Raw genomic sequence first — 114,208 nt, forward strand, 5'->3', positions numbered from 1 at the left:
AGGGAAACAAAAATCCTCACAACTGGACCAATGAGCAACATCATGATAAATGGAGAAAAGATTGAAGTTGTCAAGGATTTCATTTTACTTGGATTCACAATCAACAGCCATGGAAGCAGCAGTCAAGAAATCAAAAGACACATTGCATTGGGTAAATCTGCTGCAAAGGACATCTTTAAAGTTTTGAAAAGCAAAGAGGTCACCCTGAAGACTAAGGTGCGCCTGACCCAAGCCGTGGTATTTTCAATCACATCATATGCACGTGAAAGCTGGACAACGAATAAGGAAGACTGAAGAAGAGTTGACGCCTTTGAATCGTGGTGTTGGCGAAGAATATTGATATACCATGGACTGCCAAAAGAACGAACAAATCTGTCTTGGAAGAAGTGTGGCCAGAATGCTCCTTAGAGCCAAGGATGGCGAGACTGCATCTTACATACTTTGGACATGTTGTCAGGAGGGATCAGTCCCTGGAGAAGGACATCATGCTTGGCAGAGTACAGGGTCAGCAGGAAAGAGGGAGACCCTTGACGAGGTGGATTGACACAGTGGCTGCAACAATGACCTCAAGCATAGCAACGATTGTGAGGATGGCTCAGGACCGGGCAGTGTTTCATTCTGTTGTGTGTAGGGTCGCTGTGAGTCGGAACAGACTTGACGGCACCTAACAACAACAACAACTTTTTTTCAGAAAGGAAAATTTTATTATTGAATAAGCATTAAACCAAAATGTGATGCATCAGAAGCAAACTGCTAGAGATTCCAAACCCATTATATTGTCAAATCGAATTTATATTGTTAAAAATAATGCAAACTCACCAAAATCTGAACATAAAGTTTGACTTAGGAGTTAAAACTTGGGCCATTATTCCCTGTCCTTGAGTACAGAGAATGTGACCCAGCTACAGCTAGACTCACAAGGACACATCAACAGGCCCTGAAGTATAAAAACAATAGCTAGGACGATCTTGGAAAACATCTTTTAAACAAATACTTAGAGCACAGAAGACTCACTTATTTTCCACTCTTGCCTTTGTCTATTAGCACTTCGTAAGATTTGTTACTCTCTTACTTTGAACATGTTATCAGGAGGGATCAGTCCCTGGAGAAGGACATCATGCTTGGTAAAGTGGAGGGTCAGGCAAAAGCTGGAAGACCCTCAACCAGATGGACTGACCCAGTGGCTGCAACAATGAGCTCAAGCGTAACGATTGTGAGGATCTGTCAATGTTGCCTTCTGTTGTACATAAGGACACTATGAGTGGCAACTGATGCGAACGGCACCTAACAAGATTTGCTGGGCCAATGAAGACCCTCCTGACTATTGTTACTGAAATTTATACCAATGATTATTAAGAAAGACAATTCAAAATACAGAATCACTGCGATTTAGCAGTTTTTAGCCAATCTGTGAAAAGGTGAAACTTTTCATGACTTTACCCATTTGTAAGTGTATACTGATGATTGTGTAACATTCTTTGGGCTGGGGCACACATAGCTCTGGCAGCATGCTTGTCCGTTTCCCACTTTTGCCTCTTGTAATATACGCCAAAGAAAATCTTTCTTTTTGCTTTGCTATAACTTTGTGGTAATTTTACCCTAGGATAGGTTTATTCTGAGCAGTTAGTCTATAAGCATATAGGGAGGCCATTTTGATTCCAGAAAAAGCAAATGGCTCAAAGAAGCTAGGTACAATGTGGCTCATAAAAGAGATGAGGAAGAGGTATAGAAGGTTAACTATTAACTAATCTTAGCTTGATTGAGGAACCCTGTCCTCCTCCTTTAAGATTCACTGATATCAATGTACTTCTGGCCTGGGTACTAACAATTTGGCCCTCCACCCACCTGCAGCCAGGGGGAATTTTGAGATTTAAATTAGGAGGAAGTGATGTGACAACTATCCTTTCCTAGCAGATTAAGACAAATTTACATTGTAGGGCATTTTCTAGCTATGATTGGGAATCAACTTCACGGCAATGGGTCTGGCTTGGTTTTTTTGCAGTTTAGGTCAGGTTTTTTAGGGTTAATATTTGGTTCCTGGATGAGACAAACCCTAAAATCAAGTAAGATGTCTGTTATTAATGTTTCTACTCAACCATGTTAAAAAATAGTTATTTTACTTTTATTTCAAGAGAGCTTTTATTACCCAGGAAAGCAGAAATTCCTGACCAAAAATTAAATTGTCAGCAGTTTTTTTTTTCTCTAACACACATGATGGCTGTTCTAAAGATCAGACCATAACAAAACCATTAACCTGTGATTAAATAAGAAAGACTCAGCTTCTTTAATTTTGAATTTCTGGAAGTCCCCTGATTGCAGGTGGGTGGAGGATCTGAATCTTCTGTGAAGTTGCCTTTTTAATGTTAATTAAGAAGCCATTAAGTACTTTATCAGCATGGAAAACTGTATTCTTTAAGCAAAAGTATTTTTAAGTCTCTGAATTTTCCATTCTGTGGAAGTGGTTCCCTCCAGCATGAGGAAACTTCTCCAATTTGCAATTTGCTTATCAAATCATAGAGCAATCAAATATTGTGTTACTCTTTTGACTTAATACATGATTATATTTTTAACAATATTCACTATTTCATAATAAAATTGCTAAATTTCTAGTATCTTTATGGCAAAATACCTGAGGTTATGTTGAGCTCCTTCAAGAAAACTGGGAGGTAGGGGTATGATTTATTCCATCTGTATGCTGAGCAAATAATCCCAGAAGCTGGACTGTGTGAAGAACACAGCATCAGGATTGCAGAAGACACAATCTTGCTTGTTGAGAGCCAGAAGTCATCAAAAAGAACGTTCCAAGATCTATCCTGAAGTATAACGCTATCAGTGATAGGATAATATCTATACAACTACAAGGAAGACCAGTTAATATGACTATTATTCAAATTTACGCACCAACTACTAATGTCAAAGAGACGGAATTTGAAGGGTTTTACCAACTTCTGTAGTCTGAAATTGATCAAACATACAATCAAGATGCATTGATAATTCTCTGGTGATTGGAATGCAAAAGCTGGAAACAAAGAAGAATTTGTTGTTGGAAAATATGGCTTTGGTGATAGAAATGAGGGCAGAGATCACATGACAGAATTTTGCAAGACCAAGGACTTATTCATTGCAATTGCTTTTTTTTCAACAGCATAAATGGTGACATGTGGACCTCACTGATGAAAAACACAGGAACGAAATCAAGTACATCTGTGGAAAGAGATAATGGAAAAGCTCAATATCATCAGTCAGAACAAGGCCAGGGGCTTACTGCAGAGCAAATTATCAATTGTTCACATGCATGTTGAAGCTGAAGAAAATTAAAACAATTTAAGCCAAAGTAAGACCTTGAGCATATCCCACCTGAATTTAGAGACCATTTGAAGAACAGATGTGATGCATTGAACGCTGACGACCAAAGACCTGATGAACTGTGGGATGACATGAAGGACATCATACATGAAGAAAGCAAAAGGTCATTAAAAAGAAAGAAAAGAACAAAACAAATCTCAGAAGAGACTCTAAAACTTGCTCTTCAATGTAGAGTCGCTAAAGCAAGTGGAAGAAATGATGAAGTAAAAGAGTTGAACAGATGGTTTCAAAGGGTGGCTTGAGAAGATAAAGGAAAATATTATACTGAAATGTGCAAAGACCTGGATTTAGAAAATCAAAAGGGAAGAACATGCTCAGCATTTCTCAAACTGAAAGAAATGAAGAAAAAATTCAAGCCTTGAGTTGCAGTATTGAAGGATTCCGTGGGCAAAATAGTGAACAACACAGGAAGCATCAAAAGAGGATGGAAGGAATACACAGAGTCACTGTACCAAAAAGAACTGGTTGATGTTCAGCCATTTTGGGAGGTAGCATGTGATCAAGAACCAACAGTATTGAAGAAAGAAGTTCAAGCTGCCCTGAAGGCATTGGCAAGAAACAAGTCTCCAGGAATTGACCGAATACCAACTGAGATGTTTCTACAAATGGACACAGCACTGGAGGGGCTCACTTGCCTGTGCCAAGAAATTTGGAAGACAGTTACCTGTCCAACAGGCTGGAAGAGATCCACATTTATGCCCATTCCAAAGCAAGGAGATAAACAATATCATATCAAACAATATCATTAATATCAACATGCAAGTAAAATTTTGCTGAAGATCATTCAAAAGTGGTTGCAGCAGTACCTCAACAGGGGAACTGCCAGAAGTTCAAGCCAGATTCAGAAGAGGATGTGGAATGAAGAATATTATTGCTGATATCAGATGGGTCTTGGCTGAAAGCTGAAAGTAGAGAATACCAGAAAGATGTTTACTTGCATTTTATTGACTATGCAAAGGCATTTGACTGTGTGCATCATAACAAATTATGGAGAACATAGAGAAGAGTAGGAATTCCAGAACACTTAATTGTGCTCATGCAGAACCTGTACACAGAAGAAAAGGCAGTCATTCAAACAGAACAAGGAGATACTGTGTGGCTTAAAGTCAGGAAAGGTGTGATTCAGGGTTGTATCCTTTCACCATACTTATTCAATCTGTATGCTGATGTAATAATCTGAGAAGATGGACTATATGAAGAAGAACATGGCTTCAGGATTAGAGAAGACTCATTAACAGCCTGTGATATGCAGATGATACAACCTTGCTTGCTGAAAGTGAAGAGGACTTGCACTTACTGATGAAGATCAGAGACCACAGCCTTCAGTATGGATTGCACCTCAACACAAAGAACACAAAAATCTTCACAACTGGACCATTAAACAACATCATGATAAATGGAGAAAAGACTGAAGTGGTCAAGAATTTAATTTTACTTGGATCCACAATCAACATACGTGGAAGCAGCAGTCAAGAAATAAAAGACCCATTGCATTGGGCAAATCTGCTGCAAAAGACCTCTTAAAAGTGTTAAAGCATTAAAAGGCTTTGAGGTCTAAGGTGTGCCTGACCCAAACCATGGTATTTTCAATGGCCTCATATGCATTCATAAGCTGGGCAATGAATAAGGAAGTATTGATGACTTTGAATTACGTTGTTGGTGAAGAATATCTAATGTACCACAGACTGTCAAAAGACCAAACAAATCATTCTTGGAAGAAGTACTGCCAGAATGTTCATCTCACATACTTTAGACATGTTATCAGGAGGGATCAGTCCCTGGAGAAGGACATCATGCTTGGTAAAGTAGAGAGTCAGCAAAAAAGAGGAAGACTGTCAATGAGATGGATTGACACACTGGCTGCAACAATGGGCTCATGCATAACAACAATTGTGAGGATGGCACAGGACTGGGCAGTGTTTTGTTCTGTTGTACATGGGGCAGCTGTGAGTTGGAACCAACTCAAAGGCACCTAACACCACCAACGTATACATATATGTATATATGTATATATTACCATTACTCATTGCCTTGGAGTCGATTTCAACTCATAGTTACACTATAGGACACAGTAGAACTGCCCGATGGGATTTCCAAGCCTGTAAACCTTTATGGAAGCAGACCGCCATATCTTTCTCCTGAGAAGTGGCTGGAGGGTTTGAAACACTGACCTTTCAGTTAGCAGCTGAACACTTAGGCACAGTGCCACCAGGGCTCCAAGGAAAGAACAGGCAGGGCTAAAATAGAGCAAACCTCCTTTCTTTCATTATCCTCAGGATTTACCACATCTTCCATGAAGATAGAAGGAAAGAAACACAAGTAATGTCTCCTCTCTACTCGAAGGGATGAGCTGGCGGGGTACATGCTCAGTCCTGTAGACTGGAGAAGCGGGCTCCAGCTTTAGAACTCTTTCAGCAGAACGGACCTGTTACCTCTCAGTGACCTGGATTAGTTTCCTAGGCCTGCTGTAGTCAATTATCACAAACTAGGTGGCTGTAAGGCCAGAAATGTATTCTCTCACAGTTCTGAAGGTCAGGGGTTCTACTTTAGGGTGTGGAGGGCTCTGATGGAGAATGCTTTCAGTGCCTCTCTCCTAGCTTCTGGTAATGGCCAGTGATCCCTAGCTTACACATGCAACATTCTAATTCTGCCCCCATCAGAATTTGTAATTATTTTATGTTATAACGTATTTTATGTGTTAGTTACATGGCCATCCTCCCTCTATTGGTCTCCGTGTGTCTCCTCTTTTATGAGGACACCACTCAGGTGGGATCAGGACCCACCCTACTTCAGTATGATCTCATGTTAATGTAACATCATCTTCGAAGATCATCTTTCAAAAGAAGGCCACATTCACAGGTACAGAGTTAGGACTTCAGCCTATCTTTTGGGGGACACAAGTCAACCCTTAACATGACCTTCTGTCATTTTTCTTTCTTTTTTTTTAAATATTGTGTTTTTGGTGAAGGTTTACACAGCAGCTTAGGTTCCCATTCAACAATTTCTACACAAGTTGTTCAGTGACATTGGTTACATTCTTCACAATGCATGAACATTCTCATTATTTCCCTTCTGGTTGTTCCACTTCCTTTCATCTCGTTTCCCTGCCCCCTTGCATTCTCATCTTTGATTTAAAGTAATTTTGGACTGTTCAGTCATATAGATGATTTTTTAAAGGAGCACAGTACTCACCCTCTGTCATTCTTTCCCCAGGCCCCACCACTTGGAATTCTGCCACAGAGAATCACGTTCGTCTGAGCATGGCTGGCCTGGTCTTCTTGGCCCTGAAGGTCCTGTTGGCGAACAGCTGGTACAGCCAGAAGAGGTCCTTAAATGGAGTCAGAAGAACTCCACCTTTATGTATTTTAGACACCAATGACTCTAGTGGTATCCAAGGACCGTGTTGACCATTGCCAAAGCAGGCAGCCGAGCCAAGGCCATGACTGTGTTACCCACGGAAATAATGGAGTGTAGGAGCCCCTCAGTAGTACAAACGGTTGGCTGCAAACCAAAAGGTTGGAGATTTGAATCCATCCAGAAGCAGTTGGAAGAAAGGCCTGGCAATCTACTTCCAAAAAGTCAGCCATTGAAAACCCTACGGAGTCAAAAAAATCATCTACATGAGACCAAATAGTCAAATTTGTTCTAAAGCAAAGATGAGAAGGGGATAGGGAAACTAGAGTACCAGAAATGGTACAACAAGAACAGAATAAATGAGAACGATGACACGTTGTGAAAAATATCACTGAATAATTTGTGTAGAAATTGTTAAATGGGAATCTACCTTGCTGTGTGAACTTTCACCTTAAACACAATAAAATATCATTTAAAACAAAACAAAACAAAAAATCCTATTAAGTGCAGCTCTGCTCCAAGACTCGTGGGGATGCACAAATGAGAGTTGACCTGATGGCGACAGGCTTGGTTTTTATTAGTTTTCTATTGCTGCTGCAACAAATTAGCACTAGTTTAGTGGCTTAAGACAACACAAATTTATTATCTTAACAGTTCTGTAAATTAGAAGTCTAACTTGTTACAGGACTGTGTTCCTTTTTAATGCTCTGAGGGAGAATCTTAGGAGCCATGGTGGCGCAGTGGTCAAGCGCTTGACTGCTAACCTAAAAGGTCCGTAGTTCCAACCCAACAGCCCTCTGCGAGAGAAAGATGTGGCGGTCTACTTCTGTAAAGATTTACAGCCTTGGAAACCCTGTGGGGCAATTCTACTGTCCTATAACGTCTCTATGAGTCGGGACGGACTCGACAGCATTCAGCAACAAAAACGAAGTGGCTTGTGTTGTACAGTAAAAACATCACAAAGTCTAGTAAAGCATAAAGAAAAGTTTTCTTTGGCATATATTCAAAGAGGCAAAAGTGGGAAAACGGACAAGCCTGCTGCTTGAGCCATGTCTGTCCTGCTGAAGTCTGAAAAACTTTACAGAATGACCAGTATATATTGATATTGCAAATGGGCAAAACCATTGAAAGCTCCCCCTTTTCACAGATTGACTAAAAACTGCCAAATCACCGTGATTCTACATTTTGAACTGTCTTTCTTAATAACCATTGGTACAGGTTTCAGTAACAACCATCAGAAGGGTCTTCATTGGTCCAACAAATCTTAAGAATGGAAAGTATGTCGGTCTTTTGTGCTCTGTTTATGATTTGTTTATGTGAAAAGTTCCCTAAAAGATGTTTTTCAAGATTGTCCTAGCTCTTGTATTTGTACCTCAGGGGCCAGTTGATGTGTCCTTGTAAGTCCAGCTCCAGCTGGATCACATTTTAGGACAGGGAATAATGGCGCCAATATTATCTCCTAAATCACTTTAAACTCTTGCAGGATGAGGGTCCATGCCCCGGAGCAGCCTTGCCAAGTCGGATAGAGTGAGAAGGTTTATCAAGGAGATGTATAAATCATCGGGGACCTTAATAGCAACACAGCTGTCTCTATGGAGTCCCAAAGAATGATTTTACATTAGAGCTTACACAGAATCTTACAAGGATTAGAAGTGTCTTTACAGTCACCAGATGGCCTGCCTGGAGGAGTTATTCATTACAAGATAGTGACAAAAGAGTCTTTACCAAACTAAAGACATACATATCAGACACCTGGGCTCTGATTTCCCTGTGGGGGGTTGTCAGACAGAACAAAACAAAGTTATTTGCATCAAATTGAAACAAAGAACAAAGGCATTAACATTAGGTCAAAACAAAGTCATCAACAAAGGTATGTGAAGGAGGAGGCAGGCAGAGGAAGAACTTACAGATTCACCATGGCATTAGTGTGGAAACCCTGGTGGCATAGTGGTTAAGTGCTACCGCTGCCAACAAAAGGTCAGCAGTTTGAATCTGCCAGGCACTCTTTGGAAACTCTATGGGGCAGTTCTACTCTGTCCTGTAGGGTTGCTATGAGTTGGAATCAACTCGAGGGCAGTGGGTTTGGTTTGGTTTTTGGTATGGCGTTAGTTAGGTCAAGCTCTCAGTTGCCCGTTTTGAAAAGGGAGAAAACATGTTGAGGAATATTAGGGTCACAAAACAACACACATTTATTATCTTGCAGTTCTGTAGGTTAGAAGTCTAATGGGTATTCGCAGGGCTGTGTTTCTTTTTAAAGCTACAGGGAAGAATCAAGGAGCCCTGGTGGTATAGTGTTTAAGGGCTTGACTGCTAACCAAAAGGTCGGCAGTTCCAACCCACCAGCTGCTCCTCAGGAGAAAGATGCGGCAGTCGGCTTCCATAAAGATTTACAGCCTTGGAAACCCTATGGGATAGTTCTACTCTGTCCTCTAGGGTCACTATGAGTGGGAATCGACTTGATAGCAACAGGGTTTTGGTTAGGTGACAATCTGTTTTCATGCCTTGTCCAGCTTCTAGAGGCCACATTCCTTGGCTTGTGGCCCCTTCCTTCACCTTCAAAGCCAGCAGAATAGTATCTTCTCTCCTTTCTGATATCTGCTTCCATTTTTGTATCTTCTATCTATAATATTGACCCTCCTGACTCCCTTCTAGGAGTCTCTAGGTGGTGCAAAAGGTTAAGCACTCAACTACCAATCTAAAGGTTGGTGTTTCAAACTCATCCAGAGGTGCTTTGGAAGAAAGGCCTGGGGACCTACTTTGGAAAAATCAGCCACTGAAAACCCTGTGGAGCACCTTTCTACTCTGATAAACATGGGCTCACCATGAGTTGGGTTCAATCCACAGGCAACTGTTTTAGTCTTTAGATTTTTAGCCTCCCTTTTATAAGGATCTTTGTGATTACATTGTGCCCACCCAGATAATCTTGTCGTCTCAAAATCCTTATCTCAATCACATCTGCAATGTCCCTTTGCCATGTAAGGGAACATATTTACAGATTCCAGGGAATACGATATGGACATCTTTTTGTCTGTATGTGGGGGAAGGTGGGGGATATTATTCAGCCAACCATAGGGAGATCATTCATCCTAGCAGTACAGCTTGGGATTACTTGGATTTATATACTACCTCGGAGCTTTTTTTTTTTCCTCAGAGCCTAGTTCTGAGGATTGAGTATTTCAATACCCTTTAAAACTTAGAACAGTCAGTGATAAAAAGCAGATGCTTAATTTTAAAAAACCCATTGCTGTCAAGTCAATTCTGACTCACAATGACCCTACAGGACAGAGTGGAACTGCCCTATAGGGTTTCTAAGACTGTAAATCTTTACAGAAGCAGACCATGCCATCTTTTTCCTACAGAGCTACTGGTGGGTTTGAACTGCCGACCTTTGGTTAGCAACCAAGCACTTAACTGTGACACCAACAGGGCTCCTAGATGCTGAATACACTTTGCTAATGTATATGATGAAAATACAAACCACTAGGAGTGGTTGCCTCTTAGAGGAAGGTGATTTAGGAAATAACATTGGTGTCATTATTCCCTGTCCTTGAACTTAGAGAATGTGACCTAGCTGGAGTTGGACTCACAAGGATATATCAACTGGGCCCTGAGGTAGAAAGCAATAGTTAAGATAATCTCGGAAAATATCTTTTAGGGAACTTTTCACTTAAAACGGAACACAAAAGGAACACAAAAGACTTTCGCTGTTAGCTTTTTCTATTAACATTTAGCAAATAGAAATTTGTTGGACCAATGAAGACACTCTTGTCTGTTACTGAAACCTGTACAAATGATTGCTGAGAGGGACAATTCAAAATGTAGGATCACAGTTTCTAGCCAATCTGTGAAAAGGTGAAGCTTGCCATGGTTTTGCCCATTTTGTAGTGAAGCTTGCAATGGTTTTGCCCAAGAATATTGATGACTCCAACGTTCCTTGGACTTGGGCAGACATGGCTGTGGCAGCATGCTTGTCCGCTTCTCAACTTTTGCCTTTTTGAATGTATGCCAAATAAATCTCTTTTCACTTTACTAAACTTTGTGATGTTTTTACCCTACAATCAAGGGAAATGGATCTAGGGACAGAAATGCCAATTTCTTTTTGAATAACATTTTTTTTTTTTTGCTTGTTTTTGTTTTTTATATTTCTTTTATTGCAGTAAATACATCTGTAACTTTATTGGAAACCAGACTTACTGGATACGTTGAGATTGGATGAACCCCCAAATCTATTGCCTGGAAACAAATTTTAAGCCTTGAATCAAAAGTATCCCACGAGGTCATCTTTAAACTAAACAACAGTTTAGTTCATTTAATAAAGAATGTTCTCCCTGAGAATTGTGCTCTTTTAAAGAATTATCTATATGAGATTCAATGGACAACCATTTCCGTCGAGCCAATTCCGACTCATAGCGACCGTATAGTTCAGAGCAGAACTGCCCCAGAGGGTTCCCAAGGCTGTAACCTTTACAGAAGCAGATTGTCTGGTCATTTCTGTCGCGGAGCTGCTGGGCAGGGTCAAACTCCTGACCTTTTGGTTAAATGCAGCCAAGCATTTAACCACTGCGCCACCAGGGCTCCTTCAAATGGACAACAAACCAAAAAACCAAACCTGTTGCCGTTGAGTGGATTCCAATGTAAGCAACCCTATAGGATAGAGTAGAACTGCCCCGTAGGGTTTCCAAGGAGCAGATGGTGGATTCAAATTGCCAACCTTTTGGTTTAGCAGCCAAGCTCTTAACCACTGCACCACCAGGGCTCCAAATGGACAACAGTAACTCTAAAACACAGACCAGAACTTTCAGAGGCAAAGCCTGGGTTCACCAGTGGTGAAGCAATAAGAGCAGAGAGAGAATGGTGCCACAATGTGAAGTATGGAACCATTGTCAATGAACTGTACATGTAAAAACTGTTGAATGGGTATTTGTTTTGTCGTGTATATTTTCACAAAAATAAACAATATATACATAACAAAACATCTGCGAACTCAGCATTCTTTTACACGTACAATGCTGTGACACTGATTACGCTCATTGTGTTCAAACACCAGCACTGTTTCTAAATTCTTCCATCATCCATGTCAGAAGCTCAGTGTTCCCCAAGGAGTGGGTCGCTCTTCTCCCCCTCCCTCCCGCCCACCCCTGGTAACCACTAATAAAATTTAATATCTCTTTTTAATTTAAAGGACTATGTTGTTGTCTGGTGTCTTTGAGTCATTCCGGCTCGTAGTAACCCCATGTGACAGAGCAGAACTGCCCCATAGGGTTTCCAAAAGTACAGCGTTCAAGAGCTCAGTTGCTAACCAAAAGGTCGGCAGTTTGAATCCACCAGCTGCTCCTTGGGAAGCCTATGAGGCAGTTCTACTCTGTCCTATAGGGTCATTATGAGTCTGAATTGACTTGACAGCAATGGTTTTTGTTTGTTTTAATCCTCTTGTTACCACAAATTGCAGGTTCGAGCCATCTGTGGCAAAGCCAATACTGAGACAGGAGGAGGTAAGTAGTAAGAAGGCTTTATTAAATACCGGTATTCAAGAGACCAAAAACCAAACCCAGTGCTGTCGAGTCAATTCCGACTCATAGCGACCCTATAGGACAGAGTAGAACTGCCCCATGGAGTTTCCAAGGAGCGCCTGGTGGATTTGAACTGCCAACCCTTTGGTTAGCAGCCGTAGCACTTAACCATTATGCCACCAGGGTTTCCATTCAAGAGACAGAGGGGGTTAAATTTCTCCCAAATTCTGTCTACCCTAAACGGTTGATGGGAGGGTTTTACTTGGGGTAGTTCAGGGTTACCTAATGTTTTTAGCACGTAGTCCACAGATGGTCTTATACGTCACAAAACAACTACAAAAAAACTCCATTAAACTAAAGGTATGTATATCAGGCATCTGGACTCTAATCAGTATATTTGTAACAGGCTGAAAAACTCCCATAAGAATCTCTCGGCTAGTGGAACTGTTTTGCCAAGTCCACTGTGGCTGAGATAGAGAGCAAGAAAGAAAGTTGCAGATTAAAAATGCCAGAAAGCCTTCCTGTCGGTTTGCAGGCTGAAGGCTGTTTCTCAAGAGAACAAAAAAAGAAGAAAGACCAAGGTGACAGGAGCTAAGAGAGCTCCACACCCCTTTGGAAGAGACTGGTGCAGCTGGTGCAATAAAAAAATGTTCAGAGATTACTTAGAGCACCATTATGGCGTTAGTCATGTCAAGCTCTCAATCACCTATTTTGAATTGGGGTAAACATGTTGTAAGGTATTAGGGTGTTTGTTACGTTTAAGAGTGGAACAGGCTGTTCAGCTATATTTTGAACAGAGCCTGCACCATTTGCCAAGGACTAGAGATTAATCACAGTTTATACAGCTATATTAAAACAAATGAGAAAATATATGCTCTCTAATCTTAAAACACGAAAGAAAGAAAATGCATTTTTGCTACTTCACTTTTAGAAGCAGACTGCCACATCCTTCTCCCAAGGAGTGGCTGGTGGATTGAACAGCCGGCCTTTTGGTTAGCAGCCAAGCATTTTAACCACTGCACCACCAGGGCTCCCCAATCTAACCGGTAAATCGGACTCTCTGGGGATTGGGCACAGGCATGGATACTTTGAAATGATGCCCCAGGTGAGTTCGATACGCAGCCAAGGCTGAGAACTACTGGTCTAGGATCACGTGGGGCTCGGGAGAAAGAATCGAATTCCACCTGTCAGTAATCAAGGTGGGTGCTGTTCCGAGCAATGGAATTGGGTTTCAAGGGCCAATCACAGGGCGTGGGGAGGAGAAACCCTTATAGAGGAGCTTTTCCGTGCTTGGAGCGCTGCTAGCTGGGGAGTTGCTCCAGGCGTTTGGAGAGGTAACTGTGCTGCTTCCTTACTTGTTTCTGTTTCTTCACTTGGCTCTTGGTTGCGTTTCTGTGGTAAATATTCCTCCTCCTTTTCTTTGAATGTTTGAATGTCAAACTTTGAAGGGTTACTGAGGTTTTAATTTAAACTCGTTGTACGAAGGTTGAGACGGGCTTGCGGGGAGCCACTGCCGCTGATGCCTTTGTATAACTGATAACAGCTTATTATTACGGTAAAACCTGTGAAAGCCAGATCAGGTGTAAGGCAGAAACCTGTCAGAGAAGGAAAACTCAAATATTTTCCACTAACAAGAGAGCGATAGAAAAATAGTAAAAGTGTGCACTCTGTCAAAGGCAGCAAATTTGCAAGACCCTGAAGAATAAGGCATTCCTGTCGAGTTCTGGATCTCACAGGGTTCACTTTTTTTTTTTCTTAAGGAGAGGTTGGAGTCACCATTGAAATGCATATACCTGTGTTTCTGTATCTACACAGAAACTCTTTTTGTCCCCTTCTTTAATTTCACTCAGAATGGTCTCAAGTATCTTTCAGGTGGTTTGCACCATCACCTGGGTGAATTCAGAGCTACCAATTTTCCATGTCCAATCTAGACTTCTAGACTCATCTTTCTGTTTCACCACATGGCTATAAATATGGAGAGTGTTTTGGTTTATATAAGCTACATTTGTAGCCCTGGTGGTGCACTGGTTAAGCGCTCGGCTGCTAACTGAAAGGTCGGAGCTTGTAATCCACCAGCCACTCCTCAGGGGAAAGATATGGTAGTTCGCTTCCATAAATATTACTGCCTTGGAAACCCCATAGGGCAGTTCTGTAGGGTCACTATAAGTCAGAATTTACTTGACAGCAAAAAAATTTTTTTTTCTTTACCGTTTAAGTCAAGTTCTAGAATTTTAGAGAAAACCCTAATGATAGCCGGTTGACTTGCAATTGTTGTTGGGTGCCACCAAATTGATCCAAAGCCACAGTGACCCCATGTGACGGTAAAACTGCCTCGTAGAGTTTTCTGGGCTGTAATCTTTACAGGACCAGATCACCAGGCCTTTTCTCCCAAGGAGTTGCTGGTGGGTTCGAACCTCCAGCCTTTGGTTAACAGCCAAGTGTTTAACTTTTGCGCCATCAGGGTTCCTTGGTTTTTGCAATTATATGAACCATATTCTCTATCTACAATCAAACCTGTGTAAAGAATCAGGCATAGACTTCCTGTGCTATATTACTTACGTTATACTCACTGTGCTTGTCCTTGACTTTGTTGTTGTTCTAATTTACATAATACTAAGTGAGTTTCTATATGTTTCCCTTAGCTCCACATTCAGTATCTTCTAAGCAACACTGTCCTCACGTTAGGTGCTGGGAAGTCAATTTCCAACTCATAACCACCCTATGTTACAGAGTAGAGCTGTCCCCTTAGGATTTTCTTGGCTGTAATCTTATGGAGCAAATGATCAGGCCTTTCTCCCGAGGAGCCACCGGGTGGATTCAAACCACCAACCTTTTGATCAACAGCTGAGCTAACCGTTGCACAACCAGGGCTCCTGTAAAAATTACAGCCTGGGAAACACTACGGGGCAGTTCCACTGTCACATAGGGTCATTGAGTCAGAGCCGAATCTATGGCACCCAAGAACATAATGTTTGCATATAAGACTCATTTCCTTCAACTGAAATACTGCGTCTCGAATTTTTCTTTTCCATTCATGATTATAAGTGAGCATTGCATAATGATCACCAGCCTTAAAAATCTATTGGATTTTGACACGTCGTACTTAATCTGTCCTCTAGCTGGACGGAATTTCCTTTTGTTGGTGAATCCGCTGGCTTTTCTCTTCCACATCGTCCTTAGTTCGCCCGTGTGGCTACTGGGAATATTAGGACTGTATTTCTTTAAATCAATTAGCAGAGAGATTAAGATCTAAGACTGTTGATTAGAATCTTGGCTTAACACTTGACAGCTGGGAGAAAATGGGCACTTCCTTAATTGCTCTCAACCACCTTTCTTCAATCCCTGCTAGCCTCCTTTAACCCTTACAAAAAGGGCTTAAACTCTGAGCTACTGAGTAGCATATAAATGCGGGGTGCGGGGAAGGGGGACAGTTGTGATCTTTTCTCTTCTAAAAAGGAGAAAAATATGAAATCTGAAGGGAGTTATTGGAATAAACCCTCTTAAATTTATAATGTGCACATTTGAACTCTTCCTTTGCTTCAACTTGCCGTTTTTAAACAGAACATCTTTACTATTTCCAATTGTTAATTACAGGTTTCCATCTGAAACTTAGCTTATATTGTGATGTGGATATCTAAATGTCTTTCTTCATTTGGGGTAAACCTTTCAGAACTGATGGACTAATCTTATATTGTGGTACAATTCTTGTAGTCTGTTCCAGGTTTATCTGATATGCCATCAACATATTTTTATACAGAAGTGTTCTGTTTTAGCTCTTAAGGTATAATTTGATTTCATGGCTGACTTAGAATCATGAGTAGAAAAGAAGTTCTGCATGCAACGTGGCTCCCATTATAGCAAGGGAAGGAATCTTACCTGGAAAATGTTATGTTGTTGTATGCCAAGAGTAGATTTATTGCCTCCTGTATCTACAACTCGTTAATATTTCTAGCACAGTTATTTATCTTAAAAATTTCCCGGATCTGGGATTGGTTCTGCCAAATTATATTATCCATTAGATTTTTTTCCTGGAATTATATCTCAGTAAAATACTAATCTGGGAAGACTGTATTCTTTATAAAAGGAGCCCTGAGTAGCACAAAGTGTGTTGAGTGCTCAGTTACCAGTTGAAAGGTTGGAAGTTCTAATCCACCCAGAGGTTCCTTGGAGGAAAGGCCTCTAGGTGAACACTAATCCCAACCTTTTGGTTAGCTGCCAGGCACATTGACCACTTGTACCACCCAGGGACTCCTGAAACGGTCCCAGACTCCCAGCATGTGAACCACTAATGTCAAGCAAAGGAGTTGGGAGAGAATTCTGCATGAATTTTACTTCCATTGGAGAGGTTGTTCTTGAAGAAGCAGGTTTGGCAGTAGAATAACCCTGTTCTGGCACATATGCAACCTGTATGTTGACATAAGAGTACTGATTTGCTATAGTCTATTTCTTCCCTTAATTCTTTTTTTTTTTCCCCAGTTTTCCCACATGTCCAATTCAGTGGCACTGAGTACATCTTTTGAGTTGTGCAACCATTCTCGCCCTTTTTTAAGTTGTTCCTCCCCCACTAACATAAACTCACTGCCCCCTAAGGTTCCTATCTAATCTTTCAAGTTGCTGTCATCAATCTGATTCCATACAGATAGCTGTTCAAAAGAGCACAATGCTTAAGGCAGATTTCTTGAGTTGTTAAACTAAATTGTTTTTTTAAGACTTCAGGGGCCTTAATTCTTAGCTGTGAATCCTAATATCTCCCTCACCAAACAAGATGGCGTCTCCAGCACAGTTGGATTTCAACCTGCAGCCTCTTCTGGAAGAGCTTGACCAGGATGAGTTGGGCCAGTTCAAATCTATGCTGAGGTCCTTTCCCCTGCACAAGGCATTCCACCAGCAGGAGCTCCCACATATGGAGATCGAGCAGGCCAATGGGAAGCAACTGGCAGAAATTCTCATCAAAAACTGCCACAGCTACTGGATAGAGATGGCAGCGATCCATGGCTTTGACAAGATGAACCGGGTGGATCTGTCTGAGAGAGCCAAGGATGAACTCCGGGGTGAGCAGAAACCAGTCCATGCTTTGTGCAGGGAGGAGGGAATAAGTCTCCAGGGTTTTAGAAACACCAAAAGCAACATTGGGCCTTAGAGAAGGCTCCCTGTTCTGAACACAAATGTGTTGTTGCTGCTGTTAACTTGCCCTCAAGTTGACCTGGTCTCATGGTGACCCCACGTGTGTGGAGTAGAACCGCACGCCAAAGGGGGTTTTCAATGGCTGTGATCTTCACGGAAGCAGTTCGTCAGGTCTTCCGTGGTGCCACTGGGTGGGTTCAAAATGCCATCCTTTAGGTTAGTAGTTGAGCATAAACAGTTTGTGCTACCCGGGGACCTGAACGTAAATGCAAGACCTTCATAAAGCCTTGGTATCTGTCCTGGTTCTGATATTCTGCTTCTACTTCCAGATAATTATGTATCTACCCTGGTCTCTCTGTATGTCCCTTTTCCTGTTTAAGGTTATTTACATGACAGGTATTCATGATCCTATTCTCATGTTTTTAGAGGTGTTAAATTACTGTATACCCTTGTTCAGATTCGATTTCTAATTGTTCCATCTCCATATAGTATATCTATAAACACTTTCACTCACACACATTTAAACCTCCATTTAGATCAGGTTTTTAATTAGTACTAAGGAGTGCCACTCTGAGTGGAGCAAACAGTTCAGTACTTGACTACAGTTAAGCACTGAAAGGTTGGCAGTTCAAACTCATCCAGAAGGTGCCATGGAAGAAAGTCCTGGCAATCTGCAGATAAGGAGTCACCATGAGTCAGGATCAACTCAATAGCAACTAATGACAACAGTGGTATTTTGGGCTGGGTGATTCTTTGAGAGGGCGGTGTAAGGACTGTCCTCTGCACCACAGGATGTTTAGCAGCGAGCATCCCTGGCTCCTACCCATTAGATGCCAGTAGCAGCATCCCCTCCCCGCCAAATTGTGACAACACAAATATCTTCCAGCATTGCCAAATGTTCCCTAGGGGTCAAGATCACCACCCCCAGTTGAGAATGGTTGCTTTGGATCACAGGTTGTCCACCTTGGCTGTGCTTAGAATCTCCTAGGGACCTTTAACTATACTGATATCCAGGATCTACCCCCAAAGACAGTGATCTCACTAATTGGTCTAGGGTTCCATCTAGGCACGGGAGGCTTTAGAGCTTTTTGTTGTTTTTAGTCACTATTGAGTCAGTTCTGACACGTGGCGATCCCACAGCGGTCACGTGTGTTAGAGGAAAGCTCCACAGGGTTTTCTTGGTTGTGACTTTTTACCAGAGCAGCTTGTCAGGCCTTTCTTCCACAGCACCACAGAGTGGGTTTGAGCCACCAACCTTTAGGTTAGCACCTGATCACAAATCAAATTGCACTACCCAGGAACCTAAAAACTTCCCAGGAGATGCTAATATTTTTCAGCTTTCGTGGCTGGCATTATGTTTATATTTGTCAACACTACTTTAGGGAGTATTTTCTCTTCAGCTTGGGTTCTCCAGGATATATAACCCGGCTCTGTTCCCTTACTTGGTCTCCTTAGTGCTGCTGTAACAAATGCCACAAGTTAGGGGGCTCTAAGGGAGCAGAAATTTACTGTTTCACAGATCTGGAGGCTAAAAGTTCAAATCGGCCTCAGCAGTGTCTATTCCTTCCTTGTCAGTAGCTCTGGGCATACCTTGTGTCTTGATTATCTAGTGTTGGCTATAACAGCAATACCACAAATGGATGGCTTTAACAAACAGGTATTTTCTCACAGTCTAGTAAGCTAGAAGTACAAATTTAGGGCTTTAGCTTCAGGGGAAGGGTTTCTCTCTTTCTAGAGGAATGTCCATCGTAATCAGACTTCCCCTGGACTAGGAGCTTCTCTGTGCAGGAACTCCAGGTACAAAGGAGGCACTTTGCTCCTGGTGCTTTCTTGATGGTTTGAGGTCCTCAACTCTCTGCTTGCGTCCCTTTTATCTCCTGTAAGATAAGAGGCAGTGCAGAACACACCCCAGGGAAACTCCCTTTACGTTGGATAATAGTAAGGGTGTTACAATCCCACCATAATCCTCTTTAAATTGTAAAATTACAATCACAAAGTGGAGGACAGTCACACAATACTGGGAATCAAGGCCCAGCCAAGTTGATACATATTTTTGCAGGGACATAAGTCAATCTGTGACACCTTGGTTCCTTCGCTTGGAGACGATCCTCATGTGGCAATTGTCTTCCCCAGTGTGTGTGGCTCTGTCTCTTCTGGTCTTTCTGTGACTCAGAACTATTAGGTTTAGGATCTTTCCTATACTGGTGTCTCATCTAGTACTGCAATAACAGAAATGACACCAATGCATGGATTTAACAAACATTTATTTTCTCATAGGTGGCTAGGCATCTGATTTCAGGGCATCGGCTCTAGGAGAAGGCTTTTTCTGTTTGCTTTGGAGGGAGGTCCTTGTCTCTTCTGAGCTTTTGTTCCTGGGCGATCCTCATGTGGTTTGACACCTCTCTTCCCCCACCTCTGCTTGCTACCTTACTTGTTTAATTTCTTTTATACCTTCTATATCTCAAAAGAGATTGACTTAAGGCACCCTCTACTGTCTTAACATAATACAGACAACCCATTCCCGAATGGGATTATACTCATAGGCATAAAAAACCAAACCAAACCCACTGCCATCAAGTGGATTCCAACTCATAGCGACCCTGCAGGACAGAGTAGAACTGCCCCATAGACTTTCCAAGGAGCCCCTGGCAGATTTGAACTGCCAACCTCTTGGTTAGCAGCTGTAGCACTTAACTACTATGCCATCAGGGTTTCCTCAATAGGTTATAGGGGTTAGGATTTACAAAATGGTATGACCTCCATCCATAACAACTGGTATGACCTCATTAACAAAACGCAAATCTCTATTTTTAAACAGGATTACATTCACAAATAACAGGAGTCAGGACTCAATACATATTTTAGGGGACACAATTCAAATTATAACACTAACCAATCTTTTTTTCTCTTTAAAAATTTCCCAGTTGTGAAAACTGGGGTGGAAAGGGGGAGTGTGCGGTCGCATTATAGGGATTGCAGCTAGGGTCACATAACAATGTGTATATAAACTTTTGTATGAGAAATTAACTTGAGCTGTAAACTTTCACCTAAAACACAATAAAAAATAAAAATTTCCTGGTTGTATTCCAGCCAGGGATCAGTTCTAGCTTAACATTCCCTGTCTTTCATGGACAGGTGAGGACTTTTAGCCTTGATCTGGCCTCTGGAGATGGCAAATTTGAAAGTAGCAAGATGGAACCCAGAGAGTTCTATACTTAGCAGGATTTGTATCTGAAAGATAATAAATATCATTCACCTCCCCCTTTTTCAGAAGCAGCTTTGAAATCCCTTCGTGAAAGGAAACCTCCATCACTAGGTAAGTGAACTCATATACAATCTTTAATGTGAAATTTTAAAACTCAGTTACTGATTTGTTTTAATTAGACAAGACAACCGAGCATTAGGAATACAAAAAAAAACACAAGACCTCATCCTTGCTCCTGCAGTGGCACTGTTGTCCAGCAGGTAAAAAAAAGTAATAAGACATGAAAAACTAAAATAAGACAGTGTTTATATTGGAAATAAGTAAATACAAACTTGAAAAAGAGAATGAGCCTTCCCTTTGAATCTGAGTGAGCTGAACTAGGTAAGTTGTGTGGCACAAGTTATGTGCTTGGCTGCTAACCAAAAGATTTTGGTGGTTCCAGTCCATTCAGAGGTGCCTCAGAAGAAAAGCCTGGTGATCATCTACTTCTGAAAACTCAGCCGTTGAAAACCCTATGGAACACAATTCTACTAACACGTACGGGTTTGCCATGAGTCAACCACTTGTTGGCAGCTGGTTTTTCTGGTTTGGATACTGTTGTCCTTAGTGGCCATCGAGTTGATTCTGACTCATGGTGACCCCATGTGTGCAGAATAGAACTGCTCTACAGGGTTTTCAAGACTGACCTTTTTAGAAGGAGATTCACTAGGCCTGTCTTCCAAGACACCTCTGGGTGGGTTCAAACTGCCAACCTTCTGGCTGGTAGTCAAGTGCTTTACCTTTCGTGTGACCCAGGGACCCTGGTTTGAACTTCAGGTTGGCTTAAAGCAGGGGTTGGCAAACTACAACCCATAAATCAAATCCAGCCCACTGTTTGTTTTTTTATACACCCCACAAATTAAAAATAGTCTCCATGTTTTTAAAAATGCTTGGAAAAACCTCCAAAGAATATCTCATGACCTGTGAAAATCATACGAAGTTCAAATTTCAATGTCTGTCAAAGTTCTGTTTGAACACAGCCACGCTTACGTGCTTACATATTACCTGCAGCTGCTTTTGCACTACAGCGTAGTTATGACAGACCACATGGCCTGCAAAGCAGAAAAAGTTTGCTATGCTAACCCTTGGCCTAAAGAAATTTTGGGTTAGTGGTTCTCAACATTTTCTTTTTTTTTAAAAAAAAAAAAAACCAACTGCGGGAAAATTGACTCATAGTGACACTAGAGGAGAGAGTAGAACTACCCTATAGGGTTTCCAAGGAGTGGATGGTGGATTTGAACTGCCAGCCTGTTTGTTAGCAGCCAAGTTCTTAATGACTGTGCCACCAAAATACCATTGCCTTGAGCACAAGTCATATTTTAATTTTGGGAATGGTTTGAAAAGCCCCTCTACGACCATTCATACATAAAACCCATACAATCTGAATACTTCTACCAGTGCACAAAATGTTCAAGATCCCATAGTGACAAGATGAATTTCCTATAAAAATTAGCAGCCTTTTAGGCTTGACATTTGGTGATGCTTTAAGGAATTGCCCTTACCACAAAGTGAGTGAGTGTTCAGTGAAATATTCTGAGTAAATAAGTACCAGATAGTTCTTGGCTTAAAGTTGTTTAAAACCTCATTCTCCGCTTCTGTGATACTGTCTTGGTTGTACTACTTATATATGATTTTTCCTCAATTCTTTCAAGGTTCCCTGCCCGGCGACCTCTGCCACCGCCCCCACTCGGTTCCCTGCTAGGAGACCCCCATGGTGTGTTCCTCCCTCCCCCATTCTCTTCTGGGGCCTCCTGTTCCCCTCCGTACCTGCCCCCATCCCTTTTCTATCCCTTCAGCCTAATCAAAATGGATAACCAGCTGGCCCTCTTCTCAGCAGGAAAAACTCTTGTTAATAACCTTGGAATCTTAACTATTTATATTCTAAAGCCTTCCCAAAAGATAACCTCTCCAGTATCAGATGCTTATATCCAATTGCCTCTGGATATCTTCTCAGAAGTCCCTTTGACTCACCAATTCATTATCTAAAATTGAATCTGAGAGACTACTCCCATTGTGACCCCACCCTGTTCCTATGTTCTTCCCAGCACAATGTAACTTTATCTACCTTGTCAGAAACCAGGAATTCAGTCCAGTCAATCCATGAAGTCTTCCTTGATAACGAAGCCTGAAATCATGGCCTGTTTACATTTCAATTTATATCTAGTACCTCATTAACATCATTTTCACATAATCTAGGTTTAAATATTGAGACCGAGTGGTTGAGCCGGGGCCCTCTTGAAGTCCCACTGTCTCCCAGACAGGAGTTTCAGTAATGCCACAGTAACAAGCCCATAATATACCCCCTCCTCTTTTTTTTTCTTTCTTTAGAGATGACATGGACTCAGGAACCAGAAAGTTCAAACTTGGAGGAAATAGAAGAGCAATTAGAGGGAGAGCCAGGTTGGTCTTAGGACATAAAATGTTGAGTAAGCTAAGTGAACCATAACCTTTCTTGCTGTCTTCACCCACTCCTCTTGGGAATTCCATCTCTCTGAAGTCTCATTTTCTTATACCAGTTGTCTCATGGAGAATGCTCCCCTTGCACAAGAATAGAGGGCAAACTGGACACTGGAACAAATAAGAATCCAAAACCAAAAAAAAACAAACCCATTTCCCATCAAGTCAATTCCAGCTCATAGCAACTGTATGCAGCAGAATAGAACTGCCCCATAGGGTTCCCAGGGAGTGGCTAGTAGATCTGGACTGCTGAACACTTAACCACTGTGCCACCAGGGCTTCAACCAGAATTTAGCTCTTAGAAAGTTATGAATATGCTGTATAGCATTCCTTTTAGATTTTAGAAGTTCATGTTATCAGATGAGTTTAATAACTTGAACACTGAGAACTATTGCAGGTAGGTGACTCGTCTAAGCTTTTACCTGATGGTCAATACAGAATTGTTGGTGTTAGTTATTAGTTGCCATCGAGCGTGCTTCGACTCATGCCAACCTTATGTATAACAGAATGAAATGTTGCCCTGTCTTGTGCCATCTTCATGATTGTTGGTATGTTTGAGCCCATTGTTTTAGCTGTTGTGTCAATCTCATTGAAGGTTTTCCTGTTCTCTCTGGCCCTCTACCAAGCATGATGTCCTTTTCTAGCATCTGGTCTTTCCTGATGACATGTCCAAAGTAAGCAAGCAAAAATCTCTCCATCCTTGCTTCTAAGGAGCATCGCAGTTGGATTTCTAATCTTGGTCTCTCAAGTTTGCCTGGTGGTATTTTTTTTTTTCCAGGTTCTTAAAGTACAGTTGCATATTATAAACTTTATTTATGTGTACAAACTTAATGATTTTTAGTAACTTTAAAGAGCTATGCAGCAATCAACACTTCAATCTCACAATAGTCCCATCACTCCAAAAAGGTCCCTTGTGCCCATTTGCAATGACTCCCTGACCTCCACCCTGAGGCAACGACTAGTCTACTTTCTCTCTGGATTTGCCTTTTTTGGACACATGTGGCCTTTTTGGGTCTGGATTCTTAACTGTTTTTACTTAGCATAATGGTTTTTTTAGTTTCCTCCATGTCATTACATGTATCAATTGATCCAGTCCTTTTTTATTAGCTGAATAATACTTATCCATAAAGTTGATGGATTTTATTTCTACGTTCTGATAATACAGCTATGAACATCCATGTGCAAGTCTTTGTGTAGACACTTTTTCATTTCTCTTGGGTAACACTTAAAAAGTTGTCTGGTATTTCAGATGGGTGGCATACCATTAGTACTGCTACTCAAACATTTGAGTAATGAATTGAGGCTGTTATGGTGATGATCTAAGATAAGTAGTTACAATATTGTTTTGATCTGTTCAGTTTTATTGTTATTGTTGAGAAATATATACAGCAGAAAATACGCCAATTCAACCATTTCTACATGTAAAATTCAGCGACCAAAACCAAACCGAACCCATTGCCATTGAGTCGATTCCGACTCATAGCAACCCCATAGGACAGAGTAGAACTACCCCATAGGGCTTCCAAGGAGTGCCTGGCAGATTCAAACTGCCAATCTTTTGGTTAGCAGCTACAGCTCTTAACCACCACATCACCAGGGTTTCCAAATTCAGTGACAGGATTGTTTTTTCAAGTTGTGCAGTCATTCTCACCCTCCTTCTCTGAGTTGTTCTCCCCCATTAACAACTCACTGCCCCCTAAAGGTTCCTATCTAATCTTTCAAATTGCTGTTCTCATTTTGCTATCATATAGATCTTAAAACAGCATTAATGTTCAATGCAGACATTTTTTACTGGTTAAGATAAGCTATTGTTTGGTCTTAAGACTTCAGGGGATATTTTTGGTTTAAGTTTGAAAGATTTTCTCAGGGTAATAGTTCCAGGGGTTCATCTAGTCCCCATGGCTCCAGAAAGTCTGGAGTCCATAAGAATTTGAAATTCTGTTCTGCATTTTTCCCCTTTTGATCAGGATTCTTCTATTAAACCTTTGTTAAATAATCATAGCTGGGCAGCACCCAGTTCTTCTGGCCTCCTGGCAAAGGAGGCAGTTGTTCCTGGAGGTTACTAGCCAGACATTCCACATCCTCCTCCTACTTCTGTCTCTCCTCCCTCTGTTGCTCCAAGTGAATAGAAATCAGTTGCCATACATTGGATGGTCACGTGCAAGTTTTTAAGACCCCAGGTACTACGTTTTAAAACAATAGCAATTCATTCGTTCACAATTTTGGAGGCTAGAGTCCCAGATCAAAATTTTAGCAGGGCCAATCTCCCTCTGAAGCTTCTATGGAAGAATCCTTCCTTTCAGCCTCTCATGGCCCCACACACCCTTGGCTTGTAGCAGCATAGCTCCAATTTTCTATATCTTCACATGGCCGCCTTCTCTGTGTGTATCTTCTTTATGTCTTTGTGTCTAAATCTCCCTCTCCTTGCCTTACAAAGACACTACTCATCAGATTTAGGGCCTGTCTTACATCCGGGATGTTTTCATCTCAAAGATCTTTAAATAATTACATCTACGAAAAGACTATTTCCAAATAAGGTCATATTCTGAGGTTCCAGGTAGACATGAACTTGGGGGGACACTATTCAATTCACTATGGTATCTACATGGTCTATAATTTATTACACAGTATTATTCTTGGCATTGAAGACTTCCAGCTGCCTAAGACATGAACATTGTTTTAAGAACTCATAGTCCAATACAAGAAGAGACACATGTGTAACATAGTATAGCAATTGCTATAATTCACGTTGAGTTTTGATAGCATATTTCTTATGGCTCTACAGAGTATTTCTTGTTACGACTCTACAGAGTACAGACATGTCACTTGGTGTAGGGAGTCATCTGTCCTATTTATCACATCTCTATACTCAACCATTGTACCTCCTACCAGCACATAATGTGGACAAAGAATTCAGATTAGACTCTGAACTCTCTGGAGAAGTCAACTATTTTTGTGCCAAGCCCACTCTATTTTCTGTGTTTTTATTGTTTTTTTTTTTTTTTTTTTTTTTGCAGAGCTCACCCAGGTAGAGAGAGATGATCCCATAAACCTAGAATCAGATGAGGGTTGGAAAGCAAAAAGGCCAGGTTGGTGTTTTATCTTCCTGAACTGAGTTTGGTGTCTGGGTTGTTCTTCGTAAAGCTCACTCTTTTTTTTTCTTTACTACACAATACCAAGGTTTTTTTTTTTTTTTTTTTTTCCTGATGAATAACCATTATACCCTGTCTGCCCTCGTACCTTATATTACTGAAGATAAAGAAGATAAATTTAGGATTACATTGAAGAAGAAGTTTTGGGAAATCTGGAAGAACAACCTTAACCCTGGAGCTGCCGAAAACTTCCGTGTTATCACCCAGAGATACAAAATGCTGATCCCATTCTGCAATCCTAAAATGCTAACAGGGCCATTTCCAGACACAGTGGTGCTGCGAGGGCCTGCTGGTGTTGGGAAAACCACACTGGCCAAAGAGTTGATGCGGGACTGGACACAGGACAATCTTGCAAAGACCTTCAAATATATTTTCTATCTCAGCTGCAAGGAACTCAACCACATAGGGCCGTGCACTTGTGCTGAGCTGATTACCAAGGACTATCCTGAGTTGCAGCATGCCATCCCAGACGTCCTAGCCCAATCACGGAAGATCCTGATCATCATTGATGGTTTCGATGAGCTGAGATTCCCCCCTGGGGCACTGATCAGTGATATATGTGGTGACTGGAAGAAGCAGAAGCCAGTGCCTGTCCTCTTGAGTAGTTTGTTCATGAAGAAAATGTTCCCCAATGCAACTCTCCTGATCACCACACGACCCTGGGCACTGAGAGAGCTCCGGTTCTTGGTGGAACGGCCACTCTTCGTAGACATCGAGGGCTTCTTGGAGGTGGACAGGAGGGAGTATTTCTTGAAACACTTCCAAGATGAGGACCAAGCCCTGCGAGCTTTCGACCTAATGAGGAGCAACACAGCCTTGTTCAGCCTGGGCTCAGCCCCCATGGTGTGCTGGGTTGTCTGTACTTGTCTGAAGCTGCAGATGGACAAGGGGGAGGACCCCACACCCACTTGCCAAACTACCACCTCGCTTTTCCTGCGTTTCATCTGCAGCCAGTTTATGCCGGCACCTGACAGCTGTCCTGGTCAGTGCCTCCAAGCCCCAGTGAAGGCTCTGTGTCTCCTGGCAGCTGAGGGTGTGTGGACACAGACATCTGTGTTTGATGGAGAAGATCTTGAGAGACTTGGGGTGAAGGAGTGTGAGCTCAGTCCTTTCCTGGACAAGAATATCCTTCAGAAGGTCAAGGGCTGTGAAGGCTGCTACTCCTTCATCCACCTCAGTGTCCAGCAGTTCTTTGCCGCCATATTCTATGTTCTGGGGAGTGAGGAAGAGAAGGAAGACAGGGAGAGCCACAGGGAGGATATTGGCAATATACAAAAGCTGTTCTCCAAGGAAGAAAGATTAAAGAACCCCAGCCTGCCCCAGGTTGGGTACTTCTTGTTTGGCCTCTCAAATGAAAAGAGAACCAGAGAGCTGGAGACAACGTTTGGCTGCCAACTGTCAATAGATGTCAAGCAGGAATTGCTGAGATGGAAAGTGAAGTCCAATGAGAACAAACCCTTCTCAGTGATGGGCATGAAGGAGGTGTTTTACTGTCTCTATGAATCTCAGGAGGAAGAGTTTGTGAAGGATGCAATGGCCCATTTCAAGGAAATATCCCTAAAGTTAAAAAGTGAAATGGACGTTGTACACGCTTCTTTCTGCCTCAAGCATTGTCAAAATTTGGAGAAAATTTCACTGAAGATAGAAAAAGGGATATTTCTGGAGAATGATACTTCCTTGGAATCGGGCTCTCAAGTTGAGAGGTAAGAGCTTTCATTTTCATTCTTGGTTTGCCTATCTTCATCCTCCTCCTATGTCCTAAGAACAAACCAGAGTCTCCCGTTACCTTTGTTAGTTGCTTTTGAGTCAATTCCAGCTCATGGTTACCCCATGTGTGCAGAGTTACAACTGTTCTGATAGGGTCTTCAAGGCTGTGACTTCTCAGAAGCAGATCACCAGGCTGTCTTCTGAGGTACCTTTGGGAGGGTTCAAACCACCAGCCTTCTGGCTAGCAGTGGGCTGGTAGTCAAACACTTAACCGTCTGCACTACCCAGAGACTCCCTGCTTTTTCTTTCTTTTAGAGTCATTCTTTTTCTTCTTCCTGGACTTCCTTCCTGCTTAACCTTCAAGGTGGGCGAGCGTGATATTTTGATGGGGAATGGGGACTTTGGAACCAGATTTTGTTTTGAGACTTACTCTCCCTTTTTATTTTTATTGTTGGCACCACGTTTGCCAATTCAACATTTTTCACATAAATGCAATTCAGTGAGATCAGTTACATCAATCTTGTTATGCAATGATCACCAATATCCTTTGCCAAATTTTCCATCTTTATAAACAAAAACTCATTGTTTCCTAGACCATGATTCTCCCCTGGTAACAGGGCTTCAAACCGGTTTGAATCCCTGCTGAGAATTTGCATTTCCACCCCAGATAATACTGAATCAAAATCTACATTTTTAACAAGATTCCTAGGCAGTTCTTACCTTTGATGAATTTTGAGATGTACTGCTCTACCGGGCTTTCTGGGTACTAGTGGTTCTCAGAGCTGGCCCCTAACCAGTAACAATATTAACATTGCCTGGGATCTTGTTCGAAATGTAAAATTGTATAAAGCCCTGGCCTGGTAACCACAGGTGAGCTCTGATCTCTGTGTATTTACCTTTCCACTTAGTTCATATTCCTGAGATCATACAGTATTTCAAGTCTCTTGGGTATATACCTTAAGTGCTGCCAGGTCAGTTTCTACTCAGTGACCCCATTTGACAGACTAAAATTGTCCCATAGGGATTTCTAGGCTATAAACTTTATGGAAGCAGATCGCCAGGTCTCTTTGGAGCCACTGGGTAGGTTCAAACTGCCAACATTTTGGTAAGCAGCGGAGTACTTAACCGTTGTACCACCAGGGCTCCTTCAGTATTCCTTTGTCAGTAATCTGTTTTAACTTCCTGATACATCATACTTTCACATGCCCTCACCATTGTCCTGAAAGTCTTTTTTTTTTTTTTTTTTCTGATTATAAAGATAGCTACATTTTTTTTTTTTTTTTTTACATATATATGGAACCCTGGTTACACAGTGGTTAAGAACTTGGCTGCTAACCAGCCAAGGTCGGCAGTTCGCAATCTACTAAGCTGCTCCTTGGAAACCTTGTGGAGCAGCTCTACTCTGTCCTATAGGGCTGCTATGAGTTACTAGGGTCAGAATTGACTATGGCAAAGAGGTTTTTTTTTATATACATATATAGTTAAAGCAAGATTGATAAATATAAATATAAGTCACCTGTGCAAATCCTAACACCCAGAGGTTACCACCAGGAAACAAAGGTTCTTTGAAAAACTTAATGTACATGAATATACAACTACTTAAAGGTTGTATTTTTCTCAAGTTTTTATGAACATTGCCTTAGGTTAAGAGATGGTAGTTGTAAACTAGAGAATGGTCACATGTTACATGTAAAGATACACTGTTAGGTCTTCAAATATCCCCAACTGATAATGTATAAGGAGCACTGGTGGCACAGTGGTTAAGAGCTCAGGCTGATAACCAAAAGGTTGGCAGCTTGAATCCACCAGTTGCTTCTTGGAAACCCTATGGGGTATTTCTTCTGTCCTGTAGCGTCACTGGAAACTCTGGTGGCGTGGTGGTTAAGTCCTATGGCTGCTAACCAAGAGGTCGGCAGTTCAAATCCGCCAGGCGCTCTTGGAAACTATGGGGCAGTTCTACTCTGTCCAAAGGGTTGCTATGAGTCGGAATCAAATCCAGGGCAACCGTTTTGGGGTTTTTTTTAATATGTATATTGCTCTTAATCTTCTTCCAATGATGTGCTTAGAATTCTAATTTATTCTAATCCTTGGTTAGAATAAGCAAAAAGCACAACTTCTTTCTCCAGTGATGTTTTATGTGATTATTTGTTAGTGGTATTAAATACTGAATCATCCAGCTTTTAGAGTTATACCTATTTACTAGAAGTGTGGAGAGTCCCTGAGTGGTACAAATGGTTAGCACTCTTAGATGCTAACTGAAAGGTTAGAGGTTCATGTCTACCCAGAGGTGCCTTGGAAGAAAAGACCTGGTGGTCTACTTTTGAAAAATCAGCTCCTGAAATCCCTGTGGAGCACAGGTCTACTCTGACACAAGACGGGGTCGCCATGAGTCAGAGTCAAGTTGACAGCAACTATTCTTGCTTTGGTTTGGCTATTAGGGGTATGTACCCTGAGCCAACCCTAAATACTTTTACCATGATGGCCAAATAATTGGCTTTTATCTCCAGAAATCCTTGGTAAATTCCTTCATCCTGGACATCTCTTTTCCCTTCATCTTTTCCTTGCAGGTCTCAGAAGGATCAGCGCATTCTACCTTTCTGGATGGACCTTTGTTCCATGTTTGGCTCAAACAAGAATCCAATATTTCTGGAAATCGATCGAAGCTTCCTTAGTGACTCCTCAGTGAGGATTCTTTGTGAACAAATGGCCTCTGCCACCCATAATCTCCAGAAGGTGGTGTAAGTAAAAGCTAATTTCGCTGAATTGAAATCCCTAGGGCATGACCAAGTGTCTTGTGTTCTAATATCAGAGCAATATGTGAATCCCTGCCCCAGACTCCAACCAAGTGTTCAGGATACAGGTAACTGAAGGGATTCCTGTCCTTAATATTTGTCTACTAGAACAACTATATGAAATGATTTTTAATAAAATGTAAATTATGGTTTGGACAGCCACAGAACACCGTAAGGGACATCAAGATCTGAGGGCAGTTTTAGTCCTATTATGACGACCGTAGGGTTGTATGTAGACCAGGGTTTCTCAACCTGTGTTGGAACCTGGGCTGTATATATCCTTACTGGAGTGTGGGGAATGTCCTGTGTGTTGTAGGATATTTAGAAACATCCCTAACATCTACTCACTAGATGCCGGTAACACATATCACCCTCCATGGTTGTGACAACACAAAATGTCTCTAGTCATTACCAAATGTCCCCAGAGGGTGGGTGCCTGGTCACCCCTGGTTGAGAACCTCTGATGAAACATAATGGAGATCAGCATGCTGGGACAAGCTTTGAGAACCGAGCATTAGTAAGGGATTGTCACTTGGGCCAGGGGCATTGGTGATTCAGTGGTAGGAATCTCACTAACATACAAAAGACCCCGATTTGATACCCAGCCGATGCCCCTCATGCAGCCACCACCCATCTGTCAGAGGAGGCCTGTGTGTTGCTGTGATGCGGAATAGGTTGATGGAGCTTCCAAACTAAAACTGACTAGCAAAAAAGACCTGCTGGTCTACTAACCCCTATGGATCATAACAGTCTGATCTGCAACCAGTCAATGGAAACGGCACAAGACAAGGCAGGATTTTGTTCTGTTGTGAATGGGTTCACCATGGGTTGGGGACCAATTCAACCTGAGCTAACAACAGCAACAGCCACCATTTTGCAAAAAGCCATAGAAGAACAGCTTTTGTTTGGAGGGTTTGCTAATGACTGATTTATTTCCCTTTTTGCAAAAGTTTGAGATGACTAAAGAAACTAGAGCCTCTAATAGTTTCTATTGGACCCCTGGTGGCGCAGTGGTTAAGAGCTCGGCTGTTAACCAAAAGGTCTACAGTTTGAATCTACCAGCCACTCCTTGGAAACCCTGAGGCAGTTCTACTCTGTCCTTTAGGGTTGCTTTGAGTCAGAGCTGACTTGATGGCACGTGACAATAATAGTTTCTAAAGCTCGAAAATCTCCAACCCTCTGTTCCTGTCTATGCACAATAGGTTCAGCAACTCAAGAGCTCATCTTTGTTTTCTCTAGCCTCAACGATATCTTGCCTGCCAGTGCTTATCGGGACTTCTGCCTCGCTTTCAGTGGTCAAGAGACTCTGACACATCTGACCCTTCAAGGCAGTTGCCAGAATGATGTCCTTCCCCTGTTGTGTGAGGTTTTGAGACACCCAAAATGTGACCTGCAGTACCTCAGGTACATCTCGCCATTGCTAAGAACTCAGCATCCAAACAGTTGCCGTGAGCTTATATAGTACATCTCTGTGGATTAGGAAAAAAGGATACTTTATTCTGATTAGGGAGTCCTGGTGGCACAGTGGTTCAGAACTTGGCTGCTAACCAAAAGGTCAGCAGTTCGAATCCACCAGCAGCTCCTTGGAAACCCTATGGGGCAGTTCCATTCTGTCCTACAGAGCGCTCAAATTATGGCTTTGTCTCTACTAAGGTAAACTTGGGTTAACTACTTAACTCTGTCTTTTCCTCGTGAGGCATACTTGGGTGGTGCATACGGTTAAGTGCTTGGCCGCTAACAAAAAGGTTGGTGGTTCAAATCCACCCAGAAGCACCTTCGAAGAAAGCCTTGGTGATCTAATTCTAAAAGGTCACAGCCATAGAAAACCCTATGGAGGGCAGTTTTGCTTTGACACATGCAGTCGCCAGGAGTCAGAAGCGACTGGAGGCGACTGGTTTTCTCATTAGTAAAATGGGATATTTATCTCAAGAATTTGAGGATTGGATGCAACCAAATGCGCACAGTCCATGCATTCGATGGTAGCCGTCATCACTGATGATCACCTTTTCCTTTCCCTATGAGGAGTAACCAGGAAAACAGAGTCTGTGACCTTAAAATTCTGTTTACTAATTTGCTTCTCAAGGAGCCCTGGTTGCTCAACAGTTAAGCACTTGGCTATACTAACCAAAGGCTGGTGGTTCAAACTCACCAGCTGTTCTGTGGAGGAAAGGACCTGGCAATCTGCTCCCATAAAGATTACACCCTAGGAAACACTATGGGGCAGTCCTACTCTGCCCTTAGGGATGCTATGAGTCAGAATCAACTCAACAGCATGAAACAGCAACATATTTGTTCCTCAGTGATTAAACTGAGACCCAAAATGGAAAGGGGGAGACTCCACGTCAAATATTTCTGCTCATTTTCTTTGAAGCAATTACAATTCTGCCTTATATCCTAATTCTTCAGCTACATCTGGTTCCCCTGCGTAGGCTCTAAGGGCAGAAAATGGTTTTTTTTAGCTGGGTTTTAGCGAACTCTAGCTTTGCGGCAGATAACTCCACTTGGTACTTCACGTGGATTATCAACTTCCAACACCTAACATGAGGGTGCAACTTTATTACCAACTGAAAGATGGAGAAAATGAGACTTAATGACATTAAGTAATTTGATCATGATTTCATACATAGTAAGTGGCAAAACCAGTATTTAAAAAAAAAAAAAATTTCCAGGGGCCATGCTGATAATCCATAATGTTCCAACAAAGTTCGATTTGCACGTAAGGGTCTCCAGGCATAGAATATATGTAACGTGTTGCTTACTGAACTTGATTGACTGGGCACCTAAACGGGTAGGCCTCAATGTGTGGTATCTGGACTAACAGCATCTGCATCAGCTGGGAACATGTCGAAATGAAATCTTGGGCCCACCTCAGATTTTCTGAATGAAACTATTGGGATGTGGCCCAGGAATTTAGGGTTAGTCTTTTTTTGTTGTTTGTTTAAAACTATATTTAAGTCATCCATGTTGAGGTTTTGTTATTGTTAGGTACCATCAAGTCAATTTTTGACCAGAGATCCCATGTGACAGAGTAGAACTGTCCCATAGGGTTTTCTGGGCCTGTAATCTTTATGGAAGCAGATCACTAGGTCTGTCTTCAGCAGAACGGCTGGGTAGGTTCAAACCACCAACATTTTGGTTAGCAGCTGAGCATTTTAACCATTCACCACTGGGGCTCCTCCCAAGAATTAGTTTTAACAGGTTTTCCAGGTGTTTGTGTGCAACTTAAAACATAAGTTATTGGGTTCTACATCTAATTGAGATGACTAAAGACACTGAAGCTTCTAGAAGTTTCTAAAGCTTAAAAATATTGCAGCCCTTTGTTTCTATCTATGCATGGTATACGTTCAGAAACTCAAGATCTCACCTTCGTTTTCTCTAGCAGCAAGATAGAGCTGAGTCAGTATGTCTGAACTGGGGGCTAAGGGTTTGCATTTGCAGCTGTCTCTGAGGCTGGTGCAGCTGAACTAGGGACCACATGTTGACAACTACTACTACAGCTAATTTAGGCCAGATGATAGAGTGAGACAATTACACAGTATTTGTTTTAGATTCTCAAGCATGACTTGTTCCTGTTTCTCCTGCAGGTTGGAATCCTGTTCAGCCACCACTCAGCAATGGGGTGATCTCTTCTTGGTCCTTGAAATCAACCAGTCCCTAACATACCTGAACTTCACAGCTGATGAGCTCTTGGATGAAGGTGTGAAGTTGCTATGTACAACATTGAGGCACCCAAGGTGTTCCCTGCAGAGGTTGTCGTAAGTCTCTCTTCTTGTCTACGGAGTATCTCTATTCTAGGTCTGCGGCCATGGAATTCCAGCTGGGATGTCTTAGTTATCTAGTGCTGCTATAAAAAATACCACAAGTGAATGGCTTCAAAATAAATTTATTCTCTCATCGTCTAGTAGGCTATAAGTCCAAATTCAGGGCATCAGCTCCAGGGGAAGGCTTTCTGTCAGCTCTGGGGAAAGGTCCTTGTTATCAATCTTCCCCTTGCCTAGGAGCTTCTCAGTGCAGGGACCCCAGGTCCAAAGGACAGGCTCTTCTCCTGACACTACTTTCTCTGTGGCATGAGGTCCTCCATGTCTCTCTGCTGGAAAAGAGGTTGGCTCAAGATACAATCCAATCTTACAGATTGAGTACTGCCTCATTAATATAACTTCCATCATAGAGATAGGATTTACAACACATCGGAAAGTTACATCAGGTGAGAAAATGGTGGACAGTTGCACAATACCGGGAATTATGACCTAGCCAAGTTGATACACATTTTGTGGGGGCACAATTCAATCCACAACCAGGGGTAACAACCTGGAATTGGGAGCATGAAGGTGACACACAGACCTTCCTATTGATGGAAATACCTGGTCCATATTTTTGGTACCAGGTGCATGGCCCATGTATCTTGTCCTTTCCTTCCTCTTCCTTCATGGGTCATTAGCATAGGAGAGAGGGGAGGGGGAAGTTACAAGAAGGGTTGTAGCTGAGGACTCTAGCATTTGGAGGCAGCCAAAGAAGGTTGGACTTCAGAAGTGTTCCTACCATCTTACCGTTTGTGTGATGCTTCTGCAGGTTGGAAAACTGTCATCTTACAGAAGCCAGTTGCAAGGATCTCTCTTCTGCTTTGATCATCAACCAGAAGCTGACACACCTGTGCTTGGCAAAGAATGAGCTTGGAGATGGTGGAGTGCAGCTTCTGTGTGAGGGCTTGAGTTACCCTGACTGTAAACTACAGGCCCTGGTGTAAGTCTACACTGGCTGCCTTAGCTTGTGTCTGTGTATATATACCCCATGCCCTTTATATTCCCACATTCCCCTATACCTCCCCACCCACTGAAATAGGTCTAACTAGGCTAAAGCCAAGATGTTGGCAGGGCTGTGTTCCTTCTGAAGACTCTAGGGGAGAGTAAGTTTCCTCGCCTTCTCAGCTTCTAGGGGCTGCCCACATTCCTTGGCTCATGGTTCCTTCCTTATCTTCAAAGCTGGCATTATAGCATCTTGAAATCAATTTCTCCCCACCCCTGCCACACACCCTTCTGCATCCTTCATCACATCTCCTTCTGACTCTGACCCTCCTGCCTCCCTCTTCTAAGAACTAAATATAATTACATTAGGCTCACCCAAATAATCCAAGATAACTTCCCCATATCAAGACCCTTAACCACATCTTCAAAGTACCTTTTGCCATGTAAGGTACCATATTCAGACTCCAGGAATTATGACAAGGGCATATTTGGGGACTATTATTCTGCCTACCACGTCTCTGGGTGGCACAGTCTGTAGTCATGCTGCTAAGTGAAAGACTGGCAGTTCGAGCCCACCCAGCAGCACCACGGAAGAAAGGCTTGGCAATCCACTTCTGTAAAGATTTAGCCAGGAAAGCCCTATGGAAGCCCTGTGTGTTACTCTGTAATACATGGGGTTGCCAGGAGTTGGAATCAACTTGAGGGCAATGTGACAGGTTTGGTGTCTTTCTTTCTACTTACCACACCACCCCCACGACTTCGTTTCTGAGCCTCTATTTCCAAGCTTGTCTAAAACCCGTGACTTGAGATAGAAGATCATGGTGTTGGAACATTAAGCCAACAGATATTTTTCTACGTGGTTGACTTCTAGGCTGTGGAACTGTGGTATAACCGACAGTGGCTGCAATCATCTCTCAAAGCTTCTCCAACAAAAATCAAGCCTAACACACTTGGATCTGGGGCTGAATCACATAGGAATTACTGGACTGAATATTCTGTGTGAGGCCTTAAAGGAACCAACGTGTAACTTGAAACATCTACGGTAAACTATGCTTCTTAAACTTCAACCTGTATCTGAAATGAAATATCAGCATAGCATATTCCTCCAGCTATATTTCTGGGAGGGGCAGTAGTGTTTCAGTGGTAGAATTACATACACAGCAACTACCTGTCTGTCAGTGGAGGCGTGCGGTGCTATGGTGCTGAACAGGTTTCAGCAGTTTCCAGACTAAGATGGACTAGGAAGCAAGGCCTGGTGATCCATTTCTGAATATCAGCCATTGAAAACCCTATGGAGCACAGTTCTACTCTGACACACACGGCATTGCCATGAGTCAGATTCTTGGACTTACGGCGTAATTATTTACCGAGGGGGAGCTATGGTGGTCAGCCATGGTCCTGTTATGAAAATCAAACTGCTTACCTCGTGGTGCTTTTGGGAAGAGTTGGTGTCTGGGCTATGTTGGTTATAGAGGTCTGGGTGGGAAGTCAATATCCTCTTAGAAGCCTACTCTTTGGAGTGAGTCTGCTGTCTCCTAGAAGTAGTCCATATGTGAACCAGGAGTTTCTTCCTAGAAGTGTGAGGACTTCTTAAAATTCTCGGGTACAACATAGACCACTGATGGCTTAAAGTAATCATTGTGTAGGATACATTTATTTAACATGAATCTCAGATTATAAGGTACCATGCTAGTCAAAACAAGGTAATGGGGATGTTAGAGTTTTCTTACTCCCCTTTTTGTGAGTTCTCTCCCAATCCAGATGATACTGGTGAGTTTCAATCAAGGAGTGTACTGCCCTCAAAGACAACAGCAAAGCTGTTACCTTAGACCAGCCGGTCAGATATTGTTTTCTCGGTCTTTGAGTCTCAAGATGAGTGACTTCATGTGGAGGTTGCTTTCTGGATCATAAATCCTGGAAATGTTGGTATGCCCTGGCCCTTTCTTTCTAAAACTCAGCCTTTAGCTCTTTGAGGCTATCAGCTACCCCATTTCCTTCAAATAAGTCCTTTTAAGTTAATGATTTCTATTTCTGTTACTTGAAACCCTAACATCATACCCTCAGTCTTAGAGCAACATACTTAAAAATTTTGGTGTGGTCCATTCTTCATGTTCCATTTCTGATTCAACACTTTTACTTGAACACAGATCTGGATGGGGGAACTGTTTGTTTTTGTTTCTCTACCACAAGATGTGATTGACCTCAAAAAAAAAAAAAAAAAAATACACACATCTTTTACCTCAGAGGGTCATATTTAAAATGTCTTGAAGCTTCTTGGTTCTTATGTTAACCAAAGTTACTTTGGTTGCCAACAAGATAAATCTACTCAAGCCTAGCTTAAGGTTGTACTGGGTGTGTTGTGAATCTTGGACAACAAAATAAAAACTACTTTTGGTGGTGGTCATAAAACCAGGACTACATTGCTACCAAGAAACATGACAGCTGATCTCCATCTTATCTTTGTGCATATTTTGTTTTAATTATTCTCTCCCTCTGCCCACACCCCCATTTCTACATGCACATAGCTGAATATGGTTACCAATGCCAGTTGCCATCAAGCTGATTTCTGAATCATGGCTGCCCCAGGTATGTCAGAGTAGAACTGTGCTCCATAGGGTTTCCAATGGCTGATATTTTGGAAGTAGAGCTCCTTTCTTCGGAGGTAGCTCTGGGTGGACTCTAACCTCCAACTCTCAGTTAGCAGCCAAGCATGTTAACTGCACCACCCAGGAAATCCTGAACGAGGTTCCCACAGAGGTAAATCATAGAACTGAGGTGTTGGTGTCATCTCAAGTCAAATGGTGGCTAGCTAGTATCTTCTAGCTCTAAGGGGTTGGTGGGAAGTGGGCCTTACTTGGCTTCGTTCAAGTATATACATCTCATCTGCTTAATTGATCCCCCTAGTCTACCAAGTAGAAGTTGTCAAAGTTATAGACTGGGTAGGCATTAGAGTTGTACCACAGGTAAATTTATCAATTAAATCTCACGGAAAATACAGAATAATAAATGGTCCAAGCAACTAAAGTTACACAGTGTGGCTTTATACCATTATGGCATTAACCTGATATTATCTTTTTACGTATCAAATCTGTATGGAACTCTGTAACATAGCATAACCAAAAAAAGTGGCACAAGAAATATTTTTTCTCTTTATCCCCCAGGCTAAACATAAATGAATCTGATGCTCAAATGCAAAAGCTGCTGGAAGAAGTCAAAGGAAGCAATCCGCAACTGACTATTGAGAACGACAAACTAAGATTCCAGGAAAAACTTTCTTCTTATGACTTCCTTCTCTGAAATCCCCCTGGAGTCATTTCTCCTGCAAAGGTGATAGTGAATTTCCTACGAGCCTCCTCAGTCATAAGTTGGTGGCTAGATGCTATCTTAGCTTTGGCCTTCCCTCTGGCTTACATGAAATGTGCACGAGTCACTTAGCCCTGTTATGTGTGAAATAATCTGTATCACAAGTATATCAAAAGAAATAAAGGTGAAAGCAGTTACAAACTAAGTTGTACTTATTAATGGGTTCTGACAAAACTCGGAAAAATACCTTATTTTTGGAGTATTTTGGGAAAAAGTGACTGAAGTATTTGTGATCACACTGATGCGTTTGCCTTGCTATTGTGCAGTTCTGGTTGTTCTTGGCCTACATAAGAGCTACCTGGTGAGTGTTCTTGTTAAAAGCGTTTCTCTTCCCAACCCTACTCTTAGGTGCTTTAACGAAGCACATATCCGGTCATATCATTGTTATACTTCGTAACGGCTCTTAATTTACTTACAGAAAATATAATTCCGTGCATAGTTCCTCCCTATCTGATCTTCACCATTTCCTTGTGACATATACAATCCCAAAACTCCTTAAAATAAGTCAGTTGCTTTTTATTTAGCACTAATTTGCATTCAAGGCATTGACCAAAACACTTGATATATACACGTGTACATGCATCTGCTTGTTCTTGTACAAATGTGGTTGTCAGGTGTCACTGAATCAGCTCCGACGCACAGCAACCCTATGTACAGCAGAATAAAACACTGCCTGGGCCTGCACCACCTTCACAATCATTGCTATGTTTGAGCCCATTGTTGCAGCCACTGTCATTCCATCTCATTGAGGGTCTTTCTGTTTTTCACTGGCCCTCTACCAAGCATGATATCCTTCTCCAGGGATTGGTTCCTCCTAATAACGTGTCCAAAGTATGTGAGATCAAGTCTCCCCATCTTTGCTTCTAAGGAGTATTTCAGCTGTACTTCAAGACAGATTGGTTGGTGGTTCTGGAAGTCCATGGTATATTCACCAGCACCATAATTCAAATGTCTCAATTCTTTGGTGTGGTCTTGTACACATACACTCAAACGCATATACTCAACTAATTCTTCCAGCAACCCGATGGGGTAGATTAAATCATTGTGAAAATACTGATGTTTATAAACTGTCAAATATCTAGGCGGGCGGGCTGAGTAATGGTCTTCAAGGACAGCCAGATCTCTGTTCCCAGGAATGTGTGAATATTACCTTACATTGGAAAATGACTTGCAGATGTGATTAAATCTTAAAATGGAGAGAATATCCTGAATTATCTGAGTGGCCCATAAATGTAATAAAATATCCCCGAAAGGAGGGAGGCAGAGGGAAACTTTATATTACAGACAAAAGAATGTCATTTGATGCAAGCAGAAGGAAGCAAGAGTCAGAAGACTGAAGAGAAGGGTTCATAACCTTTCCCACCTCTTGATATGCTGGAAAAGGATAGACTCGATTTCCTTGCCTAGAGTAATGTACCTATCTTTTCTCTCCTTTCCCTCCCTTCTCTGTTCTTCAATATGACTGACTGGTGGCCAGGAGATATAAGCCCCAAGAGTGTGTTACTGTTTCAGACACTTCCAGACACAAGATCTGGTTCATATTTAAATTCCCAGGAGTAAAGAAAATTTAAGGCTAAAACCACTGAAGTTGGCAATAAGGTAGAATAAGAAAGTTCATGAACTTCTGTGAGAAGTATAAACCAGCCCAACCGCTTCTATGAAGCTAACAAGAGCAGGTGTCCTGAATTGGCAACCTGCTCAGCATATTTGAAAAACATCAAGAATGTCATTGTGGCTAAAACAGAGTGACTTAGAGAGCTGGGAGTAGGGTACTCGGGGAAATAGCCAAGGAGGCAAATTGTAAAGTGACTTTTTAGGACAAGTTTAAGGACTTTGGAGGAGCTCTGGTGGACAGTGGTTAAGCAGTTGGCTGCTAACCAAAAAGTTGGAGTTCCAAACCCACCAGCAGCTCCACAGGAGGAAGATGTGGCTCTCTGCTCTTATAAAGGTTGCGGCCTTGGGAACCCTACAGGGCAGTTCTGTTGTGTCCTATAGGGCCGCTATGAGTCAGAATCAACAGCAATGGGATTTGGAAGGACTCTGGGTTTTTTCTAAGTATGACAAGAGTCCACTGACATGTTCAACATTATTATTACAGGGAAAAGAAATAGCATATCTGACAACCTGAAAGAACCAGACCCATTCAGATAAAAGATTTATCAGACTGGAGCTTAAGGTAGAGTTAGGGTGAGTGTTAGGTTTAGGGATAACCAGAGAAGAGCACGAGGGGGAAATGGGGATGATTTTGCACAGAGACAGGACAGGATCAGCTGTAAGAGCTAGGAATCCTAGGGAGATCCATCTGTAACCCATAATAGAGAGGGCGGAAATAAGAGGACAGCGTTGCGAGATCTACAAATGTGTGAAATACCAGCGAGGAGAGTTGAAGCTCTGCTAGATTCCTGTTGCTCCAAAATAGAATTCTTATATAGACACTGTTACTTGATGGAGCAGATCCAAGTTGGGAGCCACCAAGAAGTAACATGACCTTCCTTTTCTCATCTGAAATCTCTACCTTCTTTCTCTCCGCACTCACACGATCTATCTCTTAAGTATGACCATGCCTATGATTCTAATTGTGGCACCCATGGCTATGACTATCTGGTTGACCTCTGTCCTAACTGGTGTGGTTTTGGGGTCTGTGGGAGTGGTGGGAGTGGTCTTTGGACAGCTCTGACTCTGTGCACCAGGAGTTTCTTCCGGCTGTGCCAATCTTCTACTAGAATACCCACCAGGAGTACTAGAATCACAGCACCAAGGCATATCCGGACCAAATTGCCCTTGGTGTAGTACTGGTGGGCAAGGCCTGGATAAATGAAAGACGGGAACAGGTGAGAAAAAGCTCATCTCTAGGTCCCACTCGAAGCCATATCCTGGGTTTCTCACAGCCCTATTCCCAATCTGAGATCGTATTCTCTACTTGTTAGGATGCCAATCTCTTTAGTAGGGTGTCCCTCCCCTTCCCACCAAGGGCTGGGGCTAGATAAGCCCAACTCCTGGAACATTATTTCCCCTGTACAATGCCCCATTTGTGGCTGATATGACAGTACCTGGTTATCTGGGTAATTGCAGAAGACTATAAAGTTGGGGAAGAGATGTAAGTTCTCTGACTCTTTAAAGTATCTCAGCCTTTCTACTGTATCTCGCTGCCCAACTCCAGTCTCCATAATGTTGATATTCCTCCAACTCCTTAATGTCTTACAGACCAGAACCCCAAATCATAGTTGTAGCTTCTTATATGGAAAGGAATTAATTTTAGGTGAAGAGACAAAGGTGAAAGGGGAGTAAGTAGGTCTTGAGAGGACCACTTACTCACCGGTTGGAGAACCTGACTCCGTTGAAAAGACAGCAATGTTCTTAGAAGTCCCTGGGAATCAAAATAGAGTAAATGTGAAGGAATAAGACCATATCTTCTAGCGCAGCCCCTGCTCCAAGCACACACATTTAGGAAGCAGAATTCAATGGCATTTCAGAAGAGCATGAACAATAAATTCAAGATGTTGAGATTTGAACCCCAAATTGATCACTTATTAGATGTGAGGCCTCTGGCAAGTGGTTCAAACATCTATGAGCCCGTTTTCTGTCCAATGAAAATAATATTGTTTATAACATAGTTGATGTCCCTAATCTCAGAGCCCACCTCCATCCCATTCCCTATCCTCAAGCCAAGGATTTTCCTGGGAAGAGTCAGGTGGTTTAGTGAAGTGAATTAATAGACTACAGCCTTAGATGATGGGAGACGGAGGCCATCCTCACACTCCTTTCTGCTGACCTAAAAGTGCCAGGTTACTCACTGATTGTGGAGCCTTTTTTCGTAGGTGAGATGATCAGTTTTCTGGAGGTTTCTGGGAATTCTAATCAGGAAGATTATAAGTAATGGAGTAGTTTCCAGTTCTGTTCCACATCCCCTTTATGTGATATCTGGACTCTATGGACCTCTCCCCTTCTCAGGCACACACTGCACAGTGAGGAGAGACAAATTCAAAAGATCCTAGGACTCTCTCCATGGTCTAATAAGAAGTGGATTCATTTACCAGTTGATGGACATTGGCTACTATGAATAATGCTGCCATGAACATTCAGATATACATTTTTGTGTGGAGTGGAATTGCTGGGTTATATAATAACTCTATGTTTAACTTTTTGTTGTTGTTGTTGTGCTTTAAGTGAAAGTTTAGAAATCAAGTCAGTCTCTCATACAAAAATTTATATATACCTTGCTATATACTCCTAGTTGTTCTCCCCCTAATAAGACAGCACACTCCTTCCCTCCATTCTCTTTTGTCGTGTCCATTCGGACAGCTTCTGACCTCCTCTGCCCTCTCATCTCCCCCCCAGACAGGAGCTGCCCACATAGTCTCATGTGTCTACTTGATCCAAGAAACTCACTCCTCATCAGTATCATTTTCTATCCCATAGGAATGATTCCTGTCTTGGGCTAACAGAAGGTCTGGGGACCATGACCTCTGGAGTCCTTCTAGTCTCAGTCAGACCATTAAGTCTGGCCTTTTTACAACAATTTGGGGTCTGCATCCCACTGCTTTCCTGCACCCTTAGGGGTTCTCTGTTTCGTTCCCTGTCAAGGCAGTCATCGGTTATAGCCAGGCACCATCTAGTTCTTCTCATCTCAGACTAATGTAGTCTCTGGTTTATGTGGCCCTTTCTGTCTCTTGGGCTTATAATTACCCTGTGTCTTTGGTGTTCTTCATTCTCCTTTGCTCCAGGTGGGTTGAGACCAATTGATGCATCTTAGATGGCCACTTGCTAGCATTTAAGACCCCAGATGCCACTCTTCAAAGTGGGGTGCAGAATGTTTTCTTAATAGATTTTATTATGCCATTTGACTTAGATGTCCCCTGAAACCATGGCCCCCAAACCTCTGCCCCTGCTATACTGGCCTCCAAAGCGTTCAGTTTATTCAGGAAACACTTTTGGCTTTTGTTTAGTCCAGTTGTGCTGACCTCTCCTGTATTGTGTGTTGTCTTTCCCTTCACCTAAAATAGTTCTTATCTACTATCTAATTAGTGAAAACCTCTCCCTCCCTCCCTCCCTCCTTCCCCACTCTTATAACCATCAAAGAATATTTTCTTCTCTGTTTAAACTGTTTTTTGAGTCCTTATAATAGTGGTCTCATACAATATTTGTCCTTTTGCACCTGACTAATTTCACTCAGCATAATGCCTTCCAGATTCCTCCGTGTTATGAAATTTTTCACAGATTCATCATTGTTCCTTATTGATGCATAGTATTTCATTGTATGAATACACCATAATTTATTTATCCATTCATCTGTTGATGGGCATCTTGGTTGCTTCCATCTTTTTGCTGTTGTAAACAGCGCTGCAATGAACATGAGTGTGCATATATCTGTTCATGTAAAGGCTCTTATTTCTCTAGGATATATTCCAAGGAGTGGGATTGCTGGATCATATGGTAGTTCTATTTCGAGCTTTTTAAGGAAGCACCAAATCGATTTCCAAAGTGGTTGTACCATTTTACATTCCCACCAGCTGTGTATAAGTGTTCCAGTCTCTCCACAACCTCTCCAACATTTATTATTTTGTGTTTTTTGGATTAATGCCAGCCTTGTTGGAGTGAGATGGAATCTCATTGTAGTCTATGTTTAACTTTTTGAGGAGCTGCTAAACCGTTTTCCAAATTAGCTCTATGAGAGCTCTGACCTCACATCCTTGCCAACACCTGTTATTTGCCCTTTTTTATTATTGTAGTATCCTAGTTGGAACAGTAAATTTTATGGTATGTGAATTATATCTTAATCATGGAGGCTGGCTGGACTCCTGGAATTATTGCCCTGAGATAATCTCTAAGTCTTAAACCAAAAATATTCCCTAAAGTTTTCTTAAAGCCAAACAATAGTTTAACTTAAATAGTAAAAAATGTCTGCCCTGAGCATTATGCTCTTTTAAATACTATCTATATGTGATCAGATTGACAATAGTAACTCAAAAGACTAGATAGGAAGCTTAGGGGGCAGTGTGTTTATGTTAATAGGGGAGGAACAACTCAGAAGGAGGGTGAGGATGACGGTACAACTCGAAGAATGTAATCAATGTCACTAAATTATACATGCAGAAATGGTTGAATTGGTGTATGTTCTGCTGTGTATATTCTCAATAACAAAATAAAATTTAAATATATATATATATATATATGGAAACAAAAAAGAGGATCATCAGGTCTACATGAGCTCAATAGATGAACAAACTGATACTAGCCAACGAGCATAGGAGGCCCACCTCTTTACTAAGGCCATTTTCTTAACTAGGGGCTTCCCATTGTTTTCACACAGTCATTTAAACAGTTCCTGAACCCCCTCAACCAATAAATTTGTAGTTCCCACTGAAGGTTGGGACCTTCCCTGGGAGCCTTTTTATGGTAGAACCAGCTCAGCAAAACCTAGCCTATCGCACCTGTCTGTAGTATAATGAGAGCTTGGAGCTTATTTGTTCTCTGCTACATCTCTTCTTGTGAGTTTCACTGATAAATCTTGCTTTAATTTAGATCTAAACACACCGTGTGGTACATGCATGCCATGTGATACTACTCAGCAATAAAAAGAAATGAACTATTGATAAACGCAACAACTTGGATGGATCTCAAGGGCATTGTGGCTGAGTGAAAAAAGTCAATTCCAGTAAGTTATATACTGTATGATTTCACTTACATAACATTCTGTAAATGACCAAATTATAGACTTGCTGTTACTTGCTGTCAAGTCAATTCTGACTCATGGTGACCCCATGTGTTATAGGGTAACACTAAGTTCCATAAAGTTTTCTTGGTTGTACTCTTTTTTGTCGTTGTTGTTGAAAATAAACACGGCAAAATATATACGAATTCAAAAGTTTCTACATGTACAATTCAGTGACATTGATTACGTTCTTGAAGTTGTGTAACCATTCTCATCCTCCTTTTCTGAGTTGTTTCTCCCCCATTAACAAAAACTCACTGCCCCCTAAGCTTCCTATCTAAACTTTTAAGTTGCTGTTATCAATTCGATCCCATACAGGTAATACTTAAAAAAGCATAATGCTCAAGGCAGACATTTTTTACTAGTTAAGGTAAACTATCGTTTGGTTTTAAGAAGACTTCAGGGGATATTTTTGGTTTAAGGTTTAAAGATTATCTCAGGACAATAGTTTTAGGGGTTCGTCCAGCCTCCATGGCTCCAGAAATTATGGAGTCCATAAGAATTTGACGTTCTGTTCTGAATTTTCCCTCTTTTGATCAGGATTCTTCTATAAAATCTTTGATCAAAATATTCAACAATGGTCCTTAGCAGTAATCTTTACAGAAGCAGATCGCCAGAACTTTCTCCCAAAGAGCCTCCGGGTGAGTTTGAACTGCCAAACTTTAGGTTAACAGCTGATTGCAAACCACTTGCATCACCCCAGTTCCTCAAATTATAGAGCGGGGCACAAATTAGTTTCCAGAGACTAGAAATGGTGTGGGGAAAGGGGATGAATCTGACTATAAAAAGGTAGCACAAGGGATATCTCTGCGGTGATGGGATAGTTCTATATCTTGATTGTGGTGGTGGTTACACAAATCTACACATGCAATACATTGATACACAGCTATCCACACTGGTTATACCAATGTCAAATGCCTAGTTTTGATGTTGTATTATAGTTATGCAAGATGCTAAAAAAGGGGGGAAACTACAGAACAACCAAAACACAATGAGAATGCTGACACATTGTGGAAAACATATCTAATGTCACTGAACAACTTGTATAGAAATTGCCAAATGGGAACCTAATCTGTGGTGTAAACTTTCACCAAAAGCACAACAAAAGTTGTTGTTTTTTTTTTTAAATGGGTGCACAGTACATGGGATCTCTCTGTCTTTGCAACTTCTTGTGAATCTGTTTTTGTTGTTGTTATTAGTTGCAGTCGAGTTAACCCCAACTCATGGTGACCCCATGTGTGCAGAGAACTGTGCTCCATATGGTTTTCAAGGGTATGACCTTTCAGAATCAGATTGCCAGGCCTGTCTTCTGAGGTGCCTCTGGGTGTGTTTGAACCACCAACCCTTTGACTAGTAGTTAAGTGTTTGACCGTTTGTGCCACCCAGTTGCCCTGTGAATCTATAATTATTTCAAAATATAAAGTTTTAAAAATCCAACAAGAAGCACACACACACAGTATGATACTGTTTTATGCGTCCCTGCCTCATTTGACATGACACCCTCACATTGCCCTCTACCCCACGTATCTGCAAATTCTTGGTCATTCATGGCCCTTTTTAACATTCCTCTTGTTTCTTGTAACCTAGGACTGCCACTGAGACTCAGAAAATGTTAGAGATGCCACAGTTTAGCAGATTATTTCTTAAAACAAGATTATCATCCAGGACACCAGAATCAGCTGAGATGCTTTTGAACATGGAGAAATACTGTGTCCCACACAAAACTTAGTGCAGTGGTTCTCACAGTGGGGTCCCCAGGCCAGCAGCATCAGCATTACCTGAGAACTTGTTAGAAATGAAAACTATTGAACCAGAAGAACTAGATGGTGCCCGGCTACCACTACTGACAGTTCTGATCAGGACCACAATAGATGGACCTCGATAGAACGAGATAAAAACATGGAACAGAACTCAAATTCTTAAAAAGTCCAGACTTACTGACCCAGTTGAGACTAGAGGACTCCCTGAGACTATCACCCTGAGATACTCTAAAACTTGAACTGAAACTAGCCCCTGAGGTCACCTTTTAGCAAAATAACAGATTGACGCACAAAATAAAGGATTACCCACAAATACAGTGCCCCATTAAAAAACCATCTATGTGAGACCAAAAGGCCAACAATTACTCTAAAGCAAAAACAGAAGATAAGACAGCAGGGAAACTAGAGTATTGGAAACAGCAGAACCAGAACACAATTAAAGAGAATGTTGACACACTGTGAAAAACGTAACTAATGTCACTGAAAAATTTATGTAGAAATTGTCAAATGGGAACCTAATTTGCTGTGTAAACTTTTACCAAAAACACAATAAAAATTTTTTTTTAATGAAAATTTTTAGATTCCACCTCAAACGTCCTGAATCAGAAACTCTGGGGGTGGGGCGCGGATGTCTGTACTTTAATAAGCCTTTTGCATGATTCTTATAAGGATCCCACGTGGCACAATGGTTAAGCACTCAGCTGCTAGCTGAAAGGTCAGGGGCTCAAACCCACTAGTGGCTCTGCAGAAGAAACGAGCTGACAATCTCCTTCCGTAAAGATTACAGCCTAAGAAACCCTATGGGGCAGTTCTACTTTGTCCTATTACAGGGTCATTATGAGTCAAAATTGACTCTACTGGCACCTAGCAACAACATGATTCTTATCCACATTAAATTTTGAGAACCACTGAACTATAGAAAAAGGAACCCTGGTGGCACAGTGGTTAAAGCGATCAACTACTATTCGAAAGATCAGCAATTTGAAGCTACCAGCCACGCCCCCAGAGATAGATGTAGCAGTCTGCTTTTGTAGAGATTTACAGCCTTGGAAACCCTATGGGGCTGCTATGAGTCACAATCGACTTGACAGCAGTGGCGTATAGAATCAGGCTTAGAAATGGAGTACAGGAATCCACAACTTGACAAACTGCTCAGATTATTCTTCTACACTTTAGGTATTATAAACCACCTACCTATCACAGGATAGAGACATGGTATAGGTCAGCACATTAATATCTATTATCCTAAGGGAGCCTTGGTGGCATAGCGGTTAAGCACTTTCCTGCTAACCGAAATGTTGGTGGTTCAAACCCACCAGCCATTCACAAAAGAAAGATGTGGCAGTCTGCTTCTGTCTGTAATGGTTGTTGTTGTTAGGTGCCGTCAAGTCGGTTCCAACTCATAGCCACCCTATGCACAACAGAACGAAACACTGCCCAGTCCTGTGCCATCCTTACAATCGTTATGCTTGAGCTCATTGTTGCAGCCACTGTGTCAGTCCACCTCATTGAAGGTCTTCCTCTTTTCCACTGACCCTGTACTCTACCAAGTATGATGTCCTCCTCCAGAGACTCATCCCTCCTGACAACATGTCCAAAGTATGTAAGATGCAGTCTCACCATCCTTGCTTCTAAGGACCATTCTGGTTGTACTTCTTCCGAGACAAATTTGTTCGTTCTTTCGGCAGTCCATGGTTTATTCGATATTTTTCGCCAACACCACAATTCAAAGGCGTCAATTCTTCTTTGGCCGTCCTTATTCACTGTCCAGCTTTCACATGCATATAATGTGATTGAAAATACCATGGCTTGGGCCAGGCGCACCTTAGTCTTCAGAGTGACATCTTTGCTCTTCAACACTTTAAAAAGGTCCTTTGCAGCAGATTTACCCAATGCAATGTGTCTTTTGATTTCTTGACTGCTGCTTCCATGGTTGTTGACTATGGATCCAAGTAAAATGAAATCCTTGACAACTTCAATCTTTTCTCCGTTTGTCATGATGTTGCTCATTGGTCCAGTTGTGAGGATTTTTGTTTTCTTTATGTTGAGGTGCAATCCATACTGAAGGCTGTGGTCTTTGATCTTCATTAGTAAGTGCTTCAAGTCCTCTTCAAGCAAGGTTGTGTCATCTGCATAATGCAGGTTGTTAATGAGTCTTCCTCCAATCCTGATGCCCCATTCTTCTTCACATAGTCCAGCTTCTCGGATTATTTGCTCAGCATACAGACTGAATAGGTGTGGTGAAAGAATACAACCCTGACGCACACATTTCCTGACTTTAAACCAATCAGTATCCCCTTGTTCTGTCCGAACAACTGCCTCTTGATCTATGTAAAGGTTCCTCATGAGCACAATTAAGTGTTCTGGAATTCCCTTTCTTCGCAATATTATCCATAGTTTGTTATGATCCACACAGTCAAATGCCTTTGCATAATCAATAAAACACAGGTAAACATCCTTCTGGTATTCTCTGCTTTCAGCCAGGATCCATCTGACATCAGCACTGTGGGTTGTAATGATTACAGCATTGGAAACCCTAAAGAGCAGTTCTACCCTGTCCTATAGGGTTGCTGTGAGTTGAAATTGACTAGAAGGCAATGAGTTTATTGATTTTTTACTCTTTTTACAGGGAGAAATAAAGAACTTTTTAAATAAAGCAAATTCATGAAAGAACCAAGTGAACTAAATTGAGAGATTTAGACAGAGGGAAGGATGGATTAACGTGCTTCATATTCCAGACACAGGAGAAGCCTACAAAACTTACCTGATACAGGTGTAGGTCGCTTTGTGGGTAACCAGCTAGGAGTCACAGAGGTTCCTGAGAAATCATAAAAGGAGAGAAATCTGTGCTTCTGTGTGTGGATCCTGAGCAAATAATAAAACATTTCTGCAACCCGGTTGCCTCACCTCACCTTTATACTCATAGAGAGTGAGTATAAAGAAGCTTACTTCACTGTTTTTTGTGGATATTTAAATATCATTTGAAAAGTCCACATCCCATCTCCTGGCACATTCTGGAGCTAATTAATAATGATGAAACCAATAGCTGTCTTCCCCCCTTTTCCAATCTCAGTTCTATTTCTCCTTCTGGATATCCATAACTATATCTTCATTTTGTCCCTGGGAGCAAAACCAGCTCCTTGTCTCCTGGGGAATCAATGGGGGGACTGGAACTGTGGAATAAGTTGGTGCAAAGGGACAGGTATCACATATGAGGGAATCCCTAAGGAGCAAAACTCATTCCTTTTTCATCTCCCATCACACTGCAAATCTTCTTCCCACCACAATATGTTTACACATACAATTCCACCCATGTGCACACCACCCCAATTCCATCAACCTAGTTAGCGCTTAAAATCCATTGTCATGGAGTCAATTCTGACTGATAGTGACCCTGCAGGACAGAGCAGAACTGCCCCACAGGGTTTCTGAGGCTGTAATCTTCACAGAAGCAGAGCGCCACATCTTTCTCCCATGGAACAGTTCGTGGGTTTGAACCATCAATTTTTGTATTTGCAGCCAAGTATTTCACTACTGCATCACCAGGGCTCGGTTAGCACTTACTGCCCCCTTCAATCCAGATCAAACACTGATTACTCTGAGAAGCCTTCTCAGACTACCTTCCCTTCTAGGTTCTAAAAGCACTGTACTTCTCATAGTGCTTATCAGGGGCACAATTATACATGCGTTGGATGCATCGTTGGTTAAAGCCTGTTTGCTCTACTAATTGTTTTATGTATGTATGTTTGTGTGGCTGTCTGTGTGTGTGTAAGGAAAAAACACATTGTTAAAAGGAAGGTTTACTCAATTATACAATCAGCCCCCAGTGATCATTGGCCAAAGCGTCACCTGAAAAAAACCAAACCTGTTGTCATTGAGTCAATTTTGACTCATAGTAACCCTACAGGACAGAGTAGAACTGCCTTATAAGGTTTCCAAGGAGTGCCTGATGGATTCAAACTGCTGACCTTTTGGTTAGCAGCTGTAGCTTTTAGCCACTGCACGGCCCTTTAAATATGCTGGATTAAAGAAGCAATAAGTGAACAGGAACTCAAAAAAGGTAAATCTATTGAGACAGAAATAAGATCAGAGGTTTTCTGAGTCTCGTCTGATGGAAATGGAGAATGATTGCAAATGGGTATGAGGAATCTTTTGGGGGGTGATTGAAGTGTTCTAAAATTGGATTGTGGTGATGGTTGTACAACTCTGTAAAGTTACTGAAAATTGCTGAATTGTATACTTAAAACAGGCGAATTTTATGGTATGTAAATAATACCTTCGTAAAGCTGTTAAGAAATAAAGGTCCCTGAATCAAATGATTCATACATTTATCAAATATTTACTAAGCACCAACAATAGCCCAGAAACTGCTGTTAATACTGAGGTACAGCAATAAAGAAATCTGATGAAAATGTCTTCTGCCTTTCTGGAGCTTACATTCCAGAAAGAACAGGTAGATAATAAACACCACAAATCAGTATAGTGTATATGACATCAGTGTAATGGAGAAAAATTAAACAGAGATGACTAGTGTGTGTTAGAGTGGCAAGAAGGTGACTTTTGATGGAAGACCTGAAGGAGCTGATGGAATGAGCCATGAGAATACCTAGGAGCAGAGCCTCCTAGCAAGGGCAAAGTCTCTGGGGCAGTAGTAAGCCTGAATATTCAAATAAAGTCAAGAAGCGTAGCATCTATAAAGCAGAGTGAATGAGGAGAGCAGTAGACAGGTGATCAGAAAGGTAGAGATGGGAAATAAGATTGCACAGAAACTTAGAGGTTTTGGAAAGGAGTGTGACAGGAGCCACTGGCCAACTCTGACCAAAGGTATGAAATAATCTGACATAAGTTTTTAAAGGAACCTCCGGCTGCAGCTTTGAAAACAGTCTAAATATGTCAAAGATGGACACACAGAAACCAGCATGGAAACTACGAAACTCATCCAGTTAATAGATGGTGGACTCTGTCCTATAGGGTCGCTATGAGTCGGAATCAACTCGGCGGCACTGGGTTTTCGTAGTAGAGCAATGGAGATGTTGAGAAATTGTCAGGTTATGGATAAGACTTGAAGATGTGATTGGGAGCATGAGTTGGGGAATAAGACCAAGTTTTTTTTTTTTTTTTAACCCTCTGAGAATTGTAGAAGATATGCATACGGTGTGCCTTTTGAAAGAAACACCCTTTAAGAATGGAAAATTGACAGCTTCGAGCATTGTGCTCTTTAAAAGAATTATGTATGTGAGATCAAATTGACAACAGCAACTCGAAAGTTTGGATGGAAATCTTAGGAAACAGTGAGGTTAAGATAATGGTGGTGGCATAATTTTGGAAAAAGGTAGTGAGAATGGTAGCACAACTTGAAGAATGTAATCAATGTCACTGAATTTTACAGGTAGAAACTGTTGAAATGGTGTATACTTTCACCAAATTAAAAAAATTTTTTAAACAAACAACAACAACAACAAAAAAATGGAAGACTGTTCCATGCTACAACATGAAAGAAGCTCAAAAACATTATGCTGAGTGAAAGAAGGTAGATGCAAAAGTCCAAATATTGTATGATTTCCTTTATATAAAATGTCCAGAAAAGGCAAATCTATATATATAAAGTAGATCAGTGGTTGCCTGGAGCTGAGAGTGGGAATAGGAAGTGGCTACAAATGGACACAAGAGATCTTTTTTGGGTTAACAGAAATAGGCTAAGCTAAAATTAGATTGTGGTGATGATTGCACAACTCTTTAAAGTTTCTTAAAAGCATTGAATTAGACACTTAAAATGGGTGAACTTTAAGGTACATAAATTATACCTCAATAAAACTATCAACAACAACAAAAGAATGGGACACAACTTTTAGTCAATAATGACCTCTCTAGCTAAATTTGAATGAAATATTTTACCCTGTAGTCACTTCTAACCCATTGATGACTAGGAAGATAAAAATTCCTTCCATTACTAAGAGAATTATTACTTTTCTCTCTATTGAGATATTTCAAATAATCTGGTTGCTTCAAATACTAGTGAATGTATATAAATCATAGAACAAAGGCTGGCATGTAGCATCAATCCGAAAAAAAAAAAAAAAAACCTGTTGCCATCAAGGCAATTTCGACTCATAGCAGCCCTATAGGACAGAGCAGAACTGCCACATAGGCTTTCCCAGGAGCGGCTGGTGGATTCGAACTGCCGACCTTTTGATTAGTAGCTGAGCTCTTTACCACTGTGCCACCAGGACTCCATAGCATCAACAACCGTCTTTAAATTGCATCTGTTGATATAAAGGATTTAGCAGCAAGATTTTTCACAAAGATCCGTGTACTTAGTTCATTAAGAATAAGAAAATCTGAACATTTGACAGTGGTATAAGGAGAGTCATTTCGAAGTGTTCTTCCTACAACAGTGGTATAATTTGGTCAAGTAATTTCTGTGAGTTTTTTTGTTGTTGTTGTTACTGTTCGCTTGTTTGTTTTTTGAAACCCCAACAAGACATAATGCTTTACTCATGGTATTAAGGTTTTTTTTCTTAGTGTATATGTCCTGTGGTAGACAGAGAAATGCCCTCCTATAAAAACGTTCACATCCTAACCACTGAATTCTGTGAATAAAAATACGGTACCTTATATGGGAAAGAGGACTTGCAAGATGTGATTCAGTTAAGGGCCTTGAGAAGGGGAGATAATCCTGGATTATCCAAGCGGGCCCAATGTACTAAGTTTCTTTAGAAGATGGAGGCAGGAATGCCAGACTCAGAAAGAGATGTGAAGATGCTTCTTTTTTGACTTTCAAGTTGGAAGAAGGTACTATGAGCCAAGGAATGCAGGTGGCCGCCAGAAGCTGGAAAAGGTAAGAAATGGATTCTCTCCTACATCCTGTAGGAGGAGCACAGCCCTGCCAACACCTTGATTTTAGCCTAGTAAGACCCATGTCAAGGGCCTTGGTGGCACAGTGGTTAAGTGCTTGGCTGCTAATTGCGAGGTCTTCAACTTGAACCCACAACCTGCTCCGCATGAAGATGTGGCAGTCAGTTTCTGAAAAGATTACAGCCTACGAAACCCTATGGGGCAGCTCTACTCTGTCCTATAGGATCATTATGAGAATCAACCTGAAGGCAATGGGTTTGAGCAGGTTTTTAAGACCCATGTCAGACTTCTAATTTCAGAACTGTAGGATGTTAAGTTTGTATTGTTTTAAGCCCCTAAACCAAAACCAAACCTGTTGCTGTTGAGTCAATTCCAACTCATAGCAACCCTATAGGACAGAGTAGAACTGTCCCATAGGGTTTCCAAGGAGCAGTTGGTGAACTCGAACTGCCAACCTTTTGGTTAGCAGATGAGCTCTTAACCACAGCGCCACCAGGGCTCCTAAGTTTATGGTAATTTGTTACAGCAGCAATGTTGTTGTTGCTAGTTGCCGTCGAGTCAACTCCGACTCATGGTGACCCCATGTGTGCAGAGTAGAACTTTGCTCCATAGGGTTTTCAAGGCTGTGACCTTTCAGAAGAATATCATCAGGCCTGTATTCCAAAGCACCTCTGGGTGGGTTTGAACCGTCCACCTTTTGGCAAGCAGTCAAGTGCTTGACTTTTTACATCACCCAGTGAGTCCCCTATAGCAGCAACAGAGAACAAACACATTCTCCAGATCTTCCCCTGCCCTACCACTTTCCCTCCCTTTAGAATTGCCATCAGGGCTTGTGAAGGTTGAAGAGAAAAGGTTTGGTCAGCATCCCCTCACCTGTGACCACGAGCACCAGGGGGTCACTGGGATGTGACCACAAGTATGGAAATGAACTGGAAAAACTGTAGCACCGGTAGGTCCCACTGTGGGCAGCAGTCACAGTGATGATGGGGAATTCGGCCTGGTACCACCTCTCAGGGCTCTTGGAGGGCCCAGGGTCTCCTTCCTTGTACAGAGCAAAGCGGTCAAAGCCAAATTGGGTCCGACACCATAGGGTCACATCCCCTCCTTGGGACACTGATGAGCTGGGCAAGGCTGACAGTGAGGGCTTGGAGAAACCTCCTAGAATAGAATTCTGATGTTAAAGGGAAGTGTCCAGTGTCTTGGCTGTGGAGGTGTGTGGGTCCCCCCACCTTCTTAAGAGCTGGGGAACTTTCTGGCTGTATCCTGTTATGGGATGAATTGTGTCCCCCCCAAAATATGTTGAAGTTCTAAGCCCTATACCCGTGAGCGTGACCTTGTTTGAAAATGTTGTTAGTTGCTGTCAACCCAATTCCAACTCATGGTGACCCTATATGTGCAGAGAAGAACTGTTCCATAGGGTTTTCAAGGCTGTGACCTTTCAGGAGCAGATTGCCAGGTCTGTCTTCCAAGGCACCTTTGGGTTTGAACTGCCAACCTCTTTGGTGTGTGTGTGTGTGCACTTTAGGTGAAAGTTTACAGCTCAAGTTAGTTTCTCATACAAAAATTTATACACACATTGTTATGTGACCCTAGTTGCTATCCCTGTAATGTGACCGAACATTCCTCCTTTCCACCCGAGATTTCCCATGTCCATTCAACCAGTTTCTATCCCTTTCTGCCTTCTTATCTCTCCTCTGGACAGGAGCTGCCCATTTAATCTCATGTACCTACTGGAACTGAGAAGCACACTCTTCTTCAGTGCCATTTTATGTCTTACAGTACAGTCTATTCTGAACTGCCAGCCTTTTGGGTTATAGTCAAGTGCTTAACCATTTGTACCACCCAGAAACTCCTTGTTTGGAAATAGGGTCTATGAAGATGTTATCTGTTCACATGAGGTCATACTGGAGTTGGGTGGGTCCTAATCCATTGGGATTGTTGTCCTTATAAAAGAGGAGAAGAGACACAGAGACATAGAGGGAAGGTGCCATATGACAATAGACTTATGCTGCAGCTGCAAACCAAGGAAAGCCTGGGGCTACCAAAAGCTGAAAGAGACAAGGAAGGATCTTCCCCTAGAGCCTTCTGAGAGAACTTGGTCCTGCAGACATTCTGAATCTGTACTTCTAGCCTCCAGAACTGTGAGAGAATAAATTGTTTTTGTTTAAAGACATCCACTTTGTGGTACTTTGTTATAGCAGCCCCAGGAAGCTAGGTACAGGTGGTAAGAGAAATATTCATTGAGAAGGTAGCATTTGAGTTAGTCCCCCAAGGAAGTAGGCAGGCTGGAATGTTCTAGAAGCAGCAAGGAGGCCAGTGTGGCTAGAGTGGATGATGGAGAGGCAGTGTGGTAGGAGATGAGAGCTGGGAGGTGGCACACATGGGGTCTGGTGGATCATTGTAAGGCCAGGGCCCTGATTAGAGTGAGATAAGTGAGGCACTTGCCTTGAGCACAAAATTTAAGGGAATGCCCCAAAACACAGTAATTAAGGTAAGTATTTTAAAGCAATTTTTTAAGTTGAAAATTAATGCAAACAAATTCACAATGAACAAAATATCAAAATTTTAAATAAAGACAGGGTTTGTGTTACTTAGGACACAATGCTTTATTCATGGTATTAAGAATTTTTTTAGTATATATCCCCTCTGGCAGACAAAAAGAGGGCTCCTCCGAAGATGTTCACATTCTAATCACCAAACTCTAATCCTACCATGTTATACCAAGCCTGCTGAACCCTGAGGCAAAAAAAAAAAAAAAAAACATAGGCCCCTCTATTCGTGTTGTTATGTTGCTGTTTTTTAATGGTTAATTTTTCCCACTATATTTAACACAGTGGAAAAAAAAATTGAAAAGTAGGCATATTAAAACTCACACCATTATTTTAAGTTTAAATATTCTATTTATACATATACAGACACACAGTTTATTATAGTGTTACTGTCCCGGCTTTAATGGAAACAAACTAATCAACAATATTTTAAAAATCTATTTCTGGAAAATAATTAACCATTTTTAAAACACATGAAAATTATGGATAGAAGGTATACATTGTTCATTTTGCCTCAGGCTCTGATATGGTTGGGCACGGTCCTGTCTGATACTGTCTTTATTTAAAATTGTGGTATTTTGTTCACATTGAAAAGGTCACATAGTATATGATTCTATGTGTATGAAATATCCAGAATAGATAAATCAATAGAGATAGGAAGCAGATTGGTGGATGTCAGGGGCTGGGGGGAGGGAAGATTGGGGAGTGGCAGCTAATGGGTATGGGTCTCGTTAAAACTAAACCCATTGCCATCGTGTTGATTCTAACTCATAGCAACCCTATAGGACAGAGTAGAACTGTCCCATAGAGTTTCCAAGGAGCGTCTGGTGGATTTAGCAGCAGTAGCTCTTAACCACCATGCCACCAGAGTTTCCTGAGGCCTCCTTAGGGGTGATGAAAATGTTTTGAAACTAGATAGAGGTAGTGATTGCATAACCTTGTGAATGTACTAAGTAACACTGAATTGTTCCATTTAAAATGTTTACTTTTATGTTATGTGAATTTCACTTCAATAAATATCAACTATCTTGTATTAAATATCAACTATCTTGATTACTAAGTTTTTTGGCAGAATGCTTCTTAGAAGTGAGGATGGCAAGATTTGAGCTTGCTTACTATGGATGTATCATCAGGAAAGACCAATCACTAGAAAAGAAAATGATGTCTCTCTGGTAAAGTAGTTGTTGATTGTTGCCATCGAGTTGGCTATGACTCATGGCAACCTTATGGGTAACAACAAAACACTGCCTTGTCCTGTGCCATCCTCACAATCGTTGCTATATTTGAGCTAGTCGTTGCAGCCAGAGTGTCAATCCATCTCATTGAGGGTCTCCCTCTTTACCAAACACGATGGTCAGCAAAAATGAGGGAAACCCTCAATGAGATGGATTGACACAAAAGCCGTAACAATGGACTCAAACATACCAACAATTCATGAAGATGGCGTAGGACTGGGCAATGTTTCGTTCCCTTAAACATAAGGTTGCCATGAGTCAGAGCTGACTGGATGGCAACTAACAACAACAACACATTTTTTTGGTGCCCCCTTAAATTTTGCACCCAAGGCAAGTCCCTCTTTTGCCTCTCCCTAACCCCAGCCCTGTGGGGCTTTAGATTTACCATCACCTACATCCCCATTTTCACCCTCTTGGAGCCCAGAGCTGACCACTGTGTAGTACTGAGGCTACATGTGCAGCTTCACCCACCCCCAGTTACCAATAGCAACCAGATCCAACAGGTCACTGGATGGAGACCACACAGTCCCGTTCTGATAGGTGCAGCGGTACTGTCCAGCGAAACTCTCCCTCATGACCGGAATGGAAAGGACTGCCCGATCCTCATACTTCCCAGATGACAGTTTTTCCAGCCGGTACAAGTCTACGCCTGGAGGCCCCCGGCATTGGACGATCACCGACTTCCCCAGAGGTACCAGGGCACTGGGGGAGGCCTGGAGGGAGGGCTTGGGGAGAGGGGCTGGAAGGGAAGCAGAGCTAGAAGTCAGGGCCCTCCCAGACTCTTGCTTCCGAACAGACTCCCCTCCTGGGGCCCTGAAACACCCTCCCACACTCTCTCTGGCTGAACCCAGAGGAAGGCTCTGGGGACTTAGGGAGGACTCACCCTTCTGCGCTTGTATCACCTTCCCCAGGCACAGCCCTAAGGAAAGAATAAAGAATGTTGAAATTGTAAATGTTCTGTTACATATATATGCTTACCACAATTTAAAAAAATGTTGTTAATTAAAAAAAAAGAAAACTGGTGCCCCATCAACACTTCCTATTTGTCAGACATGGTGATGTGGCATTTGCGTATATTATCCCTCTTTTGTCATAATTATTTTTTAAAAGTCCTACATACACATAATTTAAGTGAAAGAAGCCAGATACAAAAGGCCCCATGTCGTATGATTCCATTTATAAAGAATAGCCAGAGCTGGTAAATCCATACAGACCTAGATTAGTGGTCACCTAGGAAATGGTAAGGTCACTAGGTGGTGCAAACAGTTTGTGCTACACTACTAACCTAAAGGCTGGCGGTTCCAACTGTAATAGATGAACCGTGATAGAATGGAAGAAAAACGTGGAACAGAAACTCAAATTAAAAAAAAAAAAAGACCTACTGGATTGGTTGAGACCAGAGGGCTCCTGGAGACTATTGCCCTGAGATAAGATTCAAACCTTGAACCGAAAGTAACCCCTTGTAGCTAAATAACAAATTGGCTCAAAAAATAATGAATATCACCTGTAAGTACTGTGCTGTTTTAAAAATCATCTATGTCAGACCAAACCGCCAACAATTATTTTACAACAAAGAGGAGAATGTAAGAGAGCAGGGAAACTAGATTAATGGAAATGGAACAACCAAAAAGAAATAATGAGAACACATTGTGAAGAATGTAACCAATGTCATTGAACAACTTGTATAGAAATTGTTGAATGGGAACCTAAACTGCTGTGTAAACCTTCACAGAAAACACAATAAAATATTACTTAAAAAAAAAAAAAAATTACAGCCAAGAAAACCCTATGGAGCAGTTCTACTCTGGGGTCTACTCATGGGGTCACCATAAGTCAGAATTGACTGGAAGGCAACTAACAACAGTAGGGGATGCGAAGGAAGGGGAAAGGGGAGTGATTGTGTAATGGGTGTGAAGTTTCCTTTGGTGGTGATGAAAATGTTCCGGAACTAGATAGTATAGTGGTGATGGTTGCATGACATTGCGAATGTCCTAAATGTCATTAATGGTGAATTTTATATTATGCGTATTTTACTACATTAAAAAAAAAACAACTCAAATAGGGGTTCCTTGACCCACCCTGCCCAACTTCCTTCTGTGCCCCTCCTCTGATGCACACACTTTTGACGATTTTAGATATTCCTTCTGGCATTTTTATATCTCCATACCAAAAACCAAACCAAATCCATAGCCGTCTAGTCAATTTTGACACACGGAGACCCTAAAGGACAGAGTAGAACTGCCTTATAAGGTTTCCAATGAGTGGCTGGTGGATTTGAACTGCAAACCTTTTGGTTAACAGTTGAGCTCTTTAACCACTGCACCACCAGGGCCCCTATGTTTCCATAGTTCTACAAAAAATATGTGTGGATACATCCATTTGTTAATTTATTCATTTCAGACATTGTTTATGGACTTCCCCGAGTGGAGCTGATGATTCAGTCTTTACACTGCCATTCTCTCTTTTCATCCTTTCATTTTCCTAATATACAAAATAGACAATAGCATATTGTGTGTTGTTGTAATTTTCTTTACTTCTTTTTTAAATTGTGGTACCAGGGTGAAAATATACATAAATAACAAAACATATGCTATCTCAACAATTTCTACATGTACAATTCAGTAACACTGATTACCTTCTTCGAATTGTGCCACCATTCTCACTATCCTTTTCCAAATCATTCAACCACCATTAACATAAACTCAGTGTATCCTAATCGAAAACTCCTTCTTCCCCCTCCATCCCTTTCCTGGTAACCACTAATAATCTTCGGTTTCTATATATTGGTTTACTTCACATAAGTAAGATCATACAGTGTCCTTTTGCAACTGATTTATTTTTCTCAGCATGATGTTTTCAAGGTTCATCTATGTTGTGGTATGCATCGGTATTATTGCATGTGTAATAAATATGTCGTTTTTGTCTGCAATCAAGTTGATTTCAAATCACAGTGAACTTGTAGGGCAGAGTAGAACTGAATCTTAGTGTTTCCTAAACTGTAATCTTTATGGGGAAACTCTGGTGGCATAGTGGTTAGGAGCTACAGCTGCTAACCAAATCCACCAAGTGCTCCTTGGAAACCCTGTGGGGCAGTTCTGCTCTGTCCTATAGGGTCGCTATGAGTCAGAATCAACTTAAAGGTAAAAGGTAATCTTTACAGGAGGAGCAGATCACCAGATCTTTTCTTCCAAGCAGCCACTGGTGGGTTCGAACCACTGACTTTTCGGTTGGAAGCCAAGTGCCTAACCATTGTGCCATCATTGGGCCCCAAAATTTATAAAGAAAATATATGGTCAGGTCAGTGGAAAGTAAATACTTTTCAGTAGCCTATATGGTCACAAAAAGTACGCCAATAAAGACAGCGAAATCTACCCTCAACTGATCATAAATGAACTGAGAAAATCCCCCAATGACCACAGGAAGTCAATTATCAGACCTAACTCTGCTGCGCAATTTAAAAAATAATAACAATAACTTCCTCTTTGAAGAGTGGCAGAATGGATAAAAACACAATCTGCCCATACGCTGCTTACAAGAGACAAACCTTAGACTTAAAGACACAAGCAAAGTAAAACTCAAAGGGTGGAAGAAATACGTCATGCAAACAACAATCAAAAAAAGAGCAGAAGTGGAAATATTAATTTGGGACAAAACAGACTTTAAAGTTAAATCCACCACTAAAGGATAAGGAAGAACACTGTATAATGATTAAAGGGTCAGTATACCAGGAGGATATAACCATAAAAAATATTTATGTATGCAATGAGAGGGCTTCAAGATACACAAAACAGACTTTAACAGCATTGAAAATTAGGTCACAAAGCAAGACTTAACAGGATCCAAAGCATCAAAATGTTACAAAGCATCTTCTCTGACCCTAAAGCCATAGAAGTAGAAATCGATACCAGAAAAAGCAGGGAAAAGAAATCAAACACATGGAAACTGAGCAACACCTTGCTCAAAAACTACTGAGTTATAGAAGAAATCAAGAAATTCATAGAATGCAATGAGAAAGAAAACACTTCCTACCAGAACCTATGGGACACAGCTAAAGCAGTGCTTAGAGGTCAATTTATAGCAATAAAGGCACACACCCAAAAAGAAGAAAGGGCCAAAATCAAAGAACTATCTCTACAACTTCAACACATAGAAAGAGAAAAACAAAAGAAACCCTCAGGCACCAGAAGAAAGCAAATAATGAAAATTAAAGCAGAATTAAATGAAATAAAGAACAGAAAAACAATTGAAAGAGTTAACAAGACCAAAAGCTTGTTCTTTGAAAAGATCAACAAAATCGATAAACCACTGGCCAAAGAAAAACAGGAGAAGAAGTAAATAACCCAAATAAGAAATGAAATGGCTGATATCACAACAGACCCAACTGAAATTAAAAGAATCATATCAGATTACTATGAAAAATTGTACTCTAACAAATTTGAAAACCTAGAGGAAACGGAAAAATTTCTAGAAACACACTACCTACCTAAACTAACACAGAGGTAGAACAACTAAATAAACCCATAACAAAAGAAGAAATTGAAAAGGTAATTTAAAAATTCCCAACAAAAAAAAAGCCCTGGTCCTGATGCCTTTACTGGAGAATTCTACCAAACTTCCAGAGAAGAGTTAACACCACTATTGCTAAACATACTTCATAGCATAGAAAAGGATGGAACACTCCCAAAATCATTCTATGAAGCCAGCATATCTCTGATACCAAAACCAGGTAAAGACACCACAAAAAAAGAAAATTACCGACCTATATCCCTCATGAACTTAGATGCAAAAATTCTCAACAAAATTCTAGCCAATAGAATTCAACAACATATCAAAAAAATAAGTCACCATGACCAAGTGGGATTCATACCAGTTATGCAGGGATGGTTTAACATTAGAAAAACAATCAATGTAATCCATCATATAAATAAAACAAAAGACAAGAACCGCATGATATTATCAATTGATGCAGAAAGCCTTTGACAAAGCCCAACACGCATTTGTGATAAAAACTCTCAGCAAAATACGAATAGAAGGGAAATGCCTTAACATAATAAAGGTCATCTAAAAAAAAAAATTTTTTTTTTTTTTAATACAAAGCCAACAGCCAACATCATCCTAAATGGAGAGAGTCTGAAAGCATTCCCCTTGAGAACAGGAACCAGACAAGAATGCCCTTTATCACTGCTCTTATTCAACAATGTGCTGGAGGTCCTAGTCAGAGCCATTAAAAACCAAAACCAAACCCAGTGCCATCGAGTCGATTCCAACTCGTAGCGACCCTATAGGACAGAGTAGTACTGCCCGATAGAGTTTCCAAGCAGCGCCTAGCAGATTTAAACTGCCGACCCTTTCATTAGCAGCTGTAGCACTTAACCACTATGCCACCAGGGTTTCCAGTCAGAGCAATTTTGTTAGATAAATAAAGGGTATCCAGATTGGTAAGGAAGAAGTAAAAGTATCTCTATTTGCAGATGACATGATCTTATACAAAGAAAACCCTAAAGAACCCACAAGAAAACTACTGAAACTAATAGAAGACTTCAGCAGAGTATCAAGGTACAAGATAAACATACAAAAATCAGTTGGATTCATCTACACCAACAAAGAGAATTTCAAAAAGGAAATCACTAAAAAAAATACCATTTACAATAGCCCACATGAAGATAAAATACTTAGGAATAAATCTTACCAGAGATGTAAAAGACTTATACAAAGAAAACTACAAGACACTACTGCAAGAAACCAAAAGAGACCTACATAAGTGGAAAAACATACCTTGCTCATGGATGGGAAGACTCAACATTGTGAAAATGTCTATTCTACCCAAAGCAATCTATAGATACAATGCAATCCTGATCCAAATTCCAATGGCATTTTTTAATGAGATGAAGAAACAAATCACCAACTTCATATGGAAAGGGGAGAGGCCCCAGAGAAGTAAAGCATTACTGAAAAAGAAGAACAAAGTGGGAGGCCTCACACTACCTGTTTTTAGAACTTACACCGCCACAGTAGTCAAAACAGCCTGGTATTGGTACAACAACAGATACATAGCCCAAAGGAACAGAATTGAGAATCCAGACATAAATCCATCCACATACAAGCAGCTGATATTTGACAGAGGTCCAAAGTCTGTTAAATGGGGAAAAGACAGTCTGTTTAACAAATGGTGCTGGCATAACTGGATATCCACCTGCAAAAAAATGAAACAAGGCCCATACCTAACACCATCCACAAAAACTAACTGAAAATGGATCAAAGACCTAAATATAAAATCTAAAATGATAAAGATCATGGAAGAAAAAATAGGGACAACACTAGGAGCCCTAATACATGGCATAAACAGTATACAAAACATTACTAACAATGCACAAACACCAGAAGGAAATTAGATAACTGGGAGCTCCTAAAAATCAAACACTTATGCTCATCTAAAGACTTCACCAAAAGAGTAAAAAGATTACCTACAGACTCAGAAAAAGTTTTTGTCTATGACAAATCTGATCAGCATCTCATCTCTAAAATCTATATGATACTGCAAAAACTCAACAACAAAAAGACAAATAACCCAATTTAAAAATGGGCAAAGGATATGAACAGTCACTTCAACAAAGACAATCTGGGCAGCTGACAGATACGTGAGGAAATGCTCACGATCATTAGCCATTAGAGAAATGCAAAGCAAAACTACCTTGAGATACCATCTCACCCCAACAAGGCTGGCATTAATCCAAAAAACACAAAATAATAAATGTTGGAGAGGTTGTGGAGAGACTGGAACACTTATACACTGCTGGTGGGAATGTAAAATGGTACCACTTTGGAAATTGATTTGGTGCTTCATTAAAAAGCTAGAAATAGAACTACCATATGATCCAGCAATACTATTCCTTGGAATATATCCTAGAGAAATAAGAGCCGTGACACAAATAGATATATGCACACATCCGCGTTCATTGCAGCACTGTTTACAATAGCAAAAAGATGGAAGCAACGAAGGGGCCCATCAACAGATGAATCGATAAATAAATTATGGTATGTTCACGTAATGAAATACAACGCAACAATTAAGAACAATGATGCATCCGTGAAACATCTCATAACATGGAGGAATCTGGAAGGCATTATGCTGAGTGAAATTAATCAGTTGCAAAAGGACAAATATTGTATGAGACCACTATTATAAGAACTGAAGAAAAAGTTTATATTATATATTGAAGAAAATATTCTTTGATGGTTATGAGGATGAGGACAGAGGGAGAGGGGTATTCACTAATTAGATAGTAAAACCCACCCAGTGCCATCGAGTCAATTCCGACTCATAGCGACCCTATAGGACGGAGTAGAACTGCCCCATTGAGTTTCCAAGGAGCGCCTGGTGGATTCGAATTGCCGACCTTTTGGTTAGGGTTTCCGATTAGATAGTAGACAAGTAATACTATTTGTCTACTAATTAGATAGTAGACAAGTAATATTTTAGGTGAAGGGAAAGACAGCACACAATACAAGTGAGGTCAGCACAACTGGACCAAACCAAAAGTTAAGAAGTTTCCTGAATACAACCAAATGCTTCCAAGGCCAGAGTAGCAGGGACGGGGGTCTGGGAACTACGGTTTCAGAGGACATCTAGGTCAATTGGCATAACAAAATATATTAAGAAAACATTCTGTATGCTACTTTGGTGAGTGGCATCTGGGGTCTTAAATGCTAGCAAGCGGCCATCTAAGATGCCATCAATTGGTCTCAATCCACCTGGAGCAAGGAAGAATGAAGAACACCAAAGACGTAGGTAAATATGAGCCCAAGAGACAGAAAGCTACCACTGATGACTGCCCTGACAGGGAACACAACAGAGAATCCCTGATCGAGCAGGAGAACAGTGGGATGCAGACCTCAAATTCTCATAAAAAGACTAGACTTAATGGTCTGACTGATATTGGAGGGACCCCGGACCCTCCATTAGCCCAAGTCTGGAACCATTCTCAAAGCCAACTCTTCAGACAGGGATTGGACTGGACTGTAGGACAGAAAATGATACTGGTGAGGAGTGAACTTCTTGGCTCAAGTAGACATGTAAGACTATGTGGGCAGCTTCTGCCTGGAGGTGAGATGAGAAGGCAGAGGAGGACAGGAGCTGGTTGAATGGACACGGGCAATACAGGGTAGAGAGGAGGAATGTGCCATCACATTAGGGGGAGAGTAGCTAAAAAAGTTACATAAACCAAAAAACTCATTGCCATCGAGTCGATTCCAACTCATAGCGCCCCTATAGGACAGAGTAGAGCTGCCCCGTAGAGTTTCCAAGGAGCACCTGGTGGATTCGAACTGCTGATCTTTTGGTTAGCAGCCATAGCACTTAACCACTACGTCACCAGGGTTTCCAGGGTTACATAGCAAGGTGTATATAAGTTTTTTGTATGAGAGACTGACTTGAATTGTAAACTTTCAATTAAAACACAATTTAAACAAAAAAAAAACTTCCTCTTTGAGAAGGGGGCTTTGTCCAGGATGAGGTCTCTTGCATTATATCATAAGTCAAGATATCTCAGGGTGTGTTACTCACAGGTTTCCTACTGTTTTATACTTTTTTTGTTAAATCAATATTCTGTGATTACATTGTTATGACTATGCAAATATCGTTCACATCTGAGCATTATAACGCTGTGCTTATATATTTTTCCTATGTGTTTTCCCTGGAATCAATAGGAGCCCTGGTGGCACTTGGTTAAGAGTTTGGCTGCTAACCAAAAGGTCAGCAGTTCAAATCCACCAGCCACTCCTTGGAAACCCTATGGAGTTTTACTGTCTGCTCTCTCCTGAAGAGTTGGTATGAGTCAGAATCAACTCGACGGCAACGGGTGTGTTTTTTTTGTTTTAATTGATGAATGCCTGGTTTATTTCCATCTGTATAGTTTTCCTTTGTGGTTTTTTTTTAGTTTTCCTTGAACTTATTGTTAATTCTTTCCACAATTTTCAATAGCTTTTCCACGAAATTGTGGAAGCTAAGACATCTTTTTTGCCTTTCTCCTGAGTTGATAGTATTTTCTATTTCAATCTTACTAGAATTGTCAAATTTTGCAAATAAAAATGCCAGCTTTCCAGTTAATTTTTATTTCAGATAAACAACAACAATTTTTAGTATAAATATGTCCCATGAAATAGTTGGGATATACTTACACAAAAAATTATTTGTTGTTTATCTGAAATTAAAATTTAACTGAATCCTCTGTGGATATGTGGTAACCCTAATTTTTGCACACAGAGACACACACACATGAAGATAAAGATTATTATCATTCTATTATAAACCTAACAATTCTCATGCAACCCTCTAAAAAAAACATGACTGGAAATAACCCAAGAGCCATTTTGAACACTTTCTGCATATGGACTCTGAATCCTCGTCATAATTTATTGGGTCACCCAAAGCCAGTGCCGTCGAGTCGATTCTGACTCATAGTATCTACTGGGTAGGTACCATTATTAGTACCATTTTCTATACCAAGCTATTAAAACACCGAAAGCATTAGTATCTTGTCCAACATCCTGCAGTTGGAAGGAGCTCAATTCAAACATGGGCAGCATATTTTAGCGGTAAAGAACATGGATTTGGTACCAAAATTTCTTAGTTTGAATCCAATCCCTAGCTGTGTGGCCTTGAACAAGTTACTTACTTTACCCTTCTTGGCCTCAGTTTCCTCATGTGTGAAATGGGGATAATAGACCCTACCTCACAGGGCTGTCATGGGGATTAAATGCATTAGTATCTGTTAAGAAAAAAAAAAAAAAAAGAAGAATACGTGACCCATCATCCAACACCAAAACCAAACCCCGTGCCATCGAGTTGACTCTGACTCATGACAACCGTATGTGTCACAGACAGAGTACAGCTGCTCCACAGGGTTCTCTTGGTTGTATTCTCTATGGAAGCAGATCACCAGGACTTTCTTCCATGGAGTCACTCCGTGGGTTCGAACCACCAACCTTTATGTTAGCAGCCAATCACAAACCACTTGCACTACCCAGGCTTCTTGGCCCATGCATAGTAAGCTCGTGTTGACTGATTAATTGATTGATCGATTAATTAGAGTCTGCCCTATTAACTCCAGTGACACAACTGCTTCCTTCCTGCTTAGCCTGCTGGAACCCTATCCCTTCAGCAGTAAAGTTCTTCTGAAAACATAAACAACGTCTACAACACACCTGGCACAAAGCCTGATAAAGATCAGGCAGTAAAAAATACATCCAATCCCTCCTTGTGACAGATTATTATTTGCTCCCTTGCTATTATAAGGAACATTGGCAAATTAAACCTACAGTCTAGCCCTGATCTCATAGTCATATGCATACATACATACATATATATCTATAAAAGCAACCATGGTATAATGGAATAACATTGCAGCCCAAACAAGGAGACCTGTGTTCGTTTCCTGACTCAACCATGAATAAACTAATATAATTTAGACAAAACACATAATCTCCCTGGATCCAAGTTTTCCCACCCAACCAATGAAGGGGCTCTCATAGGTCCCCTTTTGTCCTGGAATTTTAGGAGTCTTCATCTGGTGGCCCTGTGCCTATCCCCTCCGCTTCTCCCAGATCCACCCTGAGGACTCACCAAGGCAGAAGAGGGCGGACAGGAATGGAGACATGGTTCCTCAGTCCCGTCCTGAGTTCTGTGGCCCCAGGAAGGAGGTGGTGGGGGCCTAGAGCAGAGACAGGATGTGTTGAAGATGAAGGATATGCTCCTCCCTCCCCTCCATCAGCCCTGGCTTTTCCTAGTTCAGGCTAATCAAGCTGGACCATTTCCTCGGTAGAATGACTCGCACACAAGCCCGAAGGAGTCTCACTTAACTCCTTTCACCAGCCTGGAGTCACACCATTCATTTCTCATTGAGAGACATTGCCCATGTTCTGATATTTCCATAAACTCCCTGACATCACCTATTCTTCTAGAGGAGCAAAACCAGTGAGACATGTATGTGCGTGTGTGTGTGTGTGTGTGTGTGTGTGTATACAGAGAGAGATTTACTTCAAGGGATTGGCTCATGCAACTGTGGGGCTGGCAGGTCCAAAATCCATAGGTCAGGTGACAGGCCAGAGATTTCTGCAGGCTTATATCCCACAATCCATAAATCAGGCAATGCAAAGAGTACATGGTTCAAAAAGAGAGAGCAAGCTCTGCCAGAATATCCATTTATATACCAGAGGCAGGCCACACTGCCAAGGAAACTCCCCTTTCAACTGACTGGTTTGTCACATCAAATCACCTCATGGAAGATGATTACATTATGTTGCATTACACCGCACCACACCACACCACACCACACCACACCACACCACACCACACCACACCACACCACACCACACCACACCACACCACACCACACCACACCACACCACACCACACCACATTACATTGTATTATGTTACATTACGGAACAGCAACCAGCCCAGTATCTGGCCAAACCACTGAGAATCATAACCTAGCAAAGTTGACACACAAAATTGACTGTCACACCCTCCCTAAGCCACTGACTAATTCAACAAACATATTTGAATACCTACTTCCTTTCAAATATTGTGGAATGCCCTTGACATTAGCCATATTATCAATTCCAAATGCTTTTAACTGCATATAATGAAAAAATAGTAACAATTATTAGACAATTCATTCTGTTTTTCTCACAAAATAGAATGTAATGAAGGCATTGGTGTGGTGGCCCAATGATGGCAGAGTTGGGTTCTCTGTCATCCTCTTGGCTTTCTCCTCAACATCACAAGCTGGATGCCTAGACCCAGGCATTGTATCCATGTTCAAAGTAGGAAGATGGGGCAGAGGCTTATGCTAACCACATCTGTCCCCTTTATTATGAATACAAAATCTTTCCCAGAATTCACCCAGCAGGTGACCACTTAGAACTCACCAAAACCAACCTTACGGCCATACCTAGCTGCAAGAAATTCTGGGATTGTTGATTGGCTCGGAAGAAACTTAAAGTGTTGCTCCTCTAAGCTAATTCACACTCTAATGGCAAAGAAGAATACTGAAGAGATAATGAATGGTGCCAGACGCAGCAGTGAGAAAGACACAGGGTCCCTGCCCTCGTGAGTCTTCTATCCTAAGCAAAATTCAATTTAACAAATGAGGAATTAAAATACAAGGAATTTTTTTTTTTTTGTACTTTAGATGAAGGTTTACAGAACAAACTATCTTCTAGTTATACATTTAGTACACATATTGTTTTATGACATTGGTTGCCAATCCCACAACATGTCAACACTCTCCCTTCTTGACCTTGGGTTCTCTATTACCAGCTTTCCTGTCCCCTCCTGCCTTCTTGTCCTTGCCCCTGGGCTTGTGTGCCCTTTAGTCTCGTTTTGTTTTATGGGGCTAATCTTTGGCTGAAGGGTGAACTTCAGGAGTGACTTCATTACTGAGCTAAAAGAGTGTCTGGGAGCGATACTCTCAGGATTTCTCCAGTCTTTGTCAGACCAGTAAGTCTGGTCTTTTTTTGTGAGTTAGAATTTTGTTCTACATTTTTCTCCAGCTCTGTCCGGGACCCTCTATTGTTATCCCTGTCAAAGCAGTCAGTGATGGTAGCCAGGCACCATCTAGTTGTACTGGACTCAGTCTGGTGGAGGCCATGGTAGTTGTGGTCCATTAGTCCTTTGGATGAATCTTTCCCTTTGTATATTTAGTTTTCTTTATTCTCCCTTGCTCCCAAAGGGGTGAGACGAGTGGAGTATCCTAGGTGGCCACTCACAGGCTTTTAAGGCCCCAGATGCTACTCAACAAGGTAGAATGTAGAACATGTTCTTTATAAACTGTGTTACGCCAATTGAGCTAGATGTTCCCTGAGACCATGGTCCCCGCAGCTCTCAGCGCAGAAATTCAGTCCCTCAGGGAGCTTGGATGTGTTTATGGAGCTTCCATGACCTTGCCTTGGGCAAGTTGTACTGGCTTCCCCAGTATTGTCTGCCGTCTTACCCTTCACCAAAGTTACCTATTATCTATTGTCTGTTTAGTGTTTTTCCATCCCCACCCCTCCCCTACCTCGTAACCATCAAATGTTTCTTTTTGTGTGTAAAGCTTTTCATAAGTTTTTACAGCAGAGGTCTCATATAATATTTGTCCTTTTATGACTTATTTATTGACTTATTTCGCTCAGCATAATCCCTCCAGATTCATTCAGGTTATGCGATGCTTCGAAGATGCATCATTGTTCTTTATTTTTGCATAACACTCTATGTGTGTATGTACCACGGTTTGATTATCCATTCATCTGTTGATGGACATCTAGGTCGTTTCCATCTTTTTCTGGTATTGTGAACAATGCTGCAATGAACATGGGTGTGCATATGTCTATTTGTGTGATGACTCTTATTTCTCTAGGATATATTCCTAGGAGTGGGATTGCTGGATCATATGGTATTTCTAGCTTTCTAAGGAAGCACCATACGGTTTTCCAAAATGCTTGTATCATTTTGCATTCCCACCAACAGTGCATAAGAGTTCCAACCTCCCCACAGCCTCTCTAACATTTGTTATTTTCTGGTTTTTTGATTTGTGCCAGTAATGCCAGGGTGAGATGGTATCTCATTGTGGTTTTGATTCGCATTTCTCTAATGGCTAGTTATTGTGAGCATTTCCTCGTGTGTCTATTAGCCACCTGAATGTCTTCTTTGGTGAAGTGTCTGTTCATTTCCTTTACCCAATTTTTTAACTGGATTATTTGTATTTTAGTTGTAGAGGTGTTGGACTTTTCTGTAGATTTTAGAGATTAGACCTTTGTCTGATTTGTAATAGCCAAAATTTTTTTCCCAGTCTGTAGGTTCTCTTTTTACTCTTTTGGTGAAGTCTTTCGATGAGCATAAGTGTTTAATTTTTAGAAGATCCCAGTTATCTAGCTTATCTTTTGGAGCGTGTGTGTTGTTGGTTATGGTTTGTAGCCTGTTAATGCCGAATACACAGAAATTTTGATAAGCGCCTTGAGGGAAAAGAGCAAGGTGCTGAGATGCAATATTATCTTGTGTACATATTCATGGGCTTGTGGATGGCAGAAGAAGGATTTGAACCCAGATTAAACCCATTCATTGCAGAACCTGAACTCTTATCTAATATGCCATTTCACCAAGTGTCAATCATCTTTCCCTCCCCAGTATTAACTACATTACTATCCCACCTCATTTATTTCTATCAACCAACACACATGCATAAAAAAAATCTACCCCTTCCCTGCCAAAACTACTTCTCCCTGTTCTAACATTAGCTTTCTTCTCCAATTTCTTTCATCAAAACTTATTGAAAGAGTTATTTTTCATATGTACTCCAGTTCTTCTCTCATACACATCTCTTTTTCATTATGTTCTGTTTATTTTAATTGCACAATTAAGAAGAGAATATCATCAAAACTGGAGGAAAATCATCAATTCCTCTTCACATACCCTCTGCACCATCTCTCTCTCCAAGAGCAATTCCTTGTTGTCAGATTGGTTTGAACTTTTTTATATGGTGTGTGCGTGTGTGTGTGTGTGTGTGTAGAGGGAGAAAGGGCATGTGAAAGTGAGGGAAGGAAAGAGAGAATTTCATTTTGTTTTGCAATATAGTGACTTCACGAAGAGCCCTTCCTCTTTCACTCTTCACTATTCTGAAGGATTCAGCTCTCAGCAGGTCCTAGAACTTTGGAGTAAAATACCAACAGCAACCAATATGACTCTTATTTCTTCTTGACTTCTTGTATCTGGTGCCAGATGGCACCTCTTTTTTTTATAGTTTATTTTATTTGTTGTCATTGTTGAGAATATACACAGCAGAACATGTACCATCTCAACAACTTCTACAAATACAATTCAGCAATATTGATTACATTCTTCAAGTTGTGCAACCATTCTCATCCTCCTTTTCCAAATTGTTCTTTCTCCATTAACATGGACTCACTGCCCCCCTAAGGCTCCCATCTAATCTTTTGAATTGCTGCTGTCAATTTGATCCCATATAGTTTTTTTATTTAAAAGCAATATTTTATTTGGGCATGATTTACATACAATATAATGCACAGATATTGAGAGTTCATTTCATTAACTTTTGAAAATTATATCCACCCATGCAATAAAAACTTCAACCACAACACTCAAGGCATACATTCTTTACTAGTTAAGGTATTGTTTGGTTTTAAGAAGATTTCAGAGGATATTTTTGGTTTAAGGTTTAAAGATTATCTCACGGTAATAGTTCCTTCGGTTCATCCAGCCTCCTTGGCTCCAGAAAATCTGTATTCCATGAGCAGATGATACTTCTTAAATATGCCTGGAAAGTTGTCCCTACTCAATGAACCCAAAGCATTCCTCTACCTGCTCCTGCAGGTCACTCCTGCATTGCTTTGTAAGGGCCAGATCATGTAGCTTCCCTCTCTCAGTAGACTTTGAGCTCTCTGATACTAGAAACTGTGTCTTACTAATCTGGATAGCACCAGCAACGGTCCAAGGAAACAGCTGGCTTCTGTAAACATCTGCTGAACAAGCAAGCAAGTGAAGAATCTGGAATCATATGAAAAATATTTGATGGGTTCCAGAATCTCTTAACGATTGACATGGCTTCTTTGTACTTTCTTCTTTGGAAGCTCCAAGTTGATGGCTAGTGTTGAGGGAATATGAGTAGTATGCCACGTGGAGCTTAAAGGGCATTTGAACCCTAGCATCCACATAGCCAGTCCCAGCTCTGGGCTCAGGGCAAGGTGAGGGTGGCATACACACAGGGCTGTTGAGAGGCATCCCTGAGGGTGCAGGAGGACGGGACATCCACACTCCTTATAAGGTTTTCCTGTTGCAACACAGCATATGTCACTTCTTTGGGGTCTTCTGCTTTGGGGACCTGTCAGCATGGAGATACGACGTGAAAGAGAGCACTAGGGGAGAAGACTAAGGAAGGAGAGGATATAGGTAAGGAAATACTTACCTGCGTATCCATCTGTTCATACTCCTCAGGTTGGATGTCCTTAATGGTAGCATCTGAAAGGAAAATAAGGAGTTGGACCTTCTTTGAGGGCCTTCAGAAACATTTAGTGCTCCTAGCCATATTTCAGAGATGGTGTGACTAAAATCCAGACAAGGGCAGGGACATCATACAGCAAGGTGGCAACCCCACTTTCTCTGCCCTCTTCCTGAATGCTTCCAGGCTCCCCCGCCACCTCATTTCCTCACCCCAGGTCCCCTTTCTCCCCCTTACATTGATTTTCTTCCTGGACATCCAGAGATGGGCTGGAGCTGAGGGAAAGGAGACAGGAAGATTAGAGGGAGTCTGAGAAATAAGACAGAAGCAGGTTTTATTATTGGAGAAGTCCAACTTTTCCTACCTGTTATACTTGACTTGGTTCTTGGTCTCACCATCAATAGCTCCTACAGAGAATTAGTGATCAGAGTCCTGGGAGGAATCCACCAAGCCCACCTCCCACTTCTCCCAGGTTAACCCTTCCATCTCCAGGACATACTGTGTTTGGCATGATACCAACGGCAAAGAAGAAAGAGGAGGAGGAAGAGGAAAATAAAGACAACGGCAGCCGAGACCCCAATCACAACGTGACTGTATCCTTGCTCAAGACCATATGGATCTAGGAATTACAAAATGGTAAATATCTGTTATTAAGCACCTGTTGCATTCATTCAATAAACATTGATTGAGCACCTACCATATACCAGGCAAGTTATTGGATGTTTGGGACACTAGTGAACCTACCCAACAACAGAGTCTAGGGACGTAATCCAATATGTAAATGTATCCTTACATGTAGAGATCTAAGAGGTCAGCAAGAGTCAGAGCCTGAAGAATTTTAGAAGCTGTAGAGAAGAGTCCGGTTTTATTCTATGTGCAATTATGACCCTGAAGGAATTGGCAAGCAACGAGCTATGTGTTTTGGGAGGAAAAAAAAAATCACTGCAGTTACTGCTAGGTAAATTAATTTAGTAGGCAAGATGGAAAGTAGAGAGACAGGGAACCTGTTACAGGCAGCTAGGTGACAAGTGATCATGGTATAACAATGTGATGTTGATGGAGGAGAGAAGGGATTGGGTTTGAAATTTCTTTTCAGCATGGAAATAATGAGATTTGAGAATTGGTGGTAGAGTATGTGGGAATTGAGAGCAAAAGAGGAGCTTAAATGATTATTCTCAGGGACCTGGCTTGATCATTGGGATGATGGAGATGGCATCTACTGAGATGAGGCGACCTGTATGAGAGGTTTAGAGATTTGTCAAGCAAGAGCTTATTTGAGACGCTTATCGGGTGTCCAAGTGGACATATAACTCTGAAACTCATGGAAGTATTTGTTTATGGTGATTCTAAATTTAGGAACCATCAGCAGATACTGGACAACTGAAACAGATCATCTTTAGTCTACCTAGTGTTGCTGCCTGTCAGCTGATCATACAAATACACAAACTTGTCCACTTATGTGCCATCACCTTCTCCACTCTATCCCTGTCATTTCCTTTTCAAGCTCCTGCCTCCTTGTTGCCATCTTTCCAGCCCTAGCTCCTACATTCTCCCACAAAGTAATTACCTATAATTCCCAGAAGACATCAGACAGGCTTGCCTCACAGCTCTGTGCTTCTGTTCCACATTTTTCTGTGCCTGGATACAGTATCCTCCCTTGAACCCCTGACAAGATGCAGCTAACTAGGAAAGCTATGTCTTCTAGAACTGAACAGACCCACCCACAAAGAACTTGGCAATGCCTCCTCCCAGCATAACCTTGGGGGACCTCAACCATAATTTCACCTTGGATGTTCTATAAATGTCTTACTGCTTTCTCCATTGTCTTAGTATCTTGAATGAAGAAACTAGCATGGTCCCCCTTTTCACTTTTTATCACTTCTAGTTAGTGACAGCACTTGTTGTCAACCTCTTATATAGAGATGGACCTGCCTGAGGAGGGTGTTAAGGATGATGACACACCCACACACTAAGTGGTAGACCTACACCCCAGTCTGATTCCCAAGGGCTGCAACGAGTTTATATAGCACTTTCATATGGATGGAAACCCTGGTGGCATAGTGGCTAAGAGTTCAGCTGCTAACCAAAAGGTCAGCAGTTCAAATCCATCAAGCGCTCCTTGGAAACCCTATGAAGCAGTCCTACTCTGTCCTATAGGGTCACTATGAGTCAGAATAGACTGGATGCCAATGGGTTTAGTTTTTTGGTTTTTCATATGGATGGGTAAAAGACATTCCCAAAACAATTTACTTACAACTGCCAAAAAACTGTCATAACAAATATATAAATCCTCAGGGCCTATAAATTAAATGAAGGGACCTTAGAAGGGGCATCTTATGCAGATCACAATCAACAAAAACAGACAGTAGAATTGAAATTCTCCACCTGTTGTTATGGATTGAATTATGTCCTCCCAAGATATGTGTTGTAAATCCTAACCTCTATGCCTGAGGTTATACTCCCATATGGGAATGGGTTGTCTTTATCATGTTAATGAGACAGGATTAGTATAAGGTGTGTGTTGAGTTAATCTCTTTTGAGATATAGAAGAGATTAGATAAGCAAGAGAGTGAGCAGAGACGGGGAAAGAGATACCAAGACACATGGAGACCTCCACGGAAGCAGGAAGCAGAAGCTAAAGAGACAAGGACCTACAGAAAAAGAAAACCTTCCCCTAGAGCAGGCGCTCTGAATTTGGACTTCTAGCTTCCTAAACTGTGAGAAAATAAATTTCTGTTTATTCAAACCATCCATTTGTGGTATTTCTGTTATAGCAGCACTAGATAACTAAGATACTACTTTAAAAACTTTATGGGACTTCTTGAGCACAGAGCAAAAGTGACAGATCTGCACTTACCTGTGACCACAAGGTCAAGGGGTTTGCTGGGCAGTGACCAGAGGAGAGGGTTTTGTCTAGAAGAACCATAGCATGTGTAGATCCCTTCACTGGTCAGAGTCACAGGGGAGATGAGGAAGGTGTTACGGTCCTGATGGAAATAGCCCAAGGCTTTTCTTCCATCTTTGTACAGATGGAGGCTGTCATAGTGATGATCTGAGTGACAAAGGAGGGTCACATTCCCTCCTAGGGTCACACGGGGGCCTGGATGAGCAGTCAGATAGGGTATGCCCTTGAAGACTCCTGGAAGAGAATAAAACTCAAAAAAATCCTTTGCCATCGAGTCATTTCTGACTCATAGTGAAGCTATAGGTCAGAGTAGAACTGCCCCCATTGGGTTTCCAAGGAGCAGCTGGTGAATTTGAACTGCTGACCTTTTGGTTAGCAGCTGAGCTCTTAACAACTACCCCACCAGGGCTCCTGGAAGAGAATGGAACATGTTATTGCTAGGGAGCCACATCCTACTCCACCATTCTCATGGTCTGACCTGAGAGAAGACATGATGGAGCCAGGGTGAAATTCACCCATTCACACTTTATTGCTGTACAGGGATCACAAGGACCAAAAAAAACCACTTTTCTTATTTTCCAATAACCCAGGACAAGAGAGTAGTCTTATGTCCAGAAAGGGAGCTGAATATCTGTCCCACATGAAATGTAGTTCCTTAGGGATTCTAGCCTCCTCTCTGAATGGAGATTGGACCACAGTCAGCACAAAGGGATAATGGGACCAACATAGATGAGGAGATTGGGCAGAGACAGCAGGCAGGGGTCAGTAATAAGTAGGCACAGTGTGCTAGGGAACAGATACCAAGGCTAGGGGACACTGCCCTTGGGGTGGCCCTTACCTGTCACCACCAGCTTTAGTGGGTCACTTTGTCTTGACCAGGTTCCTTCCTTCATGTATCTACAGTAATAAGTCCTTGCATGAAATTGTGTCACCTTCTGGAAGGAGAAATTGACCACCTCCTTGGCTCCAGTTGGGGGTTTTTCATCCCACTCTCGGGATTCTACTCTTTGCAGACGCATATAAGTCATTCCTGTAGGTCCGCTACAGAGGATGGTCACAGAACTGTGCTGGGGAACCACAGTATCTGGCACTGCCCAGATGGAGGGCTTGATCCCTGGAAAATAAAGAGAGCCTGGAATTTCAAAACATCCTGATGTCAAGAAACCTGCCTTCCTGCTTCCACACCAAGCTCTGGAAAACATGCCATTGGGGTGGTAGGTTAGAGCCCAGGATGTGGCTGGTGTGAATTCTGCCCATGCCCTGTCCTAACCCTATGAGTCTGGTCAATGAGAGGCTTCAGTCCCTGCATCAGTAAGATGGGGTTAATTACTAGATATGCCTAAATCAGCAATATGTGACTAAGTATATCACTCTACCTTCTAAAAATAACTTTTATTTGACTTCCAGGAGCCCACATGCTTGATTTTTCTCCTGGCCACGCTGTGTCAGTTGCTTTGGTCTTTCCACCATCTCCAAACCCCTACACTTTACAGTGTCTCTAGGCTCTATCCTCAAATCTATTGCTCTTTTCTGAACATACTACCAAGCTGTACTTCAACAGCAACACACACACACATATATTCTGAATATATTTCCAGTTAAGATCCCTCATCCAAACTCTAGATTAGTTTATTCAACTTGTCTCCTCCAGTGAAAAGACTCAGCTAATTGTGTCCCAAATTGTTGTTGTTGCTATCGGTTGCCATCAAGCCAATTCTGACCTCTCAAGAGTTAACTCTGACTCATGACCGCCTTATGCACAACAGAAGAAAATGTTGCCCAGTTCTGCACTATCTTCATGATTGTTGGTATGTTTGAGCCCATTGTTGCAGCTATTGTGTCAACCCATCTCACTGAGGGTTTCTCTTGTTTTTTGCTGATCCTCTACTTTTCAAACATGATGTACTTTTCTAGTGACTGGTCTTTCCTGATGACATGTCCAAAATAGAGCACCTGATATTTTTTTGGAAAAAACCTTATTCTTCTCCATCAATTCAATAGTAAATGTCATTCCTTGGTGTTATCAGTGACAGGTTCCGTTGTCCACACCTCTTGTATCCAAACTGGAAATTAATCTTATGAATCTGCCTTCTTATCACCTCCACTGCCCACTCCCTGAGATAAGCACCCATTATCTCTCAGATCATTGCATTAGGATCTTACTTTGTCTCTTTCTTCCACATGTGCCTCCAACCAGTCTCCTTGCCTCCTTTCTCCACACCTAAGCTAGTAATCCTATTTCTATGCCAGATCATGCAGTCCTCTGCTCACAGCCCTCCAACGGCTCCTATCTCATTCAGGGTAAAATCTTAACCCGTTACCTGGTCTACAGCCTGACCCATTACCTCTCTGACTTCCTCCCTCACTATTCTCTCTCTCATTACCGCTACTCTTGACACAGAGGCCTTGGTCAAGATGAAGAGGTCCGGTTCTGATGTGTTTCTCAATGTGAAATACTGTTCACCCTGGGGGTCTGTCCTTCCTCCACCCTTCAGGGCTTTTCTCTAATGTCAACCCAACTGGAGCACTGTCCTCAACTACAATTGCTAAAACAACAAACTACTACCCTAAATATGCAGTCTCCATGATATTCCCATGATTTATACTTTCTTTAGCATTAACCTCCCTGGGTGGTACAAATGGTTTACACTTGACTGCTAAACAAAAGGGTCTCGGTTTGAACTCACCTGGCAGCACCACCACAGAAAGCCCTGGCAATCTGCTTCCATAAACGATTCCGACTCACAGCAACTCCATGTGTACAGAGTAGTACAGCTCCATAGGGTTTTCAAGGCTGTGACCTTTCAGAAGCAGAAGGACAGGCCTGTCTTCTAAGGTAACTCTGGGTGGGTTCGAACCACCAACCTTTCAGCTAGTAGTCGAGAACTTAACCATTTGTGCCACCCAGCCATCCCTGTAAGATTAACCAAAAAATCAAACCCACTGTGGTCAAGTCAATTCCGACTCATAGCAACCCTATAGAACCCTATGGGACAGAGTAGAACTGCCCCATAGTGTTTCCTAGGCTGTAAATCTTTGCAGAAGCAGACTACCACATCTTTCTCCTGCAGAACAGCTGGTGAATTTGAACTGCCAACCTTTCAGTGAGCTGCTGAGCGGTTTTAACCACTGTACCACCAGGGCTTCTCCCTATAAAGATTACAGCCATGAAAGCCCTATGGAGCAGTTCTACTCTGTAATACATGGGGTCTCCATGGGTCAGAATCAACTCGACCACAATGGGTTTGGTTTAGTTTAGCATTAACCACCTTCCAATATATTATGCAGGTCCCTAGTGGCATAGTGGTTAAGAGCTCAGCTGCTAACCAAAGAGTAAGTAGCTTGAATCCACCAGCCACTCCTTGGAAACCTCATGGGGCAGTTCTACTCTATCCTATAGGGTCACTGTGAGTCAGAAGTGACACGACTGCCACGAGTTTTTGGTTAATATATTCTGTATTTTAACTATCTACTTTGTTAGTTTTATTTTTCCTTCTAAGAGAGGGCAGGGACTTTTCTGGTTATTCAAAGCCAGAGACTCACCACTTGGAACAGTAACAGAGCACAAAAGTACTCACTATATTTGGGATATGAGGGAATTAAAGTACCTCAGAGAGGAGATATGAATATAAAATGAAATAATATATGCAATATTCAGAGAATACATCCTGGCACGTGGAAAAACCTCAATAAATCTTATCTAGCACCTGTCATTTTTAGAGTATGATGCAAAATCTGAACACGGTGCTGTTCTCTGAGCTTTTCGTGAGTTGTATCTTAATGGGTACAACACACTGTTAACCATTCTCATTTTAGAAAGGAGGAACTTGAGGATAAATGCAGGAAATTGCTTGCACACAGTAACAGAAGCAGCAAATGTTGAGATCTGGATTTTACTTCCTGACATGATGAACCTGTACATCAACAAAGATACAGTCGTTTGGCCAAAACAAGGGGATACCGCATGGTTTAAAGTAAAGGAAGTGTGTGTCAGGCTTGTATCCTTTCACTATACTTATTCAATCTATATGCTGAGCAGATAACCCAAGAAGAATGTGGCATCAGAATTGGTGGAAGACTTATTAACAACCTTCCATATGCAAATGAAACAACCTTGCTTGATGAAAGCAAAGAGGACTTGAAGCACTTACTGATGAAGATTAAACACTACATACAGCCTACAGTGTGGATTACACCTCAACACAAAGACAATAAAAATCGTAACAACTGGGCCAATAAGAAACATCATGATAAACGGAGGAAAGATTGAAGTTGTCAAGGATTTCACTTTACTTGATCCACAGTCGACACCCATGGAAGCAGCAGGCAAGAAATCAAATAATGCATTGCATTGAGCAAATCTGCCACAAAAGACCTCTTTAAAGTGTTAAAAAGCAAATATGTCACTTTAAGGACTAAGATGCACCTGACTCAAGCCAAGTATTTTCAATCACTTCATATGGTATGAGTTGGAATGAATTCAACGGCAACAGGTTTGGTTTGGTTCTCATAGGCATGTGAAAGCTGGACAATGAATAAGGAAGATCAAAAAAGAATTGATGCCTTTGAATTATGGTGTTGGCAAAGAATGTTGAATATACGATGGACTGCCAGAAGAACAAACAAATCTGTCTTAGAAGAAGTACAGCCAGAGTGCTCCTTGGAAGCGAGGATGGCAAGACTTCATCTCACATACTTTGGACATGTTATCAGAAGGGTCCAGTCCCTAGAGAAGGACATCATGCTTGATAAAGTGGAGGGTCAGTGAAAAAGAAGAAGACCCTTGATGAGATGGATTGACACAGTGGCTGCAACAATGGGCTCAAACATAGCAACAGTTGTGAAAACGGTGCAGGGCTTGGCAGTATTTCGTTCTGTTGTACATAGCATTGCTATGAGTTGAAACTGACTTGACAGCATTTAAGAACAACAAATGGAAAAGTGCACACAGGACACACAAGGTTGCTGGTTTCATATCCATAGCGAAGACATAGGATTTGTGTAAATTTCCCCAGTTCTGTGTGTCTACATGTTCAGTATTCACCATACCCCTATTTACCTTCAGCATTATTAAAGCTGGAGATTTTCACCTGACTCAGCTGTGCTGATGGAAGAAAACTGGAAATCTAGGTTCTGTCTAGGGCAGGGCAAAGATGTTTCCAAAAAAAAAAAAGAATGGTACAATGGTAAAGGATAAAAAAAATAAAATGAAGAGCATAAGGACAAGACAGCACAAGGTGAGGATTGGAATTAGTTTAATGACCCTCAATGTTCTCCCACAGTACCTTCAATCCAACTCAGAGCTGCCTGGGAGAAACATGAAGGAAAGACTCACCATTTTGGGCACAAATCTTCTGATCCAGACAAAATCCTGAAAATGATAATGACCTAGTAAGGGATGGCCACCCTGTAATCAGGATGCTCAATCACCTGAGCGCTGGTCATTAAGATGGATACAGGGTGAAGGAAAGATGGCCATATGAGAGATCCCCCTGTGGTGACCTGACCCTAGGAACACATAAAGGAAGTGTCCCAGGAGAGAGCCCCAGGTTATGAACCTCAGTATTTACATTGCCCTCCCCTACCTACCTCCCACATAAATTTCCTAAGCAGCACTCACCGAGGGCAAGTAGGACAATGAGCCTGGGGATCATGGCAGTGTCTCAGCCCAGACCTCCTGCATGCAGCACTGCTAAATAGACAACTTTCCTGTGAGGACAGAAGCCTCCTGGTCATGGAACAGCCTGGGCTGAGAAGCCCTCTTAAAAGACCGGTAATATCAGTCTGATGATAACTCTTCCTTTTACAGGAAGAGCAACCACTCACACTTCAAGGCCAGGCTATACTCCTTCCCCTTTCTCCAACACCGCAGGGGTGAGCATCAGGTTATTCTGTGGCTTGCCCCATTTGATCTTAGAGCCAGGAAAAGACTTGGGAGAAATGCATGGTGCTATATATATTCTCTCCTTTCCCCAGAGGCTCAGCCTCCCCTTGAGCCTCCTGAGTCCCTGGGGTCTCCCAAGGGGCCATGACCTGGGAGGGAAATCTCATATCTTCCCTTTTCCCCAAAGCTCATCAAGACAGAGAAGGACAGTGAGGGCTGGGGTTACACCACTGCCTTCCACGGCATCCAGCAGTGCAGACAAATTATAATGACCTTAAAAAGTCCAGTAAAGCATGCACACGGTGTGACAAGTCCTGGATTCTAGTCACCAGTGGCCTCACAGGAAAGGGAACGGCCCCTCCCTGAGGCCTGGCTCTGCCCTCCCCAGTGGTTGCAGTAGAGGAGTTAGAAAGCTCTTAAAAGCTTTCAGACCAGAATTGGGTCTTACCTGACCACCAGCAGCCTGCGTCCACCTCATGTCAAACTCAAACCCAGAGATTACCCTTGTCTCAGAACATGAGGCTGAGGAGGGCAAGGCTTAGGAGCCAGCCCAGTATCAGTTCCAATTGTGGATCTGCCTCTTACAGAGACTGAATGACCTGCAGCAACTCACTTGCCTTTTCTGAATCTCCATAAGTGCAAAGTTTCCTCTTTCTTTCCATCAGCCAGGCCATCAACAAATGTGAAGGGTGAAGCAGAAAGATTCCTTCCTGGACTCATGAGGTTCAAATTAACAGAAGACACTACAAACACATACAGAAAATTTAACTACAGTTTTAGCAACTTGTAGAAGAGATAAACAGAGGGCAAAATGACACAATAACAGGTGACATCATGCAAGTGGGCCATGGGAGTGAGGGGGATCCTCTAAAGGAGGGAGAGACCCCAGCATTTGTAGGGATTAGCACAAAGAGTAGTGAGGGAAGGGCATCCTCCACCAGAAGGACCCTGAGCCGTTGTAAGAACTGAGAGCAACTCGGGAAAGACTGGGACCCGGTCACACGGAGTCTTGAACATCATCTAAGTCACTTGGATTTTATCTTTATGGTAACAGGAAGATTTTAAGCCAGGGAAAGCATGAACAGATTTCTGTTTTAGGAAAACCGCCACTGTGTAGAGAATGGGAGTCCTTAGGTGGCACAAATGGTTAAATGCTTGACTAGTAGCTGAAAGGTTGGCAGTTCAAACCACACAGGGATGCCTTGGAAGACAGGCCTGGAAAGATGCCTCTGAAAGGTCACAGCCTTGAAAAGCCTATGCAGCAGTTCTACTCTGCACACATATCACCGTGAGTTAGAATCGACTCGGTAGAAACTAACAACAACAACATATATAGAAGAGTTTGTAGAAAGACTCTATAGTAAACAATAATAAAACCCCTACTTTAATCTGATGCTTAGATGATATGTTGATCAGCATTCTAGGTAGGTTATGTGAATTTCTCATGTAAGTCTTACACAAATCTTAAGGTACAAACACATTTACAGTTGTGTGAAATGTCGCAGGAAGACTTCTTGGTTTTTATCTTTGGTAACTTGGAAAAGAGCTTGCTATGTTCAAATTGGCTGAGAAAACAGCCCATAGAAAGGCACTAAAGTGCTAGTTAGCTCAGTTTCTCTCTCTTGCTGAGTTAGTGTGTCTAAGTGTGTGCATTCCGGAGCAGAGGAGATTATCTGTGATGAGTTTGGAAGGAAAAGTGGGGGCAGTATTTGTTCGGGCTGGAGAGTTTACTCAGGCCTGACCAACAGCCTTGAATGTCAGAAGGATTAACTTGGATCTTCCGAGGAATTTGGAACCCGTAGGAGGATATTTAGCAAGGGAGGACCATGCCACATAAGGTTGGCGATAATGAGAACAAGGTTTTCTGAATTAGGGGAACCAGGAAGGAGACTAAGGTGATGTCACAGACATGTTGAGTCTCCTAATGGATGAAAGACATAGAGAAGGATTGGGGTGCAGAACTGTTTGGATTTGATGATTGCAAGTAAAGTGATTGAGGGTGAGAGAGGCTATCCTACTCTCTGCCTTTGTTGACTGGAGGAGCCAATGGGGCCGTCAAAGAGGATGGCCCCATGCAGAGAAGGAGGTATAGAGAGATGTTTATAAGAATGTTTACTTCACTGACTCTCAAAAGAATCAGAACTCCTCCTTCTGGCCAGATGTTGTGGGTATTCTTTCTTCTAAACACTTCCTCTCACCGACTTCCCTGTTTCTATAATTAGCACCACATTTCTTTTCATCCTCCTTCAGGCCTTCTGAGTCACTTCTGCTCCTCAGTGCCCTTCCTCCTCTGGGCAGAACCCAGAGGTTCAGTCTCCCTTTGAGCCTCCTCAATCCCTGAAGTCTCCCAAGGGACCAGTACCTGAGTGTGTGGAAGAGGACCTCATCCCTCCTTTTTTCCCCAAAGCTCATCAAGACAGAGAAGAGCAGTGAGGGTTACAGCACTGCCTCCCATGGTCTTCAGCAGGATAGATAAATTATAATGACCATAGAGCCCCACAGGACAAAATCCCAGGCAAGGAGGAAAGGTTGTGCCCATACTGTGGATTCTTTCTTCAGGAACTGGGTAAGAGCACTGGAGGCAATTCAGAGATTTTCATTGTAGTCGTGGGTGTAATATAAGTGATTGTCAGTCCTGAGTGGGTGACTTTCTCTTTCTGAGTCTCATTTTCCTCCAGGTAGTAAGATGATAATGACTCCTCTTCTCAGAGTTGTTGTGAGGATACAGGGGTTCCTGACACATGAAAAGGGCTTAACCTACAATGGTTTCATGGGACAGAAAAAGACGTGTGGGAGACAATGAGATGATTATGAGGTCCAAGTTCGCATCAAGGGGCTGATTGAAGTCACACCCCATGATCCAATTCTGCTCTAAACACATAGAAACGTTGGAAAAATATGTGGCCACAGCCAAAGCATACAAAGAGAAATAAAAGTACTGGAAAAGTAAAAGGAACTCACAAAGGTAAGCAGAGGTTAGTGCTGACTGGGTCTTGGTGGTGTGGTACCAGGGGCCACAACCTCCGTGTCTGCGTGGGGCCATGTAGTGATGGCCCAGGGGTGATTCAGCAGTGCTGATGTGAACCTGGAAGTTATGAACCTGTTGCCTGTTAAGGGAGAGGACTGGAATATCTCCATTCCCTGACCTGGGTCATGGCCAGAATCCAGCTCCCTTTCCCAGTGTGGGGGTGAAATAACCCACTTGAATACACACAGATATCAGTACTTATCCTATATGGGGTGTGTCGTTCAGTTTTTTGTTTTGTTTTTATTGTCAATTTTTTGATTGATATATAATTGTGGCACAGTGGATCATTTTTGTGTGGCCTTTCTCACTATAGTCTTCTAACTCAAACCCAAGCGATCGAGTGGGACTGTGTAGATAGCGTAATTGTGGCCCACCAAGAGGATTGGTCAGTTTTGCCATCCTTCTGGGCTTGAAGCCAGCCATCACAGAGGTGGGAGAGAGAGGATACCACCATTACCAAGAAAGAACAGCCAGGAGCAGAGAAGGCATCCTTTGGACCCGGGATCCCTGCGCTGAGAAGCTTCTAGAACTAGGAAACAGAGAGAGAGAGAGAGCCCAAGAAGTGGCAGCAGAGAAACAATGGCAGGAAACGGCGTGGTGGGCTTCCCAGGCACAGAGCAAGAAAGGTGATAACCTTTTGGCAGAAGTCTTGCCAGTGGAGTAGAGTGCCTCTGGGCACTTACTGGCAGGGGATGAAAGAGATTTATAACACTTGCCTAAGCAGGGAAGAGGCCTAGGGCCAGAGTGAAGTATGCATGCAGGCACAGTCGAAAAGAGCCTATCCTGATAGAAGAACAGTATCCTGAGTGTTCCTGAACCTGAATTGTAACCTGTTATTTCCCTAACAAACCCCATAATTGTGAGTATTATCTGTGAGTTCTGTGTGACCACTGTAATGAATAATGGAACCCAGCAGAGAAGTAGAGTGTGCTGTGGGAGGGACGGTTGGTGTCAAAATTGGTAAAGATGGCGGAGAGAGGAGATATAGCTGACCTCTGCCTCATAGGAATCAACCTTGGGCTGTTGATCTTGATTCTCCTTCCCTTTGTGAAGTTAGAGGAAGTCAGACACCACTCCCATATCATTTTTACAATAATTTACCTAATAAAAAATTCACCATTCTAAAATGCAGTATTCAGTGCTTTTTTAGTATATTCACAATGTAGTGCAGCCATCACCCCTAGCTAATTCCATAACATATCCTTTACCCAAAAGTGAAACCGCATACCTATCATTGTTGTTGTTGTTGTTAGGTGCCGTCGAGTCGGTTCCGACTCAGAGCGATCCTATGCACAACAGAATGAAACACTGCCTCGTCCTGCGCAATCCTTACAATCGTTGTTATGCTTGAGCTCATTGTTGTAGCCACTGTGTCAATCCGCCTCATTGAGGGTCTTCCTCTTTTCCGCTGACCCTGTACTCTGCCAAGCATGATGTCCTTCTCCTGGGACTGATCCCTGCTGACAACATGTCCAAAGTATGCAAGACGCAGTCTCGCCATCCTTGCTTCTAAGGAGCATTCTGGCTGCACTTCTTCTAAGACAGATTTGTTCGCTCTTTTGGCAGTCCATGGTATATTCAATATTCTTTGCCAATACCACAATTCAAAGGCGTCAACTCTTCTTCGGTCTTTCTTATTCATTGTCCAGCTTTCACATGCATATGATGTGATTGAAAATACCATGGCTTGGGTCAGGCGCACCTTAGTCTTCAGGGTGACATCTTTGCTCTTCAACACTTTAAAGAGGTCCTTTGCAACAGATTTACCCAATGCAATGAGTCTTTTGATTTCCTGACTGCTGCTTCCATGGCCGTTAATTGTGGATCCAAGTAAAATGAAATCCTTGACAACTTCAATCTTTTCTCCATTTATCATGATGTTCCTCATTGGTCCAGTTGTGAGGATTTTTGTTTTCTTTATGTTGAGGTGCAATCCATACTGAAGGCTGTGGTCTTTGATCTTCAATAGTAAGTGCTTCAAGTCCTCTTCACTTTCAGCAAGCAAGGTTGTGTCATCTCCATAATGCAGGTTGTTAATGAGTCTTCCTCTGATCCTGATGCCTCATTCTTCTTCATATAGTTCAGCTTCTCGGATTATTTTCTTAGCATACACATTGAATAGGTATGGTGAAAGGGTTCAACCATGATGCACATCTCTCCTGACTTTAAACCAATCAGTATCCCCTTATTCTGTCCGAACAACTGCCTCTCGATCTATGCAAAGGTTCCTCATAAGCACAATTAAGTGTTCTAAAATTCCCATTCTTCGCCAATGTTATCCATAAATTGTTGCTATCCACACAGTCGAATGTATTTGCATAGTCAATAAAACACAGGTAAACATCCTTCTGGTATTCTCTGCTTTCAGCCAGGATCTATCTGACATCAGCAATGATATCCCTGGTTCCATGTCCTCTTCTGAAACCAGACTGAATTTCTGGCAGTTCCCTGTCGATATACTGCTGCAACCGTTTTCGAATGATCTTCAGCAAAATTTTGCTTGTGTGTGATATTGATGATATTATTCTATAATTTCCACATTCTGTTGGATCACCTTTCTTGGGAATAGGCATAAATATGGGTCTCTTCCAGTCAGTTGGCCAGGAAGCTGTCTTCCATATTTCTTGACATAGACGAGTGAGCACTTCCAGTGATGCATCTGTTTGTTGAAACATCTCAACTGATATTCCATCAATTCCTGGAGCATTGTTTTTCACCAATGCCTTCAGAGCAGCTTGGACTTCTTCCTTCAGTACCATCAGTTCCTGATCATATGCCATCTCTTGAAATGGTTGAATATCGACTAATTTTTTTTGGTATAATGACTCTGTGTATTCCTTCCAACCTCTTTTGATGCTTCCTGCTTTGTTTAATATTTTCCTCATGGAATCCTTCACTATTGCAACTCAATGCTTGAATTTTTTCTTCAGTTCTTTCAGCTTGCGAAACACTGAGTGTGTTCTTCCCTTTTGGTTTTCCATCTCCAGCTCTCTGCACATGTCATTATAATATTTGTCTTCTCAAGAGGCCCTTTGAAATCTTCTGTTCAGTTCTTTTACTTCATCAATTCTTCCTTTTGCTTTAGCTGCTCAACAGTCAAGAGCAAGTTTCAGAATCTCCTCTGACATCCATCTTAGTCTTTTCTTTCTTTCCTGTCTTTTCAGTGACCTCTTGCTTTCTTCATGGATGATGTCCTTGATGTCATTCCACAACTCGTCTGGTCTTCGGTCACTGGTGTTCAATGCATCAAATCTATTCTTGAGATGGTCTCTAAATTCAGGTGGGATATACTCAAGGTCATATTTTGGCTCTCGTGGACTTGCTCTGATTTTCTTCAGTTTCAGCTTGAACTTCCATATGAGCAATTGATGGTCTGTTCCACACTCGTCCCCTGGCCTTGTTCTCACTGATGATATTGAGCTTTTCCATTGTCTCTTTCCACAGATGTAGTCAATTTGATTTCTGTGTGTTCCATCTGGCGAGGTCCATGTGTATAGTTGCCGTTTATGTTGGTGAAAGAAGGTATTTGCAATGAATAAGTTGTTGGTCTTGCAAAATTCTATCATTCAATCTCCAGCATTGTTTCTATCACCAAGGCCATATTTTCCAACTACTGATCCTTCTTCTTTGTTTCCAACTTTCACATTCCAATCACCTAATTATCAATGCATCTTGATTGCATGTTCGATCAATTTCAGACTGCAGCAGCTGATAAAAATCTTCTATTTCTTCATCTTTGGCCTAGTGGCATAAATTTGAATAATGGTCTTATTAACTGGTTTCCCTTGCAGGCGTATGGATACTATCCTATCACTGACAGTGTTGTACTTCAGGATAGATCTTGAAAAGTTCTTTTTGACAGTGAATGCAACACCATTCCTCTCCCAGTTGTCATTCCCAGCATAGTAGACTATATGATTGTCCAATTCAAAATGGCCAATACCAGTCCATTTCAGCTCACTAATGCCTAGGATATCAATGTTTAGGCATTCCATTTCATTTTTGAAGATTTCCAATTTTCCTAGATTCATACTTCATACATTCCAGGTTCTGATTATTAATGGATATTTGCAGCTATTTCTTCTCATTTTAAGTCATGCCACATCAGCAAATGAAGGTCCCGAAAGCTTTACTCCATTCACTTCATTAAGGTCGACTCTACTTTGAGGAGGCAGCTCTTCCCCAATCATCTCTTGAGTGCCTTCCAACCTGGGGGGCTCATCTTCCAGCACTACATCAGACAATGTTCTGCTGCTATTCATAATGTTTCCACTGGCTAATGCTTTTCAGAAGTAGACTGCTGGGTCCTTCTTCCTAATCTGTCTTAGTTTGGAAGCTCAGCTGAAACCTGTCCTCCATGGGTGACCCTGCTGGTATCTAAATACTGGTGGCATAGCTTCCAGCATCACAGCAACACACAAGCCCCCACAGTACAACAAACTGACAGACATGTGGGAGATACCTATTAAAAAAATTAGTCACCTTCAATTCCCCTCTATTCCTATGCCCTGGTAACCAGTAATATAATTTCATTCTGGATATTTTATATTAAGTGGAAACATACAAAAACATTCTTTCGATGGTCATCCATGTTGTACCATGCATCAATACCTCATTGTTTTTTTATGGCTGATATAGTATGAGGCAACAGCAACTGAAATCTGGCCTCCTAGTAAGGACTTATAACTCAGGATACTTATGACAAAAATTTTCTGTGGAAGATTATTGCAATAAAAGAATGAAAACCAATACATATAGACAAACAGTGCCATGAAAAAATAGTCTACAGATGCTATAATTGTAGGAAATGGCACCCAAGAACATAGAGATAATAACATCAGAAGACAACTTCAAATTAGCATGTTCCAAGTTCTCACAAATAGGATATTTGTGAAAATAGGGTATTTTGAAAATTAACTAAGTAGAAATATAAGAGCATAAAAAGACAAAGATTGTATTAAAAGCCTCAAAAGATTCATTTCAAAATGTACATGGGTAACTTGTAAGAAAATTAGGGCAAACAATACTGAGGAAATCTTCCAGAACACAGCAAAGTGAGTCATGAAAATAATTACCGTAACATAGACAATCCTGCAACAATAACATTAACAAAGAATAAGCTACTAATGGATATATAGGTAGAGAGATACACTAAAGAGAAGTGGGAGGGTGCAAGGGAGTACATCCACCTGCAGATATAGGTTTGGGTGCTGATATCACTACATACACATTTGTAGATGCTGCCTGTATATTAATACAAACAATAGAACACACAAGGGGCACAGTTTCATGGCAACTTCCTAAACATAACCAAACACCTCGAGGGGCGAAGTTACTAGGTTTGGAAGCTAAGGACCATAGACTTGGGGGATATCTACATCAATTGGCATAACACAGCTCATAAATACAATGTTCTACATCTACATCTAACGAACAAATCTGTCTTGGAAGAAGTACAACCAGGATGCTCCTTAGAATCAAGGGTGGCGAGACTCTGTCTTACATACTTTGGACATGTTGTCAAGAGGGATCAGTCTCTGGAGGATATCATCCTTGGCAAAGTAGAGGGTTAGCGGAAAAGAGGAAGACCCTCAACGGGTGGATTGATACAGTGGCTGCAACAATGGGCTCCAGCATAACAATGATTGTAAGGATGGCACAGGACCAGACAGTGTTTCATTCTGTTGTGCATAGGATCGCTATGAGTTGGAACCGACTTGACGGCACCTAACAACAACAACACATCTACATCTTACATCCTGAATAGCTTCTGGGATCTTAAAAGTTTGCAAGCAGCCATCTAAGATATAACTATTGGTCTCATCCCATCTGGAGCAAAGGAGAGTGAAGAAAATGAAAGGCTCAAAGGAGCAATTAGTCTAAAGGGCTAATGGACCACATGAACCACAGCCTACACTACTCTGAGACCAGAAGAGCTAGATGGTGCCTGGATACCACTACCAACCACTCTGACCAGGATCACAATAAAGGATTCAGGGCAGAGTGGGAGAAAAATTAAATCCACAAAAAAGACCAGACTTACTGGTGTGAGAGAGACTGGAGGAACCCCCGAGACTATGGCCCTATGACACCCTTCTAGCATGGAACTGAAGTTGTTCCCAGAGACCACCTTTTAGCCAAACAATAGACAGACCATCAAAATAAACGATAACAACTGAGAGGAACGAGCTCCTTACAACAGTTAATTATTTGAGACCAAAAGGGCAACATCTGCCCATAAGCCAAGAAGAGAAGGCAGGAAGGGGTAGGAAAACCAGGCAAAAGGTGACAGGGAATCCAGAGCCAAAATGGGGAGAGTGCTGACACATTGAGGGGACTTCAACCAATGTCTTGGAATGTTTTGTGTACAAATTATTGAATGGGAAACTATTTTGCTCTGTAAAACTTCACCTAAAGCACAATAAAAAGAATTTTTTTAAGTGAACATAAATAAATAAATAGGTTAAAAGACACAGAAAACAAAATTTAAAACTTCAGCATACACCTACTGTGAGTTTCAAAAGGGAAAAAAAAAGTTACAGTAATGAACTGGCACTACTTCAGGTGATTAAAGCTGAGGAGTTCCAGAAATGAAGTAGGGCATCTTACCTGACTGAAGACACCTAATAAGGGCCAAGTAACATACATTTAAAAATAGGATCCTTGACATATCATAGCAATAGCGGCAGTACAGAGTATCAAGAACAGGGGTAATTACTAAAGATGACTATAAAATGAAGGCAAAGTACCTAAAAGAACAACAATCCCCTTGTCAGCATGTATTTCATCAGCAATAACCTGTTTCTACATTCATTTGAGTCATTGCCAACCAAGAATTTTATAGTCAGCCCAGCTATGATACAAAAATTAGGGTGAAAGGGTCAGTAATTGGTTATGACATCAGCACTGGTTGTCGTAGGGCTTCTCTGATCTCATAGGACTCCTACTTCATGCACTAATCTGTGGGTCTGAGTGCACCATCCTGAGATGTGATGAAGCTACAGGGGAGCCAAGTCCCCTTTACCATCATATGTTTCCTTTGTTCTAACTATGTGGATGCTCATTACCTGAGATATCCAAACACTTGCTAGTCATTTACACTTTCAAAAATAAGTAAGGAGGAAAATGATGAATTTTCAGAAGGAAAGGTCCTAGATTACCACCTCCAGTGAGTAAAGTTTTGTCATTTGCAATGGACAGGTACTATTTACTACAGGACATATTATGGACTGACTGCCAGAGGTGTCTGAATAATGTTGGTGATTAGAAGTCAGGTATGTCTGAATTCAGATCTCACCCTCTTTGTACTATGCGATACAGCTTTCCTAAACGTGGAGGTTAAGTAGCAGCACTGAATTCTCAGAAGCAGCGCTATTATTGAAATGGCAAGAGGAACTGAAATTGCAAACACTGGGCCCTGACCTGCAGGGATATATGACGCTAACTAATGGTCTATAGTATTCCTAGAGGTTAGACTGATAGGATGCCAACAAGAGTATTAGTAATTTTTTTTCAAGGGTAGATGATCTGAGAAAAAGGACTCCAGTGCAAAGTAATGATCCCTGACCCATTATACAGATCTCAGCCTTAGAGCCCATTGAGTTAAAGACAGGACCAGTTCCATTGAGGAAGGGCCCTGTATACATGGCGGTAAATCCTCTAGTCCTCCCCGCGTGGGACTTGTGGCCATTTATCTCAGTAAATGTACTTGCGGAAAGAAGACTATTAAGGTATTTCAGGAATGTTGGATACAGTGTGAGATGATTTTGTTGCCAGGACATCCAAGTACCATTATATTCCTCCTGTTGGAGTAGGGTCATATGGGTTCCAGTTAATAAATGGAGTCCTGGACTAAGCCCAACTCACAGAGTATGTGTGTCTCCATATTTAGTTTTGTAATATTTTATCATATGTGTAGATTTGTGAATTCTTTACCACTGTCAGAGACAGAACAGTTCTATCTGCCCAGGATTCTTTGTGTTGTTCTTTTATACCCACACTCACTTCCTTCCTACCCTGCCCTCATCCCTAAACCCTGGCAACCACTAATCTGTTCTCCATTTCTAGAATTTTGTCATATGAAAACTGTTACATAAATAAAACCATACAGTATGTCCCTCTTTGGGATTGGCTTTCTTCACTCAGCATAATTCCCTAGATAGTCACCCAAGTTCTCACTTGTATTATAGTCCATTTCTTTTATTACTGAGTAGTAGTTATGCATGGAGCCCTGGTAGTGCAGTGGTTAAGAGCTTGGCTGCTAACCAAAAGGTTGGCAGTTCCAATCTACAGGCTGCTCCTTGGAAACCCCCTGGGGCAGTTCTACTCTGTCCTATAGGGTTCATGCATGCATGCATCACAGTTGTTAAGCCATTCACTCATCAAAGGACATTTGAGCTGTTTCCAGTTTTTGCAAATAAAGCTGCTATGAACATTCATGTACAACAAAAAAAACTATAAAGCTTTTAGAGAAAAAAGTAGAAGACACTCAGGATCTGAGTCTAGGCAAAAAGTTCTTAGAATTGACACCAAAAGCATGATCCATAAAAACAAAAAGTGATAAATTGGACCCCCTTTTATTTGTATTTTTTATACATATATTTAGTCATAGACTGGTGTTTTATTTATTCAAATTTATTATCTACATCAATTGATAGGTTCATGTTTTTCATATTAATTATGTTAATGTGGCTAATTATATTGAATTTTTAATATAAGGCCATTTTGAATTCCCAAAGTATACACAACCTTGTCATGACAGAATTTTTGGCCAATACTTTGTTTAATCATTTTGCACTGAAGTTTGTGAGACACTGAACTGTGATTTTTCTCTCCTGAAATAGTCTTGTCAGGTTTTCATAGTGGCCTACTAAAATATGTTGGAAAGTGATAACTCTATAAAATTTTGTTTAAGAATAGGAGCCCTGGGGAGCAATAATTGTTTGGCTGCTAACTGAAATTTTGGTGGTTCGAATCCACCAGCCACTCCTTGGAAGGAAAGCCCTGTGATTTGCTTCCATAAAGATTACAGCCTTGGAAATCCTATGGGCAGTTCTACTCTGTCCTGTGCAGTCACTGTGAGTTGGAATCAACTCCATGGCACACAACAGTGTTTTCTGTTTCTCTTCCTGAAGTGTTAAGAACAACACACCAGAGAAAATTGCTGGGCCTAAAGCTTGTTTTGTGGAATGATCTTAATTTTCAGATATTATTTATTTAACAGAAGATGTTTCACATTTTCTATTTATTCTTGAGATCATTTTGGTAGAGTGTATTTTAAAGGTATTTGTCCATTTCATCTAAATTGGAAAAATTTGTTTGTAACGTCCACTTATTATCCATTAAGTTCTGCAGGATTTGTAGTGATGTCCCATGTTTCATTCTGATACTAGTAATTCTTGGCTTCTCTCCTTTTCTTGGTCGGTATTCTTAGAACTTTAGACATTCAGAGCTTCATTGATTTTTCTTTTTTTTTATGTTTTCCTTATCAGTAAGTTCTCATATCATTATTATACCCTATCTCTTTCATGAGATTAATTTGTTATTTTTTCTAACTTCTTAAGATGATCAGCTGTTATTGTTGGTTGCCCTTGAGTCTATCTCAACTCTGTTGTTGTTGGGTGTCATGGAGTCAGCTCTGACTCATAGTGACCCTGTGCACAACAGAATGAAACATTGCCAGATCCTGAGCCATCCTCACAATTGTTGTTATGCTTGAGCCCATTGTTGCAGCCACTGTGTCAATTAATCTCATTAAGTGTCTTCCTCTTTTTCACTGACCCTCTAGTTTACCCAACATGATGTCCTTCTCTAAGGACTGGTCCCTCCTGATAACATGTCCGAAACATGTGAGAAGTAGTCTCGCCATACTTGCTTCTAAAGAGCACTCTGGCTGTATTTCTTCCAGGACAGATCTGTTTGTTCTTTTGGCAGTCCATGGTATATTCAATATTCTTCACCAGCACCATAATTCAAAGGCATCAATCCTCCTTCAGTCTTCCTTATTCATTGTCCAGCTTTCCTACGCATGTGAGGCAAATGAAAACACCATGGCATGGATCAGGCACTCCTTAGTCTTCAAGGTGACACCTTTGCTTTTTAACACTTCAAAGAGGTCTTTTGCAGGAGATTTACCCAATACAATATGTCATTTGATTTCTTGACTGCTGCTTCCATGGATGTTGATTGTGGATCCAAGTAAAATGAAATCCTTGACAACTTCAACCTTTTCTCCATTTATCATGATTTTGCTTATTTGTTCAGTTGCAAGGATTTTTGTGTCTTTATGCTGAGGTGCAATCCATACTGAAGGCTGTGGTCTTTGATCTTCATCAGTAAGTGCTTCAAGTCCTCTTCACTTTCAGCAATCAAGGTTGTGTCATCTGTATAATGCAGGTTGTTAATGAGTCTTCCTCCAATCCTGCTGTCACTATTTTCTTCATATAGTCTAGCTTCTTGGATTATTTGCTCAGCATACAGTTCGAGTAAGTATGGTGAAAGGATATAACCCCGACACACACCTTTTCTGACTTTAAACCACACAGTATTCCTTGTTCTGTTCAAACAACTGCCTCTTGATCTGTGTACAGGTTCCTCATGAGCACAATTAAATGTTCTGGAATTTTCATTCTTCACAATGTTATTCATAATTAGTTATGATTCACACTGTTTTTGCATAGTCAATAAAACACAGGTAAACATCTTTCTTGTATTCTCTGCTTTCAGCCAGGAGCCATTTGACATCAGCAATATCTCTGGTGCCATGTCCTCTTCTGACCCTGGCTTGAATTTCTGACAGTTCCCTGTTGATATAGTTCCCTGTTGATATACTGCTGCAGCCACATTTAAATGATATTCAGCAAAATTTTACTTGAATGTGATATTAATGATATTGCTCGATAATTTCTGCATTCTGTTGGATCCACCTTTCTTTGGAATAGGCAAAAATAGAAATCTCTTCCAGTGGGTTGTCCAGGTAGCTGTCTTCCAAATTTCTTGACAGACGAGTGAGCACTTGCAGTGCTGCATCCATCTGTTGAAATATTTCAACTGGTTTCTTTCAACTCCTGGAGCCTTGTTTTTTGCCAGTGTCCTCAGTGTAGCTTGGACCTCTTCCTCAATACCATCTGTTCCTGATCATAGGGTACCTCCTGAAACGGTTGAACATCTACCAATTCTTTTTGGCATAGTGACTCTTTGTATTCCTTCCATCTTCTTTAGATGCTTTCTGTGTCATTTAATATTTTCCCTGTAGAATCCTTCAATATTGCAAAACAAGTCTTGAATTTTTTCTTCAACTCTAGATTATTAATTTTCAGGCTTCCTTCTTTTTCTAATATTTTCATTTTAGCATTTAATTTCCCCATTTCTTAGGCTTTAACATGTAAGACTTGCATTATCATTCAATTAAAAATAAATCTATTCTTTGTGTTTTTTCTTCCCAAGCACTGGTTATTTAGATGTACATTACTTTATTTCCAAAAATATAGGGATGTTATTTATTTTAGTTTGCAGAATTAGGTGACTCAAAAGTCCCAGAATATCCTGATTGCTTATAAAATGTCCCCAGACTGGGACTGAGTAGCTGAGTGCACACTAGGGCAGCTTCACTGCCTTCTGGATTTCCTGCAGTCTCCCTCCTTGGAATGTGGGGTCTGGGTTACTTCTGGGCTAATGGAGGGCCATAGCCTCATACATGCTGGGCTGAGCTGGGGCCTCCCTGACTGGAAAGGAGGAGATGTGGTTGTCTTCTGTCCATGAGTCAAACTGTTCAGCTGGGCATAGGTCATAGCTTGAGTTTCTTCAGCTGAAGCAGGCTGGAGTAGAGAGAAAGTCAGAGAGCAGGTATGAGGTTGGGGCCAGGGGAAGTTTGGAGGTCTGCACAGGACAGGACACACCTGATCGTCCATCTGTCTGTTTTCTTCTGCTTGTCTGTCCTTCATGTCCAGAAATTCCCCTGGCAGGGAAGAAAGAAGGGTGGCTATTCCCCACCTAAGTCTTGAGTGGTTCACCTGGGCATATGTTGCAACCTGTGAACATTCATTTTCAGCGAGAGAGTAGAACTTGTCTTCTTGTCCCTCTTCAGTTAATTTTCCACCAAGAAGCCAGACAGTTTATTTTAAAACGCAACTTAGATCATGTTAGTCCCTTGCTCAAAACCTTCCAGTGGCTTCTAAAATCTCCTAATGGCCCCTTAAAATCAAACCAAATCCACTGCTATAGAGTCAATTCTAACTCATAGTGATCCTATAGGACAAAGCAGAACTGCCCCATTGGGTTTCCAAGGCTGTAATATTTACGGAAACCCACTGCCACATCCTTTTCCTGCATATGGCCCGTTAGGCACTGTTAATTCTGGGTGCTTCCTCCCTTTCTGACCACAGTTCCAAACACTTCTGCTCAATTGCCTTCAGTCACGCCTCCCATAAAACCCAAAAACCCAGTGCCATCAAGTCGATTCCGACTCATAGCAACCCTATAGGACAGAGTAGAACTGCCCCATAGAGTTTCCAAGGAGCGCCTGGCGGATTAGAACTGCTGATCCCTTGGCTAGCAGCCGTAGCACTTAACCACTACGCCACCAGGGTTTCCACACCTCCCATGCTGATTCCTAAATGTGTTTCTACCTCAGGACCTTAGCATTGCTGTTCCCTCTGCCTGTACTTGCTCATCCATTGGTTATTTGTGTGGTTTATTTTTCATTTGTATCTCAGGAAGCTCCATCCCCCTATCTTGCTTTCTTTTTCTCAATAGGACTTTGTCCTCTCTGACACTGCGTATACATTTGCTTTTCTCTCGCTTGTCCTCTAGAATGCCCTCGATGAGAAACAAGGGAATTTCATTCATGGTTATATCTCCAGGGCTAAAACAGAGCCTAGCAAATTGTAGATTCCCAATAAATATTTGTTGACTCATTGACAGAATAAATTGTTGAAGGGGAAATTAGGGGTTTTTAAAGGCATTTGTTTATTTTTTTATCAATTTTCTCTCTCACCTACACACACACACACACACACACACACACATATTTTTAAGGGCTTAGTATTTGCCAATAGGAGCCCTGGTGGTGCAATGGTTAAATGCTCTGCAGCTAACCAGAAGGCTGGAGGTTGGAACCCACCTGCTGCTTTGCAGGAGAAAGATGTGGCAGTCTGCTTGCATAAAGATTACAGCCTTAGAAACCCTATGGGGCAGTTCTACTTTGCCTTACAGGGTTGCTACTCCATGGCAACTGGTGGTATTTGACAGGAGGTTTAGTGAAGAAGACAGAAAAGGAGATGAGGAGATAATGTCTCTACCCTCAAGAAGCTCATGGTCACAAGATTGAGAACCACAAACAAGTGTTATGAAGAAAATGTAACAGGCAAAGGAGCATAGAGCAATTACTTCACTGATGTCACTTCTCAACCTGGGCACTATTGACATTTTTGACCACATAATGATTTTTGGCCTCTTCATTATAAGATGTTTAGCAGCATCCCTTGCCTCTACCTACTTCCCAGTTGTGACAACTAAAAACATCTCCAAACCTCGTCAAATGTCCCCTGAGGGGTGGGCAAAGAGTGCCTGTCCTGTGTTCACAGGCAAGACGTGGAGCCTCTGCAAATGTCTTCAGTCCTTCAGGGCTACCATATCAGTGTTGATCTCAGTTATGTGTCTCTTTGTTACCAGAATAAGGTTCTTGCCTCTCACTGGTCAAGAATAAGCAGGTAAGGCACGTAGTTTTCCACACAAGCAAAGCTTTATTGAAGAGGCTTGCAAGCAGAGATGAGGAGGGCCTAGAGTAACGCATACCCCTGTCTCACAGAACAAAAGACAGGCCGAGTTTTTAAAAGTTCTCAGGCAGGAAAAGATTCATGTTTATTCATAGGCACAGGCAGGGATATGTTAACTAATGTGCGTGAGCAGCAGCTTTCCAAGATGGCTCCTGTCCCAGAGGCCTCTGGGATTCGTAGCAGGATTTATCATGGGGTGTTGCACCTGCGCAGTCTCTTGCTCCCAGGGTTCAATCCCCCGCTGGTGCTGTAGCCCCTCACTGCCCCTGGTGGAAAGTCACACAGTGGTCACAGGTAGATGTTCTGAATGTGTCCCTGGACCTGGTTTTCTCCAGCTGCTTCTGAAAGGCAACTTTAAAGAAGTTTGCAGGCTGTTTTTAGATACCCTGCCCCCATTGTTCTGAGGAATGGCTTTGTTTCTGCACTCTGGCCCATTTCTTGTTACTTTGTTTGCAGATTTTGGAGTTCCTCTGTTCTCCCTCTTACTAAGTCTCTAGGTTCCACACTCGACCCCCTATTACCTCCCTGATAGTCTGTTTTTCTTTTACTTTCTTCTCCTCTAACCATACCAGTCTCTTCCTCAAACAGGCACCCTCTGATCTCAGGGCTTTTGCTCCCTGTTTTACCTTCAGCTTCGTTAAAGCCCCTGAGGGGCCCTTCCTGTCTCAGCTGTGTAGATTGGGAAGAGCTGTGAATATGAATTCTGTCTGGGGAAGGGCAAAGATTTTCCCCCAAAATACCAGTGCAATGTTGAAGGTTAAAAAATAAAATGAAGACTGTAAAGAGAGGATTGAGATTGGTTCGAGGCTCCTCAAGCTCCACCCATAGTCCCTTCAACCCAACTTAGACCTGCCTAGGAGAAACAGGAAGGAAAGACTCACTATTTTGGGCACTAGTCCAGACAAAGTTGTGAAAATGCAAAAGACCTGGTAAGAGATGGCCACCCTATAACCCAGGGATCTCCAATCACCTGAGCTCAGGGCTTCAGGTTGGCTGTGGGTTAAGGGAAAGGTGGCCATGTGCTTGACTCCTCTGTAGCTCCTTGGCCCCAGGAACCCAAGGAAGAAGTGTCTCAGGAGAGGTCGCCCTGGTTATAACCTCAGTATTTACATTCCTTCCCCTTCCAGCCTCCCACATAAACTTCCCTCGCAGCACTCGCCAAGGAGAAGTAGGACAAAGGAGAGAGCCCAGATCTCCTCATGCAGCAAGGGTAACTGGACGATTTTCACAAGATAGGCACACCCACTGGGTGAAACAGCCTGGGACCCAGCACCCCTTGTCACCACGTGATAACATTGAGACAGAATCCCACAGTGCTATATTCTTTACCTGGCTTCCTCCCTTACAGTGTTGTATTGCAAAATCTTTTCCTTTGCTGTCCCCCACCCCCTCAGCTTTGCATTTGAATCCTTTTTGCTTGGAGGTTATATGTAAACCCCACTGCACCTGTGTAGTGATTTAGGAAATAATATTGGAGTCATTATTCCCTGTCCTTGAGCATAGAGAGTGTGACCCAGCTGGAGCTGGGCTCACAAGGACTCACAAGGACACATCAACTGGGCCCTGAGGTATAAAGACAATAGCTAAAATAATCTTGGAAAGTATCTTTTAGGGAACCTTTCACATAAGCCAGAACACAAGAGACTTTCTACTCTTAGTGAATAGAAACTTGTTAGACCAACGAAGACCCTCCTGAATGTCTCTGAAACCTGTATCAATGATTGTTGAGAGGGACAGTTCAAACTGTAGTATCACAGTTTCTAACCAATCTGCGAAAAGCTGAAACTTTCAATGTTTTGCCCATATTGTACTGTTAATATATACTGATGACTGTAATTTTCTCTGGACTTGGGCTGACATGGCTGTGACAGCATACTTGTCCGCTTCCCACTTTTGTCTTTTTGAATATATGCTGAATAAAACTTTCTTTTTGCTTTACTAAACTTTGTGATGTTTTTTCCCCTAGAATAGTAGTATAATTAAGAATATTGTTGACGTAACTTGTATGAACTCCCTACTTGTAAATCCCTTTAAAAGTAACATGCCTGCCCACCCCTGGCAAGCAGTCTTTGCAACAGTAAGCTCCATCTGACTCCACTTCCTTGTACAATGAAATACAGGTACCTTTTTGTGCTCTCACCTCAGTCTCTGGTTTATCGGCCAATACAAGTCATGCCAAGTAAGAACCTGGGGTTTCCACCCAGTAGCAACATCAGCTGCTAAACAAGAAGGGGAAAACAACAGCTGCTAAACAAGAAGGGGAACAACACCAGGTGTAAACAGAAGGGGAACCATTTCTTCCCTAAGACCATGCCCTGCTTCTCGCCCCTCCTCTGCCATCACAGGAGCTGGACAATGAGTTTCAGCTCCAGTTGCCATGGAATTGACTTCAACTCAAGGTGACCCCATGTGTGTCAGAGTAGAATTTTGCTCCACAAAGTTTTCAATGACTCATTTTTCAGAAGTAGATCGCGAGGTTTTTCTTTCAAGGAGCCTCTGGGTGGACTTGGACCTCCAACCTTTCGGTTAACAGCTGAGTGTATTAACCATTTACACCACCCAGGGGCAAAATATGAGATACATTTTCTAAATTGATTCAATTTTTTTTTTTTAGGTAAAATATACACAGCAAAAGATACACCATCTCAACAATTTCTAAACTTACAAGTCAGTGAAATTGACTACATTCTTCAAGTTGCGCAACCATTCTCACTATCCTTTTCCAAATTATTCCACCACACCTAAGCTCACTGCCCCCTAAGCTTCTCATCTACCTTTTAAGCTGGTGTTGTCAATTTGACCTCCCAAAATTCTTTAAAAGAGCACAATCCTCAAGGCAGACATACTTCACTAATTAAGCTATACTATTTTTTTTTTTTTATTACTTGATTCAAAGAAGACTTCAAGATTAAACACACAGGATCCAATGAGATACCGTTAAAGTGTCTGTGAGAACTCTGTGTTGGCCAGACAGGGAGAAAAAGAAACCATTCAAAGTCGTTTTTGGGTGTCTTGAAGTTGATTCTGACTCATAGTGATCCCACGTGACGGAGTAGCACTGCACACAACAACAGACAGGCTATAATCTTTACAGAATCAGACAGCCACTGGGAGGGTTCAAACCTCCAACCTTTTGGTTAGCAGCTGTAGAACGACTGTAATCGCTACATTTTTAGTATGTTTATGCAAATAATAAGCACCTTCTACTTTTGTTTGCCAACAAACAGTTCCCTCCCCGCCCCCCCAAGGTATTTCGGTAAGTACCCTATGCTAATTTTTTTTTTTTTTTTTTTTTTTTTACAGCAAGATGTAAAAAAATTGGTATAGCAGCACTTAATACCTCATGGGGGGATGGAAAGGCTGGCAAACAAACAAAAAAATACAGTAGGCGAATCCAAGCCTGGGAGAAATCACCAGAATGGGAACTGAAGATTTAATTCAAACTTAAGAATTAGGTAGACAGAAATATGCACCTGGGGATTTAGATGGCGTATTAGTTTCTTCCCCCCCCCCCCCCACTGGATTAGTTTCTTAGGACTGCAGTAACAAAATAACACAAACTGTGTGGCTTATAATAACATAAATTTATAGACTCAGAGTTCTAGAGGCTAGGAATCCAAATCAGGGTATTGGTTATGTTAATTTCTTTTGAGGGTATAAGGAAGATTCTGTTCCACGCCTTTCTCCTACCTTCTGGTCATCTAGCTACCTATCTAAAAGAAAACCAATTATAAAAACCCCAATCAACACGCCCCTCCCTTCTTTGTCTTGCTAACCAGGAGCTTGTTTTGAGCAACGTTTTTCAGGAAGTCACAGCAGATAGTGGCTCCATCCACTGAACTGGCCCAAGCTACACCTTGAAGTATGCGCAGATTGAAGAGATCACGTCCTTCAGCCGACCCTGGACCCGACTGTCACTGGAAAGAACGATATTTCCCAGCCCATGATTTTACCTGATTCCATTTTAGAAGCAAAGGGTCCCACTACACGCACATCTGGCAGAAGATTATTTAATATCTGGACCTCCAAGTATGGACATGGGAGGGCTAAGGGCAGAGAGTTCCAGGTACCAAATCCAACCCCCTACACCACTGGAAACAAAAAGCTCCCCAGCTCCCTCAGACAGTGAGCACGTGGCCCTGTGGTTGCTAGACCCCCCCGTCACTCCTTGTATGCGCAGACAATAAACTTGCCACTTTCTGTTTCCCTTGCAATTAGGGTCCATCTTATTTCAATCTGCTAATAAGACAGGACAAGAACTCGAGTGGCATTCGGTTACAATTATATTGGATTAGGATCCATCCTACTCCAGTATTACTTCATGTTAACCTGACTGATAACATCTTTGAAGACTCTATTTCCAAGCAAGTTCACCTTCACAGGTACAGGGGATAGGACTTTAACAAATCTTTTTGGTGAACACAATTCAATCCATAACAGCATAGTATGGATGACAAAAGAGAAGTTTTAAAATATCGTGATCAAGATACGTCTTTAGCAAACTCCCTGACCTGTAAGCCACTTCAGTGTGCTTGAACAGTAATCTCAACCATGTGAGGCTAAAAACTTCATTTCTCTTAGCATGATAAAACTTTTTTTGCCTTAGTGGACATCTTTGGTTCTTTGAAGATTTAGAATAATTTTGTATTAGGTTCATAAACAGTTTGTTTTTTTAACATTGGGAACTCCCTGTGTATTTAATATCTGGTGTTCCTAATTTTTAAGAAAATATAGCATATTGAAGACTAACATATCTACTTTGGATTGCAATAAAGAATATGTGTTGAAGTTCATTTTTGAACTTGTATTTTAAATCCTTGATAGCTGGAATTTTTCTTCATAAAATTTCCCTTAAATATTTTTAAAATCTCGTTGATGGGGAGACATGATTTCCTTTCGTCTTACTTAAGTCCTGCTATAACAGAACTATCACAACTGGGTGGCTTTAAAGAACAGAAATTTATTTTGTCATACTGTGGGAGGCAAGAAGTCTGAATTCAAGGTGTGGGTCTAAGGGAAGGTCCTTCTTTGTCTATTTCAGCATTTAATAGCTCCCAGCAATCCTCAGCATTCATCAGTGTTCCTTGACATATATCTTCCCCTGTATGTGACTGTGTCTATTCTGGTCTTTTTATAACTCAGAAGCAATTAGGTTTAGGACTACCCTACACTGGTTAAACCTCATTAACATAACAAAAGAAAACCCTATTACCAAACAGGATCACAGTCACAGGTACCAAAAAAAAACCAAACCCATTGCTATGGAGTCGATTCTGACTTATAGTGACACTATATCACAGAGTAGAACTGCCCCATAGGGTTCCCAAGGAGCGGTTGGTGGATTCTAATTGCCGACCTTTTGCTTGGCAGCCCAGCTCTTAACCACTGCACCATCAGGGCTCTATCCACAGGCACAAGAGCCAGGAATTCAATACATATCTTGAGGTGACACGATTCAATCTATAACACCTGGATTCTATTAATATCACATCTAAACTTATATTTGCTCTTGGCTTGACAGCCTGCTTGCCCTGAACCCATCTCCAACCCATATGCCTCAAATACAGATTGTTTATTGTATCTTCAAGTTATGGAGATCTGTCCTTTCCACATAGTAGACCATATGATTTTCTGTTTCAAAATGGCCAATACCAGTCCATTTCAGCTCAGTAATGCCTAGGATATTGATCTTTATGAGTTGCATTTCTTTTTTGACGACTTCCAATGTTCCTAGATTCATACTTCGTACATTCCACAGTCCGATTATTAATGGATGTTTGCAGCTGTTTCTTCTCATCTTCTGGCGCTATATCAGACAATCTTCACTGCTATTCATAAGATTTTCACTGGCCAACTTTTTTCAGAGTACACTGCCAGGTCCTTCTTCCTAGTCTGTCTTAGCCTGGAAACTCCACTGAAACCTGTCCACCAGGGATGACCCTGCTGGTATTTGAAATACCAGTGGCATAGCTTTCAGTATCACAGCAACATTCAAGCCACTATAGTATGACAAACTGACAGACACGCGGTGGCCCATGAAGTTAAACAGGCACTGATGCTATTATTTATACTATTTCTACTCTCACCATTTTACAATAGCCAAGGAAATCCTGTGGAGTTCGGTTCTACTCTGTAACATATGGGGTTTCTGTGAATCAGAATAGACTTGATGGCAATGGGTAAAATACCCACAACATAAAATGTCCCATTTTAACCATTTTAAAATGTACAGTTAAGTGGCATTATGTACTCACACAGAGAAAATATTAAAGTTGTCAAAGATTTCATTTTACATGGCTCTACAATCAGAGTCTATGGGAGCAGCAGTCAAGAAACCAAAGACATATTGCATTGGGCAAATCTGCTCCAAAAGACCTCATTAAAGTGTTAAAGAGCAAAAATGTCATTTTGGGGACTAAGGTGTGCCTGACCCAAGCCATGGTATTTTCAATTGCCTCATATGCAAGCAAAAGCTGGAGAATGAACAATAAGGAAGACAAAATAAGAATTGATACATTTGAATTACGGCATTGGTGAAGAATATTGGATATAAAATGCACTGCCAGAAGAACGAACAAATCTTTCTTGGAAAAAGTACAACCAGGATGCTCCTTAGAAGAGAGAATAGTGAAACTTCATCTCACGTACTTTGGACATGTTATCAGGAGGGACCAGTGCCTGGAGAAGGACATCATGCTTGGTAAAGTAGAGGGTCAGCAAAAAAGAGGAAGACCTTCAACGAGATGGATTGACACAGGGTCAGCAACAATGGTCTCAAACATAGCAACAATTGTAAGGATGGCAGAGAACCAGGCAACATTTTGTTTTGTTGTACATAGGGCCACTATCGCACCTAACAACAACAAGAAGTATTCACAATGTTGTGCAACCATCACCTCTACTTTCAGGAATTTTTCATTACCCCAAATGGAAACCCCATACCCATTAAACAATCACTCTCCATTCCCTCCTTTCCCCAGCCCATGGCAACCACTAATTCGTTTTTTGTTTTTATGGATTTGCATATTGTGGATATTTCAGAGAAATGGAATCATACAAATCAGGTTCTGATTTCAAGGAGAATGCATGCAAAGACAGTTATTAGCAGAAGTGGCTGTTGAATGCAGTCCTTCAGGTTTAGACTCTAGAATTGGATCATTCATCATTCAGAGGAAAATTACACCCTCTGCTGATGGAAGATGGAAGGGTGATAGCCCCTGGCAGGTACTATCATCTCAAGTATTAAGGCTCCCATCATTGGTGGATGGGCATAAGGTATATGTGGAAAGGAAGATATAAATTTGTTATTATTCCCAGATGAAATTATTACATACAGAGAATATCTGAAAAAAATCCACAAGTTATAAAAACAAATAAGAGAATTTAGCAAGTTCATTAGATACAAAGTCAATATAGAAAAATTACTGTAATTCCAAACAGTAACAGAACATCATGTTTCATAAAGTAGAGGTTCAGTGAAAAGGAGGAAAACATTCCATGAGATGGACTGACACAATAACTGTGACAATGGCTCAAACATACCAATGACGGTAAGGATGACATAAGACAAGGCAATGATTCATTCTGTTATACAAAAAATCGCCAGGAGTCAAAGCTGACTCAAAATCAACTAACAACAGTAATTACAAACTATTGGAAACTGAAATTAAAAAAAAAAAAATTTTACAATAGCATCAGAAAATCAAATAAAGAAAAAGAAATCTAAGAAAAGATGTGTAAGGCCTCTACAATGAAAACTAAAAGAAATCGTTGTGAGAAATCTTATGACCCAAAGAAAAAGGAGAAAATTCCACATTCATGTGTAGGAAGACTCAATATTGCTAAGACATTAGTTCTTACCAAATTGATCTATATGTTCAATGGAATCCACTCAAAATGCCAACAGGCTCTCTCTAGAAATTGATAAACTAATTATAAAATTTATATGGAAATTAAAAGATTCAGCATAGCCAAGACAGTGTTGAATGAAAATAACAAAATTGGAGGACTAACACTGCCAGGTTATCAAGATTTACGCTAAAGTTACAATTCAACACAGGGTTGTATAGAAACAAGAGTAGATGAACAGTCAATAAAACAAAATAAAGCCTGGAAACAGATCTATACATATATCTAGACATGTAAAGACAATGCTGAAATTCATAAGGAAAGAGCATTATTTCATATAAATATAAAAAAACATATTAGAGGAGGCGGGGCCAAGATGGCGGACTAGGTGGACGCTACCTCGGATCCCTCTTGCAACAAAGCCTCGGAAAAACAAGTGAATCGATCACATACATAACAATCTACAAACCCTGAACAACAAACACAGATTTAGAGACGGAGAACGAACAAATATGGGGAGGCAGCGATTGTTTTCACAGCCTGGATACAGTGTACCAGTCAGCAGATTTTCTGGAAAAACTAGTTTCCCAGGGATGGCTCGGAGACAGCAGTCCATATCAAACCACATAAAGAAGCAGACCATGACAGCTTCTCCAACCCCCCAAACAAAAGAATCAAAATCTTTCCCAAATGAAGATACAATCCTGGAATTATCAGATACAGAATATAAAAAACTAATTTACAGAATGCTTCAAGACATCACAAACAAAATAAGGCAAACTGCAGAAAAAGCCAAGGAACACACTGATAAAACTGTTGAAGAACTCAAAAAGATTATTCAAGAACATAGTGGAAAAATTAATAAGTTGCAAGAATCCATAGAGAGACAGCATGTAGAAATCCAAAAGATTAACAATAAAATTACGGAATTAGACAACGCAATAGGAAGTCAGAGGAGCAGACTCGAGCAATTAGAATGCAGACTGGGACATCTGGAGGACCAGGGAATCAACACCAACATAGTTGAAAAAAAATCAGATAAAAGAATTAAAAAAAATGAAGAAACCCTAAGAATCATGTGGGACTCTATCAAGAAGGATAACTTGCGGGTGATTGGAGTCCCAGAACAGGGAGCGGGGACAGAAAACACAGAGAAAATAGTGGAAGAACTCCTGACACAAAACTTCCCTGACATCATGAAAGACAAAAGGATATCTATCCAAGATGCTCATCGAACCCCATTTAAGATTGATCCAAAAAGAAAAACACCAAGACATATTATCATCAAACTCGCCAAAACCAAAGATAAAGAGAAAATTTTAAAAGCAGCCAGGGAGAAAAGAAAGGTTTCCTTCAAGGGAGAATCAATAAGAATAAGTTCAGACTACTCAGCAGAAACCATGCAGGCAAGAAGGGAATGGGACGACATATACAGACCACTGAAGGAGAAAAACTGCCAGTCAAGGATCATATATCCAGCAAAACTCTCTCTGAAATATGAAGGGGAAATTAAGATATTTACAGATAAACACAAGTTTAGAGAATTTGCAAAAACCAAACCAAAGCTACAAGAAATACTAAAGGATATTGTTTGGTCAGAAAACCAATAATATCAGATACCAGCACAATACAAGGTCACAAAACAGAATGTCCTGATATCAACTCAAATAGTGAAATCACAAAAACAAACAAATTAAGATTAATTAAAAAAAAAATACACATAACAGGGAATCATGGAAGTCAATAGGTAAAAGATCACAATAATCAAAAAGAGGGACTAAATACAGGAGGCATTGAACTGCCAGATGGAGAGTGATACAAGGCGATATAGAACGATACAAGTTAGGTTTTTACTTAGAAAAATAAGGATAAATAATAAGGTAACCACAAAAAGGTATAACAACTCCATAACTCAAGATAAAAGCCAAGAAAAATGTAATGACTCAACTAACATAAAGTCAAACACTATGAAAATGAGGATCTCACAATTTACTAAGAAAAATGTCTCAGCACAAAAAAGTATGTGGAAAAATGAAATTACCAACAACACACATGAAAAGGCATCAAAATGACAGCACTAAAAACTTGTTTATCTATAATTACGCTGAATGTAAATGGATTAAATGCACCAATAAAGAGACAGAGAGTCACGGACTGGATAAAGAAACACGGTCCATCTATATGCTGCCTACAAGAGACACACCTTAGACTTAGAGACACAAACAAACTAAAACTCAAAGGATGGAAAAAAATATATCAAGCAAACAATAAGCAAAAAAGAAGAGGAGTAGCAATATTAATTTCTGACAAAATAGACTTTAGACTTAAATCCACCACAAAGGATAAAGAAGGACACTATATAATGATAAAAGGGACAATTGATCAGGAAGACATAACCATATTAAATATTTATGCACCCAATGACAGGGCTGCAAGATACATAAATCAAATTTTAACAGAATTGAAAAGTGAGATAGACACCTCCACAATTATAGTAGGAGACTTCAACACACCACTTTCGGAGAAGGACAGGACATCCAGTAAGAAGCTCAATAGAGACACGGAAGACCTACTTACAACAATCAACCAACTTGACCTCATTGACTTATACAGAACTCTCCACCCAACTGCTGCAAAGTATACTTTTTTTCTAGCGCACATGGAACATTCTCTAGAATAGACCACATATTAGGTCATAAAACAAACCTTTGCAGAGTCCAAAACATCGAAATATTACAAAGCATCTTCTCAGACCACAAGGCAATAAAACTAGAAATCAATAACAGAAAAACGAGGGAAAAGAAATCAAATACTTGGAAACTGAACAATACCCTCCTGAAAAAAGACTGGGTTATAGAAGACATCAAGGAGGGAATAAGCAAATTCATAGAATGCAACGAGAATGAAAATACTTCCTATCAAAACCTCTGGGACACAGCAAAAGCAGTGCTCAGAGGCCAATTTATATTGATAAATGCACACATACAAAAAGAAGAAAGAACCAAAATCAGAGAACTGTCCCTACAACTTGAACAAATAGAAAGTGAGCAACAAAAGAACCCATCAGGCACCAGAAGAAAACAAATAATAAAAATTAGAGCTGAACTAAATGAATTAGAGAACAGAAAAACAATTGAAAGAATTAACAAAGCCAAAAGCTGGTTCTTTGAAAAAATTAACAAAATTGATAAACCATTGGCTAGACTGACTAAAGAAATACAGGAAAGGAAACAAATAACCCGAATAAGAAAGGAGAAGGACCACATCACAACAGAACCAAATGAAATTAAAAGAATCATTTCAGATTACTACAAAAAATTGTACTCTAACAAATTTGAAAACCTAGAAGAAATGGATGAATTCTTGGAAAAACACTACCTACCTAAACTAACACATTCAGAAGTAGAACAACTAACTAGACCCATAACAAAAAAAGAGATTGAAACGGTAATCAAAAAACTTCCAACAAAAAAAAGCCCTGGCCCGGACGGCTTCACTGCAGAGTTCTACCAAACTTTCAGAGAAGAGTTAACACCACTACTACTGAAGGTATTTCAAAGCATAGAAAATGACGGAATACTACCCAACTCATTCTATGAAGCCACCATCTCCCTGATACCAAAACCAGGTAAAGACATTACAAAAAAAGAAAATTATAGACCTGTATCCCTCGTGAACATAGATACAAAAATCCTCAACAAAATTCTAGCCAATAGAATCCAACAACACATCAAAAAAATAATTCACCCTGATCAAGTGGGATTTATACCAGGTATGCCAGGCTGGTTTAATATCAGAAAAACCATTAATGTAATCCATCACATAAATAAAACAAAAGACAAAAACCACATGATCTTATCAATTGACGCAGAAAAGGCATTTGACAAAGTCCAACACCCATTTATGATAAAAACTCTTACCAAAATAGGAATTGAAGGAAAATTCCTCAACATAATAAAGGGCATCTATGCAAAGCCAACAGCCAATATCACTCTAAATGGAGAGAACCTGAAAGCATTTCCCTTGAGAACGGGAACCAGACAAAGATGCCCTTTATCACCGCTCTTATTCAACATCGTACTTGAAGTCCTAGCCAGGGCAATTAGGCTAGACAAAGAAATAAAGGGTATCCGGATTGGCAAGGAGGAAGTAAAGTTATCACTATTTGCAGATGACATGATCTTATATACAGAAAATCCTAAGGAATCCTCCAGAAAACTACTGAAACTAATAGAAGAGTTTGGCAGAGTCTCAGGTTATAAAATAAACATACAAAAATCGCTTGGATTCCTCTACATCAACAAAAAGAACACTGAAGAGGAAATAACCAAATCAATACCATTCACAGTAGCCCCCAAGAAGATAAAATACTTAGGAATAAATCTTACCAAGGATGTAAAAGACCTATACAAAGAAAACTACAAAGCTCTACTACAAGAAATTCAAAAGGACATACTTAAGTGGAAAAACATACCTTGCTCATGGATAGGAAGACTTAACATAGTAAAAATGTCTATTCTACCAAAAGCCATCTATACATACAACGCACTTCCGATCCAAATTCCAATGTCATAATTTAAGGGGATAGAGAAACAAATCACCAATTTCATATGGAAGGGAAAGAAGCCCCAGATAAGCAAAGCATTACTGAAAAAGAAGAAGAAAGTGGGAGGCCTCACTCTACCTGATTTCAGAACCTATTATACAGCCACAGTAGTCAAAACAGCCTGGTACTGGTACAACAACAGGCACATAGACCAATGGAACAGAATTGAGAACCCAGATATAAATCCATCCACGTATGAGCAGCTGATATTTGACAAAGGCCCAGTGTCAGTTAATTGGGGAAAAGATAGTCTTTTTAACAAATGGTGCTGGCATAACTGGATATCCATTTGCAAAAGAATGAAACAGGACCCATACCTCACACCATGCACAAAAACTAACTCCAAGTGGATCAAAGACCTAAACATAAAGATTAAAACGATAAAGATCATGGAAGAAAAAATAGGGACAACCCTAGGAGCCCTAATACAAGGCATAAACACAATACAAAACATTACCAAAAATGATGAAGAGAAACCCGATAACTGGGAGCTCCTAAAAATCAAACACCTATGCTCATCTAAAGACTTCACCAAAAGAGTAAAAAGACCACCTACAGACTGGGAAAGAATTTTCAGCTATGACATCTCAGACCAGCGCCTGATCTCTAAAATCTACATGATTCTGTCAAAACTCAACCACAAAAAGACAAACAACCCAATCAAGAAGTGGGCAAAGGATATGAACACACACTTCACTAAAGAAGATATTCAGGCAGCCAACAGATACATGAGAAAATGCTCTCAATCATTAGCCATTAGGGAAATGCAAATTAAAACTACGATGAGATTCCATCTCACACCAACAAGGCTGGCATTAATCCAAAAAACACAAAATAATAAATGTTGGAGAGGCTGCGGAGAGACTGGAACTCTTATACACTGCTGATGGGAATGTCAAATGGTACAACCACTTTGGAAATCTATCTGGCATTGTCTTAAACAGTTAGAAATAGAACTACCATACAACCCAGAAATCCCACTCCTCGGAATATACCCTAGAGACACAACAGCCTTCACACAAACAGATATGTGCACACCCATGTTTACTGCAGCTCTGTTTACAATAGCAAAAAGCTGGAAGCAACCAAGGTGTCCATCAACGGATGAATGGGTAAATAAATTGTGGCATATTCACACAATGGAATACTACGCATCGATAAAGAACAGTGACAAATCTGTGAAACATTTCATAACATGGAGGAACCTGGAAGGCATTATGCTGAGCGAAATTAGAGGCAAAAGGACAAATATTGCATAAGACCACTATTATAAGATCTTGAGAAATAGTAAAAACTGAGAAGAACACATACTTTCGTGGTTACGAAGTGGGGAGGGAGGGAGGGAGGGAGAGGGTTTTTTATTGATCAATCAGTAGATAAGAACTGCTTTGGGTGAAGGGAAAGACAACACTCAATACATGGAAGGTCAGCTCAGTTGGACTGGACCAAAAGCAAAGAAGTTTACGGGATAAAATGAATGCTTCAAAGGTCAGCGGAGCAGGGGCGGGGGTCTGGGGAACATGGTTTGAGGGGACTTCTAAGTCAATTGGCAAAATAATTCTATTATGAAAACATTCTGCAGCCCACTTTGAAATGTGGCGTCTGGGGTCTTAAATGCTAACAAGTGGCCATCTAAGATGCATCAATTGGTCTCAACCCACCTGGAGCAAAGGAAAATGAAGAACACCAAGGTCACACGACAACTAAGAGCCCAAGAGACAGAAAGGGCCACATGAACCAGAGACCTACATCATCCTGAGACCAGAAGAACTAGTTGGTGCCCAGCCACAATCGATGACTGCCCTGACAGGGAGCACAACAGAGAACTCCTGAGGGAACAGGAGATTAGTGGGATGCAGACCCCAAATTCTCATAAAAAGATCATACTTAATGGTCTGACTGAGACTAGAGGAATCCCGGCGGCCATGCTCCCCAGACCCTCTGTTGGCACAGGACAGGAACCATCCCTGAAGACAACTCATCAGACATGAAAGGGACTGGTCAGCGGGTGGGAGAGAGATGCTGATGAAGAGTGAGCTAATTATATCAGGTGGACACTTGAGAGTGTGTTGGCAACTCTTGTCTGGAGGGGGGATGGGAGGATAGAGAGAGAGGGAAGCTGGCAAAATTGTCACGAAAGGAGAGACTGAAAGGGTTGACTCAATAGGGGGAGAGCAAGTGGGAGTACGGAGTAAGATGTATATAAACTTATATGTGACAGACTGATTGGATTTGTAAACGTTCAC

At 41.3% G+C, this 114,208-nt stretch overlaps 2 protein-coding genes across 2 annotated transcripts; one reads left to right on the top strand and one right to left on the bottom strand.

Moving 5' to 3' along the window:
- The first annotated feature begins 16,897 nt into the window (after nt 1–16,897).
- LOC100668709 (NACHT, LRR and PYD domains-containing protein 2) lies at nt 16,898–39,096 on the top strand. Its single transcript, XM_064293187.1, has 8 exons — nt 16,898–17,281; nt 26,311–27,910; nt 30,482–30,652; nt 31,946–32,110; nt 34,291–34,461; nt 35,276–35,446; nt 36,320–36,490; nt 38,610–39,096. The coding sequence occupies exons 1-8, from the start codon at nt 16,996–16,998 to the stop codon at nt 38,743–38,745; spliced, it is 2,871 nt and encodes a 956-aa protein (XP_064149257.1). The 5' UTR covers nt 16,898–16,995; the 3' UTR covers nt 38,746–39,096.
- Nucleotides 39,097–41,119: 2,023 nt separating this feature from the next.
- GP6 (glycoprotein VI platelet) lies at nt 41,120–83,419 on the bottom strand. Its single transcript, XM_064293188.1, has 15 exons — nt 82,442–83,419; nt 82,157–82,192; nt 77,660–77,935; nt 76,774–77,055; nt 74,416–74,535; nt 74,281–74,323; nt 74,154–74,191; nt 73,884–73,936; nt 73,655–73,799; nt 58,806–58,841; nt 58,404–58,661; nt 55,012–55,296; nt 50,048–50,101; nt 42,128–42,178; nt 41,120–41,617 (listed from the first exon to the last, which is right to left on the bottom strand). Exons 1-15 carry the CDS (start codon nt 82,473–82,475, stop codon nt 41,409–41,411), a joined length of 1,920 nt encoding a protein of 639 aa, XP_064149258.1. The 5' UTR covers nt 82,476–83,419; the 3' UTR covers nt 41,120–41,408.
- Nucleotides 83,420–114,208: the final 30,789 nt, after the last annotated feature.

This window comes from Loxodonta africana, chromosome 11, assembly GCF_030014295.1.
Source record: "Loxodonta africana isolate mLoxAfr1 chromosome 11, mLoxAfr1.hap2, whole genome shotgun sequence".
In the NCBI taxonomy this organism is placed as follows: Eukaryota; Metazoa; Chordata; class Mammalia; order Proboscidea; family Elephantidae; genus Loxodonta; species Loxodonta africana.

Coding starts and splice junctions, on each gene's coding strand:
- LOC100668709 (XM_064293187.1), top strand. CDS start 16,996: ATGGCGTCTCCAGCACAGTTGGATTTCAACCTGCAGCCTCTTCTGGAA. Junction 30,653..31,945: donor CATAATCTCCAGAAGGTGGT/GTAAGTAAAAGC, acceptor TGTTTTCTCTAG/CCTCAACGATATCTTGCCTG. Junction 34,462..35,275: donor TGTTCCCTGCAGAGGTTGTC/GTAAGTCTCTCT, acceptor ATGCTTCTGCAG/GTTGGAAAACTGTCATCTTA.
- GP6 (XM_064293188.1), bottom strand. CDS start 82,475: ATGATCCCCAGGCTCATTGTCCTACTTGCCCTCG. Junction 77,056..77,659: donor ACTAAAGCTGGTGGTGACAG/GTAAGGGCCACC, acceptor ATTCTCTTCCAG/GAGTCTTCAAGGGCATACCC. Junction 58,662..58,805: donor GGTGATACAAGCGCAGAAGG/GTGAGTCCTCCC, acceptor CTTCCCTTCCAG/CCCCTCTCCCCAAGCCCTCC.